This window comes from Microtus oregoni, unplaced genomic scaffold (genome assembly GCF_018167655.1).
Source record: "Microtus oregoni isolate MIOR12 unplaced genomic scaffold, Mior012 000150F_ref0000365, whole genome shotgun sequence".
NCBI classification, from domain to species: Eukaryota; Metazoa; Chordata; class Mammalia; order Rodentia; family Cricetidae; genus Microtus; species Microtus oregoni.
In genome coordinates this window covers 874,945-1,013,602 of record NW_024544800.1, presented here as the reverse complement: position 1 = coordinate 1,013,602, position 138,658 = coordinate 874,945, and the positions used below count along the sequence as shown (strand labels likewise).

The window sequence follows — 138,658 nt, the reverse complement described above, 5'->3', positions numbered from 1 at the left end:
GGTGGCTCACAACCATCTGTAGTGGCATCTGGTGCCCTCTTCTGGCCTGCAGGCATACACACAGATAGAACACTGTATACATAATAAATAAATAAATAAATAGATAAATATTTAAAAAAAAAAAAAAAAAAAAGGGGATAGGGAATGCAGATGTAGTTCAGCTGATAGAGAATTTGCTTAGCATGCACGAAGTCCTGGGTCCAATCCTTAATGACTCATGGAACTGAGCCTGTGAACCCAGCATTCTTTCAAGGTCATCATTAGCCACTAGCAAGTTGAGACCTGCCTGGGCTACGGGAGACTCTGTCCACAACAACAAAAACCAAGCAAAAAAACCAAGATATCCATCTGTTAAAGATCCCTTAGGTTTTAGGATTTAGATTACATCTAAACTGGGTGGTGGTGGCACACACCTTTAATCCAAGCCCTTGGGAGGCTGAGGCAGGCAGATCTCTGAGTTCAAGGCCAGCCTGGTCTACAGAGTGGTCCAGGACAGCCAGGACTGCAATTATTTATTTATTTTCGTTTTATTGAGACAGGGTTTCTCTGTGTAGCTTTGGTGCCTGTCCTGGAACTAGCTCTTGTAGACCAGGCTGGCCTCGAACTCAGAGATCCGCCTGCCTCTGCCTCCCGAGTTGCTGGAATTAAAGGCGTGCGCCACCACTGCCTGGCTAAACAAAGGGTCTTACTATGCATCCCTGGCTAGCCTGAAACTCACAGATAGTCACTTGCCTCTGCCTTCCAAGTGCTGGGATTCCAGGGATGTACCTCTGTGCCTGGTTTCAAAATAAAGTTTAGACATTAAAATTAATTCATAATTTTGCAGGATCCAGTGAACGAGTGGTAGTGAGAGTTGGTTTCTAGTCTTAATGGTTGGGAGAGATACCCTTAACTAAAGCCTGTGTGGGAAGGCTGAGAACCATTCCAATTTCCAGGCGGACCTGGATTACAGAAAAAGATCCTGTCTCATTAAAAGCAAAACAAGGGCTGGAGAGATGGCTCAGTGGTTAAGAGCACTGCCTGCTCTTCCAGAAGTCATAAGTTCAATTCCCAGCAACCGCTCACAACCATCTGTAATGAGGTCTGGTGTCCTCTTCTGGCCTACAAGCATACATACAGACAGAACACTGTATACATAATAAATAAATCTTTCAAAACAAAACCAAGACAGTAGAATGGAAGCGATGGTTCAACATTTAAAAGCAGTCACTGGCTGATCTTCCAGAAGACCTCGGTTTGAGTCCCAGCATTTCCATTGCAGCTCACAACCATCTATAACTCCAATCTCAGGATATGTGACACCCTTCTAGGGTCTGTGGGCACCAAGTGTGCATGTGGTACACAGACATACACGAGGGCAAAACACTCATACACAAAGAGTAAAATAATTTTTTAAATCGGGCAGTGGTGCGCACACCTTTAATCCCAGTACAGGAGGCAGAGGCAAGAGGATCTCTGAGTTCGAGGTCAGCCTGGTCTACAAAGAGAATTCCAGGACAGCCAGGACTACACAGAGAAAGAAACCTTGTCTCAAAAACAAACAAACAAATAAAAATTTAAAGAGTGAATACTGGTCTATCAGAGGACCCAAGTTCAGACCCCAGCACCCACACAGGTGGTTCAAAATGCCTGTAACTCCAGCTCCAAGGGATCATACACAACCACCTCTGACTTCTGTGGGCACACACACACATGCACACAAATAATCTTTTCCAAGATTATTTTTATTTTAGGTGTATGAGTGTTTGCTTGCATGTATATATGTGCACCACATGCATGCCTGGTTGAGAAAATCAGGTAACAATGTGGAAATGGGGCTGGCAAGTTAAGTCAGTCAGTTAGAGCACTTGCTGCAAAAATAGAAGGAGAGAACCCACACGTACCAAAAGCTGTTTTCTGACTTCCACAAGCAGGCTGCCCCCAATCTTCCCCCACTTGCACGCATGCACACACATACATACAAATAAAACAAGTAAATGTAAGAGAGAGAAAAAGAATTGATAGGAAAAGCAAATGATGATGTTACTATCTATGCTAGGCATTTAGAAATTCAGTACTAGGGAGTGGGTGGTGGCTGGCAACATGCTCTGCAGGCAAAGGCACCTGTTGCCAGATCTGATGAACTGAGTGTGATCCCTGGAATCCACATGGTGGAAGGAGAGAATCAGTTCTCACAAGTTGCCCTCTGATACACACATACACATAGTGGGCACGCACATGTTTGCATACATAACATTTTTTAAAAAAAGTCAGGGTCCTAGGCTTGGTGGCACATGCCCATAATCTCAGCTTTTGAGAGATGCAGGCAGATGGATCTCTGTGAGTTCACTGATTTACATAGTGAGGTCCAGACCAGCCAGGGCTACAGAAAGAGACTCATCTCAAGCAAACAAACAACAACAAACTAAAACAAAATACAACCGACAATGTTTCTCATTAACAAAGAAGGAAACAGAGGAGAGCAAAGGAAAGCAGGAGGAGTCCCAAGTCTAAATGCCAAAGGCGCACATGATCCTTGTCTTCATAGCTTGGGCCAAGGTGAGTCTATTCCATCTGCTTTCTCTGTCTCCCATTCGCAGCAGGGCCCAAAGCCGCTGTCTTTCTCTACCTCTTTCCTCTGTTGGAACAGAGAAGGAAGAATCTGATGTCATTTATTTAGCCAAATTTCTACTTGGTGACCAGCTAACTAAGAAGTTGGGTCCCTCACTTGTGAGCACTCTAGTTTGATAGAAAGGACCAGGATGCAACTAGGGGGTGGAAATGAAGGAATCTATGGTGCAGCAATATGGTGTGCTCTTGGGTCACAGAGCAAGGGTTGGCATCTGTGTGGTCCCTGAGAATGAGTCCTGTAAATTTGCATTCTATAAGGTCTCTGCTCACCCTCATTCTAAGTCTGGGAAAGACTCACATACTGACAGAATAACAGGCTCCAATGGAATTATTTCTCATTCTCTCTTCGAAGGTGACATGGGAACTGGGTTTTCTGTCTCAAAAAAGAGTGGGCACAGCCGGATGGTGGTGGCGCACACCTTTAATCCCAGCACTTGAAAGGCAGAGGCAGGTGGATCTCTGTGAGTGAGAGGCCAGCCAGGTCTACATAGTGAGTTCCAGGACAGCCAGGATTGTTTCACAGAGAAACCCTATCTTGAAAAATGAAAAAAAAAAAAAAAAAAGGAGTGGCCACTAGTGGAGATACAATAACCAGTGTGAACAAAGCCAAAGAGGAGGCACAATGCAACACTCGTGTGTGTGTGTGTGTGTGTGTGTGTGTGTGTGTGTGTGTGTGTGTGGTTAAGTTATCAGTAGCTGAAATCTGGGCTGTAAAGGGGTGGACAGGAGGATTTCCTGAAAGGATGAAGGTGGTGGGAGGTCCTGCTAGGGAAATGCAGATCAGATTGGAAAAGGCATTTATTACTGCCTCCCATCATGCCCTGCTAGGACAGAATTCACCCAAGACTTTTTTTTTTTTTTCAGTGAAAAGTCAGCAAGGCAAGGAAACCTTCACTTTTGACTAGTGTGTGTGGTCAAACCTGATCCTGCATAGTATTCCTGCTGTGCTTTACCTATCACAGTGTTGACAAGGTAGCACAGGCTTACTGCCCTGCAGCCAGAAGACAGAGGCCTGAGGCTCACAGATTCAAGGCCAGCCTGTGCTACCTGGAGAGGCCCTATTTTAAGGAAAAGACCTGAGCTGACCAGAGCTGAGCATGTGGCTCAATGGCAGAGCATTTGTCTAACAAATACAAAGCTCTGCTTTGCTTCTTAGGACCACACCAAAAAATGAAATTAGGACTTTCACTAAGAATTGGCAGCCCAACCAGACTCTGTGTCTGGGTGTGTGAGTGCGCAACGTCTGCAGACGTGTGTGAGTGTGCGTGTGGAGGCCAGGGGTCAAGATCAGGCATCTTCCTCAATCACTCTATCTTAACAGGGTTTCTCATTGAACCTGAAACTCCTCAATTCACTATCCAACTTCATTTTGCATGGCATGTCTATCCTTCTTGGTCTCTCACCTGCCACGTGGCTTCCTGCCTGGGACCCGGCTGCCATGGTCTCCGGACCTGCTGCCCTGCAGCATTTTATTTAAACCATTACAACAAGCACATCCCAATATACCCAATTCTTGCTTTTAGTTCTCTCTCTCTCTCTCTCTCTCTCTCTCTCTCTCTCTCTCTCTCTCTCTCTTAATTTCTTTTTTCCTTCCATCTTCCTTCCTTCTTTTTTTTCTTTCTTGAGACAGGTTCTCACTGCAGAACCCTGACTATCTTGGAATTCACTATGTAGGCCATGCCTGCCTCTGACTCCCCAGTGCTAGGATGTCTGGACCCTACTTTTAACCAGATGCTGTGGTTTAAACCCAGGCCCTCAAGCTTGTAGGTGGCAAACATTTTACTCACTGAGACATCTTCCCCAGTTCCACGGTGTCATGCTTTTTAAAAAATATTTTATTTTTAATTCTGTATGTGTGTGTGTGTATGTGTGTGTGTGAATTTATATATGCACACGAGTACATTGCCCATGGAAGCCAGAAGATGCCAGAGCCTCTGCAGCTGGAGTTACAGGCTATTGTGACCTGCCCAGTGTAAGTGCTGGGAGCTGAACTTGGGTCCTCTGCAAGGGTGGCAAGTAAGTGCTCTTACCCATTGAGCCATGTCTTTAGCCCCACCATGGCTTCATGCTTTGTTCATCTAAAATAAGGTCTCACAAGGTAGCCCTGGCTGGTCTAGAGCTCACTCTGTAGACTAGGCTGGCCTCAAACTCACAGAGATCCCTCTGTCTCTGCCTCCCGAGTGCTGGGATTGGAGTGTGTGGATGAGAAGATGTGTGAGGATAGGGCACTAAAGAGGCCTTGCCGGCTGGTCCAAGGGGACAGAATGGACCAGAAATGCCTAGTTCTTTGTCTTCAGCATCCGGCTAGCTGGAGTTCCAGTTCCACAGTTTGGCTCCTTCTTCCTAGCTGACTGATATGGATAAGTTAGTTATTCTGCATGGGCCTGTTTCCTCATCTGTAAAATAGGGACAGCATGGTGCTCACTCGAAGGAAGGGTGAAGATTAAAAGAGATAATATTTAACACAACGCCTGGCACGGAACAACCACTTTACTACGTATTAAGTCCCCTGCAACACCTTATCAGTTAGGACATTATGGCTACCGAGGAGGAAGAAAGGGATTTGAGAAAGCTTTGACGAGCATTACCAAACCTCATGTATTTTTGTGAGAATGAGTTCAGGTTGGAGCTAATTTTCCCGGTGTTTTTGTTGGAGGTATCCAGGTTACGGAGGAGGAAACCTAGGACCTTGCACACGCCAGACACTCTACCACTCAGTGACATCATCCTCCGTCCCCCACCCCCTCCCCTTTAACCTTTCTGTTGACACAGAGTCTCAAGAAGTTTGCCTGGCCAGTCTTTCTAACTAATTAGTCTCAGTACCCGAGGAAATGAAAGGCTCCGTCTCTTGGAGGGAAGCCATTGAGGAGTCTGGAAAAGGCAGAGGGAGGCTGGAGGTAGAGTACTTGATTAGCATGAGTAAGGTCCAGGTTCCTTCCCCAGAGTGGGGCGGGGGAGGGTAGAAAAGCCAAGAGGGACTTTAAAAGGTCACTGCTGGATTGAGGAGAAAGGAGGAATTTCAAAAGATTCTCTTGAGAGAGTTTAGGGGTTAAGAGCACTGGCTGCTCTTTTAGACGACCAGGGCTCCAGATAACAGCCTGTGACTCCAGTTCCAGGGAATCTGGGGCCCTCTTCTGGCCTCCGTGGATGCGAGGCACGAAAGTGGTGCACCTACATGCGTGCAAAACACTCATATACATAAAAATAAAATAAACGCAAAAAACTTACCTTAATTTAGCCATTTGAAGGTTGGGAGCCTCTTTCCACCTTCACTGCATCCCTGGCTACCTGCAACCCACTTTGGGCAAAGCTTCCCACAATGGCCTCTCTCCTGCATCCCCCCCCCCCCCCCCCCCCGCCCCCTGCACTCTAGGGGTGCAGAGGGACCGTTATTTTGTTTCTTTTGTTTTTTTCAGTTGTTTATTTGCTTGTTTTAAGTTTCAGCATTTCTTTTTTGAGCTGGGAGAATCAAATGCTCATTTCCCCCCTGCAGGTTAGTGCTCAGGGACATTTTACTAGAGTGAGTTCTGCATAAACCACCACAGGCCGCAGCGTCCCCTTAAGCGTGCCTTTGGGATAGAGAAAATGGTGCAAAAGGGAACTCACCAGTAAGCACTCGTCCACTGTGGATAAGGCCGTGGGGTCCATCTTCAGCACCACCTCTCCTCCTAAAAAGATTTATAGACAGGAAATAGTACAAATTTGAGATTGGGATAGCCTTAGGATGTTTTTTGGTCATTGTTTTGAAAGAGTGTCTTGCTATAGCTCAGGCTGACCTTAAAGACCTCTGTCTTGCTGGGTTGTGGTGGTGCACGCCTTTAAGCCCAGCACTCAGAAGCAGAGGCAAGCAATCTCTGTGAGTTTGAGGCCAGCCTGGTCTACAGAGAGAGTTCCAGGGCAGCCAAGGCTACTTAGAGAAACCCTGTCTTGAAAAAGCAAAAGAAGAAACAAGCAAACAAACAAAACCTCCAAAACAAAAATCCACTTCTGTCCTCGTGCTTACCCTCCTGAGTGCTAGGATTATAGAAACACCACACCAGGCTGCCTGTTTGTCTTTTCTTTCTTTCTTTCTTTCTTTCTTTCTTTCTTTCTTTCTTTCTTTCTTTCTTTCTTTCTTTCTTTCTTTCTTTCTTTCTTTCTTTCTTTCTTTCTTTCTTTCTCTCTTTCTTAGCAAAGTCTCACAAAGTCCTGACTGGAACATGGTAGGTGGACCAGGCTGTTTTTGAATTCACAAAAGTCTACCTACTGGGATTAAAGGGTGACCACCATGCCCAGTTTAAACTGTGCAACCTTTGGAAATATCTATTTATTTATTCATTTATTTGTTCCTCCCTCCCTTCCTTCCTTCTTTTCTTTCTTTCTTTCTTTCTTTCTTTCTTTCTTTCTTTCTTTCTTTCTTTCTTTCTTTCTTTCTTTCTTTCTCTCTTTCTTCCTTTCTTTCTTTTTTTTGTTTTGTTTTTTTCCAGACAGGGTTTCTCCGTAGCTTTGGAGCCTGTCCTGGAACTAGCTCTTGTAGATCAGGCTGGCCTCTAACTCACAGAGATCCGCCTGCCTCTGCCTCCCAAGTGCTGGGATTAAAGGCATGCACCACTATTGCCTGGCTTGGAAATATTTCTTAACCTTTCTGAGCCACCATTTCTTCATCTACAAGTATTGGAATAGTAATAGCTAATTTGCTAGTACCAATGTACAATATGATGTGATGATATTATATTAGTGCTTAATATGGTGCACGCTCCTATTCCCTTTTTTTTTGGTTTTTTGAGACAATGTTTCTTTGTATAGCCTTGGCTGTCCTGGAACTCACTCTGTAGACTAGGCTGTCCTTGAACTCACAGAGATCCTCCTGCCTCTGCTGGGATTAAATGTATGCATCACTACCTCCCAGCGTTCCTATTTTTTATAAGCATTTTTTGTTTTGTTTTGCTTTTTTGAGACAAGATTTCTCTGTGTAACAGCTCTGGCTGTCCTGGAACATGCTCTATAGACCAGGCTGGCCTCGAACCCAGAAATCTGCCTACCTCTGCCTCCTGAGTGTTGGTTCTAAAGGTGTGTGCCACCACTGACTGGCTATACGCAAATTTGTATTTATTTTGTGTGAGTCTATGTGTGTCATGCATTTAGGGAAGTTAAGTCTCTGCTACCGTATGGATTCCAGGGACAGAACTCGGTTTCAGACTCGACATCAAGCACCTGCTGAGCCATAGTTTCTTCATGAAAACTACATTAAGAATTATAGCCAAAGTCGAAGAATGCAATTCAGATGGTAATGTGTTTGTATAGCATACATGTGTTGTGTAGCAGTCTCCTCTGAGATTGAATCTGGAAGTTTTGTGAGCCAGAAGATAAATAACACAACACAACTTCAGGAAGTTCCTGAAACTGACCAGATTCACTAAGCCCCTCCCTCACACAATTAAACAATGGATGCTGAAAGTCACTTATAGGCAGGCCAAGTTACAATGAAGATTCTGAGAACAGAACAGCTGCCTGGAAGAGACTTAGGCCAACTGAGTCCCATGGAAAGAACACTCTCTGATCTGCTGAGCTGCCTGAAGGCTGTGCTGCAGGTTCCCAGCTTTTGCAAGCTATTACTGGTGCAGGGACGGGCTTTGGTGATGCAGCTTTGAGTTGTTTCTGCATCCATAAGTAACCCGCTTCTCACCCATATTCTGGTAAGTAACTGTAGTAATTAGGGCAGGCGGGGCTGCGTCCCCAGCACCCCGGCTGCCTGCTCGGCTAGCTTATGTCCCGAAATAATTACACGGACACTGTATTCTTTTAAACACTGCTTGGCCCATTCTCTTCTAGGCTAATTCTCACATATTAATTTAGCCCATTTCTAATCATCTGTGTGTAGCACCCCAAGGTGCGCTTACCAGGAAGATTCTAGCCTATGTCCATCCTGGGTCTGAGCTTCATTCCGGGAGCGGAGCATGGCATCTCTCTCAGGCATCTACTCCCGAGAGGAGAGCTGTGTGGAGACTCTGAGCTCACTTCCTCTTCCTCCCAGTATCCTGTTCTGTTTACTCCACCTATCTTCTAACCAATAAAATGGGCCAAGGCAGTTCCTTTATTAGCCAATGACCTTCCTCCATCAAGTAACCCCAATAAAATTCATTGGTTCATTAAGGTGGACTTTGGTGGTGTCTGTGCTTTGGTCTGTCATGGGCTCCCTATCTGGGGTGAGTAGATGTGTATGTTGCACCTCCCCATGTCTATTTCTGCGAAGAGACACCATGACCAAGGCAATTCTTATAGAAGAATACATTTAATTTGGGGCTTGCTTATAGTTTCAGACGTTTAGGTCATTTTCACCATGGCAGAGAACATGGCTGCACACAAGATGCAGTAACTGAGAGCTGCATCCTGCATCCTGATCTGCAGCGGGAGAGAGAGAGGCTGACTAGGCCTGGCATGGGCTTTTGAAAACTCAAAGCTGGTGCATTCTTAGTGACATTTCCTCCAACAAGTTCACACTTCGTAACCCTTCTAAACTCAAACAGTTCCACTCCCTGGAATTAAGCATTCAAATATATGAACCTATGCAACCTCCCCCCCCCCCCCCCGTTTTTGGTTTTTTTTTGAAACAGGATTTCTCTATGTAGCCCCGACTGTCCTGGAACTTGCTTTGTAGACCAGGCTGGTTCTGAATTCAGATTCACCTGCCTCTGTCTCCCAAGTGCTGGGACTAAAGGTGTGAAATATTACTACTGCCAGCACCAGCTTGCCCAATGGGGCCATTCTATTCAAAGCACCACATCCCAGGAAAAGTCTTGTTATGCCACAACATGAAACCCTGGTTTTGATCTCCAGTGCCACAGAAAAGTGGGCAATAGTAGTACAGGCTTGTAATACTGTCATTCAGGAGGCAAAGACTGGCAGAAGAGAAGATGAAGGCCATCTTTGACTACATAGGGAGTTGGAGGACCGCCTGGGGTACATGAGACCCCTGCTTCTCAAAAGTAAATGTTTGACACCTGCCTGGTCTACGTAGAGAGTTCCAGGCCAGCCAGGACAACATAAGACCTTGTCTCAAAAAATTAAACTCACGTTGGATGGCGGTAGTACATGCAAACAAAATATTTATACACATACAATAAAGTAGGCTAAAATTAAAGCAGGGTGGGGAGAGCTGGAGACATAGCAGCTCACAACATCTGATACCCTCTTCTGACCTCTGGCACCATGGACTAATGTGGTATATATATTTATATGCAGGTAAAACAACACTCATACACATAAAACAAAAATAAATATATATATTTTTTCAAGACAGGGTTTCTCTGTGTATCCCTGTCTGTCCTGGAACTCACTCTCTAGATCAGGCTGGCCTCGAACTGTTTTAGTCTGAGGTTCCACTCCCCAACTACCTAGAAATTGTCTTTTTTCTCTTTTATTACATATATTTATCTGTTTTGTGTGCTGTGTGGGTGCACACATGTGATGGCAAGAGTGTGGAAGTCAGAGGAGGACTGTGAGGCATTGCTTCTCTTCCTCCACCACTTAGGTCCCAGGGATCGAACTCAGGTCTTCAGGCTTGGCAGCAGGCACCTTTACCTACTGAGCCCTCTCACCTGCCCTTTTTCTTTTTCTTTTCCTTTCCTTTTTGAGACAGGGTGTCAGAAAGCCCAGGCTGGCTTCAAAGTTGATTGGTAGATAAGGCTGGCCTTGAACTCCTGAGTCTCAAACCTCCACTTTCATGTACCTCTGACATGTACCCAGTTTTGTGCAGCACTGGGGATCAAATTCAGGGCTTTATAAAGGTTAGTCTACATTGAGCTATTTCCATAAGCAGATTTTTTTTTTTGTATTTTGAGATAAGGTCCATGTAACCTAACTGACCTCAAACCTACTGTGTAACTGAGAATGACCTTGAACTTGTGATCTTGTCTTCACCTCTCAAGTGCTAGTACAAACACGTACTGACATACTTAACTCCTATAGATATTCTTATAGTTTTTTTTAGATAGTGCCTTTAGAAAGATTTGTTTTATGTGTTTTGCTCAAGTGTATGTCTGTGTACCACATGTGTGCCTGGTGCCCATGGAAATCAGAAGAGGACCTTGGATCTCCTTGAACTGGATGGAGTTATGAACACTTCGGAGTTGCCATATGGGTACTGGGAATTGAACCCAGGTCCTCTGCAAAAACAAGTGCACTTAACCACTGAGACATCTCTTCTGCTCTCTTATAGATATTGTTTCTGTTTTTGTCGTTGTTGTTGTTTTGTTTTTGTTTTGAGACAAGGTCTGTCCACATAGTCTTGCCTTTCCTGGAACTCACTAGTAGACCAGGCTGGTCTTGAACTCACAGAGACCTCATGCTTCTACCTCTCCAGTGCTGGGATTAAAGGGGTGTACCACCGTGCCAACCTCTCTAAAAGATATTCTTAACCATTTAGAGAGACACACAAGGCCGGCCACACTCTGGCTACAGTTTGTCTTTCCCTCTGCGGTAGCCATTCCATTTCTTAGATCCTCCATGACAGATTATTTATCTGACTCTGAAGACAGCACGCCTTTCAGATGTCTGCCGCCTGCTTTATTCTCCCTCACTTCAATGCCCCGATCCTTTCTTTGCTTGCCCTTTTAGGTTCAGCCTGGCCTAGTCTGGCAATCAAAGCGAGCTCAGGTCAGTAGAATTGTCTAGCCCCAGTATACTACAGGTCAGATCCAGCATTTAAACATTATGGAATCTGGAAATGAAGTGACCATCCCCCTCCAGCCCCCACTCTGTGCACCCAGGCTATCTGATTGAGCATCTGAGCCAGTTTGTGGTTGCCATGCCAATTCTCTATGGATACTGCGGCTTGCTCTGTAATCTCGACTCATTAGCTGCTGCTTTGACTACTGTCCGTAGTTCAGCTTGCTTCCATCCAGGAACCGACTCCGTCTTTCCCTGCAGCTTCTGGCATCTGCACACAAACACCTCTGAAAGGCCATAGATTCCTGCCACCCCACAAACAGCAGATAGCGAGTATGCCAAAAGATCTGCTCCTTGACCTTTCCTGTCCTCAAGAGAGAGACCTTCAATATTGATCCTTCGATGGGTCATGACCAAGTTTGCAACATCTCTGGACTTGGTTGTTTGAACTGCTGCCTGCTCCCTGGAGAACCCTTATTTTTGCCAAGATTTTGTTTTTGGTTTCAGACAGGGTCCTTGATAAGTAGCCCAGTCTTGACGTCTCACTCCTTCCTCAGCCTCCAGAGTGCTGGGTTTATAGATGTGTGTCAAATCTGGATTTATACCACCAAATTTTTTCTTTGTCTTCCTCTTCCTCCTTTGACAGCGTCTCTTTGTAACCTTGGCTGTCCTGGAACTCACTCTGTAGACCAGGCTGGCCTGGAACTCACAGAGAGATCTGTCTGCCTCTGCCTCCCGAGTGCTGGCATTAAAGGTGTGCTTTAATCCCAGCTACAGAGTCAAATTCTTTGCATAAACTTCAGCCTGGCTGAACTGGATTTCCTCCTTTCTGGCTCCTGTGGAGTTCTAATACACACTTTCTAGGTGCCTTTGAAACTATTTTACATTTATAACTTGATTTCTTTTAACGTTCTTATTGATTTTTTGACAGGGTCTCATACAGCCCAGACTGGCCTCAAACTCCCTATTTAGCCAAGGCTGGACCTGAACTTCTGCCCCCACCTTCTAAGTGCTGAGATTGCAGGTATGCCACCACTCCTAACTCATTACCTTGATAATTTTTAAAGATTTCTTTTAAATTATCTATTTTTATTTTTATTTTATGAGCATTGAGGTTTTGCCTGCAAGTAAGTCTGTATGAGGGTGTTAGATCCCCTGGAACTAGAGTTCCAGACAGAGGGGGTGCCATGTGGGTGCGGGGAATTGACCCTGAGTCCTCTGGAAGAGCAGCCAGTACTCTTAACTGCTGAGTCATCTCTCATTATCTTTATTTTTATAATCAGTTTTTGAACACAACTTGTTTGATTCTCAAAAAAATAAATAAATAAAAATCAAAGCCTAGCTGGTTGTGGTTGTTGTGCACACCTTTAATCCTAGTACTTGGGAGGCAGAGACAGGCGGCTCTCTGTGAGTTCGAGTCCAGCCTGGTCTACAGAGCGAGTTTCCAGGACAGCCAGGGCTGCTACAAAGAGAAACCCTGTCTCGAAAAAACAAAACAACCCTGTGAAAGACAGTAGTTATTATGTACTCTATACTGCAGCTATAAATACTGAGACCTACAAGTGGCGAAGGGGTCAAGCCCACCAGTGGAAAGCCCAGTCTCCTAACTCCAGCACCCTCTTCGTTATCCAGCCCACTCAGCACATCATGAACTATACGTACTAAGCCCTCAGTGTGTTTCCCTCAAATGAAACCATCAGTCCCGGGGCAGCCTCTCCCACTACGTTTTTGAGACTTGCCTCTTGGAGCTCCTTTCAAGATTCTTCCTTCAGCCTGTTTCCACCTGGTTAACAGGACACAAGAATCCCGTGTCCTAACCTCTCTCTGGTTCCTAATGCCTGATATTTGTTTTCCCACCTTTGCCCCACAGAGGTAGCCTCCATCTGGAAATGGAATCTTCTTTTCCTTCGTTTTTTTTTTTTTTTTTAACAGGAGCTCTCTAGCCAGCCCTGGCTGTCCTGAAACTCTTTATACAGACTAGATTGGCTTGGAACTCACAGAGATCCACTTGCCTTTGTCCTCTGCCTCCCAAGTGCTGGGATTAAAGGCGTGCGCCACCACACAGGGTTTGGGATTGGAACAGTAGATTTCCGACATGATGAGCAGTTTATCCTTTCTTGCTCGGACACAGGTGTGAGGGTCCCGCAGGGACTAGGATTAATTAATTGTGTTGGGGACAGAACCAAGGCAAGCATATTAGAAACCCACTCTACTAACTGAGCTACATCCCCGCCCCCAGGGTGGAATTTTGTAAAAGAAAATCTTTCTCTTGAGGACCTTTTGCACAAAGAGGAGATGGTCTATGCTTGTTGCATCGTGGGAAAAGGGGATGGATTTCTATGGGAAGAGGAATTTTGCAGGCCTCGTGTCAAGCACATAGGGACCTCTCCACTGACAGAGTGTGATGTTAGTTTCTAAGGAGAAAGGAGACTTCGTATAGGATGGGAGTGGTTTTGCTGTTGTTCCTGGGGTAGGGTCTTACACCATAGCCCAAGCTGACTTGGCACTACATACCTCAGGTTGGCCTCTGATTTGCCTCAATCTTCCTGCTTCCACTTCCTGAGCGATGGGATTACAGACAAGTACCCTGCTTGTTTCCTGGTTTTGTATTTTATGCTTTCTCTTAGAAAGGAAAAATTGACTGACAGAGGGAAAACAATTCTGATGAGGTCACACCTGATTTTCTTCATTTCTGGTGTTGTTTCCTCCATGTTACTCTGAGAGGAAGTGGCCAATGCTCTGTCCAGCTCAGAGATGGGAAAGCTGAGGAGGAAAACTTGCTGTGGGGGAGGGCTTGGACCCTGAGGCACCCTTTGTGTGGGCAGTGGCAGTGGGGGAAAGCCCTGTGAGGCTGGGGAGGGGTCCTTAAGAAACAGACAAATATGGGAGGGAGGATGAGAGGTGTGGGCCAGCCCTTGTGTGCACACAGGGAGACAGGCTTGGGAAAGGACACACCTTGCAAATAGAGACACAGCTAGGATTTGAACTCTGCTTTGTCAAGTTCCAAGCCTGGAGCTTTTCCTCCAGTAGTTGACAGGGGGAGGAGGGTCCTGGCAAGGAAACTTCTGTTGGACATGCCTGACCTCTGATGGAGTCCTGGGGGGCATGGATTCAGAGAGGAAAAAGGGAGGGACACTGGAGAGACAGATGGAATTAGAGGCCATATCCAGAGGAAAGAGAGGTCAGGGGCTTGCAGGGCACCAGAGGGTGAATGTCCAGGGAGGAAGGGGATGGCTGTCTCAGAAGTGTAGCAGAAGGGCCTAGCTATCTGAGGTAGCCAAGAAAAGTATACCACACTCTCATCCTCTCTCTCTCTCTCTCTCTCTCTCTCTCTCTCTCTCTCTCTCTCTCATCCTCTCTCTCTCTCATCCTCTCTCTCTCTCTCTCTCTCTCTCTCTCTCTCTCTCTCTCTGTCTCGATGGTTCTGTAGCATTTATTTCTTGTCTCTCTAGAAGAGGCTGTCATTTATTCTTAAAACAAAAGAAAGGAGGCATGTGAATTAGATACCAGTAGGCTATAAACAATGAAAAAGAAAAGAAATAAGTAAACAAACAAGCCAGAATAAGAATAAGAACAAGCTGGAGAGATGGCTCAGTGGTTAAGAGCATTGACTGCTCTTCCAGAGGTCCTGAGTTCAATTCCCAGCAACCACCGGTAATGTGGCTCACAACCACCGGTAATAAGATCTGGTGCCAACTTCTGTCTGCAGGCATACATGCAGGCAGACCACTGCATACATAATAAATAAATAAATAAATCTTTAAAAACAAAACAAAACAAACAAACAAAAAAAAAAGAATAAGAATAAGAACAAGACGGCTCCATGGGTGGCTTTGCCAGGCTCCTACTTGCAGCTTCAAGGGAAGGCACTCTTCCTTCTGCCCTTTTCTTTTCTTGATCAGCAAAATGCCAACCAAGGCCTGCTTATCCAGGGGGAGGTCAGAAAGGAGGGTGCAGGAGAAAGAACTTCAACAAACACTCAAAGCACCTCTTCATTTACTGTAAAATCCTGTTTAATGTGTAACATTTGCCCAGAGAGAGAGAGAGGCCTTGGGAACTGGGGCCTGGGGGTAGCCCTGAACAATCCCCACTCCAGTTTATCTGCCTGCTTCTCCCTCTCTAACTCCCTCACATGGTCTTCTTCTCCTGGCCCGCCCACCGCAGACAACAAGGCAAGCACCATTCTTCCTTTTCCTGTGCTCGTTCCCCTCCCTTCTCCACCCACGATGCAGAGCCCCTCCTCCACTCCGCTTGCCCACATCCCTCCCCACTGATGTGACTCCCGAAGTGGGGTACCTGACAGCATGGGGGTTAAGATTAGCTTCATAATTGGAAACACCGACAGAGCATCTCATCTCCTCAGGGAGAGGGAGAGGGAAGAGGAAGGGGTCCAGGCAGAAAGAGCTACCCACACCCTCAGTAACCTTGAGCCCTGCTGCAGAGGTGGCTCTCCACTCCCCAGCAGGCTAGTTCTTAGACAGAAGGCTCTCCGAGGAAGGGAGTAGGGAGAGAAGGAAGGTTTTGATAGAGTAATCCCTAGCAGGCAGAGGCCTGCTCACCGGCATAGGAAAAGGAGGGGCAGGCCAGGGCCGGGTGAGGAAGGGGTGGGATGGGAGGTTGCCTGGTACATGGGCATCAGCAGGCTGAGCATCGGTCGCCCTTCTCAGCCAGCCCGGCCCCGCTGCCAGGGCTGCGGCGCAGTATGTCTTTCAGAGAGCCATCCTGCTCGCTCAGCAGCTTGTTGATCTCATTCTGCTTGTATTCAGGTGAGAGGCGGTGGCCGAAGCCTGAGCCCTTGCGGGAGGGCGGATTGGAGCGGCGCTGAGCACGGCGGGCACAGGCCCGGATGATGAGGTACACCACCTCTGCCACGTTGAGGATAATGCAGATGCCGGAGGCGGCGAGCATAAAGACAGTGAAGACGGTTTTCTCGGTGGGGCGGGACACAAAGCAGTCCACTGTGTTGGGGCAGGGGTAGGCCTCACACTTGACCAGTCGCACCATGGCATAGCCGGGGTAGAGTAGATAGAAGACATACATGAAGACTGCCTCGAACAGCAGCCGGAACACCACGCTGATGATATAGGTCCACCACAGTGTCCCTGAGATGTGGACCTTGTGCCTCTTCACCTCTTCCAGGTGGAGGGGGTCCCCGAGCCCCTCGAGTCGTAGCATTTTCTTTTCCATGTGCTGTTGGTGAGCCACGTGCATTGCCACGAGGAGAGCTGGGGTGGAAACCAAGATAAGCTGCAGGGACCACAGGCGCACGTGGGAGATGGGGAAAAACTGGTCATAGCAGACGCTATTGCAGCCAGGTTGGAGGGTGTTGCAGATGAAAGAAGATTTCTCATCGCCCCACACACTTTCCGCAGCCACCACCAGCACCATGATTCGGAAGATGAAGATAACCGACAGCCATACTCGGCCGATGGCGGTAGAATGCCGATTCACGCCACTGAGCAAGGTGTACAAACCCGTCCAGTTCATCCTGCCTCATTCACACCTGTGAGACAAGAGGCAGGAAGCAAACTGTCAGAAGGTTAGGGCAGAAAGCTGGGCAAAGTAATGCTGCCTCCCCTGCCCCCATCTCTTCCAAGAGCCGGTGACGGGAAAGCAAGGAGAGTCATAGCTTTCCTCATCCATCCCTCTTGGCGCCAAGCTTTCCTTCTCATTCGCTTGACTTGACCTCTCTGAGTCCCATCCCCTTTCTTCACATACATCCAGCATTCTTTCCTTTTGAGTCCCTCGCTTCACCAGGCCTGTCTAGTTCTGCTCTTAGCCAGCTCTTCTGGCTCCCCTCCCCCAGCTAGCTACTTTGCTCCTAACTTATGGCAAACCCAGAAAGCCCGGTTACCTCGGGGAGCGCCTATCCTTGAGGCCACCCAGACAGCTCCCCTATGGTCTCATGTCTGTGTAGGGGGAGTGGTCCCTGTGGTCGCGCCTGCGTCCCAATTCATCGCCTCCCGGTGCTGGAGAGTCATATGCTGCTTTATACCCAGTGTCTGTACAATGGGACCTTTGTGGGGCGCTGAACAACACCCTTTAGAATTCAGATCAAACGCCCTGACTTCCGCCCACCCTACACACAGAGCACTTGTGTCCCAGCGCCGGACACCCAGCCTTCACCCACCTGTTCTGTGCCCGCCCGGTCCATCGCCGCACCCGCCCCATGGCCCTACCAGAATAATGGCTCTGGGGGAGGGAGATAGAACACAGACAGGTGCATGGAAGATGGGACCCCAGGGAGCCAGGAGTCTCTGGACTAAAGCCCTCTTCCATATTTCTACCAGAAACAAGAGTCAGCAGGAGTTTTCCTAGTCTTGGGTCCCCTTCCGGGTATGAATGTGCCAGAAGGGAGGAAACGTGGGGCATAGAGTTTATCAAGCCAGGAAGTGCAGTAATCACTTCCCCAAGCGTTCTTCCTTTTGACCCATTCAACAATCCTGTTATCCACTCAAAGTCACCTGGCTAAAAAAGATGAAGTACAAAGGAGTCTGAAGCAGACTAGAGTCTCACAGCAGCAGGCTCCTTGCGCTTTTGCAGATGGTGCCAGTCAAAGAAAAAGCTAACCATTAAAGAAAAAAGAAGGCGAATTTGATGTCACCCTGAAACACACAAAAATAAGGAAGCTGTCCAGCAAACTCTGACTATCCTTAAACTGCAGGAAAGGGACCCTTCTCCAGGGGGTAGGCAGGTGGGCTCATGGTGAGAACAAGCCGAGTGATAAAGCCATCAGGCAAGTAGCAGGTTAGACAAAGAATTATGCACGGGTCATGTAGCTTCTGTTTGCATCCTGACTCTTCACCTTGGGCTATTTACTGACTTTCCATGGGCCTGCTTGCTCATCCGTTAATGGCGCCCATGCCCAGGGTTGCCACGGGTGTCAATGAAGATACCTGCTCCAGTTTCTCAGGTGGTTATAAAGGGGTTAAGAACTGTCTCTGGAAGAGGAAACAATACTGCCTTAGGCAGCCAAATGGTCCGCTAAGCCCACATTTCTCCTTTTTCTCTCCAGTAATGTGTAACCACCTAGAGTATCTGCCATAGAACAGACAGCTCAGTTGCTGCCCTGGCCCCAGTGTCAAGTGCATATTGTAACCTCCTGCTTATGAGTCTGCCAATGATTCTAGGGAGGAAATTCTCCTCTCTCCCTTAGGCAGACAAAGAAGGCCTCTCCCCACCTCCCACCACTTCTGCCATTGAAGTTGAAAGGAGATTGTGTTAGAGGCAGGGAGCTGGATGAGAGCACCTCAGGCCTGGACCTACAGAAATACAGCAAACGCAGTGCATTTTCGGCCTTACCCAGGGCACCTCCACAACAGGGGTGGCTGGTGCAGGAAGAAGCCTTGTAATCACTTCTGGGTGCCTCTCTTGGTTATAGAGGGAAGAGGCAGTGAAATAGTTACTGGAAATGTTGGGGAGTGAGAGAAAAGAAACAGGAGATCAGGGCAGGTGGTATACACCTGTAGTTGGGCTATCTGGGGTGTGAGGGTTAAGGGAGGAGGCTCACAGGTGGCACACGCCAGTATTCTGGCTATCTGGGGTGTGATTGGTTAAGGGAGGAGTCTCACAGGTGGTACACACCTGTATTCTGGCTATCTGGAGTGTGACAGTTAAGGGAGGAGGCCCACGAGCTCAGAAGCTTTAGACTAAGGCAAGGTACGACAATGCACACCTGTAATCTCAGCACTTGGAAAGTAGAGGGTCAAGAGGTCAAGGCCAGCCTCGGTTACACTGTGATCTTAAGGCCAACCTGGATTACATGTGGCCATGTTTTAGCACACAAACACACACAGAGAAGCTCACGCAAATATTAAAAAAAAAAATGAAAACAAGCAAGAGTTCTAGTCCAGTCTATACAACTTAGGGAGGTCCAGTCACAAAAATAAAGCAAGAGGAGAGGAAGAAGGAACAGCCTACGGGACATGAGTTACTTCTCTACACAATGTTTCTTCTTCATTAAGGTTTTTTTTTTTTTTTTTATAAAGGGCTTGTCAGGCATGGTGACACAGATCTTTAATCCCAGCACTCAGGGAGCTAAAGACAGGCAAATTGCTTTGAGTTTAAGGCCAACCTAGTCTACATAGTGAGTTCTAGCAAGGACTACAAAGTGAGACTTCCCTTGTCTCAAAAACCAAAAAGAGTGGGTTGTGGTAGTTTACACCTTTATTCCTAGCACTCAGGAAGCAGTGCAGAAAGGTCTCTAATGAATTTGAGGTCTGTCTTATCTACAGTGAGTCAGTGAGTTCCAGGACAGCTAGGGCTACATAGAAAGAGCCTGTCTCAATCCTCCCACCTCTAAAATAATAATAATAATAATAATAACAATAATAATAATAATAAAGGAGGGATGGAGGGAGGAAAATGTTTTTGCCAATAAAATGTTTTAGGCTTCGCAGACTGAACGTAGGTACTTGGATCAGTGGTAGAGGACTTGCTTTGTGTGCACACAGCCCTGGGAGTGAGGAGTAACCTGGGCTAGCAAGATGGTTCAGTGAGTAAGGGTGCTTGCTGCCAAACTCGATTACCTGAGTCTGATACCAGAATCTACGTGGTGAAAGGACAGAACTGACTCCTCTAAGCTGTTCTCTGACTTACACGCAAGAGTGAGCACACACGTGCACACATAAATGTAATTAAAAAAACCCCAACTCCTGCAGGAATAAGCATTTGCCAAGTATGTATTAATCATGTGCCAAGCCCTTGAACGTGTGCTTTCTCCAGTGAGCCTCAGAACAATCAGCAGGCCAGAGCACTTGTTGGGCAAGCCTGATGACCTGAGGAAAGGATCACTTCCTGAAAGTTGCCCTCTGATTTCCACGTGTGCCCGGACACTGACGCAACCACACTGACATCCGTTCACATTATAAATGCACATGCAAATAGGCTAACAATATAAAAGAAAAAGATTAAGGAACATCTTGGGGAGGTGGGATGTTATTTTCAGCCTCTTGTCATGGAGGAGGAGACTGAGGCAGAAAGGGTCATCCCCGCCGGGCGGTGGTGGGGCACGCCTTTAATCCCAGCACTTGGGAGGCAGAGGGAGGCGGATCTTTGTGAGTTCGAGGCCAGCCTGGTCTACTAGAGCTAGTTCCAGGACAGGCTCCAAAGCTACAGAGAAACCCTGTCTTGAAAAACAAAACCAAAAAAAAAAAAAAAAAAAAAGGGTCATTCCCTAGGACCGTGCAGTCACAGAGATGGCCTTTGAGGGAGGTAGGGCTGACATGAGAGTCCACATTTTGTCCATAGCTTTTTTTTTTTAAATTGTTAAGTTCTACCTTTTTTTTTCTCTCTCTGTAAATGCTACGGCATCTTACAGAGTCACCACTTTTCTTTCCATGTTGGTTCAGGGCCGAGAAGATTCAAAGCTTCCTTCCCAGGGTTCCTCTGGCCTCCTGATTTGGCTCATTTTTCTTTTCTCAGGCTGTTCCCATGAACCCCAAAGCAAACATAGGTGTTTTCTCTCTATTTCCCCTCAGAGGTGCCCCATAAACCTCCTGGTCAACCTCAAATTTCTAGGTCCTTCTAAGAAATTCTTTGCCTCTTACTTTGAGTTTTCTGGGACACAGCCAGTAGCTCCCTTTGGGACCTCTGAGAACCCTTATGTGGGCACTGGGGTTTCAATTTTTGCTTTGTCTATGTCAACACCAGTACCTCAAGGCTGCATTTTAAAAACATCCAGAGGAGTGACCTGATTTTGAAATCCAAACTGTTTTCCTGACTTTAGGTTAAAGTCCAGCTATTGATATGGTTTGAGTTGCAGCAGGCATGATTTGCTCTGTGTTTAATTAGATAGGGTTTCTGAGGCCTTGTCAGGCTTTGAATTCCGGTTTGCCCAGCACTTGAGCACAGAACAAAAGCAGGAGCTCACAAAAAGTTCTGTAATGTCATCCCCATTTTTCAGACCAGAAAGTTGAGGCAGAGAGAGAGAGAGAGAGGGAGAGAGAGAGAGAGAGGGGGGGGGTTCAGTAACTTGCTTCACTGGCAATTGCCCTACTGCCAACTAATGGAATCAGATTGCAAATTGATTTTCCTCTGACCTCAAAGCTTTTGCGCAGAGCGCTGCTTCTGAGGGCCCCTCTTCTGAAGGAATGTTTGCTCTGAGACAGGGCACACAGCCCCAAAGCCGTACTCCTGTGCGTGTTGGCATGTGTGTGCACACGTGATGCATTTATCACCTCAGTCTCCCTTCCTACCCTGTCACTCTTTCCACCTGCATGTGACTCCTTGTGTTTTGTGGGTTTGGACAACGCGACGCTGGTGGGACTGGATGAGGTTACTATACTCAGGCCCAGACACCAGGGTTGAGGATGTGGTTCAGCTGGTAGAGTACTTACCTAGTTGGCAGGAGCCCTGAGTTCAATCCCCAGAAGTGGTAGTACTTGTGTATTTGTTCCCAGTTCTGTGGAGGTGGGAGCAGAAGGATCAGGAGTTCAAGGTTATCCTCAGCTACTTAGTAAGTCTGAGGCCAGCCTAGGCTACATAAGATACTATTTCAAAAGCAAACAAGAAAAAGAAAAAAAAATTAACCCAAACTTTATGTTCTTTCCTGTCTCACAGGCCACCCATAGTTAGGAAGGGACTTCCTTTTGAATTTGGGGGCGCTTTCCTCAGGGTGGTGTGATTAAAGCCAGCCTCACCTGTCTCTGTCTCTTTCCCTGTTATCTTCACGCCTCCACCCTGTGGTTCTCTAGAATCTCGGGTACTGACTTAATCTCCACCCCGTCATCCATCTGTCATGGTCAGGCTTGCTCACCATGACCAGTCTAGTGCGTTCACTCCCCCCCTCTCCCGTAGCCTCTTCAGAAGGCTTCTGCTGACATTCCTTTTCTTTTCAATGCTTGGCTTATTGCTATGTGCTCCTCCATCATCCACTTCACTTGCTAGTGTTGTTTGGGCTCATTGTGACGGCCACCATTTATAGAATGCTCCCCGAATATCAGAAATTGCATACTCATGAACTCTCATCCTCCGAACAACCCCAATTCACACATGTAACCGATTTAGTCTCGAACCCACAATCCTCATGCCTCGAGTCTTCTGAGAACCGGGATTATAGACATAAGCCGCTATGCCTGGCAAACACTCTAACTCATTACACAGCCGGTAAACAAGTGGTAAAACTCAGATTGCAAAGCATATTGGCCCCTCTTCCCAGACTGGGTCCCTTACCGATGGTTTCTGCCTATTAAAACTTCTTTTGTGGCTGGGCTGGTTGGTGCATGCTTTTAATCCTAGTACTCACTCAAGAGATAGAGGCAGGAGGATCTGAGTTGAGCCCAGACTGGTTCATATAGCAATTTTAAGGCCAGCTAAGGCTACATAGGGAGATCCTGTCTCAAAAACAAAACAAAACAAAACAAAACAAAACAAAACAAAACAAAACCTTTTGTGTATGTTCTCTTTCCCCCATCTCATTCTCTAAGTCCGTGGATTCTGCCATGCCATTCCTGACAGCTGGAATGACTTTTTAACAGCTGGGAGCCACCCTTCTAGTAAATCCTCAAACCATCAGTTACCAAGTCCAGCTTGAGCTTGCCTGCCCCCCACTCAAGCAAATGGAAAGGCATGCTCCCACATCCTTGGCCCTGTTAGCAGGCCCATGTCAGATTCGTGCCTGTTTTACCTTGTGGCCCAGAAAAGAAAGCGGCATGTGGCATTGTCTGACAGTCCCACAGAACCCTGACCCTGCATGCCAGAGAATGTCTTGGAAAAGCAAACTTAGCCACCTTATGTTTCAAGTTCTTCAAGTCTGTCTTCCTGGGACTCTGACCCTATGGGCAAGAGAAGAATCTTTGGCTTAGAAAAAGGAGAGAGAAGAACACGGAGCCTGGAAAGAAGGTAGGAGTTGGAGGCTGAAGAGAGAATCTAAGCAGCCTGGGCACCTGGCAGGAGGACGCCATCCCAGCTCAGAGGGAAGCACAGAAAGGCCCCAAGTGGCTGAATGCTGAAGTCAGAAGATAAGACCCAGGCTTCTCTCCAGCCAGCATTTCGACCCCAGCACCATATCAGCCCACCGTAGCCCCCCTCCCTCCCCACACTCCTCACCTCCCAGGCACTGCCACACCTGGTTGCAGCTACCTTTTCCCAGGGAATGTATGCAGGCGTGTCTGTTCAATGCCACTAGGTACTGTCAAAGCCCAGCCCAGGGGAGGGACAATAAGTCCAGGACCGGAGCTTTACGTGGCCCATAGCCCAAGAGGAAGCAGAGAAACATTAACCAGCCCCACCCCTGTCCCACACACAATCATTAAACAAGATTGATCCCTGAGCTCCCAATGGATTTGGACCTAGAGTTCTTGCCCTGTTCCAGAGGAAGAGAAGCATCACTGTCACCAGAATGTCATGTTGGGCCCTATCTGAGGTGCTGAACTGGACTTGACTGTGTTACACCCCTCAGCTCTGCCCGACTCTCGGCCTTCAGGGGGCCCACTGTGTGGGCAAGCAGCAGAGAGGACTCTGGTGCTGGATGCCATCTCTTCTAGATCCCAGCCTCTAAAACTATGGATAATTGAGAGGACAAAATGCCTGAGGTCAAAATGGAGGACGGCCTTGCTCCCTCCCTATATAGCAATACCAGGGTAGCATCTACTTACTGTCCGTGTACTTACTAGCTGGAGACAGACTACACTATTTCCAGTTACATACCAAAACCATAAAAACCTAGAAATTATCTTCTACTCTTGGGACCAAAGCAGTTAATCCACAAAGTGTGCCATCGGCAAGCCAGGACTCTTGGCAATCATTTAGGTAAACAGACAGTGTCAACCATTAACTGAAGGATCCATTTAGTCTCAAGGTCTCTACAGCGAAGGGCTCACCTGAGGACCCTGCTCATTCTGCAAACTGAACCACTGAGGAAACACTTGAAGTCAGCAGAACCAACTTCCTACCTTCTGATTGAACTCGCTGCCAGAAATCAAGCCAGGGCCCCAGCTTCCCTCAGCCAAATCTGAGTTATGCCAGATGTGTCAGCAGCTGAGTCTTTACTGGATACCTACGGGGAAGCCAGCATGAGGCTACGTGCTGGGGTCAAGGGGGCAGGGGAAGAGAGAACATGCTGATTCTTAAAGTGTTTATTGAGCTGGAGGTGGGGCCCAGTGCATGTACTTAGCTTTGTGTTAAATGTCCAACACATCCTCAAACAAGCTAACGGAATTTAATAACCTCTTGAGGCTACGTGACCAAGACCAAAATGATTGCTTTGTGTTTTCTGGTAACATGGTTCCGATTCTGACTGGGAGGGAATTCAAAGGGGAAGAGAAGAAGAAACTGATATAGGGCTGGGTGTGGTGGTGGCACACACCTTTAGTCCCAGCATTTGGGAGACAGAAGCAGGCAGAGGCCGGCAGAGGCAGGCGGCCTGGTCTACAAAGTGAGTTCCATCCAGGACAGCCAGAGCTACACAGAGAAACACACCTCTCAGAGTGACTAAGATCAAAATCGCAGGTGACAGCTCATGCTGGAAAGGATGTGGAGCAAGGGGCACACTCCTCCATTGCTGGTGGAAGTATAAACTTGTACAACCACTATGGAAATCAATATAGGGGTTCCTCAGAAAATTGGGAATCAGTCTACCTCAAGACCCAGCTATACCAACCACTCTTAGGCATATACCCAAAGGACACTCCATTCCACCACAAGGACATTTTCTCAACTTTGTTCAGAGTAGCTTCATTTGTAATAGCCAGAACCTGGAAACAACCTCGACATCCCCCAACCAATGAATGGATAAAGAAAACGTGGTATGTTTATGCAATGGAATAATAGTCAGCTATAGAAAACAATGACCTCATGAAAGTCTTAGGTAAATGAATAAACTAGAAAATTAATCATCCTGAGTAAGGTAACCCAGATCCAGAAAGACAACATGGTATGTACTCACTCCTAAGTGGGTATAACCTGTAAAGATAAGCAGGCTACAATCCACAGACCCGGAGAAGCCAAGTAACAAGGAGGGTGCAAGGATGGATGCGTGTTTCTCCCTGGGAAAGGGAACTAGAAGAGATTTCGTGGGTAGATGGGGGTGGGGGGATGGGAACAGGAGGGATCAGGTGTCAGTGGGGGAAGGTGGAGGGAGCAAATATGAGGAGAGATGAGTTTGAACTGGGGGGATTTGGGGGACTTTGTGGAAACCTAGTGCAGTGGGAACTCCCTGGAATCTACAAGGTAGTGCAGACTTGTGGGAGTGGCCAACCAATGGCCACTGGTCTAACTCATGGGCCTATGCCACAAGAGGCAGCCCCCTTTGATGGCCAGAAACCAAGGCTGGATAGCCCAGAGACATAGGCTAGAACCAAACACACTGGCAAAAAAAAGTCAATGAGTTGATTCCTAATGATAACCTTCTATACTCAATAGATCAGTGCCTAGCCCAGTCAGAGAGGCTTCCTCTGGGAGCTGATGGGAACAGACCAGAGATCCAAAGCCAAACATTATGCAGAGCTCAAGGAACCCTCCCCCCAGGAAGAAGTGGGGGGAAGGATTCTAGGAACCAGAGGGGTTGAGGACAACAGGAAAACACAACCCACAGAATCAACTAAGCCGGACTCGCAGGGGATCAAAAAGACTGAAACAATCACAAAGCCTGCATGGGTCTGAGCTAGGGCCTCTGCATATGTGTTATGGTTGTATAGCTTGGTGTTCTTGTAGGACTGACTCCTACCAGTGGGAGTGGAGCTGTCTCTGACTCTTTTGCCTGCTTTTGAGACTCTTTTCCCCCTAGGGGGTTGCCTTGTCCTGCCTTAGAATAAGGGTTTGTGCCTAGGCTTACCATAACTTGTTATGCCAACTTTAGTTGATGCCCCTGGGAGGCCTGCTCCCTGAAGGGAAATGGAGGAGGAGTAGATCTGGGGGAGAGGAGAGATATAAGTGGTCCAACTGGGAGGAGTGGAGGGGGTGGGAAGCTGCAGTCAGTTGGGATATAAAATAGGAGAGAAGGATAAAAAAGAAAACTAGTAAGAAGAAACTGATATAGTCAGGGAAGGTTTCTTAGATGAGGCAAGGTTTGAACAGATAAGGAAAAGATGGGAAGGGAGAAGGTAGAGCTAGAATTCCAAGGAGGAGGAACTGCATGAGAAAAGGCACAGAGCAGAAATGAGCAAGGCTTACCTGTGGGACAGCAAGGAGCTGTCTTCCAGTCAGCCAGGGGTTCGGAGCACTGGCAGAATTTAAAGACATCTAGGGAATTCCTTTAGTGAGTGTCTATGGAAGTTGGTATATGACACCAAGCCAAAATCCCTGGGGTGCCATGAGGGTGATAAATGTCATTTTGATTCTTAGTGATTTTTGCTCAGTATGGGCTAGAGTGGATGGAAGGGTAGCATTTTTTGAGTACTTAATGGCTGAATGGCAGTGTCCAAACTGTTTTTGCAAGTTCTATTTTGAGCCCCAAACTCATTCTGTGAAGCAATATTACTGTGTTATTGAGGAATTAAGGCACAGAGAGGAGCAGTAACATAGTAACATAGCTAAGATCTCTCGGCTAGTAAGTAACAAGGCTGGATTTGAACCCAGGCACTCTGGCATTAGCACTACACCAGAGTTGATGCGCTCTGCAGTTTCCATCAAGAACTGGCCTAAGAGGCTGGGAAGATGGCTCAGAGGTTAAGAGCACTGGATGCTCTTCTGAAGAACCTGGGTTTGATTCCAGCACCCATATTTCAGCTACCATCTGTAACTCCCAGTTCCAGAGGATTCAATGCCCTATTCTGACCTCCATGGGCATCAGGAACCCACATGTTATACAGAGACACGCAGGCAAAATGTCCATCAACATAAACTAGTTAAGAACAACAACAACAACAATAATTGGTGTAAGGGTCTGGAGAGATGGCTCAATTACTACTCTTCAGAGGACCTACGTTGGGTGCCCATCACCCACATTGGGCAACTCATAACTGTCTGACACCTAGACACACATGGCACAGACTTCATAGACTAACAAACTAGCAAAAAAAGTAATATTAAATTTGCTAACACTAGCAAAAAAGTAATATTAAATTGGGGCCAGAGAGATGACTCTAAGGTCTAATTCCCAGGACCTACATAGTGATCTTTAACTCCAGTCCCAAGAGAGAACTGATGCCCTCTTCAGGTCTCCACAGGTACCAGGCATGCATGCAATCCAAGGACATATATGTGGACATAACACCCACACACAAGATAGATACATAAATAAATAATAAATATAAATTAAAATAAAATCAGTGTTTTGTTTTTCAAGATAGGGTTTCTCTGTGTAACAGTCCTGGCTGTCCTGGAACTCACACTGTAGACTAGGCTGGCCTGAAACTCAGAGATTTGCCTGTCTCTGTCTCTCCAGTGCAGGGATTAAAGGTGTGTGCCACTATGTACAACAAGAAAATAAATCTTGGAGCTGGAGAGATGGCTCAGAGGTTAAGAGCACGGGCTGCTGTTCTAGAGGTCCTGAGTTCAATTCCCAGTAACCACATGGTGGCTCACAACCATCACAACCATCTGATGTCCTCTTCTGGTGGGCAGGTATACATGCAGACAGAACATTATATATATAATAATAAATAAATCTTAAAAAAAGAGGAAGAAAAGAAAAGAAAGAAGAACCAAAATAAGAGCCAAGCATGGAGATGCGTGTTTGCAGACCTCTGTAGTAGGGATCTATACTTGGGAGGTGGAGGCAGAAGACTCTGGGTCTCATCTCTATAGCGATGTTCAGGTATCTTAGAGTTACATAGTGAGACTCTGTCTCAAAGCACCCACACACCCCAAACAAAACACACAAAAGACTGTGAGTAAGAAGCAGTCCCCGATAAGCTAGAAGGAGGGGTGAAATAGGCAGAGAGATCAACAGTCAGGGAATAGCTCCCAGGGGTACAATTCACAAAAGAGGCAGGACCACACTTGTTACAGGACACAGAGGGGCTGGACATTTCAGGAGACAGGAAGCTGTGGATGTTTTAAGAACTCCTGAGAGGGAAACTCCAGGTCAATTATCAGCATACTCAAGGTTCCTAGGAACTCGGGCAGGGCTTCTCTGAGAGGCTTGCAGTTCCTGGGCCACAGGAAGTCTATTTGAGTAGTTTGTAGCTATGAAAAGATATTACTAAAAACAAAAGAAAAAAATCAAAAGTAATTTTTTTTCCAACACAGGGTTTCTCTATGTAGCCCTGGCAGTCCTGGAACTCACTCTGCAGACCAGGCTGGCCTTGAACTCACAGCGATGCCCCTGCCTCTGCCTTCCAAGCACATGCACCACTACCTGATGTAAATGAATATTTTAAAAGATTGCTGTTGGAACCAGCTTGTCCAAGCCCTGTTACCACTCAGCTCATTTCCTTGCTGAGAAGCTGCTCAAGAGAGGAAGGAAAGGGGGAGCATGGGGGGAGTAGGGCTCCAGCGCAGGGCCTGTCTATCAACTCCCTACAAGCAGCTGAAGGCAGCTTCTTCCTTGGCTCCTCAGCAGACGTTCTTCTCCTAATGAATGTTTGGGGGCCAGTGCTGAAGCATTTTAGGTCAGCCTGGTGAGTTCCCGGAGTCCGCTCAAGGTGCTCCTCATTGGATCCTGGACACACACAAGGTAAGAGGCCCTGAAGACAATGAGCCTGCTGTCTCCAGCACTGCGCCATTGTCAGCTCAAACAAGGGCTCTCATCCCTGTTCCACCCAAGACTGGTACAAAGGATGGAGAAAACGGATTGTATTCTGTAGGGTACATCTGGCCAGCAACACCGTCATAGTTCAGAAGCCTGGGCTTCATAAACAGCAGTGAGAGAGATCTGCTCATGACGTCACAGGAGCGTGGCCGGCTGCCTCAGCAACAGCAGTCTCAGCTGGCAGACAGCCGCACTGCCTCATACATGGAGTCCATCATCTGGATGTCCCTGGGCTTCATTACCAAACAGAATGAGCCATTTTGGGTGACTTTGATCAATGAGACAGTGTCGCTGTATGGTTCAGGCGTCAAAGGTACACTTTTTCAGTACAAATGACAGTTTTCAATACACATAGGCAAAAGCTTCCTAAGTGGGTCTCATGGGATGGGGGAGATGGTTGACCCAGAAAATCTGCATACTGTTTCAATAGTTCCCACCTCAGCCCGGGCTCCTGGGGAAAACGGAGGTGGCTGTGCAGTTCCAATTGTCATGGTTATTTATTGTTTACGTGCTTACTTATTTATTTACATGTCCTTGCAAAAGGCTATGTCATCACTTGGATGAATCTGTGCACTAGAAATGCATGTTCTTAGGAGGCCAGCTGGAGGTAATTGTCAATATTTTTCTAAAGGTTTCCCCAGAGACTGTGCTAGTCCGATTGCCATCGCTGTGACTAAAGACACGAGGAACATCAAGTGACAAGGAAGATAGGTCTCCTTTGGCTCCGAGCTCAGGTCTAGGGCTGGTGGACAGACAAACACATATGCGGCGGCACATATGCACGCACACGAAATAATCAAATAAAATGTACAGTGGAGGAAAGAAAAGATGGGAAACTTGGAACTCTGGGGCTCCTATCATAATATTGCTTAACATGGGCCCTACTAATCAGTATCCACACCCTCTTCTCTATGCCCTTGATGTAGAACATGGTAGAACCCGTAGAGAGACATGGGGGTAGGAACAGCACCCACATTAAATTCCATGCTAGATTTTTCACCCAAGAGACTTAGAAGGTAGGGCAAAGTAATCACAGAGAAGTCCAAGTCTCAGACCTGAGAAAATGAGGCCAAGTGTCAAACCTGAAGGGTGAGGCACAAATGACACAGGAGAATTGAGCTTGTTCTGTGTTGGTCAAGCAACTGATAAGTTGTTGTCCTGCCCATGAAGCTGTGAATAGTTAAAGTACATTCCCTTCCATTTCCAGTCTGTGTGTGCACAGTCATCATTCAATCTACACGAGGGCGTACCCCTGTAGGTTTTCTTCCCCCGGGTGTTCTATGGAGAAATCTACCCATCCATCACCCACACCTCAGACCGATGATTTATTGGAACATAGGGGACTGGAGAGATGACTCAGCAGTTAAGAGCCCTTGTTCTAGCAGAGGACATGGGTTTGATTCCCGGACCCACATGGTGGCTCACAACCATCTGTAAATCCAGTTCCATGGCTTCCAAGGGATCCAAAGCTCCCTTCTGGCCTCTGTGGGCACCAGGCATGCATGTTATAAACAGACTTACAGTTAGACAAAATACTCATACACATAAAAATAATAAATTAATAATAAAGCATATAAACTATATACCATAAGTAGATCCCTTGTAGTCACCGTTTCTGTTAAAAGAAGCTTTGGACTACCCTACTCCCCTCTCGATTAGTCAAGCTTGCCAACAGAACCCACCAATGCCTCCCCCAGACTCCCCTAGCCTCAGGAGCGACAATCACGACGCCTGCTACTTCCACGAATCAGTCAGTACTTCCAGATCACTAGATAGGGCAGCGCCGACAGCACCCTTGGGCCCAGACCTCGGGTGGCAAACATTATTCATGGGAGGGATGGTGGAATGTCCAGGTAAAAAACGAGGGCTGCCTTCTTCCTGCCCCAGCCAAGACGGTGCAAATGTAAGGACTGATTCATAGGGTCTTTTGACCTGCAGAACCTAGGAACACCATCGCCCTCTGCTTGAAATTCCCCACCTCTTTCCATACATGTCCACCAGTTTTATCAGGGTCAAGGAGCTAGAGCATGCCGTTGATGAGGCTCCTGTACAATTCCACCATGGAGAATTTCAGCACCTTGTCCAGAGAAGCATCTGCAGTAGATTTCATCCAACCTTGACGTCCCTCTATAATGCCTTGGTGCCTCCGTAAAGCCAGTTTATCTGGGCCTGGCCTATACAACGCATGAGCAACTCAAAGGGAAATAGCATATAGCTTTGTATGCTTTCTTTTTTAAATTTATCTTGGCTTTTGGAGACAGGGCCTCACACAGCCCAAGATGACATGAAACTCAGTGTTTAGCGGAGAGGGATCCAGAGCTCCTGGCCCACACACCTTCACCTCCCAAATGCTGGGGTACAGGAGAGTGCCACCACACCCAGCTTCCGTGTGCCTTCATTGTGAGGGCCTTGAATTCAGCATTCTTCTGCCTCAGCTTCCCAGGCACTGGGCTACAGGCATGCTCCATCCTACTTCCCTTTGTACACCTTTTTAGCCTATTGTCCTTAGTCTGCTCCGAGCCAAAGCCTAAATGGGATAGTACTTCTCTCGGGCCTTCAGGCCAAAAACTATCTCCATCCTTCTACCCTGACCCTGGCCTCACTCTTGAGTGAAGACTGCTTCTCCTCGGTGACTCTGCTGCCCCAACTTTCCTCAGGTGAAAACCTCTTCTTTTTTTTTTTTTTTCGAGACAGGGTTTCTCTGTGGCTTTGGAGCCTGTCCTGGAACTAGCTCTGTAGACCAGGCTGGGCTCGAACTCATAGAGATCCGCCTGCCTCTGCCTCCCGAGTGCTGGGATTAAAGGCGTGCGCCACCATCACCCATTGGCTCCTTAGGATTCTGCTCCTTCTGCTCACCCCAGAAGCAGGCTTATCCAGCAGTCTGTGGGGGTCCCATTTCAGGTATAAATGGTTTCAGATTCTCTGAAGGTACCTCGATTTGTGCAGCTTTTCTTCCACAAAAGACGAAGATGACTGAGTTGTTTTATTGTCTCCTAAGAAAATGAGTGTTCTGTGACACTTGGCTTGCCAGTGTGGGGGCACTCTGCAGAAAGTCAGGCCGTTATTGATTTCTGAAGCTGAGTGAGTGCTTTACAATAAACATTAACTGCTCTTTGCTGACATTTCACCCCACTGTGTCAGGGCTGGGCTGAGCCACGGAATACACCAAGCTTTGGTTCATTCCTAGAGAAACAATATCACCTATGGGACTGGTCTTCTCGTATTGACAAGGAAGCCGTCACTGTTACCGTATGAGTGAGTCACAAACATTTCCGTAGCTACTTCACACCCATCACAAGCTTTTGGGCCTCTTTCTCTGAAGATTAGTTGGAACTCTGAATGACGTGGTTGTGTGTGCAGCACTGTAGTGGGTTTTATGCTTTGGTTTTGTTCTGTTTTTTTTTCCAAGGAAATTTCATTCAGAAGCAAAGGGATGGCACCAAGCAGATGCATTGCAAGTGAACAGGCAGCGGCTTGACTTGCCGTCCTTGAGGGCAAGCGTTGGAGGACTTTCCACAGTTTTTGTCAGTGGCAACTTTGTTTCTGAGTGTAGCGGAGCCTTTGCTGATGCTGGTGCCCTGAGGTGGGCCGCTCTTCCTGTCCTGCGCCTGAACCCCTTCCACGGTGTCAGAAATCCTTCACCACTTGTCTCTCTGTAGCGTCTCAAGGACACCATATGTGACTCCCAGTCTGGCTGATAACTGAGCTGAACTCCTACCCTTTTGCTTTCATTTTTTGTGGTTCCCCGGCCCCAGTTTGGTATTGGGGATGGAACCCAAGTCCTTGAGTGCGTTAGGCAAACATTCCACCATCGAGTTCTTTCCAAGCCTTCTCAACTGTATTTTTGAAAGACACTTCTTCTATGCTTGATGCCTCTATTTCTTTTTGTTTATTATTAACATTTTCATTCCTTTTTACTTAGCACACATGTATGTGTACACATTCCACAGTACACACATGGAGGTCAGAGGACAATTTGTGGGAGTCAGCTCCCTCCTTCCATTGTGTGGGTCCTGGGAATCAAACATGGGCCACCAGCCTCTTTAGACAGTGCCTTTGTCCACTGCACCATCTCACGGGCCTGAGATGTTCCTAGTTTTCCATCTCCCAGTCCTTCTTCGGTTCCACTCCACGTGCCTTCTGCTCCCACTCCTCTCTCTACTGAAATCATTTTCAGCAGCCACCTGGTTACAAGGTCCTCCGCTAGCCATACTTCAGAATGAGGTTCCCCAGCCCTCTACGGTGTTTGGCCACTCCTATTTCCTTGGAACATTCTTCTTGTTGTTGTTTTTTAACTTTTCATTTTAATTTAATTCTTTTATTTTATGCTTAGGTGGATTTTGCCCACATGTATGTCTGCACAACATGTGCTTGCCTGGTGTCTGCGTCCAGGAAAGGGCGCTAGATCCCCTGGAACTGGCGTTCACAGCTGGTTGTGAGCCGCCATATGGATGCTGAAAATCAAACCAAGGTCTGCTGGAAGATTAGCCGGTGCTCGGAAATGCGGAGATATCTCTCCAGTCTCAATTTAATTTTACTTTTTGAGATAGAGTCTAACTTTGTAACTCAGGCCGCAAACTCTTTATGTAGTACAGGCTAGCCTCAAACTTATCTTCCTGTCTCAGTCTCCTAAGTATTGAGATTTTACAAGTGCCATCACCATACTGAGTAAATTCTTTTCCTTAAAAAAATTTTTTTGAGGGGTTGGAGAAATGGCCCAGCAGTTAAGTGCTCTGACTTCTCTTCTATAGGACCCGGGTTCAATTCCCAGCATCCACATGGCAGCTCACAACTGTCTGTAACTCCAGGTCCAGGGGATCTCATGTCAATGCATATAAAATAAAGTTAAATTAAAAAAATAAAAAAAATTGAGGCAGAATCTCATGTAGCCCAGGCTGGCATGGAACCATCATGGAGTTAAGGATTATTTTGAGCTTTTGGACTTTTGGACTTCTGATCCTCCCGCCTTTAGATTCCAGTTGTTGGGATCACAGGCATGCACACAACGCCTAGTTTGTGGGTTGCTGTGGACAGAACCTAGGGCTTTAGGTATGTACCAAGCAAAAGTTTTAGCACCTGTTCATATCCCAATCTATTTCCTTCCTATTTTTATTTATTTTAGAGATTTTACTTCAGCCTGGTAGTGGCGGCTCATACCTTTAATCCCAGCACTTGTGAGACAGAGGTAGATGGATCTCTTAGTTCGAGGCCAGCCTGGTCTACAGAATGAGTTCTAGGACAGCCAGGGCCATACAGAGAAACCCTGTCTCAGAAAACCAAAAGCAAAACCAAAAAAAAAAAAAAAGATTTTTAATTTGTGTTAGTCGGGGTTTCTGTTGCTATGAAGAGACACCATGACCATGGAAATTCTTATATAGGAAAACATTTAATTGGGTGGCTTACAGTTTCAGAGGTTTAGTCTGTTATCATCATGGTGGGACATGGTAGTGTGCAGGCAGACATGGTGCTGGAGAAGGAGCTGAGAATAGAAACCCTAACTGAGACAGCGCCACTCCATCCGGGGGCCATTTTCTTTCAAATCACCACATAGAGTTAGAGACTGATAGCCACGTGGGTGCTTGGAATTGAACTCAGGTCTTCTGGAAGATCAGTTAGTGCTTTTAAATGCTGAGCCATCTCTCCAGCCTTCTTTCTTTACTCACCCTTTTTAAATATTAATTTTAGATTTACTGGTTATTCAACTAATGCATAGGCTTTCCAGAAAAAAAAAACTAGAGAATATTTTAAAAGTTCCATAAGGATTATCTTAGTTGGGGTTTTTACTGCTGTGAAGAGACACCATGACCACAACAACTCTTATAAAGAAAGCATTTAATTTGGGCAGCTCACTAAGAGTTTCAGAGGTTCAATCCATCATCATCATGATGGGGAGGATGGCAGTATGCAGGCAGATGTGGCACTGGGGCTGAGAGTGCTACATCTTGCAGGCAACAGGAAGTTGACTGAGACACTGTGGTACCCTGAGCATATGAAACCTCAAAGCCCACCCCCACAGTGACACACTTCATCCAACAAAGTCACACCTCTAACAGTGCCACCCTATGAGGTTATAGGGGTCAATCACATTCAAACCACCACAAGGATGAAAATAAAAATAGTCTGTAACAATTCTCCTCCCCTGAGATACTAGGTGTGAAACCTTGAAAACATTTTTTTCAGTGACGAATATCCACATACACCTTTAGGGCTAAGGGTACAGCCCAGTTGCGAGGTACTTGCCTAGGCTCCATATCCAGCACCACTGTCGGAAAAGGAAGTTGTCGTCACGCACAGTATGTTACTCTGAATCCTGCTTTCTCACTTGCTATTATATCTCAGCCATATCAGAATGTTGTGCCGGCTCGTTTTATGTCAATATTGACACATGCTGTAGTCATCTGAGAGGAGGGAACCTCAATTGAGAAAACGTCTCCAGAAGACTGGGCTGGAGGCAAGCCTATAGAACATTTTCTTAATTAGTTCTTGATGAGGGAGGGCCCAGCCCATTGCGGCTGGTATCATCCTCGGGTTGGTGGTTCTGGGTTCTATAAGAAAGCAGACTGAGCAAACCATGGGAAACAAGCCAGTAAGCAGCATCCCTCCATGGCCTCTGCATCAGCTCCTGACTCCAGGTTCCTGCCCTCCTTGAGTTCCTGTCCTGACTTCTTTCGATGATGAACTACTGTCTAAGCCAAATAAACCCTTTCCTCTCCAATTTCCTTGTGGTCATGGTGTTTCATCACAATGTCATTAAATATTTCTCTTAAACATAAATTTTAGTGGGTTTGTAGGTTTCTTTTGTCTTTATTTTATTTTATTTTTGAGGCAGGGTTTCTCTGTGGAGCAGTCCTGACTGTCATGGGACTAGCTCCTGTAGACCAGGCTGGCCTTGAACTTACAGAGATCCGTCTGCCTCTGTCTGCTGAGTGCTGCAATTAAAGGTATGCATCTCTGTGACCTATGATTTTGTAGTTTCTTATGACTTTGTTTGAGAGAGAGAGAGAGAGAGAGAGAGAGAGAGAGAGAGAGAATCTTATTATGTAGCCAAGGCTGGTTTGGAATTTGTGGCTAGTCCCTGTCTCTGAGTGATAGGACTGTAGGCTTGCAAGTACAGCTGGCTAGTTCTCTATGCCTTTTGTCCGGCTCTATCTTGCTAATGTTTTTGACTGCTCCATGCCTTCCTTTCACCATGACCCCTAAATGCTGATGCTCTTCCGAGTCCCAGTCTCTGTCCTCTACTCTTGTTCTTATTGCTTTTTATACTTTTTGGATGGTAGGGAGGATGAGACAAGGGCTCGTTATTATATCACAGGCTGGCCTGGAACTCTAATCCTCCTGCCTCAGTGCCCTGAGTGGAAGGATGGCAAGTATATGCCACCATATCTAGGTCCTAAGTGGTCCCATTCACTCTCGTGAGTTCAGCTTTTTAAAATGTACTTCTTTTTTTTATTTTTGGAATGAGGTTTTTTCTCTGTAACCTAGACTGGCCTCAAGCTCTTGACCTTCCTGCCCCAGCCTCTTGGTTAGTTGGTGTGACGGCAGACACCCCTATTATAGGTTCAACGCTTTTTTTTTTTTCGAGACAGGGTTTCTCTGTAGCTTTTGGTTTCTGTCCTGGAACTAGCTCTTGTAGACCAGGCTGGCCTCGAACTCACAGAGATCTGCCTGCCTCTGCCTCCTGAGTGCTGGGATTAAAGGCGTGCGCCACCACCGGTTTAGGTTCACCGCTTTTATGGGAGGGTGGGGAATGGGACTGAGCCCAGGGCTGCCCGTGTGCTAGACAAACACTCCGCTATATCGACAACTCTATTTAGTACTTGGAGACAAGGGTTCAACAATCAGCCCAGACTGCCCTTGAACTCACTGTATAACCCAGGGAGGCCCTGCAAGGCAGTCTTTCTGCTTCTGCCTCCCAAGCTGGTAAGATTACAATCTGTGCCTTCAGGCCCAGTTCTCAAATAGCCCAGGGTCTCAGATATCCCAGACTGATTTCCAATTTTCTGTTTAGGGGATTATGGCCTTGAATCACTGACCCTCCCAAGTACTGGAAATCTAGGCGTGTGCACCACTGTACTTGGTTTATGCAGTGCTGGGGGTCAAACTCATGCTTGCCTGTATGTTAGGCAAACCCTTTACCAACTGAGATACATATGTCTTCATCCCTTTAACTTACTTTGAAAGAGAAAATGTCAGGGGGCTGGAGAGATGGCTCAGAGGTTAAGAGCACTGACTGCTCTTCCAGAGGTCCTGAGTTCAATTCCCAGCAACCACATGGTGGCTCACAACCATCTGTAATGAGATCTGGTGCCCTCTTCTGGTCTGCAGCATATATGTAGGGAAAATGCTGTATACATAATAAATAAATCTTTAAATAAATAAATAAATAAATGTAAAATTAGTTTAAAAAAAAGAAAGAGAAAATGTCTTGTTATTTTATTTATTGATTTTGTTTCTCTGCTCTTTTTTCTTTACCCTTTAATTATTTTCTTTTAAGATTTATTTGTATTGCTGGTCGGTGGTGGTGCATGATGGAGGAGGGTCATCTATCTGTTGCTTTCATTGGTTAATTAATAAAGAAACTGCTTGGCCTTTAATAGGACAGAAAATTAGGTAGGCGGAGTAGACAGAACAGAATGCTGGGAGAAAGAAGCCGAGTGAGTGAGTCGCCATGATTCTCCCACTCCAGACAGATGCAGGTTAAGATCTTCCCTGGTAAGCCACCTTGTGGGCTACACAGATTATTAGAAATGGGTTAGATCAATATGTAAGAGCTAGCCAATAAGAGGCTAGAGCTAATGGGCCAAGCAGTGTTTAAAAGAATACAGTTCCTCTTTTTGGGTCTGGCTTACCTCACTCAGGGCGGTCCTTGGGCTTCCCACAGGTCAGGGAACCCTGATTGCTCTTCGAGCTGATGAGGGAGGGGGACTTGATCGGGAGAGGGGGAGGGAAATGGGAGGTGGTGGCGGGGAGGAGGCAGAAATCCTTAATAAATAAATAAATTAAAAAAAAAGAATACAGTTTCCATGTAATTATTGCGGGTATAAAGCTAGCCGTGCGGAGCTGGGCGGGAATGCAGCCCACCGCAGCTATTACAACAGGTGCAAGCCAGGTGGTGGTGGCACACACCTTTAATCCCAGCACTTGAGAGGCAGAGACGGGCAAATCTCCATGAGTTTGAGGCCAGCCTGACTTGATAAAACCAAAAAAAAAAAAACAAAAGATTTATTTGTATTATCTTTATTTATATGTGTGAGTGAATAACTCACATGTAGGGGTGCCCTTGGAGGTCAGAGAGTGTTGGACCCCTTGGAGGTGGAGTTAACACTCGAAGCAGGTGTTGGGGGCCGTACTCAAGTCCTCTGGAACAGCAGTACCCAGTCTTAACTGTTGAACCCTTTTTTCCTAAACATGATTGTTTGTTTTTGAGACAGGATCTCATGTACCCGAAGCTGGCCTAAATTCAGTTTGTAGCTAAGAATGGTCTTAGATTCCATCACTATGTTCTACTTCTACGACTCAGTGTTGGGATTATAGATGTGTACCATTGATCCCGGTTTAAATTTCACTTTGTTTTTAATTGATTATGTGCTGCTCAGTTTTTCAACTATTACTCTAACAAATACCTAAGGCAAATCAACTCTTTTTTGTTCTTTTCTTTGGGGAGGGGGGACGTTGTTTTTATTTGTTTTAGAAAGTATCACATAGTTGAGGCTATCCTCAAACCTGTCATGTAGTCAAGGCTAGGCTTGAATTCCTGATCCTCAGGAAAATTATCTCTTAAAGAGGAAAGGTTGGTTTTGGTTTGCAGATTTAGAAGGTTCAGTCTGTTGTGGGAACTCCTTAAGCCAATAGCCTTTAAGATAACGGCCCACTTTGGGCGTGGTCTCATGTACTATAAATGCAGACAGAAAATGTGTGGGTCTCTTGGCTACTGGATTTGGTTCCAGTTCCCAGTACTGCAGAGGACTTCAGATGACTACTCTTTCTGTGAGTTTATCCCCAAATAAATAAACCTTTCTTTTCTTTTTTCTTTTTCTTCTTTCTTTCTTTCTTTCTTTCTTTCTTGCTTTCTTGCTTTTCTTTCTTTTTTTTTTTTTTTTTTTTTTTTTTTTTGAGACAGGGTTTCTCTGCAGCTTTGGAGCCTGTCCTGGAACTAGCTCTTGTAGACCAGGCTGGCCTCAAACTCAGAGATTCACCTGCCTCTGCCTCCAAAGTGCTGGGATTAAAGGTGTGCCCACCACCACCTGGCCATAAATAAACCTTTCTTATACTCCATTCCGGGCTATTGTGGAACTCTTTTGTGTGCTGGCATCGGTCTGAGACCAGTATCACTCTCAGTCTGCAGTAGCACATCGTGGTGGGAGTATGTGGCAGAGCAAAGCCCTTCAATGTTGTAGCTGGAAATCAGACAGAGCGAGAAGGAGAGGGAGAAAGAGGGGCTAGCATCCTATTTCTTTTTCCAGGGCACACACTCAACAACTGCAAGCCAGGCCTTCCCATGGATAAAGATCAAACTACCTTTCAAAAGCACCAAGCTGGGGATCAAGCCTTTAATATATGGGCCTTTGGGAATAGTGAACCCCCAAATTAAAGCAAATATCCAAACTATAGGAGACAAAGAAAAATTGTTCGTGTTGATGGGGTGTAGTGTGACATTTTAGCACATTACACATTGTGTGATAATTAAACAGGATATTGAGCACATTTGTCACTTTATGCATTTATCATTTCTTTGTGGTAAAATTATTAACATTCCTTTCTTCTGAAAGTTTTGTTCTGGTTTGGAAATGGGTCTCACTATGTTGCCCAGGCTGGTCTGGAACGCGTGAACTCAAATGCTGTTGCTGCTTCAGCCTCCTTAATAGCTAGGATTACTGGCACCAAACTATTGTGAAATTTAAAAGTTTTTTAATCCCGGCAAGCAAAAGGCAGAGGCAGAGGCATGTGGGCAGGCGGATCCTTGTTGAATTCAAGGCCAGCCTGGTCTACACAGAGAGTGTGAGTTCAAGTCTATAGAGTAAGACCCTGTCTCAAAAAAAGTCTTTTGAAACAAAAAATAAGCAATTGTAGGGAAGCTAGTGGGATGACTCAGGAGGAAGAGGCACTTGCTGAGGGCCTGAGTTTGGGTCTCAGAGCCTGTTTCCGGAAGTTTCCCTCTGACTTCCACACATGCAGCATGGCAGACAAATATTCACATACATGCAAACACATAATAAGTGAAATACAACAAATAAGGGAAAGGAGAAAGAAATTAAAATCACCATAGTCACAATACTTAAAAGTCATATAAAACAAGAAAAATCTAATTATGCTGTATGCATTTTATCTTAAGGCAGGATAGGAGAATAGAAGAAATTATAGACATGAAGGGAAAAGGAGCCCTTATCCAGGAGTCCTCTGTGTGTGTGTGTGCTTGCACATTCATTCCTTTCTCCAACTGAGAAGCAAGGATCCCTACATAATTAGTGATACTTGTTTAAGACCTTTCTCCTTTCCCAGTTCTAAACCCAACCTCACCAGAAACCCCATTACAGTAACAGAAGTGTCCTAAGCCCCTGTGCAATCCTGGTGGCTTCTGTAATCCCATCCAAGTCACCTCTGGAGCCACCCTGCAATATTACAAAAGAGAAAGAATAGAGGGGAAAGTTTCCCAGCAATCTTTTGAGATATAACTTGAGAACAACGCAATGGTACATATGGCTCCTGGTGAGACACTTCAACGAGACTCTCCCAAAGATTATATCCATACTTGAGTGTGTCTCAGTTCTCCCCTGAGCATTTTATTTCTTTTTTAAATTTATATTCTGTATAAATGCATTTCATTTATTGTTATTTTATGTGTTTTGCCTGCATATACACCATGTGTGTGCAGTACCCATGGGGACCAGAAGAGAGCATAAGATCCCCAGAACCGGAGTTACTGATGGTTATGAACTGCTGCGTGAGTACCAGGAACCGAATCTTGAATCCTTCTCAAAAGCAGCCATCTCTCCAGCCCCCCACATCTCTTCCTTAATCCCTGTGTTCCAGCCAGTTTGGTGGAAATGGGAGCTCCAGGTTCAAGGAGAGACCTTGTCTGTCTGTCTGTCTGTCTGTCTGTCTGTCTCTCTCTCTCTCTCCACACACACACACATATGTACATGTACGTTTGTGTGTGTGTGTGTGTGTGTGTGTGTGTGTGTGTGTGTGTGTGTGTGTGTGTGATGGAAAATGATTGAAGATAGCCAGTGTTATCCTCCAGCCTCCAGTACATATATACATATGTGAAAGAATACACACAGCCACATACACGTATTTGAGAACACACAAATCTTTTAATAAACTGTGACTCTCCTTTGAGAATTCCACACCTATGACTTATTCTTTCCCTGAGTACCTTTCTTTCCATTTTTAATACACTCCAACTTTGCTTCATACTGGCTCATTCTGAAATTCTTTTTGTGTTGAAGATAAGGATCCCTAACTCAAGGCCCCTAAAGGGTTAAGGAAGTCCTCAGGATGCTTCAGGCAAGAGAGTGCAGCTGCGGATCCCTGCTGCTGTCTGCAATTCCACTCCCCAAACAATAGATGTATTTCTGGTTTTAGCTTTTTTTTGAGATAAGGTATCACTATGTAGCTCTGGCTGGCCTGGAACTCACAGACATCCTCCTGCCTCTGCTTCCTAAGTGAGGGCTGGGATTAAAGGTGTACGCCACTGCACTCAGCTCTTGTTTTCGTTGTTTGTTTTTCATTTAAATTTTTTTTTTTTTGGTTTTTCGAGACAGGGTTTCTCTGTGGTTTTGGAGCCTGTCCTGGAACTAGCTCTTGTAGACCAGGCTGGTCTCGAACTCACAGAGATCTGCCTGCCTCTGCCTCCCGAGTGCTGGGATTAAAGGCGTGCGCCACCACCGCCCGGCTTCATTTAAAATTTTAAATGTAGAGAGGTGGAGCTAAGGATGTACTTCACTTGATAGAATAGCTGATAGACTTATGAGGCCCTGGTTTTGATCCCCAGCACTGCATAAACCTGAGGTGATGGTGCAGTTCGAAACACTGGAGAGAAGTGGAGACAGGAGGATCAGAATTTCAAGGTCATCTTCAGTTAGACAGGGAATTGTTAGATAGCAAGATCAAGGTCTGTCTGGTCTATATGAGACACTGTCTCAAAAATCCATTTGGATTTGAAGAGGCTGTAAGATGGCTTAGCAGGTGAAGGCACACCTGCTACCAAGCCAGACCTGAGCTCCGTCTCCCAGACCCACGTGGTGGAAGGCGAAGGCCAGATCCTGTTGTCTTCTGACCTTAACATGTGCACTGTGACATACATAGAAATAAAAGTTTAAATGTAATTTTTTTAATTAGCCAGGCAATGGTGGCAAACACTTTTAATCCCAGCACTCGGGAGGCAGAGGCAGGTAGATCTCTGTGAGTTCGAGGCCAGCCTGGTCTACAAGAGCTAGTTCCAGGACAGGCTCCAAAGCTACAGAGAAACCCTGTCTCGAAAACAATTTTTTTAATTGTGTGTGTATATGTGTGATGAGGTGAATCCATGCTAAGCATTAACTGTAGTAATAGGAGCAGCAGGGCTGCGTCCCCAGCACCCCAGCTGCCTGGCTAGCTTATGCCCCGAAATAACAACACACAAATTGTATTCTTTTAAACACTGCTTGGCCCATTATATCTAGCCTCTTTTCGGCTAACTCTCGCACCTGGACTAGCCCATTTCTAATAATGTGTAGCACCCCAAGGTGCACTTACTGGGAAGATTCTAGCCTACGTCCATCCTGGGTCGGAGCTTCATGGCGTGTGTCTGGGAGAGGGGAGCATGGCATCTGCTCCAGAGAGCAGTGCTGTCGAGTCTGAGCTCACTTCCTCTTCCTCCCAGCATTCTGTTCTGTTTACTCCTCCCACCTATGTTTTAACCTATGAGAGCCAAGCAGTTTCTTTATTATAATTAACCAATGACCTTCCTCCATCAATTAACTATACAATGATTTTGAGACTTATTCGCATGTAGTCCAGGTTGGTCTCAAACTAGGCACCTAGTGGATCCTCATCCAGCTTGTGCAAATCTATCCAGGGCTGACAAACACTTAAAACAGCAAACCAAAGGGTAGAGTGTGCTATCTTGTGCCTTTAGTCCTAACACTGAGGAGACTGAGGCAGGAGGATAACAATAAGTTTGGTCTAGTTAGGTCAGGCCAGCCAGGTCTACAGAATAAAATACTGTCTTGAAAAGAAATAAGCGGTCAAAACAACAGCAAAAAAGTGGTGGTGGCACACACCTTTAATTCCAGCACTCAGGAGGCAGAGGCAGGCGGATCTCTGTGAGTTCGAGGCCAGACTGGTCTACAGAATGAGTTTCAGGACAGCCAGGACGATACCGAGAAACCCTGTCTTGGAAAACCAAACCAAAGAAAACAAAGAAACAAACAAATAATAGTGTATTTTCAGATTTCAGCAATACATAAAAATGTGACTTTTTTTTAACCCACTCTCTTTTCCCCCCTCCATCTATGGAGTGTGGTTTGTGATAGCAGGATATTCACTGTATTATTAAATTGTTTTTGAGATAGGGTCTCATGTAGCCCAGGCTGTTCTTGAACTTGCTATGTACATGAGGATTATCTTGAATTTGAGTGTGAGTATTATAGGTATGAGATACCTGGTTTAGTCGAATTGATGTGAATTTATAAAAAAATATTGATGTATGAGTGCAGGCTTGTAAGCTATGGCCCACGTGTAGACATGAGAGGGCCACTTGGTGTAGTGAGCTTCCTTCTCCCTTTCATGGGCTCTTGAACGCTACTTGTCATGCTTACAGGGCAGGGGGCAAGTCCTTTCTTCTCCAAGTCATCGCTCTAATACACCTTGTGAATTTTAACAGCATAGTACCTGGAAGGTTAATCTCAACTGTCAAATTAAAGAGACCCAGATCCACTTGGGGGATGAGCCTTGGGGGATGTCTGCATGAAATTTTCTTAATTATGTTAATCGAAGGAGGAAGATGTGGGTGGCTCCATCTCCTGGGACAGGACCCTAGCTGCAGAAAAAAGGAGAAAGGGAGCTGAGCACACACATTTGCTTGCTTGCTCTCTTCTTTCCTTCCCCAAAACATGATCAGTTTTTTTACTTAGTTATACCTTTTAGTTCATTTGTTTTCGTTTTTGTTTTTCTTTTGTTTTTTTTGAGACAGGGTTTCTTTGTGTAGCTTTGGAGCCTGTCCTGGAACTCACTCTGTAGACCAGGCTGGCCTCAGACTCACAGAGATCCACCTGCCTCTGCCTCCTGAGTGCTGGGATTAAAGGCGTGTGCCACCACTTCCCAGCAGTTCATGTCCTTTTTACATTTAAAGACTATTAAAAGCCGGGCGGTGGTGGCAAGTCTCTCTACAAGCTTCTTTCCCACATTCATGTTTGTTTGTGACCAGGGCCATCTCTGTGACAGTGGCATTGAAACTAACCATCCTTGGATCTTGGTGGGATAACTAGTGGGTACACAACAGCAGACGAAGACTTCCCCTCTTCCACTATCACTCAGTATCCTATAGTTCAGCAGGGAAGGGGGGGCTTGTGAGCCCCTCTCCCACCCATGACTACCCATGACTGTTGTTGACAGGCCCAATGTAGTAACTAACCTATTGCTGCTATGCTTCTTGACTGTGGATGCAACTGACCAGGTACTTCAAGCTCTTGCTGCTGTAATTTTTCCACCATTATGGACTGGAACCTTAAAATGTGGGCCAAAATAAACCATAAATTGCTTTTGTAAGGGCATTTTAGCACAGTAAATTGAAAAGTAACTGAGATGATGTCTGTGGTATGTTATGAAAGTATTCCACAACACTATAAGAAATATGTGCATTTATACAACTTGGATTTTGTTGTTGAGGCTTGACCCAGGGCCTTGTGCATGCTACATATGCCTTCCACCACTGGGCCGCATCTCTGGCCAGTCTCACAAGTGTAGAGTCCTTTACCCTGAAGCATTTTGGTAAGCAACTTTGCCTTAGTACTTAATGGTAGTTTATGTAAGCCAGGTCCATTCTTTTCTTTTTATTGATTTATTAATATATTTGGGCTGATCTTTAATATTTGTACTTTTATAGGATACATAGTATGATGGCTCCAATTTCTTTTTTCTTTTGTTACTCTTTTAGGTTTGTTTACAAAACAATAGGTTTCTTAGTGGCAATTTTATATGTATGTCTTAGGGTTTCTATTGCTGTGATGAAATGCCATGACCAAAGCCACTTAGGGAGGGAAGGGTTTATCTGGTATATATATTTATCTCCAAGTTACAATCCACTGAAGGCGGTCAGGCTGGGAACTCAAGCAAGGCAGGGACCTGGAGACAGGAGCTGATGCAGAGGACATGGAGGATTGCTGCTTACTGGCTTGCTTCCCCTGGCTTGCTCAGTCAGCTTTCTTATAGAACCCAGGACCACAAGCACAGGGTTGGCCCCATCCACCACGGGCTGGGCCCTTCCACATCAATCACTAATTGTGAAAATGCTGTATAGGCTTCCTGCTTATAGCTCTATCATCTGGAGGCATTTTCTCAATTGACATTCCATCCTATCAGATGACTATAGTTTGTGTCAAGGTGACATAAAACTAATCAGCACACATATGTATCTTCATATAAATGCCTCATTCACTCCCCTTCGTAACTGCCTTTCTCTACTTGACCCCTCCCCTTCAACTAGTTGCCTCTCTTTTCCCTTCTGCTTGTTCACTGGTTTTCTCTCCTGCACCCCGCACCCCCCCCCCCTTCTCTCCTTCACTAGAGTCTCATTATGTAGTCTCTGCTGGCCTAGAATTAGCTATGTAAAATAGGCTGGCCTCAAACTCAGAACTCTGCCTGCCTTTGTCTCTGAGATTAAAGGTGTGAGACACCAGACTTGCCCTGCTTCTGCTTTCATGGTACAACTGCCTAGAACTACAGCTCGAAGGGATCTGAAGCCTTTTTCTAGCCTCTTCCAGAACTGTACTTACATGATTGTACCCCACACAGCCATAAAAAAGAGTTCAAGGCCAGCCTGGACTATATGGAAAGATCTTTATAGCAGCCTTCTTCCTTGCCTGCCCTGCCCCCAAATCACCACATTTAGGAGTTTAGGTTTTGGTTTGTATGGGCTTTTTTTTTTGACAGAGTCTCAGTATGTAGCCTGGGCTATTACAGGATTTGTGATCATCCTGTCTCTGCCTCCTGAGGGTTGTGATTTCAGGCACGAGCCACCATGCATAGCTAAGAGTTTGTTTCCCCCTAGTTCTCTACGTCTCTTCTCCTCTCTGTGTATGTACGTGATAGCACTTATCATAGTTCACCCTATTGGGTTCCTCCATTAGGAAAAGTAGTTTTAGACAAAAGGCCCATTCATCTCTGAATCGGGACGTCTATATTTGGCACATATTGGTGTTTAGAATAAGGTTGATGAGTGACAGTGAATGAAAGTGGCCAACAAAGAAAATATTTATGGCCTTCAAGATGTCCTTAAGCTGTTAGCATGAGACTTGAAACATTTTAAAAATTTTTGCTTAAGCTTTACTTAACTTATTTTTGTGTATATGAGTATTTTGTCTATCTGTGTGTGCATCATGTGTGTGCCTGATGCCTGAGAAAGTCAGAAGAAGGTGTCAGATCCCCTGCAACTAGAGTTATGGATGGTTGTGAGCCACCCTGTGGGTGTTGGGCAGGACCCAGGAGGAGCTGATGCAGAAGCCATGGGGGAGTGTTGCTTACTGGCTTGCTCCCCATGGCTTGCTCAGCAACAAGTGCTCTTAACCACTGAGTCATCTCTCCAGCTCCTCGCAGCCATCCTTTTATCTCGCCCTCATACAAAACATTGTTTCTAGAACTAGAATGGTCCACACAACAGCTTGAGTGCAAAGCGGTGTCCTGATTGGCCTGAAACAGATCCTGCAACCCAGAGGCCAGGAAGGTGCACCACACACGCCAAGCGCTTGCCCAACATCACCCATGGCCATTCATCTTCTGAGAGAAGCGATCCAGGCTCTCAGTCAGCAATCCCTTCCCAGGGGAAGATTCTTTTTTGGGCACTCATAGTCTTCTTTAAAGCTCCAGGGAGCTCTGCTTCTGCCTCTTTTCCTGCTTGGTGCTCATCCCCTCTCTCTCCAGCTACCCATGGTCCCCCCGGATGAGGATGATGGGCATGACCACAGTGTATGGGAACAGATATGTGGACAGGAATCTTATCTGCAAGAAATTTCATAATGAAACGAAGCCCATAGTTTTGTTCAATCGTTATACCCTAATGAAAGTTCTGACAACAAATATTAGAAATTTGTTCATAATTAGAGCAGAAGATCAAATTGGATCTAACATCATTCCAGTTTTGAGCTTTTCCATGCATGGAAAAAAAAGCCTTATCTGAGTTGTCACCCCTCCTACCTTATCACCCTCAAGCAAACTGTCAGGTTGAAAGTGATTGTGGCTGCTCGGAGGCACATTGTTGGAGACTTGCCAACATGACTTCTCTTCTCTCAACATGTCGCTCCGTGATCAGGAACAGGAGTCGGCCTTGCTGCATTCCTAATGAGCTGATATTTCAAGACGTGGTTGCAGAGTGCTCATTTCAATAAATACTTGTTAAGTACCCTTTGTGTGCCAGGATCTCAGGGCTGTGAGGCGGGGGGTGGGGTGGGAAGTGTGCAAACACAAATGAGACAAATCTCACTGGCAAGCAGTTATGCATGTATGCTTGGGACCAACTGTGCAAAGGGGAGGGGAGGGAAACTCAGACTCACGTCGACTGGACCCCTAATTATGATGGCAGTCTTGTCAAATATATCTATCGCCACCAAAGCTAATTCCTTTTTCGTTTCTCTTTTGGTGTGTGTGTGGGTATGCATGCTTGTTTGTGTAGAGGACAGTGGTCACTCTTAAATGCCATTCTTCAGGAGCCACCCCCACGTATTTATTTATGTACTTATGTATATATTTTTGTCTTTAGCTTTTTTTTTGAGATAGGGTATCAGTATGTAGCTCTGGCTGGCCGGGAACTCACAGGCATCCTCGTGCCTCCGCTTCCTAAGTGAGTACTGGGATTAAAGGCGTATGCCACTGCACTCAGCTCTTGTTTTCATTGTTTGTTTTTGGTTTTTCAAGACACAGTTTCCCTATGTAGCCCTAGCTGTCCTAGAACTCACTTTGTAGGCCAGGCTGGCCTAGAATGCAAAGAGATTTGTCTGCCTCTGCCTCCTGAGTGCTGGAAATAAAGTCGTGTGCTACCCCTGCCCAGCTAACTTTTTAAAATTATCTTTAAAATTATTTAATTTTTGTGTTTGTGTGTGCATGAGTACAGGTGCGTATGGAAGCCAAAGGTGCCAGATCTGCTGGAGTTATAGGCAGTCATAAGCCACCCTACAGATGTGCTGGGAACTGAACTCGAGTCCTCTGGAAGGGTAGAAATGTTCTTAATCACTGAACTATCCCTGTAGCCCCTTACCTTATTATTTTTGAAGTTGGATATCTATTTAGTGGGCTATGGAGGGGGAAGGGAGAGGGAGAGAAGAGCAGAGAGGGAGAGAGGGAGAGAGGGAGAGAGGGAGAAAGAGAGAGAGCTACAGAAGGGGGAAGGGGAGAAGTGGGGAAGTGGGGAGAGGCAGAAGCTGTCTCTTTGAGAGGGAGATGGAAAAGGGAAAAGGAAGGAACTCAGACTGGAAGCCTGTCTGGAGGGGGGGGGGGGAGGAGAAGAAGTGGGTGTGGCTTCTCTCGCTGGAACTTGAGTCTCAAAAGCTACACTAGGCTAACTGGCCAGTGAATCCCAGAGCTCTTCCTATCTTCATTAACCCAGACCCGGGATTACAAGTGAGCCATTATAACAAGCTTTTTGTTTTGTTTTTCAGACAGGGCTTCTCTGTGTAACAGTCCTGGCTGTCCTGGAACTCCCTTTGTAGACCAGGATGGCCTTGAACTCACAGAGATCCACTTGCCTCTGCCTCCGTAGTGCTGGGATTAAAGTCATGTGCCGCCACCTGGCTCTTGCTTTTTTTTAAAGAACATTTTTCATTTTTTCTTTGACAATTTCATTCATGTTTGCAATATACTTTAATTATATCCAACCCAAATTTCCCATTCTCCTTACCCCCATGCCTCTCAACACACCTACTGCCATATTTATATCCTCTTTTAAAAAATCTTTTTAAGATCTATCTATCTATCTATCTATCTATCTATCTATCTATCTATCTAATATATGTGTGTGCTCTGTCTTCATGCACACCAGAAGAGGGAATCAGATAACAGATGGTTGTGAGCCACCATGTGGTTGCTGGGAATTGAACCCAGTTCCTCTGACAGAGCAGCCAGTGCTCTTAACTACTGAGCCATCTCTCCGGCCCATATATGCTCTTTTTAAAATGACCTACCAAGTCTAATTAGTGCTGCCTGCATATGCATGGGCATAGGGCCATCCACCAGAGCATGGGCAGCCTATGAGTAGTCACACACCCAATGAAAAACGGCTCTGTCTCCAGAAGAAACCAGTGGCCAATAGTCCCCCACTAGGAGTGAGTCTTATGAGCCCCTTTTCCTTCTTGCTGGAAGGCTGATTCATGCCTGACTTTTTTATTTAAGTTCTGAGGATCGAACACGGGTCCTCACTCTTGCACGACAGTTTCTTGTCCCTAATTCGTTGTTTTGTTTTCATTTTTAAAGGCCCATTTTATTATTTTTATTCAGGGATGTGTTGTGTGTGTACTGTGTACTTGTGCAGGCCAGAGAAGGTTGTTATACCCCTTGGAGCTGGAGTGACAGGCACTTGTGAGCTGCCTGATGTAGGTGCAGGGAACTGAACTGGAAGAGTCGCAAGTGCTCTTAACTGTTCTGAGCTATCTCTCCAATCCCTTGTATTTTGTTTGTTTTAAAATATTTAGTACATGTGTGCCCGAGTGTATGCCTATGCACCGTGTGTGTGTAGGAGCGAAAGGTCATGAGAGTTTTGGGTCCCCTGGAACTGGAGTTAAAGACGGTTATTAGCCACCATGTGAGTATGGGAACTGAATCTGGGCCCTCTAGAAAAGCAGTAAGTGCTTTTCAGTGCTGAGTCATCTCTCCAGCTCCTCACCCAGTGTGGTTTTTTAAAAAGTATTTCTATATCTATTTTATTTGTACGTGTGTTTGCCTGAGTGCACTCCAGAGCTCATGTAAACCAGAAGAAGGCTGTAATGGGCATACAGGTGAACTTGATGTGTAGACCAGGCTGGCCTTGAATTTACAGAGCTCTACCTCCTAAGAGCTAGGATTCAAAGCACACATCACCATAACCACCTTGGGTTTTGTTTGTTTGTTTTGTTTTTAACATTTTTTTTTCATTTTGGGGGCAGGGTCCCATGTATTCCAGGGTTACCTCAAATTGGCTGTGAGGCCAAGGATAATCTTGAATTCTTAATCCCGCTGCCTCTGTCTCCCAAGTGCTGGGAACACAGCCACGCCCATGGCTCATTTCTGCTGTGCTGAGGACTGAATCAGGGGTTTCATTAACACCAGGCAAGCGTTTTACCAACTGAGCTACATCCCAGACTCATGCAGAAATTAATCCTGAGGAGCAGAATTAGCTGAAGTCTGTACCCTAGGAGTTTTCAGTTGGGCCTTGGGAGATAAGAACTTTGTAGAAGGAAAAAAATAAACCTCAAAGGGACATCACTCTGAGTGGAGAGAACGGTATGTAAAAAAGCAATAGAGCGTGGAAGTGCATGAGCTGGTTAAAGAACGCAGAGTATTGGGCATGGCTGCCCATAGGCCTTAGGAACATAAAAGACCAGTGCTGCTAATGAGGCATGAAAGGGTGGGTAGGCACCAGATTTTGGAGTTCTAAAGCTTGGCTTGAAATTTTGGAAAGTTTATTTAATATGCAAGAAGGAAGGACTAGAAACTTTTCGATGAGGTACATGATGCTTTAGGGCGATTACCTTGGCAGGACAAGCTGGGGTTGGAAGAGATGAGAGGAAGCGAAGGTAGGTAGGCGGCGGTGTCAGCGACCCAAGCAAGAGGTTAGAAGATCTAATCTAGGCAAGTGGCAACCAGGTGGAAAAGAAGTGACAGAGCCAGGAGGATCGCAAGGGGCAATATGAAGCAGACTGGGGCACAAAGTACACTAGACTTGCCCGCACTTGGGAAGCGGATGCAGGAGGATCACGAGTTCGGGGTCATCCTTGGCCATGTAGTAAATGTGAGACCAGCCTGGGTTATAAGAGACCCAGTCTCAAAACAAAATAACCACCACTGCCTGCCACTACCTGCCACCGCCACCATCACCACCACCATCAGAAACCCCATATACACCAGTTTCAGTGGCCCTGGATTCTGGGGTAGACTTCCATTTGCCAGGCTGTGTGCCTTTATCATCTGAAGAACGAGTGAAGTGTGGGAGAGTCCTTATCACTGAGGTCTCTCACAGCTTTGGCATGCATGGATCTTGCTCTGTGTCTCTCTCTGTAGCTCAGACAGATCTTGAACTCACAATCCTTTTGCCTCAGCTTTACTAGTACTGAAATTACAGGCAAATTCCATGGCATGCAGCTTGCCGTGGGCATTTCCTTTTTGTGGTGCTGGTATTGTGCGTGCTAGGCAGGCACTCCATTACTGAGCCACATGCTAGTCCTCGCGTGTGAACACTTTTGTAGGATTAGCCGACAAGATTTGACAAAGAATTAGCCAACTAGAAGAATGGAGAGGCGCTAATAAGACAGTGGAGCCAGTGAGGAAGGCTTCACCCTCTGCCGTATGGGAAAAAATGCTTTCCAGTCATCCTGGTGTGAGATGTTCGAGGACCACTTAGCTGGCTGCAGGAAGGGCGAGATAGCAGCTCTGAAGAGAGGTGGGTGGGAAATTTCCATTCGGCAATTAGAAGCTTAAAAGCGTGCACACAGATGAGCTCCTAAGAGGCCAGGAGTGTGTAGGAAAACAAAGAGCCAAGGGCCACAGGCAGCGAGAGGGGGTGGGAAGGACAAAGGAGGACTGGCTGCCTGTAAACCTCGGTAGAGCTACTTCCATTTTCTGGCTCTTTAGTCTCCACGTTTGTAAAATGAGGGGGTTGGAGGAAGGAAGTGTTAGGAAGCTTTCAGCTGTGACATCTATGCATAATCAGTTAAGATCGAAGAGTGCAGAATACCATGGAAACCGGAGAAGGCTTTCTAAAAGCAGGCATGAAGAGGTCGTTTGCATCCACCGCTGCAGAGGTGGCAGGGACTGAGCAATTAGAGGAAAGCCACTGCAGCGAGCAATCCAAAGACACCTCTAATTTCTTGCCCCCCTCCTCTTACCCCTGCAATGGTGAATATTCTACGAGGTCCAGTTCTCAGTCCCACAGAGGCTCAGCCACAATCTTCCACATCAACTGTTATTTCTATAAGGTGATTCACAAATTCCTGGCCCGTGCTTTCCTTTCATAATTTAATACACATTTCCAACCATTCTCTAGATGGGTCTAACAGCCACTGAAATTTAGTGTACCGCAAAAGAATTACTCTTTTTGAGACATAGTCTCACTGTACAGCCTTGACCAGTCTGGAACTTACTACCATGTACAGCAGGCTGGCAGAGATACACCTGCCTCTGTCTCCCGAGTGCTGAGAATAAAGGCAGCTACCACAATGCTTGGCAGATTTTCCCCCCAGCTGCGTGCGTGTGTGTGTGTGTGTGTGTGTGTGGTGGGTGCAAGTAAGTACAGGTAACTATGGAGATATCAGATCTCTTGGAGCTGGAGTTAGAGGTGTTTGTGAGCTTCCTGATGTGGGTGATGGGAACAAAACTCAGCTCCTTTGCAAGAGAAGCACCGATTCTTATTAACTCCTGCGCCATCTCTCCAGCCTAGAGCTGTCGTTTTAGTTTACATTTTTGTGGTCTTTTTTATGATTTAACATATGTCTGCCTTGCATGCTGACCACTCTCATCAACCACCCTGTCCACCCTCCCCTACCCTTTCTTCATTTTGCTATTTTTTTAAGACAGGATTTTCTATGTGGCTTTGGCTTGTCTTGAACTTGCAGAAATCCTCCTTCCTCTGCCTCTCAAGTGCTGGGGTTACAAATGCATCTCATCCTTGTGCCAATCTTGTTTTATTTATTTATTATCTGAAACAGACTCGCTTTGTAGCTCATGTGCTCTGGACCTTGCCAGCCTCCCTCGCCACCATGCCCAGCTGCATTTAGTTCACTAAGGCACAGCTGAGCATGTGTTAAGATTGGTAGCAGAGTAAATTTGCTAGCTGGGGTGAGCCAGCGGGCTTTCAAAAAAGGGAGATTTACTTTTAAAAAAAGATTTTATTCAAAAAAAAATTTTTTTTTTTTTTTGAGACAAGGTTTCTCCATGTCATCCGGCTGTCCTGGAACTTACTCTGCAGACCAGGCTGGCCTTGAACTCAGAGAGATGCACATGTCTCTGCCTCCTGAGTGCTGGGATTAAAGACGTGTGCCACCACTGCCTGGCTTTATTTTTATTTTCTGTGTATGTGTGTTTTGCCTGCCTGCATGTCTGCATACCAGGTTCATGCCTAGTGCCCAGGGAGGCTAAAAGAAGGTATTGTATCCCCTAGAACTAGAATTACAGACATTTGTGGGTCATCATATGGGTGCTGGAAACCAAACCTCTACCCTCTTCAAGACTTCAAGAGCAGCAAATGCTCTTAACCAATGAGACCATCTCTTTCCTACTACTTCCTCTTCCTCCTCTCCTTCCTCCCCTTCCTCCCATTCTTCCTCTTCCTCTTCTGCTTCTTCTTGACAGGGCCTTACTATGTAGCCCTGGCTGTTCTGGAACTCTATGTAGATCAGGCTGGTCTTGAACTCACAGAGATTCTCCTGTCTCTTCCTCCTGAGTTCAGGAACTAAAGAAATGTACCACTACACCTGGCTTTAAAAGTAAGATTTCCCCAGGCGGTGGTGGTGCAAGCCTTTAATCCCAACATTCAAGAGGCAGAGGCAGGAGGATCTCTGTGAGTTCAAGGCCAGCCTGGTCTACAGAGCAAGTTCCAGGACAGGCTCCAAAGCTACAGAGAAACCAGAGAGAGAGAGAGAGAGAGAGAGGGAGAGAGATTTCTAGGAAAATAAAAGAAAAAACGATTGGGCCAAGATGAGCCTAGTGGTACAGACCTTTAATCCTAGTTACTGAGGAGGCCAGAACAGGAAGATGGAAAGTTTAAAGTCAGAATGGACTATGGAGTTCAAGGTCAGTCATTGCAACATAGTGTGGTGAGATCCTGTCTCAAAATAAAAGAGTTGTTGATATAGTTCAGAGGTAGAGAATTTGCCCTGTATTCATACCTGGATAATATTGAAAAATAAATGGTTGGAAGCCGGGCGTGCACACCTTTATTTCCAGCACGGGAGAGGCAGAGGTAGGTAAATGTCTGGGTGTGAGGCCTGCTCTACAGAGTGAGTTTCAGGACAGCCAGGGCTACACAGAGAAACCCTAGCTTAAAAACAATAAAGAAGAAAAAGATTGGTGTAGACAGACTATAATTTGAGTCCAGCAAATAATCTATTGACATTTCTTTTTCTTTGTGGCACTGGTGATGAAATCCAGATCGCCTCCCACAAGCTAGGCAAGTGTTTACTTACCGTTAAGCTACAACTCTTGCTTTCTCTCCCTCTCTCCCTCTCTCCCTCTCTCCCTCTCTCCCTCCCTCCCTCCCTCCCTCCCTCCCTCCCTCCCTCCCTCCTCCCCCCTCCTCTTTCTTCCTTCCTTCCTTCCTTCCTTCCTTCCTTCCTTTCTTTCTTTCTTTCTTTCTTTCTTTCTTTCTTTCTTTCTTTCTTTCTTTCTTTCTTTCTTTCTTTCTTTCTTTCTTTCTTTTGTTCGTTTTTCAAGACAGGGTTTCTCTATGTAGCCCTGGCTGTCCTGGAACTCGCTCTGTAGGCCAGGCTGGCATCAAATTCACAAAGGCCTGACTCTGCCTCCTGAATGCTGGGATTAAAGTCACGCGCCACCTCTGGGAACGAGATTTCCATATATTGATCTTGAAGCATCGCGAGTGCACACCTGTGTATGTGGAGAGACCAGAGGTTAGTTTCAAATATTGTTCCTAGCCGGGCGGTGGTGGCGCACGCCTTAAATCCCAGCACTCAGGAGGCAGAGGCAGGTGGATCTCTGTGAGTTCGAGGCCAGCCTGGTCTACAAGAGCTAGTTCCAGGACAGGAACCAAAAACTACGGAGAAACCCTGTCTCAAAAAATCCAAAAAAAAAAAAAAATCAAATATTGTTCCTCAGGAGCCAATCACCTATTTGTTCCTTATTTCATTTTAATTTTTTTCAATGGGAGGTGGGACACACACCATGGGACAAATACAGAGGTCAGAGGACAACTTGCTGGAGTTTGGTTATTTCCTTTTGCCGTGTGGGACTACTGATCAAATTCGGGTGATTAGGATTGGTTGGCGGCAGGACTCTTTACCTGCTCAACCGTTTCTCTCATTCTCACGTTGTTTATGAGACAAGGTCGCGCCCAGGGACCCGAGGCTAACCAATTAGGCTAGGCCTGGCTAGCCTGAACATTCTAGGGATCCTCCTGTCTCCATCTCTCCAGTGCTGGGAATACAAGCTTGCGCCACTCAACCTGGCTGTTTGTGAGCCTGCTGGGTATTAAATTTAGGTCCTCACGCAAAGCAAGGATATTACCAACTGAGCTCAGGCAGCTTAAAGCATCTTTTGACAGAGATGTGAGGACAGGTGTGGCAATCCTAATTGCTTTCTGGTCTGCAGTTTGCATGGCTTGGGAGATCTGGATGTCCTGGGAAAGGCCTGTGGCTGAGGCGTCCCTCTGCTGCTCATATAGCAGCAGGCATCAGAGGTGCCCGAACTTGGTCTGCTGTGGTAACTAGCCCTTTGAAACGTAGAGCAAGTCACCCTGCTTCTGTGAGTAGGACCTTCTTTAGACTTGGCTTTGGAAAAGCCATCTGCAAGACAACCCAGAGACTCAGTTAGGATCTGGGCAGTCAGGTTTTAGTTCTCAGTGGTAAAAGTCAGGAGGGCGGTAACAATACTGGGAAAATCAATTTGGAGAGTTGTAGCCAGATACTGAAGGAAGCAGAAAAATTAAGAATTTGGTTAAGACTCACAAATTTCCTGATAATCCCATGCTGGGAGAAGAGGAAAAGTGAAGCCTGATCTACAGAGCTAGTTCTAGGACAGCTAAGGCTGTTACACATAGAAACCCTGTCTCAAAAAACCCAAAAAAAATGCTCAATCTATATAATGTTACTTGTATGTTTTCAGAGCCAAGCCTTTGGTATTGGATAACCAATTGATATACTCTTCCCTGGGGAAGACTATTTCTCCTGCTCTCAGCATTCCTTGGTTGCCTGTAGTTCTTTGGGTAGAATTGAGACCATTAGGAGGTGTGACTTGGTTGGTGTAGGTGTGGCCTTGTTGGAGAAAGGCCACTGTAGTAGTGGGCTTTGAGGTCTCTTTTGCTCACATTACACCCAGTGTGGAACACAGTTAGTTTGCCTCCTGTTGCCTGCAGATCCAGATGTAGAACTCTCGTCTCCTTCTCCAGCACCATGTCTGCCTGCATGCTGCCAGGTCCCACAATGATAATGGACTAAACCTCTGAAACCATAAGCCAGCCCCAATGAAATGTCCCTTCTAAAAGTTGCCATAGTCATGGTGTCTCTTTACAGCAATAGAAATCCTAACTAACACAACCACCTTCCAGCACACTCTGGGCATTTCCAGCTTCATACAACACAAACTGCCTCCTCACCGCCCCATAGAAAACCTGCTCTATAGCCTAGAGGCCTAATCTCTTCATCACGGATGTCACTATATTAGCAGTTTCTCCAGGGGAAAAAGGTCTCTCAAATTGTTAATAACTCCTTTCTTGATCACTGATCACAGCAATCATCAAGCTATACCCATTCTCACTCAGAAACATCTCCCTAAACGAATCTTCTCTTGTCAGGATCTTATATCTATGTATTTAGGAATGTGTATGTATGTATGTGCATGCGCATGAGTACATGTCACAGGGTCGAGGTCATAGGACAACTCGCAAGAGTCAGTTTTCTCCTTCCCCCACGTGCGTTCCAGAGATGGAACTTAGGTTTTCAGCTTGAGAAGAGCTTGGTGGCACAGGCTTGTTGGTAAGTGCCTTTTCTGCTGCACCAGCTCACTAGATCTTTAAACATTTTGTATTTATCTTTTTTTGTATGGGTGTCATGCCTGCGTTAGGCCTGTGCACCATGTATATCGAGTGTCAATGGATGTTAGAGAAGGGAGTCAGATTCCCTGGAACTAGAGTTACAGACAATGGCGAATCCCCACATGTGAGCTGCCATGTTGATGTCGGAAGTCAAGCCTGGGTCCCCTGGAAGAGCAGCCAGCACTCTTAACCACTGAGCCATCTCTCCTGTCCACACCCTGCTTGCCCCTTACTATACTCATCCTTCCATAACTGCAGTAACATCCTGAGGGGCTTACTTGCTTCCAATGATTCTGGATACTGTTTTCTATGTGGTCTTCCTGAAATACTCAGATGCAATCCAATCATTTGCCAATATAAAGACCATACCTGGCTCTACTTTATGTTTGGAAGAAACCCAAGATCTTCAGCAGCCCTCAGACTGCTTCAGACTCATGCGCCCCCGCTGCTCCCTGTCAGACACCAGTTTCCCAGTGTGAACTCTTCACTGATCGCCAAATGGTTGATGGGTACTACTTTTCACATTTTTGTGCCTTGGCCCTTATTTTTGCACACTTTGGGCCAAGAAAAATTTCTCTTCTTTAAAATCCTAAAACAGAACACACACACACACACACACACACACACACACACACACACACACACACACACACACACACACTGTGAAGGCCCCTTCAGGCAAGGGACAGAGCCAGTTCTCCTAGGCTCATGCCATCTGGGTTAGTTCTCCCACAACCACCACGAGGGGTGGGGTCGTCCCTCCCATGTGCAGGGGAGGGGTCGTGAGGGGCAGCTCTCCCATGGGAGGTGGGGCCAGCTCTCCTGCTGCAGTGACCAGCAAGGGGCAGGGCCAGCTCTCCTAGGGCCAATGAAGGGCAGGGATGGTTCAGCACAGCTCCAAGGTTTCAACATGCTTTGTTCGCATGACCCCCTGTGGTAACATGGGCCATGGACATTATCACAGACCCTAGCTGCAGCAGGAACACAGACCCAGAAATGACTGACATGACCCTTGGCAGTGGCTCCGGTATGGATGTCACCATGGGGCCATACTGATCTGGGCCACCCAGATCAGTATGGCCCCGGCAGCAGTAAGGCCCTCAAACACCAACATGGTCTCAGGTGACTGCCAGACCCTAGGCATCTGCACAGCCCCAGAGAGCAACAGGAGCCAGGGCTATCAACCCAGACCCTGGCTGCTGCTGGGCCGGGCCATGTTTACTTATCTATTATGTGTGTATGAGTGTGTGTGTGTGTATGTCTCTGTGTGTGTGTGTGTGTGTGTGTGTGTGTGTGTGTGTGTGTGTGTGTGTGTGTGTTACAGCGCATGGGTGGAAGTCAGAGCACAACTTGCAGAGTTAGTTTTCTCCTAGCATGTGGGGCCTGGGGAAAGGACTCAAGTCCTCAGGATTGGTGGCAAGTGCCTTCACCTGCCAAGCCATCTTACCACATCTACTATGTGTGGTTACAGGCTCTCACCATCTAACCTAGGCTGGCCTCCAATTTGTGATCAATATAGTCTCTTTAAATTCTCTCAACAAATGAATCTCCCTGCCCTACCTCTGCACCCTGTGCCTCTAATAGAGAACTTATCACGCAGCCTTGTACATGCCTGTTTTACAGGTTTTACTCCTTTACAGGAGTGTGCCTTGGCCTGGTACCTGGCATAGCATTTGGAACATAAGTGCCTAAAAAAAATCGTTTAAAAAACATCTGGAAAGGAGACATAATGGAGCTGGTCCTTAACTCTAATAACTGGGCTATTTCTTGTCTATTGAATAAAATCCCTGCTTTAGGCACCTATTCTGATGTTCCAGCTCCAGAGTCCTACCTTGGTGTCTTGCGGAGTACCTCTGTCTTTAAAGGAATAATGTTTCATCTAGTTCTTGCCAGACCTTTTGACATCTGGCATCCTGTTCTGGAAGCCCAAACCCCAAGACTGGGCCTCTGCCAGATACTGTGACTGCTAACCAGCTGCCTGTCTAGGCTCCCTCTGGGCATTCTGCACCCTCAGGTGCCTACCTCTTCTACCTGAGTGCCAAGCAGCCAACTAGAGTCCCTGCTGCTACTTCTGGAATCTTCTGCTTTACCCTAGCCCGGCCCATCTATGTGTTCTTAAATTTCTAACTCTCTGGGTGATAGTGACGCACGCCTTTATTCCCAGTACTTGGGAGACAGAGGCAGGCAGATCTCTGTGAGTTCAAGGCCAACCTGGTCTACAGAGCGAGTGGCAGAACAGCCAAAGCTGCACAGAGAGGCTATGTTTTTTTTTTTTTTTTTTTTTTTTTGGTTTTTCGAGACAGGGTTTCTCTGTGGTTTTGGAGCTTGTCCTGGAACTAGCTCTTGTAGACCAGGCTGGTCTCGAACTCACAGAGATCCGCCTGCCTCTGCCTCCCGAGTGCTGGGATTAAAGGCGTGCGCCACCACTGCCCGGCTGGTTTTTCGAGAGAGGGTTTCTCTGTGGTTTTGGAGCCTGTCCTGGAACTAGCTCTTGTAGACCAGGCTGGTCTCGAACTCACAGAGATCCGCCTGCCTTTGCCTCCCGAGTGCTGGGATTAAAGGCGTGCGCCACCACCACCCGGCGAGAGGCTATGTTTTGAAAAAACTTCCAACACTGCTTGCTTTCTCTTGGCACAAAATTAATCCGGTTTCTGTAACTGTCCAACTAGAAGACTGGGGTGAACGTACTGATTATAGTCATTGTGACTACCAGTGTTTGAATCCCAACTCTTCTGACTACAACGGATTGTATGATCGCGGACAGGTCATTTCATCGCCTTGAGTCACAGCCTACTTATCTTCTAGATGGACAGACTAGGGCTGGAGAGATGGCTTAGCATTTACTGCAGGTGGCTCACAACCACTGTAGTGGCACGAAATCTAATGCCCTCTTCTGGCCTCTGCAAGCACACATGCAAAGGCAGCATACTGACACATAAAAATAATGAAATAAACATTTTAAAAATAAGAAGGATAAGATGGCCTTGGTGGCACACACCTTTAATTCCAGCACTTGAGAGGCAGAGGCAGGCGAATCTCTGAGTTTGAGGCCAGCCTGGTCATCTACAAAGTGAGTTACAGGACAGCCAGGCCTACACAGAGAAATTCAAGTCAAAAAGGCAAGATAATAATATCTATACCATAAGATGACTGAGGTATTTATTTATTTTGTTGTGGTGCTGAGGAATGAACTCAGGGCCCCACACATGCTAGGGCTAGGCAGCTGCTCTCCACGGAACTACATCCCTAGCTCCACCATGAGAATTAAGTGATGCATAGGTAGGCATGGTGACACAGCGCTGTAAACCCAACATTCAGAGCAGAAGCAGAAGGATCAGAAGTTCAAGACCAGCCTCATAAAGTTGGAAATATCCTACGTTAAAAATACTAAACCTAGCCAGGCGGTGGTGGCGCACGCCTTTAATCCCAACACTCGGTCAGGAGGCAGAAGCAGGCAAATCTCTGTGAGTTTGAGGTCAGCCTGGTCTATAAGAGCTAGTTCCAGGACATGCTCTAAAGATACAGAGAAACCCTGTCTTGAAAAACAAAACAAAACAAACCCCAAAAAAAGGAAGAAAGGAAGAAAGAAAGAAAGAAAGAAAGAAAGAAAGAAAGAAAGAAAGAAAAAAGAAAAGAAAATACTGAACCTACCGGACATGGTAATTCAATATACTGTGGAATACTATTCCCCCTCGAAATCACGATCATTCAGCTGATTGGGAGCTGGGCTCAGTTCCACTGCTAACAGTAGTTCTTATATAGACTTAGCCGCTTGTCTCCAATACAGCAAGTAGAGATAAGTAGTAGGGAAAGACTGAGAAAGGAGATTTAGTCAATTGTGGCCATATTGAGAAGTGAAACAAATAAAGGGCCCAATGACCCCCAAGTCCATTTTCTGGGGTGCTAGCATGAAATTCAAATTTTAATAGAGGGCAAGTAGCCCTGTCAAGGTGTGGTCAGGGCTCAGTCTAGTCAATAAGATGGTCTGATAAATTGGCAGAACTATATGAACTCTCTTTCAGATAAACAAGTTCCTCTGCTGGCTGCCATCAGGGCTTCAGTTTTCCCCTTCTCCCAGCACGGGATCACCAGGAAATTGGGATTCTTTGGTGTCCCTTGTTTAGTCTGATAGCAGAAGAAAGGGGCACAAGTCTCTTAGTAGAATATTCCAGCTGCTGGGTGATTACATCCCAGCCCAGCGCCCTGACAGAGGATCACACGGTCTTTCAGTAGACTGGGAAAAGACAAATTTTCTACCATTTGTGTAGTGGTTTCTCCACATTGGATGGTCCCAAGAGTTGTAAATTGAGTCACCATAAGACAAGGCTTTGTCCTTAAGGCATATAATACAATAGCTGACACACAGGATATATATCCAGTAACCGTCTGCTAGCATTGCTGTTTATACATTGCGAGTAGGGAGGATAGCTAGGATTAGCGCTCAACAAATACACGTTGAGAAAGGTTAAGGGATTAACAACTCCTGCTAATCCCACCCCTCCCTCAGATTGCAAACATTTTAAGGCCTTTTGGGTCTGTCATTGTCCTATTTTCTTTTTTTCTCTTTAATTTTTTTTAGATTTACTTATTTTACGTCATGACTATTTTGCTTGCATGTATGTCTGATCACCACGTGAATGTCAGGTGCCCTCGTAATTCAGAAGGCGCTGAATCCCCTGGAACTGGAGTTATGGACACCTGTGAGTGCCATGTGGGTGCTGGGAACTGAACCCTGTTCCTCTGCAAAAACAACTGTTCTTAATTGATACTCTCTTCACGACCACCCCCCCCCCTTAGAATTTTTGTGTGAATTGCCTTTTTTTTTTTTTTTTGCTTGTATGTGCATACAAATCCTACAGAGACCAGAAGAGGGCATCAGATCCCTTAGAACCAGAGTTAATGGGTGTCTGTGAGCTGCTATGTAGGTGCTGGGACTTGAACCAGGCTGCTCTGGAAGGCTGTGCTTTTAATCAATGAGTCATCTCTCCAGCCTCCGTTGGGGCTATTTCTTAAATCTCACATCTTGAGAAGATGACTCATTGGCACCTTCCACCAAGCCACACACAACATGAGTTTTACCCTTGAGCTTTGTGTGGTAAAAGCAAAGTACTCCCAAGTTGTCCTGTGACCTCCACACCTGTGCAATGGCATGCACGTACCCACCCACACACATACACGAACACACAATTACAATTAGTAAATCTGTAAAATGAATCCAGCTTCCTCTAGGAATTCTCTTGCAGCTGAAAGCCAATGGCTCTGCAGTTTGCAATCTGCCTAGAAACCTTAGACTGACAACTGCCACAATCATTGTATTTAGCGTGATTGCCTGCCTCCCACTGGCACTACTCCCGGATGCGCGGCTATGATTACCTACCTATTTCGCACTCACCTGATCCCCATCCTCCCCACCAATGTGCACACTGCCAGAGCTTTCAGTGTCACTGATGATAGGAGCAAGTACCACAGGTAAACTAACTAACGCAGGCACGGCAGTGAGTGGAGAAATCCTTTACAGTCAAGATGAGAAACTGGAAGCAGAGGAGGAGGGATAGAATTTGTGTCTCCTGTCTCCATTTCCTCCTCACCCCAGCAGGGGTAAAAAGCATGCTGCCTCTTTCCTGTTCCTTGGCTACATTCCATGCAGAGGTCAGAGGGGCAAGCCTGGACAAGGCAAATGAACTCTGGGTGGGAGTTAGTCAAGGGGCCTCGACAGGGAGAGCAGGGGCTGCAGCCTAGAAAGGAAGGTGCTAGTGCCAGTACCTCTTACCACCGGCTTCATGCCCTCAAGCTGGAAAAGTCTCCTCTACGGGAGATACCTAAACACAATCTCTTGCATCCCCCAGCACCAATGTATGCTCAAGTTCAGAGCACGTTGCCCACCTTGTGGTTCCCGAGTCTCCAGTCTTCGATGCGACGCTCAGGCTTAGGGGTGTCTATTGCACCCCTACTGTGTACCTACTGTGCACGGAGCTTATTACAATCTAGGTGAGGCTGGTACTTTCAGTGAGATCTACCTGTGGGATGGGAAACTTGGCAAAGGGGTGACTGCAGAAAAGAGCAAACGATTCTATAGGAAGCAGCCCGAAGGAGACAGCTGTAGCCAGCTCCTTTTACAGAGCTTCGGGCTTCTTTTAACCCAGGCCAGGAAAACCTGTTGTGGGGACACGCAGGAACATGAGATGGCTAGGACCCCCGGCTCAAGTGACCATCCATTCTTTCATCTGGGTGCAGGTCAGTTTCTTAGCTCGGCCTGGGTTCCCTATTTTCCCATTATCAGCAGGAGGCTGGATTCTTCTTTAGGATTGCAATCTCTGTTAGGTGCCTGACACGCATGTCCCCAGAGATCTACAGGGTGATCAGTAAGCCTCCACCTAACTGCAGCTTCCCAGGCTCCTCCCTCCGAGTGGCTAGCTGTTGGAGCAGGAAGCCGACCTGTCTGGTAACTCAGCCCACCCTATGATCTGGGGCTGAACTGGAAGCTGGGGTAGAACCCCCACAATCTTTTCTCCCTCTGGCCTCCAACAAATGCAAGAGAAACCTCAAGGGAAAATAAGGGGTTAAGTTCCTTATAAGGAAATGAGCCTCTTTCTGGTGCAGAAAGAGCGTTTTCAGCTTCTGTGTGCCTCAACTACACACACCACACACACACACACACATACACACACACATACACACGAGTGTGCGCGGATTTCCGCAGCTCCTTCCCTTCAGCGGGGGGGGGGGGGGGGGCGGCGGGCGGTGGCGGGCGGCAGGGGCGGGGCCAGGAAAGGCCTTCGTGCGAAGACTGAGGGATGAGTCATCAAAAAGATTCGAGAGCGGAACTAGTCATCCAAGCTGGGAAAGAACCGGTCAGTCATTACACGCAGATCATGTCAATCATACTTTCTCCACCAATGATCTGGGAGTCTCTTGGGCCTCGCAGACCGGAAAGGGGGTCTTGGGAGGAGGTCTAAAAGCCGCTGAGATCCGAAAAGCTTGGGCGCGGGCGGGCGCTAGCGGAGGCTTAAACGCGCAGGCCCCCTGGCAGGAAAATGGCGTTCGCCGTCAAGGTCACATGGCCACTTTAGGGCACTAAAACGAAAGACTAGCCGAGAACAACAGTAGGGACGGCCATTATGGGGCCAGATTTTCAGAAGCTGTGTGAATTCCAAGTGGTTTTTTCCCCCCAATTCGCAAGCACATTTGTTCTAGTTATCGCTCGTATTCTAAACACGTCGTACAGCTATGTGAAGGGGCGGGGTTTTCTCTGGTTTCCTTTTTTCCTCAGCCAGTTTGAAAAGGGGTGGGGCGAAGCCCAGGCTAGGATGGTGGTAGAAACTGCAGTAGGACAGCACAAGCCAGACAGAAGGCACCCACCCAGGTCTTTACAGTTGGGAGAGCAGAAAGGGAAAGCCGATTCTGCCTAATACTCAGAATCCCAAAGGCCCTTGTAAGGCTTAGTTCCAGGTAGTGAGGTCTAATGTCTGAGCCCTCTCCAGTTTAAGTGGCTGTCATTTGGTATCCATTTCATTGCTGGGTACAATGTAGTTAATTCAGGGTCAGAAATCTTTACAATTTACAAGATAAAATATGTCAATCTATGTAATTTATGAAATTGCTCACAGATGTTACTTTGAAAAAGTCTCCCCCCGCCCCCCACAGGCTGTGGTATTGCACACTTTTTTTTTTTTAATCCCAGCACCCAGAGCTGAGGCAGATGGATCCCTGGGTTTTGAGGCCAGCCTGATCGACATAGAGAGTTCCAGGACAGCCAGGCCTACACAGAGAAACCCTGTCTCAAAAAACAAAAGAAAGACAGAGAGTCTCTATTATGCAGCTCTGGCTGTCCTGGAACTCTCTTTATAAAACACCTTGCTGTCCTCTCACTCATGGAGATTCCCCTGTCTCTGTCTCCCGAGTGCTGGGATTAAAGGTGTGTACCACCACACTGGGCTCGAAAAGCATCTTAATGGAAGGATTAAAAAGGAATGTGTTCACCTCTTGGCTAGTATAGTTAAGGGACCTTTACTCGCGGAGCCCTGCTTGCATTGTGGGGGCCAGGAAAGAAAAATTAAAAGGCAGTTATCTAAGAGTCCAAACAGTCTAAAGTAGAGATGACGCTTTTTCTTTTTTTCTTTCTGCTGTTTTTCAATACCCTCTGCAGTTATGCGCCCTCTTCACTGGTGCCCTAAGCTGAGAGCTGTCCCATGATTCATAAGCAAACAGAAGAGGCAGAAAAGCCTAAGCCTGGGATGGGTGATGACGGAAACAAACTTCAAGGGTAGCTGGGATGGAGACTGACAGAGTAATGTCTTCACTACTTAGTCTTTGGTGCACCACTCTGCTCATCCCCTCCATGCTATTGCTCCTGTGGGCTATCCAATACCATGTTATGAGGCATCGCCAGGACAATGCTAGTGGATATTTGCAATTTGAGACAGGAGTTTTCTTTGTTGTCCAAACTGGTCTTGAACTTGTGATCTTCCTGCGGCAGCCTCTTCTGTATCTGAGGTTACAGTTGGCCCCTAACTTTTTTTTTCCTGTTTCACAGCTCATTAGAAACCCGATCCAAAATGGGTTTTGAGAGAAAGCAGGGCTGCCATCTCTCAGTTCAGTTTTCTGAGGCACAGCTTCTCTTTCAGCCTTTCAGTGGGGCTCTAGGAGTCCTAAGTATAAGGCTAACCTAATTAGAAGGAAGCATCACGTAAGCCTGAGTTCATGGAGAACGGGACCCTTTTGCTCACTGTAAAGGCTCAGGGCACGCTCTCTGGTCTGGCCCAGAGATTTACAGATACTCGTCCTCATATGAGAGAGTCTGGCAAACCCGATCCTGTAGTGCTCCTGAAAAATACACATCCCCAGAAGCACTCTGGGGAAATGGAAACCCTGACAACATAGAAAAGAGCTTCTCGAGGCTCCAAGCGGCACTTGCCCTCTCCTCTTCCATTCCACAGACCCCAAACATGCTGGAAAAGTCTTCGGAAAGGTGGCGGCTGTAGCACATATGGACACCAGGTGGCGCTAAATCCCAACAGTAGTTCTGAAAGCCCCATCTGGAAAATGGACCTTGAGAGCCCTTGAACTAGTTTCCTACTCAATGTTCCCCATACAGAACTGGAGAATAAGAAGCCTTTCAGGTGTGATGGATAGCCGTTCTTCAGGGAGCCACTTCCAGCTGAAGCTTCTTCAACTCCTTCACCAGGAGTGCTGCCTTCTCTCAGCCACCTCTGCCTGTTAGATCTATTCAATTGTTGGAGCACCGATTGCCTGAAATACAGCCATAGCTCCTGCTTTTCCCAGACACCCGTTTCTCGGCTGCAGATAAGGAGGGGCTGGAGAGATGACTCAGAGGTTAAGAGCACTGACTGCTGTTCCAGCAGACCCGGGTTCAATTCCCAGCACCCACAGTGCGGCTCAGCTGTAGTCTGAAAAGCCAGCCCCACCCCACATAAAAGTGATGCACACACCCATACCAATAAAATAATAACAAAAAAATGTTTCTAAAAAGGAGAAAAGTGATCTTCTAGGGGGCGTTTCTAGATGCCTTTGCTCCCTAGAATCCTGCAAGGAAGTCAGCTGGTCAAACATGAGAACTAAGTGTTTCTGCTCACGTTAGGCCACCTACTTTTTTTTTTTTTTTTTTTTGGTTTTTTGAGACAGGGTTTCTCTGTGGCTTTGGAGCCTGTCCTGGAACTAGCTCTGTAGACCAGGCTGGTCTCAAACTCACAGAGATCCGCCTGCCTCTGCCTCCTGAGTGCTGGGATTAAAGGCGTGCGCCACCATCGCCCGGCAGGCCACCCACTTCTTGTGAAGGGCAGAATACTGTGATGTGACCATCCCACCCCACTGCCTCTTTCTGTCAGCCATGACTGTTCCCAGCACCTCAAGTCACACTTGAGAACTTCTCGCTGCTGGACTCTTGTCCTGGAAATACTGTCTTCCCTCAGTCATTTCTTTCTTTCTTTTTCTTTTTTGTTTTTTTTTTTTTTTTTCGAGACAGGGTTTCTCTGTAGCTTTGGAACTAGCTCTGGTAGACCAGGCTGGCCTCGAACTCACTGAGACCTGCCTGCCTCTGCCTCCCGAGTGCTGGGATTAAAGGCGTGCGCCACCACTGCCTGGCCCCTCAGTCATTTCTTTTGTTTGATCTGGTCCATTTGTTGAAGCTCCTATCAGGATGCCTGGAAGTCTGTCTTTTCTGTCTCTGAGTCTGATGGACTGCCCGCACATTTCGTTTTGCTTTTGTGATTTGTAATCCAGGCTGGGCTCAGACTCATGATCCTCCTGCCTTTGCCTCCTGAGCTTTGGGATTACAGGTATGTGTCACTGCAGCCAGGGGGACCGTCCCTCTTGTCAGAACGACGTGTGCCCTGTGCCCTGTTCTTGTACTTTATCTTTTGACTTGTGACAAATCTGCTCTACAAGGACCAGGTCTTATTTACCTTCTTGTACCCTATTCTGATGAAAACAGCCGGGGCCCACCACGTCATCAGAACAATATGTTATGTTTGCAAAGCGCTTACACTTTACAGAGCATAGCCACTACATTTTCACGTTTCAGTCTCATGACAGCCCTGTGAGGTAGGTGTTATCTTGTCTAGCTTGCAGATGAACAAACGGACAAGTTAAGCAACTTGCCCAGGGTTATCCTGCTGGGAGGAGGCAGAGGTAGATCTGCATGCAGGATTGCTAAGCCCCTGTCTAATTCTTCCATCTGTCTGCGCCTGAGTTCTTGTCTGGAAATTCCTTCTTGGAGTCTGAAACCATGAGGGCTCATCCTGAGGCCTGGAGAGGAGGGGGGACATCCAAAGGCCAGGTTGCTTTCCTTTTGTTCCTACTCCCCATCCTCCCTCTGCCTGTTTCCAACGGTGTTTCAGTGCAATCGGGTTTCGATTAAGAATGATTGGCATGAGATGTTCTGGTGGAGAAGAAGGAGGAACTCTGGGGTAGAGCAGGCAAGAATGTGCATTCACAGTTGGTGACTAACGAATTTGTGTCAGTTTGGACAGTAGTCCTTGGCTCCTCTCACTCTGTAACCTTGACCTTGAAATCAAGATTTTCCTGCCTCAGCACCCCACCCCCCCATACTGGGTTGAGAAACAAGATCCACCAATGCTGGTTCTGCCTGATGATTTTGTTTATTTTTTAAAAAGTAAGATTTAGGGGGCTGGAGAGATGGCTCAGAGGTTAAGAGCATTGCCTGCTCTTCCAAAGGTCCTGAGTTCAATTCCCAGCAACCACATGGTGGCTCACAACCATCTGTAATGGGGTCTGGTGCCCTCTGCTGGCCTGCAGGCATACACATAGACAGAATATTGTATACATAATAAATAAAAAAAATATTAAAAAAAAAGTAAGATTTATTTTTATGTGTATGAGTGTTTGCTTGCATGTATGTCTGTACACTTCTGTTAAGCATCAGATCCCCTGGAACTGGAGTTACAGATGGTCTTGAACCATCATGTGGGTGCTAGGAACTGAACTTGGGTTCTCTGGAGAAGAAGCCAGAGCTCTTAATCACTGAGCCATCTCTCCAGACCTCACCTCCTTTTAAAGACTCATTTTTCTTTATGTGTGAGACTCTTGAAGTAGTTGTGAGCCCCCTGATGTGGGTGCTGGGCCCTGAACGTGGGTTCTCCGTAAGAGCAGTACTCACTCTTTTTTTTTTTTTTCTCTTTTGGTTTTTCAAGGCAGGGTTTCTCTGTGTAACAGTCCTGGATGGCCTGGAACTTGCTGTGTAGACCAGGCTGGCCTCGAACTCACTGAGATCCAGCAGCCACTGCCTCCTGAGTGCTGGAGCAGTACTCACTCTTACTGCTAAGCCAACTCTCCACACTCTCCACGTCTGCCCAGTAATTTAATTAATGACTTGGATGAGGTATTGATGGCATGCTGCTCAAATTTGAAAAGCTAAGGAATGTACCTCAGAGGCAGGGCCCTTGCCTAGCAGCCACAAACCCCATGGTTCAATCCCCAGCAACACACACATACACACTCACTCACTCACGCACACTAAATGCCATGAACCTGCTTTCAGAAAGCTCCCAAAAGGCCATCATGAAATGAAATGTAAATCTTCAGAACCCAATTTGTCAAATGCTTCAGCACTTGGTAGGAGAGACGTGACTTCCCATCCGTGCATGCTTTCAGGTGTTGGAGGTGACTGTGTGCTCATCAGTTTTGGGCATTAGCTCGTCAGACACTAATCAGTTCAGCTCTCCAAGGGGGGAGGGTGCAGCTCTGCCTTCTGTTGTGCACAGTAGGCCACTGAGGATCCAAGATCCTTCTGAGCTTGGACCTGAACATTACAGAGAGAAATTAGCAATCTGGAGCAAAGTACGGAAAAGAGAATGCGGGGGTGGGAGAGGACTGCATCCCAGCTGCTGGAGCTGCTTATCCTGGGGAAGAGATGGACAGACTGACAGTGTGCTGGGTCAGGGACCAGCTTGCAACCCTGTACAACAGAAGATTCACCTTGTTTTGCTTGAGGCAAAGGCATCGCTAAGAGCCAGAGTGTGGGGAATATGGAAAATGGACTCGAGCTCCTTCCAATCTGGGACTCCAGAACAGATTGAGAAGATCCAGTCTGCAATGGTCCGACTGTGCTAAGGAGACTTTCTCTTCCCTGGAATTACTCAAGCAGGGGCAAGATCAGTCCTTGGCGAAGAGTTTGCCTAACCTAGTGAGGCCATACAGCGTGAATTTGGAATTCAAACAGAGACGGGAGGTGAAAACTAGCTATAGTCGGCTGAGAAGGTACCTCTTAACCCTCTGCTTTCAATCTCCCTGCCTCTGGCCCACTCTGACCCTCTGCTCCAGAAATATTTTCCTGAATACTTTCTCATGGGACCTTCCAGATGAAGTATCACAAGATCTCAGTAAGCCTAGAGGTTACCTGGTCAGCCCTTTAATCAACCACATCAGCCCTGATCGGTGGCTGTCCAGTCACAGCTTGACTGTCTCTGGTGATGGGGACTATTGCCCTTCGGGCAGTCCGCTCTAATTGTAGAGTGCTATTAACACATCAAAGCGCGCATGTTAAGATCTTAGGGCATTCGTCCCCCCCCCCCCTTAAAACCATTGATAAGAAATTCCAAAAGACTCCAAGGGACTGCAATCATGAACTGAAACTTTTATCACAATTTTTCTTTATTAAAAAAAGGAAAAAGCAGGGTTGCCAATGGAGCTCGGTGGGTACAGAGCTTAGTGAGCATGCATAAGGCCTTGGCTTCCATTCCTACCAGTCCCGAATCTGGACATGATGGCACACACCTGTGGTCCCAGGACTAAGGCGATGGAAGCAGGAGGATCAGAAACTGGAGTCATATTCGCTGCACAGAGAATTTGAGGCCAGCCTGGGCTACATGCAGAGAGCAAAGAAAAAGAAAAAAGAAAAAACCCCACAAACAAAACAAAAACCCCCACAAAACAATAAGCAAGTAAATAAATATTTTTAAAAGGCAAAAATAGCAGGTTTTTGTTTATTTAAAAGATCATCTTTTTAATGCTAAATCCAAATCTGTTTTCCTAGAATGTCCGCCCATCAGCTCTTGGGGCATTTGGACTTACATCCACAGAACAAGCCTACAGCTTCAAGCCAGCACTCAGGAAGGAGGTGCAGGTGGATCTCTGTGAGTTTGAAGCCAAACTGGTCTATAGAGAGAATTCCAGGCTACCTATGAAGATCCTGTCTCAAACCAAACCAAACCAATATACCAGGCCTACATTTCTCCCCCACGATCCCATAATACTTTGCCCACATTAGACACCCATTTCCAGGCACACTCTTGTCCTCTTGCTGTCACCACCACTCTGCTCTAAGCATCTGTGGTCATCTTTGTTGAAGTCTGGTGCCTGGAACTGAAGAGCGGGTACTAGGTATGATCTGAGGGGGACAGAAGAGGACACAAGCTGCTCCTCTCTCATTTTGAGGGCTATACTCTCAGTGACACTTCACACATCCTTCACTTACGCTGCTACATTTCGGACTTCAGGAAAGGGAATTTACCTCTAGTAAAGTTAGTTAGTTGGTAAAACTGACCTAGTGACCAAAACAGAATCTTTTTGCATATGATCGCTTGAGCAGTTAAGAGTCGTGTTCCCACCCCCACACAGCTACCTTTACCCACTCAGAGATTTTCTGTCTTGCCCCAAGAATGCTTTGTCTAATCTCAGGAAATGTGGCCATGACCTTTTCTTCATGGATTTTTCTGGTCTCCCCAGCGAAAGGGGTGAGCCGAGTGGGGAAATGATTTCTGTTTCTGGACTCTGTAGGGCTGAGCAATCTTTATTTTGTTTTGTGAGTGATACCCAAGGGGCCTTGCATTCATTTGCCTTCCATGGGTTCCACATTTGTTGATCTGTAACTGTGGGATTCACCTTTCCTCATAACAGGTCACCCTGAGGCTGAAGAACATATCCATTGCATTTTCTGTGGGGTTTTCAAAACCACCGTCAGGTGCTCTGCAGATATGCTGTGTGGGCTGTTGCCGAGCAAACTATGACGTAACGTGGAGCACTTCTGAGCAGCCAGAGGCTTCCGGGGGCTACGCTGTTTTCCTTTCACCCTGGTTCTGGATAATATGTGCCCAGATGAGTGTCTTCAGCCCTGATAGTTATATAAGATAGCACAGCGACAGCCCCTCCAGTCATGGCTACCATTCTTGCATGGACATTTTAAACCTCTGAGTATTCATACACACTGCAAATATAGATCCTAAGATAGTTGTGTCCAGTGCCCTATACTTAAATACCAATGATCTGTGAGATGTGAGCTCAGGGCTGCTGTTCAGCAATGAGGCCCAGACCATGAAAACACCATGGGTCTAGGATGGCTGTCAGTCATCTTAAATTCCCATCTGGCTTGGAAATTGCCTTATCTCTTCAAGCCTTTGAATGGTGTGGGGAGCAACTGAAGCTTCTCACTGGGGGTGGGGGGTCCTTGACTTTGTTATGGTATCTTGAGGGTGTGAGAAGAAATGCTGTCTAAATCACCCTAATTTTGAGCCTCTGTATTATGAGAGGACTCAAGGGAATACCGGAAATGGGGCATCTAAAGGTTAAACCTGAAAATACAGACAAAATGGCCCCAAAAGGTGGCATTAGCCAGGCTCTCAGAGGGTGAAAGATACCGCATGGTCCTTCTATTCGGCAGCTACCGCTGAGGGTTTTTAGGGTACCCAGAGCCCCTCCTCAACACACCTTCGCCACTCGTTGGTCTTCTCTTAGTCTTGTTTCTACTCTCATCCTCAGAAGGAGTGCAGCACACAGGCCATAAAAGAACACAGCTCGCTCTTTATTCAGGAGTCACATTTTAAAGATGCTCAGAACACACTTGTTACATAGTAGGTATTTGGCAAACCATTGGATGTTCTTCATCAGTTTTCTTCTTTCTATAGTAAAAAAAAGCAACCTAGGGTCGGGCATGGTGGTGCACACTGCCTTTAATCCCGGCACTCGGCGGCAGAGGCAGGCAGATCTCTGTAAATTCAAGACCAGCCTGGTCTACAGAGTAAGTTCCAGGACAGCCAGGGCTACATAGAGAGACCTTGTCTCAAACAAAACAAGACAAGACAAAACAAACATAAAAAACAACCTGGGGGGCTGGAGAGATGACTCAGTGGCGAAGGGCATGTGTTATGATTGCAGAGGGCTTGAGTTCAGTTCCTAGCACACTTGACCTATGATTGATAGCTGCCTGTAACTACTGCTCCAGGGGATCTGATGTGCACACACATATACATAGAACTAAAATCCGGGGTTGGAGACATGACTCAATAGTTAAGAGCACTTGTTACTCTTGCAGAGGACCTGGGTTCAGTTCTCAGCACCCACGTGGTAGCTCACAATCATTCGTAACTCTAGTTCCAGGCAGGGGATCCAATCCCTTCTTCTGACCTCCATGGGCATCAGGCACACAGATGTTGCACATCCATATATACAGGCAAAACATTCATACATATAAAATAAAATAAATAGATCTAAAAAAATAAAAATAAAATCTTTAAAAAGAGAACATTTTGCTGGATGTGGTGGTACACACCTTTAATTCCAGCTCTCCAGAAACAGAGACAGGTGGATGTCTGTGAGTTCCAGGCCAGCCTGGTCTACACAGCAAGTTTCAGGCCAGCCAGGGCTACATAGTAAGACCCTGTCTCAAAAAAGAAAAGAAAAAAAAGAAAAGAAAAGAAAAAGAAAAGAAATCAAAATCAAACCAAACAAAGCAACCCATCAGCAGAGCATTTGGCCTAGAGATGTCACTTTTCTACAGAGCTTTCCTGCTTCCCCACCAACTTGAAGTGTGCTCACCAAAGCTAGAGCTGCTGCTGCTTTGGGTGCCTAACCACTGCACCACGGCACTGACGACAGGCTCATAAACTATTGGGTCAAATTCTAGGTCTCTTTTTCATTTACTTTTGTTTTTCTTTCTTGACAGGGTCTTGGGGATGGAAGAATGGTTAAGTGATTAGCACCTCCTGCTCCTCTAGAGAACCTGAGTTAGGTTTCTAGCACCCATGTCTGGCAGCTTGCAAACACCTGTAACTCCAGCTCCCAGAGATTGGATACCCTCTTCTGGCCTCCAGGGCACCTGCATATGTATGGCACACACACACACACACACACACACACACACACAAAAAAAAAAAAAAAAAAAAAAAAAAAAAAAAAGACAGAGCCTCAGGTATTCCAGGCATGCCTCAAGTTCACTATGTAGCTGAGGATAACCTCGAACTCCTGACCTTCCCTTTCCTATTCCTCCTCCCAGGTGTAAGTGGGCTGGACTATGCACCTCTGGGGTGACTTATTTTTTAAGAGTCACTCTATGATCACTTCCCAGGTCCTCCCTGATGTTTTTGTTACTATATGCTAGTATCTTTGTTTCAAACAGAATAAAGAAAAGAAGCTATTTCCCAATCATGAAATCACTCAAAACGCACTCCTCTCCCAGCCCTTCTGTTAACCATTGCCCCGCTCCAGTGCCAGGCACCACATTAGCCTATTAGTCCTGGCTTTGGGTCTTTGTGTGCACTACCCGCCCTTGCTCCCTCTGCACATCAGCCTGCCATGGGATGGCTCATCTCCCGATTTTCTCAGGGTCACTTTGAACAAATTCTATTCCTGGCTTCTGAGGTATCAGCAGCCTTGCCCAACTGTCACACTTGATGAACAGATTTCAAGTTCAGCCCTTCGAGTCACAGAGGACAATAGAAAACCCCATGATGCTAACTAACCCTATGGGACCTCTTCCTGACTCCATCCCCCAGAGTTGTCAGGGAGCCACTAGTGACAGTCCCCGAGAGAAACTGATCTCCGATGACTTCTGCTATTCCAGTTCACAGAAAAGGAAACCTGCATCCCTTGAGGGAAGGAGATTGGCCCTTCTGTAAGTCAATGGAGGCAGAGGCCACGTGTACTGCATTTCCAAAGGAGAAAGAATTTCAGCAGGTCAGAGGTCAAGCCTCCCCCTAGCCCCCAGTCCGAGTTGGGGGCAGGGTGATGACCATGGTAGTGGTGGCATCGGAGGAGGTGGTGGCAGCAGTGGTGGTGGCCTGGTGGCAGAGGAGGAAGGAAGTATTATTTTTGCTGTTTCATTAGGAGGCCCGAGGCGATGACAGGTTTCAGCTGCAGGAACTCTGAGCGCTGCGGGCAGGAGGGTGGTAGAGCAGCATGGATTAGCATCAGAGAGGCTTTAGGCAGGGGGGCCCAGGGCAAGTAGAGCACAGCCCGGACTTGCAGGAGCTACCAGGCAGGAGGTCTCAGGCTGCTGGAGGATTGCGCTTCCAGCCTGAGCAGGCGCCTGGCTTCCAGGGGTTGCTCGGGCAGGCCTGTGCACGGGAGGCAGGTTGGGAGTGCTAACTGGATTTATTATTTTTATATCAAGACACTGTGTTTAAAATTTTTACAAAGGACAAACTCCGTGGGTTTCCGTTAGTGTTTTAAGAACTTTTCTTTAAAAAAAAGAAGAAGAAGAAGAAAAGAAAAAGCCAACAACAACCAAAAAAACCAAAAACCAAAAACCAAAAAAAAAAAAAAAAAAAAAACCACCGCTGTTTTGAAAGAGAAATGAAAGACACAAAGAGACTGTAAAGAAAAGGGGGCAAATTTCTGATATCATTTCCCCAAGGGCAGAGGCAGAACCCAGATTATATACCCAGAGGTCCAATAAGATCCGGGCCTCCACAGTACTTAGTTTACCGAACCTAGGCTCTCCTGGTCTAGCCAGGCTGATGCTGCAGTCCTCTACAGGGCCACAGCCAAGTTGGTGCTCTGTCCTTGATGGCCCTCCAGCCCCATCCATTGCTAGCCTCTTCCTCCTTTCACCCCATAGTCTTGCTCCCATCTGTTACTGTCTTGGAGGGTCCTTTTCCTTGGTCTGGTCGTATAAAGCAACACTGGGAGTCTCAGAACCAGAGAGTCCTGATCTTCAAGCCCTCCCTTCCAGAGTTGCTTAGCATTCAACGGGCTGGAAAAACATTGGTTCCAATTTTTTTAAAAATCAACAAAAACAAGACCCAGAGAAAAGACCAAGTCTGGGGGAGGAAGAGCTATCCTGCTCTTGAAAGCTCCCAAGTCTGCAGTTGGTTAGACGGTGCAGTTCCAAGAAGGCGAGCACCAAGGGGGTGTCCGGCTGTGGCTTTCCAGGGCCCCAGGAGTGTCTGGTCGGGTTCAGGGATCTGGCTCCAGCTGCTATTCCATGGGCCCTTGGTACCAAGGACTCATATGTGTCCCCATTTGAAGGGCCTGTTCAGGTTCACTTCTGGATTTGTGTTTTTGTACATGCGGGTGCATGTCCACATCTGTCTGTGTTTGTGCAGATGGGTCTGCTGTAGGGTGTGGGTGCGTGCGTGTACATATATGTGTATGTGTGTGCATGTGTGTTTGTGGGGCTGGGAGGGAGGGGGCTGGGAGGTGGGTTGTGCTCCGCGCTAGAGCTATACACGGGTAGTGGAGTGTGAGTGGGGCAGCCCAGTACTGTTGAACCCCGCGGCAAAGGTGTTATAGGGGTGCAAGGTCTGCAGCCCAACCAGGGAGTTGGGAATCATAGTGATGGTGTTGGGGGTCATGAGTGGGATGTCATCAGGGGACCGCCGCAGGGTCAGGGTATAGTCGGGCAATGCTGTGAGGCGCAGTGTGTCATGGGGTGGGCCAGCCTCACATTCGTGGTGAGTGGGCCCCAACTGTAATGCTGCCAGCTCCTCCTCTGGAGCAGTTCCCAATTCAGGGGCACCAGTTCCCCTCTGGGGACTAGGCTGCCTCAGGGGCTCCTGGCGCCGTTTGTCCTTACGGTAATAAAGGGCAGCAAAGGCCAACACATTGAGAAACAGGAGGGAGGCCCCCACGGCAATGGTGACACTTAGTTCAGTGGAGTAGTCTCGAGGGTTCTCGACCAGGAGTGGCCCTGCATCCTGGTCCCCATTCCAGGACCCAGGGGCATTCTCATTGCTGTAGGCGGGTGAGATGGCTGGCCGCTTGGTGCTCCAGGTCTTGCCATTGGGCCTGCGAGTGATGTGGGAGCTGTGGGTGGTGTCCGGGGGCGGCACTTTGGTGGTCGTGGATGTATAGTGGAACATGTCATGCAGGTTGTACAGGTGGGGCACCAGGTGTTTCCAAAAGGCTACCTTGGTGGCTCGGTAATGATCACGAACCCTTGGTTTCAGCCCGATGTGAAGGTAGAGCTGGTCCCGGGGATTGTATTTGGACCAGGCCACTTCCTCAAAGCGGTTGGCCTTGGTGTGAATGAACTTGGTATCCTGGGGTACCGGCTTGTTGGGATCCCTGAAATACCACATTGAAACCTAGGGTCACCATGCTACCTGGAGAAAGGAAAAGGCCCAGCCTCCTTTCTTTCACACCCACCGCTCTAAAATTTCCCACCGCTCCCATGTTTTTCAGGGTCCTGTCGCCGCCCCCACTCCTTTCTTCCCCAGGGCTTGAACTAGTTCCCATGGCAGGCAGCATGAAAACCTCTCATTCTTCCCTGAGCTCATCCGCTGCCATCAGGCTGTGCTAATGCTTTGTCTTCTCACACGCCATTGAGTATCTATCAGTCCTTTCAGCTGCCCAGTTTTATCAAGAGCCCTTGGAAGACTCTTTCCAAGTGCGCGTTCTTCCCCTTTCATATTGCCTTTGGCCAGCTAACCTTGACTCCCACGATTCTACCAGTAATGCCTTCCTGTTCAGTTCAGATGCCTCAACAGACACAATTATTGTTTGGTGGTGCTGGGTACCAGGGCCTGGGGCATGCTAAACAAGAACTCTACTACCTTCTTCAACAAAAAGTTGAAGGAGGGAAAATAGTGCAGAACCGTGACAAGATGGGGAATAAAGGTGTTACCAAGCAAGATCTAGGGACTTGCACAGGAAGGGAGGTAATAGAAGAGGTTAGGCAGAGGAGCATGCTGGGGTCCCAAAGAAGACACCCCATTTTCTACTCACCCAGTCTTGGCAAAGTTGGTCCAATAGGTCATAACAACAGCGCTGAGCATAACGTCATTCTTGGAGAAGTTGCAGGGGAAAAGGTCAGTGGGACCTACCATAGGGACACCAAAGACGTAGGGCACTTCATCCCCATGAGCTGCATCTGACCACGCGGGCTTCATGAGGCTCTGGCAGTGATGGTAGAAGGCGTAAAAGTAGGTAGGTGAGCCATATCGGGCATGCAGATCAGCCGTCACCACTGAAGGTTCCACCCACTGGTGGTCAGTGAAGAGCGCCACCAGGGTTTTACGGCGGGTCTCAGGGTTGTCACGATCTGCCCAGTCTGTATACATAAACTTGATGGTCTCCCGCAAGGTGTCCTTACCCTCAGGGTAGCCATACAGATTGTCCACAAAATTGGAGACAGAGTAGTCAAAGTCAGTGCCCGAGACACCATCCTCAGGGTCTACCACCCCTTCTACAAACTTGAGACCCTCACCCTGGTTGACACCTAGCATGATATCATAGTTGAGGAACTCTCCCTGTTCCATCAGGATCTCAGGGTCATCAGGAATGACATCACCATCAATCACAGGGCCAAAAGCCACATGGTAGCGGGCTGGCTGAATGTCCTGTTCTACCAGCTCCTTGGCGCTCTTTTGTCGAAGACAATCCACCATATCCACCGTGTCCAGCACATTACAGCCCACTTTGTCTGCCAGCAAACTGGTGTACTTCACTGGTTGGTAGTTCACAGCCCAGCTAGATAGAGCAGAGCCACTTTGGATGATGGCCCTCTGGAAAAGCCCTATAGAATACAGGTGGCACTGGGTCAGAGCTGTCATGTCACATATGACCATAAAACACCTTTTATCCTTTCTCACTGAGGTCACCCTCTGCTGTGGATTGGCTAGGAAGGAGGAGATGGCAGGGCAGAACCAGAGTGGGGCTGCCGAGCTCCTTTGATTCCCTTCCTGTGGATCCCTCCCCCCACCACCCTGCCACATACACACAGTTTCCCAGTCCTGGTATAGGGGCTGGTAACTTGGGGGTTAAAGGAAATGCCAGGAAGAATTAACCCCTTGGGGCCCAGAAATGGGCCTCCTTATGCTCTTTCCTCTCTTTATCACTCGTTGTCTCTCTCTCTCTTGCTTCCTGCCCAGCTGGGCCCAGTTCTGTGCCAACGCACCACCAGAGAGCTGGCGCTTACACCACAAAGGGGTCTTTTTCATGAGAGATGAGAAATGCAGGCAGGAGAGAGCCCCACATTCTGGGAGTTGAGGGATGAATCCCAAGAGCAAAGGCCCTGGGGTCTGAGAATCTCCTGGCACGTGCCCTAGCAGTGTGGATTCTCCACAGATCCTCTTTTGCTGAAGCTATGGACATATCACATCCAGATTCCCCATAGCTAGAGGGACCCCATCCCCCAAATTCAAAAAGAAGATTCCTCCAGCTCTCAAAAGAAAGAACTATCTTTCTCTAGCTGCAATACTCCCAAGGGAGAATTTGGCTCTCATGTACTCAGGGCCAAAGGAAAGATGCTTTTGCATGAGCAGAGAGGAGGAGAGAAGTATGGGTTAGAGAGGGAGGGGGGAGAGAGAGAGAGAGAGGGAGGGAGGGAGGGAGGGAGGGAGGGGGAGAGAGGGGGAGAGAGGGGGGAGAGAGCCATTTTCTCAGATCTCCTCCATGATACATTTATTAGTGCGGGGATGAAACCCAGAGCATCCCACGGGGTAGGCAAGTGCTTTGTCACTGAGCCACACCTCTACCCGGAGAGAACAAATCTTTAAAGAAGCCAGGTCTCTAGAGCCACAATCCCCCTTAAGATACACAGCACAGTGTTGTTCCAGTCAGAAGAGGTGCCAGGCCTCTCTCCAGACACGGGCACCCTTACAGCCAGTCATCTCACCCTTCTCTAGGGGAAAAAAAGAGGACTCTGTTCTCTCTACTCTCACCTAGAAACCGATACTCTTTCTGGTGGTGCTGGGGATGTAACTCAGGTCTCCTTCCATTCATTCATTCATTCATTCATTCATTCATTCATTCATTCATATTCTCTCCCTGTCTGTATGTGCATGCGCGTGCATGTGTGTGTGTGTGTGTGTGTGTGTGTGCCTTCTTTTTCTGAGACAAAGTCCTGCAGGTAACCCTGGCTGGCCTCAAACTTGTGGCAGTCCTCCTGCCTCAGTCTCCTAGGCACTGAGATTGCAGGTATGCCCCACCACGCCCGACTTCCCATTCCCTCTCTTTGCAAATGCAAGCGACACTTTAGTTTTCCATCAGTGTCATTTCTAGAGGGACACAGGGACATAGCTTCTGGTGTAGTAACAATGCTTCCTCGCATTCAGAGACAAACCTTCTTCAAAAGATGGTCAGGCTTCTTGAAAGAGTGCTCCCTCACGGGGTCAATCTCAACTATAAAAATGTGTTCTCGCTCACGTTTTTCCTCACTTTAGAGAAGGGCACTTGTTTCAAGGACAATTTTTCTCCATAAGAAGCTCAGCTTTGCCTCTCAGAGATATATTGTTCTCTATAGTCTAGATGGAAAGAGAACATTCCCCTGCCTAGCAAAATAGGGCTTATGCAAGTCCTTCAGAAAGTCACTGGCAGAGGGACCCACATCAGAAACAGGGTAAAAATGAGTGTTCTTTAAGTGAGGGGTAGAGCCCTGGAGGGAGTCTCTGGTCTAACAACGGTCTGCCTCCCTCAGAGCAGCCGATGTCCTAGGCCAGAGTCTCACTTCAGACCCATCTCTCATGCTAGACCATTTCTCCTCTTGTTCAGACTTTTTCCCCAAGAAAGGTAGACAATGAGTGTTTCTTACACCTAGAAACCAATTTTCACCTTAGATTTTGACTCTGAAGTAACATGCCCTTCATACGGAAAGATTTCCTCGCCTGTAAGGAACTATTGTCCCTTCAGAGAAGCGTTCTGTTCCCGCTCTCCCAAATAAGCCTCCCATGTGAGCCGCACATCGTTCTCAGGGTGCAAATGGAGATTATTCTTCCGCATGAGGAGAAGTAGCTCTCCCTGCACGAACAATTGCCTTCCCACCCCCTCCCCCTCAAGGGACACGGAACTGATGGCAAAGGCCTGGTTGATTCTCCTGGGCACATCTGGGATCTGAAGCCAGGCATTCTGGGGCCTGGGATACCTGAAACTCAAGGTGTACCAGCATCAAACTCTTCTACATTGGTCCTCAAGAGCTACTCACCCTCAGAATGATGAGACAGTGTGAGGAGGCTGACACAGGATGCACCAATGCCCGAGCCAAAGACCGTGATTCGACGGGGATCTCCTCCAAAGAAGGCAATATTCTCACTCACCCAGCGGAGGGCCTGGATTTGGTCAAGGAGTCCATAGTTGCCCTTGGCAGCCTGATCCCCGGTGCTTAGGAAACCTAGATTCAACAGAAGGCAGAGGAGAATGAGGGTGAAGGGACGCAGGACTTGGGTTATGATGGCACGGAATGGATTTGGGAAAGTGTCACATGGAGGAGATGCATGCAGCCATGTAACACTTCCCACCTCACTAATGCTAACACAAACCGCTGCTTCTTTTTGCAAGGTCCAGCATCACCAATACAGGCAGGGTAAAGCCCCTGCTTCCCTCCCATGATCCGGTTTGGACAGAGGGGCCAGAGCATTTGAAGTGGTTGTTTCCTCTAGGAAACAACTGAAGGGCCTGCAAGTGGCCTGAACTCAGCATTCTCTGCCCTGATGTAGTATCTGGGGGTGTGATCCTGACATCAGGCAAGATACGGTGCAGAAAGCAAGGACCCTGGAGCCAAACAGCCCTTGGTTAAATTCAGCATCTTAAGACATGTGGCCTTCAGCAAGTTATTTAAAATCTCTGGGCTGTAGTTTCCTCTTCTGTAAAATGGGGATAAAAATACCTCAAAGGGTTGTAACGAGGATAAAATGAGCAGAAGGCAAGCACATGGTAGAGCTACAGTTACATTTTCCCCTTCTTTCTCTCTCTGAAGTGAGGAGCACACAGGCAGCACTCCCTAAGCTCGCCTTGCCCACCCCGTGCAAATCTGTCCAGCTCCAATTCTTCCCAGGGATTTGGTAAGGCCCCCTTCCCATCACTCTCAGGGCAGGTCCTCATTTCCCTTCCTCCAACACCTAAGCAATCAAAAACTCTAGGGGATGCAGCCCAGCGGTCTGTGTTAACAAGCTCTCCAGGTGCTGCTGACGCCTGCTAAAGTTGAGAAGCCACTGGGTCAGATCATCTTTTTCATCTGGTGGAGAGACGAGGAAGTCAGTGCACTGCGTTACCACAGAAACAGGTCTTCCCGCCCACCCACTGGGATTTGCTGCTGAGGAGACTACATGTCACCATGGAGACTACCTTCCCACCCACCTGCTGGGATTTGCTGCTGTGGAGACTTGTTACCATGGAGACTACCTTCCCGCCCACCTGCTGGCTATCCCACAGAGATGCCCTATATCACCCCCTCCCATTTTAGGCTGATCCTGTTGCCTCATTCCTCTATCTCCTCCTTGATCCCTGGGTTCCTTGGAAGGCTCCGTCTATTTTCTCCTGCCCTAGGCTTCTGGAAGGGTCCTTTCCAGGTGGGTGTAATTGCTGTGCTCCTACACACTGGAAATCCAAACTTGGATCAGTATTCTTTGACTCTGCAGTTAAAAGCCTGTTCGCAGCACCTGGAATCAGCTTGGTTCAGGGCCATGTTAGAAGAGCCCACAGCTCGCAGAGAGCTGGCTGGCATTTCTGGCAGTCTGCAGGCAAAAGCTTAATTCAAATAGAGCAGAGCCAAGCAGGCAGAAACCACATCTCTGTCTTTCCCAGGTCTTTCTATGCCTAGCTTCTGCAAAAAAATTCATTTTACCATCTTTGAGGGTGTTATTAATTTCCTTTGGTAAAATTAAGTATGTAAGTAGTTATTAATTCCCCCCCAGAACCTTGGCACATGTCTTTCATAACCCCAGGTTCCAGATAAGAAAAGGAGAGGAGATTAGAGTAAGCTTGAGCAACAGTAAGTGGAAGGACTCTAGTTCCTTCAGAGGGGGCGGGGTGGGCAGCATCTCTGTTGTGGGAAGTCCCATTCAAAAACGCAAGTGACTCCCGTGAATCTTAAAACCTATACTGGGCTGGGGGTGGTGGCAAAAAAAAAAATACCCCAACAACCAACTAAGCAAACAAACAACAAAAACCCTATGCCAGCCAACACCCATCTCAGCTACCTAAGTCTTGAGGTGTGCTAGCAAAATTTATCATGTGTCTGCCTTCTCTCCTCTCACTCCCCTGTATCATTTTCCCCTTTCTTTCACTTAGACAATAGCCGATTTGGCTCCAGTCTTTGTCAAGGCATGTTCAGTGAGATATGTTAAAGTTGTCTGTCCTCGCTGTGCATGGTTGGGGCACACTTCCATGGCACTCAGAAGGCAGAGGCAGGAGAAGTTTGAGTTCAAGGCCTCATGGAGTGAGTTTAAGGCCTCCTGGACTACAGGGCAAGATTCTAGGGAGAAAGCAGGGAGTTGGGAGGGAAGGATAGGGAGGGAGGGAGAGGGAGGGAGGGAGGGAGGGAGGGAGAGGGAGGGAGGGAGACAGATTCACACAGTCAGAGATCTGCCTGAAAAGCCCAAGTAGAGGGTTTGGCCATACCTCTGTTCCCTCACACCTCATGAGCTTCCAGAGAAGGAATAGTGACGTATGTGGCTGGGGCCAGCCATTGATCCTCACTGCACAGAGTTCTTCTGGTACCCTAGCCAGCAGGCTCAGAAGGTGATGGGTTAAGAATGACTGACCAGGAGTGCACAAAGCCTTGCAGTCTAAGAAAGAAGCCACTCATCGATTGCTTCCTAGAATTGTGGCCATTCACAGAAACTGTGTGAGAATAAAGACTCCAATACCCGACTCCACAAGTTGTCAAAATAAATCTGAGTCAGCCTCCTTGAACCCAAGTTTATACTGCAGTATACATAAGCTGCTTGTCAACAGAAGATGGAGGAATCTGGCAGATTGTATCAAAACTAGGTATTTGTGTCACTCCAGGACTGTCACTCACCATGCAGTCAGTTTGCCTGGAAGATACCTGAGCAATGATGTGGAATTAAGTTAATTTTGGAACCCCGAATAAAACTTGGCAAGTCCGTATGTTCTCAGTATATCCACTATTTCTAGATATACCCACATCCTATATCCTGGAGGATTCCTTTTGTTTTGTTGGCCCCAAGTCCAGTGGGAGTGTCTCAAATAACAGCTACCCCTCTGGCTTGGCAGGTCAGGGGTTGGGGGAGATCTCCCGGAATTAACTTGCTGACATTCTCAAGATTCTTAGGGAAGCTTCTTCCTTGGACTGGCTGTACTCAGTGCTCAGGAGATGCTGGTAGGAGGGCAGGCAAGTGAATGCATGTAACTGGAGTCCAAAACTGGCCACCTGCTTTTTTTAAAATATACTTTGGAAAACAAAACAACAGGGCCTCAGCTACACAGCAAGCTCCCCAAGCATCAGGAACAAACTCATGTTCTACAGCGAGTGCCAAGAGACAAAAACATCTTGTATGTACCCAGAAGGCAATCAGTGACTTATTGATTATATTTGTGTTCCAGAACAGGCACTGAAGAGGATGTAGGGAGTGGTTGGGAACTCCTGACCGGATCTCAGCCCAGAACTCTGTCGAAGTGTGGAGTAGTGTTCTTTGTAACACTAATTGCTTAGCTCAAGGATGTACTTCTCTGATTACTCAGATGAGAGGAGGTGCTAAAGTCAGTGTTCTTAGCCTGAGTGCCATGGCTGAGCTTCAGGGGGCACTGCCAAGTCCTCTTTTTAACTACTAGTGTGCTGAGTGTGGTGATGTGTGCCTCTATTCCCAGTAATTAGATGCATGGCAGGAGGGTCTCAAGGTTAAGGTTGCCTGCGCTACACGGTGAGACTTAGTCTTTTGTTTGTTTGTTTGGTTAGGTTGGTTGGTTAGTTGGGTGTTTTGCTTTTGCTTTTTTGAGACAGGGTTTCTCTGTGTACCAGCCCTGGCTGTCCTGGAACTTGCTCTGTAGACCAGGCTGACCTCCAACTCACAGAGATCTGCCTGCCTCTTAAAGGTGTGTGCCACCACTGCCTGGCAAGACTCAGTCTTTAAAAACAAAAATTACATGTGTGTGTCTGTGTTGTTTTGATGAAGATCCATAATCTCAGGAGAGTGTAAGGAGTTCTCATAGAGAAGCTGAAAAGTAGAGTGGCTGAGGAGACGAGAGGGACATTCCAACCAGGACAGCACACAGAGGGCTCCCGACCAGCCACCGTTCATACAGCTCACAGCTCCTGGCTGATTCCATGGAGACCTTGAATCCTACCGAAATCTGGTGTTTCCTCTCTGCCTCACATCCCAGTGGCACTCCCAACTTCTTTTCTCTCATCTGTCATTTTATTCTTTTCCTTACTTTCACCTCACTTTCTTTCTCCTCCAGTCCTTTCTTTTCTTCCATTCCTTGCCGCTCTGCTAACATAGCATCAGCTCATATGCTTAGTATTCTCTGCACATCCCAGGACACCTTGTAAAATGCACTCTCGTATTTAGAATTCCTGAAAGCCACTGAATCGAGTATTTTCTTTTAGTTAGAGGAAAGAAATCAGCGAATTGCTTTGGGCCACTAGTTACTATGTGTGGATGTATGTTGTCTGTCTGGGGTTACTGTGTGTGGATGTATGTTGTCTGTCTGGGGTTACTGTGTGTGGATGTATGTTGTCTGTCTGTGGTTACTGTGTGTGGATGTATGTTGTCTGTCTGTGGTTACTGTGTGTGGATGTATGTTGTCTGTCTGTGGTTACTGTGTGTGGATGTATGTTGTCTGTCTGGGGTTACTGTGTGTGGATGTATGTTGTCTGTCTGGGGTTACTGTGTGTGGATGTATGTTGTCTGTCTGGGGTTACTGTGTGTGGATGTATGTTGTCTGTCTGGGGTTACTGTGTGTGGATGTATGTTGTCTGTCTGGGGTTACTGTGTGTGGATGTATGTTGTCTGTCTGGGGTTACTGTGTGTGGATGTATGTTGTCTGTCTGGGGTTACTGTGTGTGGATGTATGTTGTCTGTCTGCGGTTACATTTGTGCCTTTGTTGCTCTTTCAGAACTGTGTGGCCCTGGTGTGTGAATTTACAGTCACCTCTGTGGTACAATGACACTTAGATCCCCTTTCTCAACGGGACACAGGAGCCTTGCCATGGTGTCTGAGGCAGTACAGGAAGACAGGGGGACATGGAAGAAGCTTGAAATCTAAAGCCCATCAGATCATGAAGAGACCAAAGAGGTGCCCTACGTGTTCCATACCCAAGATCCCAGGGAGCCACTGAAGAAGACACAGTCTAAAGCATTTTTCAGGCGTATCATTTCCCCAGAGGTTTGGTATTTTTTTCCTTTGTTTCTTGTTTTGTTTTGTTTTTGAGATAGAGTTTCACTATGTAGGCCTGGGTATTCTAGAACTCGATATGTAGACCAGGTTGACTTTGAACTCACACAGACCCACCTACCTGTGCCTTCTAAGTGCTGGAATTAAAGGCATGCACCACCACACCTGGCCTCATTTCTCCAGATTGACACCAAATATGTGTATATCCCACACAGACTTGTGGGTAAGTCAAGAGGAGACTGCCATTCTGTGCATATAACCCCGCCCAGAAGCAAAATGCAGGGCCATGGGGGCCGCTGGGCCTGGAACTGGCAAAGCAATATAGGCAAATTCAAACAAGCTCCTGCCCAGCAAGCACACGAACTGCTGATTCAACATCTGGGCCCACAGACCCCCACAGAAACCCTGAGGACACAATCCCCCAGGGAAGAAGATGGCTTCCTCATGCCACCACCATAATATGGAAGCTTGGATGATCATCTAAAAGGGAGCAAGGGCCTATATGCTCTGTAACCTCCTCTGGGTGTTTGTTTACCTCAAGACCTTGGCTACCGATGGATCCTGGCAGTCATCAAAGGAGGCATAAGCAAGATAGATAAACAGCCTAAAGCACCCAAACAGCCAGAGTATGTGGTAGGTAGGATCCACGGTGGTACATGGGGAGAGGCTTTGGCAAATACATGTGTGTGGGTATGGATAGGCACACATAATGGGTAAGAGTGAAGAGATGAATGTGTGCACACGTATGTACACGAGGGAGTCTGAATGTGGCTAGGGTAGATAGAAGTGTGTGTGCGCAGATGCAGCTCTAGGTACAAGGATGTATGAGTATTTGAGCGGTAAGGGGTGAGCACATGTGTATGTATTGGGTATATCTTGGCAGAGAATATGTGGGAAGACTGTGGACATGTGCATCCAACTAGGTATGTGGAGGGAGGGGTCTATTTGGTGTGCATGTGTGAGGGGTTATATGTCCAGTGAATGGGAATGGTAACTGGTGTGGAAGCAGAGGGTGTGTGTGTGTGTGCGCGCGCGTGCACGTGTAGCTGTAAATTTGTGGGGTGGGTGCTGTGGACACGTAGGAAGCTAAATGCATGCAAAGAGAAAGAATGTTGGTTTGTGCTGTGTAGAGTAGGAGAAAGAGAGGTGTATGCATATGTGAAGTACCATCATGTGTGAAGTGAATGCACAAGTGAGCCATGTGGGAGGATACAGATGTGTGCTGTGCATGTGTTGTATGTGGTGTGTATGTAGGGCTAGTGGAAGGCATAGCTATGTATACATAACTATGTGGAATCTGGGTGTGGATGTACAGAGTCTAGGTGTTTATGTAAGGTGCAATAGAAGGGCAGCAAAACTTGCGACTCTGGGAGTGTATGGTATTTATGGCGTGGCTGTGGCTAAAAGATGCAGCGCGCAGCATGTTTAAGAGCGTGTGTATATATAGGGAAGGTGGGAGAAGTCTGTGTGGGGTGTGCATGTGGAGCATATAGTGTGTGGGTCTATGGATATGTGTGAGCGAGACTGGATGTGTCTCGCTCTGTGCGGGTTGTGTAGGAGGAAGCTGGAGCTGTGTGCGCATGTGCTTCAGGGAGCGAAAAGTATTTGTATGCGTGGGAGTGGGTGGATGGACGTGATGTGTGAGTGTATAAGGGTGTGTGGTTACAGGGTGGATTAGAAGGCATATCTGTATGTGCATATGTACTTAGGACTGTGGGGCTGGGTGGGTAGCCATGAAGATAAGACTCCAGAAAACTAACAGGGCCTACAAAACCCAGCCAAGCAGAGGTCTGGTAATAGAGGCCTGACTTGAGAGTTGGTGCAAAGTTTAAACCATACCTGGTGGCCCATGCCCAAAATCTCAGCACTAGGGAGGTGGAACCAGGAAGACCAGGAGTTCAAGACCAGCCTAAGCTATACCCTGTCTAACCCCACCTTTTAAAAAAAAGTATAAAATTTGAATTGAATTTCCATTGGCATCTAAATATTCTGAGATGGGGCCTGGGGATGCAAGAAAGCCCCTGGTCACTGGTCATTAACAGCAGTTAGAGAACCAACTTCCCCCAAATTCTTTTCCCCTCCCTTCAAAGCCAGCCTTCCTTCTAGGCACCTGGCAGAGAACCATACCTAGCACCCCGACCCGATAGTTGAGGGTGATGACGATGACGTTGCCATAACTTGCGAGAACGCTGCCATCAATCATGTTGCCTGTCCCTTCCATGTAAGAACCTCCGTGGATGTAGACCATGACAGGCTTAGCACCACTGTCGCGGATGTCTGTAAGGAGAAGGGGTGAGACACAGGCTAGGTAGGATGCCCTTGCTCCCCTACCCCCGCCAGCCCTGGGGGGTGGGTGCGGGCAGCAAAGCTATTCCAGGTGCCAGGACACCACTGCCATCTCTGAGGGCAGGACTTACGGGGCTGCTAGGCCCAGAGTTCAAGTACTGGCCAGAGAGCTGAACCTGTATAATATTTTGAAAGATTTGAGTTTCAAGCACCCCCCCCCCCAACTGAAAATGGCCCTGTGGGCATAATTCCTCTGGCCTGGGTGACCACAGCTGGCTTCTGGGATAGTAAGGAATAACAAGGGCTTGGTAATCCCTTAGCAGCACCAGGTGAGATCCTGCCCTGAGCACCCAGGAGTCCTGGGACCTGACATGGCTTTAGAAAGCAGGAGCTGGGGAGCCCTGAAACCCCCAGGACTAGACCAGTTACATGGAAAAACGGCCATTGGCAGCAGCTGGATCCCCCCCAGTGCAGACAAAGACGAAAAGGGTGGGGAGAAGGGGTGGCACAGGGAGAGAACAGGAAGGTGGGGAAAGGGGGGGAGTGGATGGTAGAGATGGGGTGGGGGAACCTTATAGACATGGTTTCTTAACCACATGCCCGTATCCCCCATTCTTCCTGGGCAAACTTAGCTGGAAACACTGGGGTGGAGCAGAACGTGGCATGAGTTAAGATGTAGAAGTCTCTACTCAGGCCAGTGCCTGAGGGTTCAGCAAGGGGTCTTCCTGAGCCCAGTCAGCACCGTGTTGGGCTGGAGCAGTCAAGAGAAGGCTCCAGACCCGACCTCGGCTTGTCTGTCACCTGTCAGTCTGTGAGCTGGTCCACTCTCTGCCACACCGGCACAGCCCTGCCAGTCACCAGTGAATCCCCTGAACTGCCTGGCCCCTCCAGGGCCTCCAAAGGGGCAGGCCCAGAGCATGGGTGGAGAAGGGACTGCTCTTGGCTGCAGCACAAACAATCTTGTTACCTCATGGAGGAAGGCTGGTCCCATCACTACTCGAGAACCTTAGTTCATCTGCTGATGGCTGTGGTATCTGGGCCACAGCCTGGCTCATTAGGCCACAGTTTTTCTGGTCCTGTCCCCAACCTACTGCAACCTCTGGCCCTGTGGCCATCTTTCTTCTGGGGAAGAAAGCTGGGAAAGTGCTAGCCTTGAATGTCCCTCCCTTGCCCCTTGGTGTATCCTAGCAGGGCCGCTCTCCCGGGAGCTAGGCTCCTCATGAGACCCAGAGGCCTCCTTAGTGAATCCCAGACACCCTGTCACCGCCCAGTTTTACTTGTCCCTCCTCCCACCCTCCCTGGCCCTGCTTGCCCTTCACCATTTCTGCTACCACATATGGGCAGGTGCCCATGAATCATAGAAGATGGGAGAGGGGCAGAAGCCAGGGCCAGGAAGACACCCTCCCTATGGCTCTACTTATGGTCAGTCTCCTGCTCCTGCCAGCCGTATTCATTACCCCAAAAGTCCCAGTGGCCAATAAGGCCAAAGACGAAGGAACAGCCCAGCGGCTTTGTACAGGAACAGAAACACACCAACGGACGGACAGACAGACAGACGGGGCTTCTCCCCATTGAGAAGGGGAGGGGCTCTGTGCCATGCACCAGCCGCCGCGCCCTGCAGCCCCCAAATACCTTCATCTTCATCCCCGTCATTATCCGCTAAGTCCTCGCCCTGTTTCTTAGCGCCGGATCCTGGGGACCAGACACGGGGAGACACAACAGCACAGAACAGAGAACAAAACAGAGAGAGAATTCAAAAACAGCATGACTGCAGTGTGGCCCAGCAAGCCAGCTCTGAGCCTGGGCCCAGGACAGGCAGGAGGGATGGCAAGAACTGAGGGAATGGGTGGGCTGAGGCCCAGACCTTCATCAGGATGATGGTGTTGCAGGCCTCTGCTGTGCTGACCTCCCTACACCTCCCTGCCCCGCCTCCCTGTCCCCAACCAAGTTCATTTAGTTAGGAAGGAGGTAGCAGCAGGTGGGCTGGGGCACAGAGCCGGAGGCCCACTTGTGGAAACTTCATTTCGGATGGATGGAAGGGCTGCATGTGTAGGCACAGGCAGGCTGAGCTGGAGGGCAGGGAAAGGTCCTGAAGGTGAGGAGTGACATTGCCAGCATCTGCGGATATCTATGTGATATACTTAGGGCGGAAGTGATTACCCGGGACCCCGGGTCTGAGCTCCCAGGTCCCAGTGGGCAGATTCGAGCCCGGCCTCAGCTGACCCTGATTCCCGCAGGAGAAGATGGGAGATGAAATTTTTCCTCTGGCCTTGTTCACTGGGCCCCCCTGCTCTTGATAATGGTAAATAGGAACCACTTTTAAGAGCAGCAAGTATTGCTCTAGGAGAGAGCCAGAGGGGGAGGAGAGGAGGGGAGGAGAAGGGAATGGAGGAGGGAGGGAGAGAGGAGAGAGAGAGAAAGAGAGAGAGAGAGAAATGGATCCTACCATATGCTGAGTACTGAACATCTACCACACGCCAGACATATTCTACTTCTACTGCTTGATCCTCACATCCCAGTGAGGTTGGCATCATTTTTATTCCTCTTTCACTGATGGGGAAACTGAGGTTCAGAGAGGTAAAGTGACTTGCTCAAGATAACACAGCTAGGAAGTGCTAGAGTGTGGATCAAACCCAGGTCTGCTTGACTCCGAAGCCCTTATGGTCTTTCCACTGCATCATGCCACCTCTCAGGGGTGAGGGAAAGGGAACGAGGAAATAGATGAGAGAAGAGGTGGAGCATGACAGGAGAGGAGAGGAAAGAGACTAGAGGAGGAAGGAAGGGATTTAGGACCTGGGAGGGTTGGCTGGCACCATTTCTAGTTCTGAGGAGACTAGAAGAACATCTTAGAATGGCTGTAAAAAGACATGATCTACTACTGCCTGGTTGCTGGTCAGTGTCAAAATGGAAGTAATTCTGCTGGTACCACACCTTACCCTCTTGCTTCCATGATCACAGATACCTTGAACCTGGAGCAAGCAGAGGGCCCTCTTTCTCTGTTGGTCTGCACTCTGGTGACTGAATATCCTTAGAGTTATCGATCAAAACAGTAACAACCCTTATGATACAAGATGCTTTTCCAACTCGGGCAAAAACCCAGCTCTAGTAGAAATAACCTCTGGCTTCCTGAACTTCCGGTGGCACCTACTGTCTTAACACGTTAGCTCAGCACCTGCTGGTCTTGCCCTCAGAATCTCAATGAGACATGGCCGCACAGTGAATCAGCCACCCAGCAGAATCACTCCTTCCTAAACATAAATTCCTTTCAACTCCATGGAGGCAGGGCTAGGGCAGGTCCTTCTCAGGATACCCTTCATTTCGGGAACTCCTTCTGCGAAGCTCTGGGGGTTCTTGGCTTGTTACATCACCCCAGCCTTGCCCCAGTCTCCCCTGTACAGATGTCTTTGCTCCTTCAGCATGTCCTTGATGAACAATTCCTTGCTGCCATGGCTTTACCAGGTACCACCCCCAGACATGGCACCATGTAGGATCCTACAGAGGCCACCCCAGCTGTCCTGTCCATTTCACACACACACACACACACACACACACACACACACACACACACCCTGTGTGCTCAAAGAGGCAAGATTTGTAGCTTTTTCAGATGGATAACAGGCCCAGGATAGGGAACTAATTTGAACAGCTAAACAAATGACCTGCCCTATCCTATCTAAAGCCCCCTTCCCAGTGCCTATGGACTTAAGAAATCCAGCAGAGCTGTAATACCAGCCTAGGAGCTTCTTCCAAACAATGATTAGACTCCGTTCACATCCCAACAGCACCTTGCCCATCGTCCACAGTTAAAATTGGCAAAATATTCACACTGCGTGGTGGCTTCCAGTCAGCAATCTGGCCAAAATCTCAGTATGAGCTTGGCCTGCCATAGGCTCTTCCTGGAGCCCTGAAAGACCTTCCTAAGCAGTGGCTAACAGTAATAACATCTCTTCCTCACCCCACTGCACCCCACTAAGTAGTACCTCAGGAGAGCAGCTTCAAAACCCTTTCCCTAAATACACGTGCAGGTTAATGGAAGGTTACAGCCACGATGGTCTTTCTGCCTTTCCATGTGGAAATGGAGGCTCTTAAAAAAAAAAAAAGGAAGACTGACCTCTGAGCCTGGGCTATATAAAGAGCTCATGGCCAGCCCAAGCTACATGGCAAGACCCTGCCTCCAAAAGCAAAACAAAACACAGCAAAGCAAAGAAAAACGAGAGAGAATCAAAAGAGTGACATATGAGTTGGCAGCGGAGGCTAGGTCACAGGGGTTGTGCTTCCTAGGCCAGCGTTCTTGCTGCTGGGGGCAGACGGTACTAGAGAAATCCTTCATTTGCATGAGAGCCTTTGCTCACTTCCTACTGCGCAGGAGGGGCCAGGGCTGGATGTCAAGAGAGGTAAAACACTGTTCTTAAGGGCAGCTAGTCGGACTCCCTTCTCCAGTGGGCATCAAAAGCCCTCCACATCAGGAGCTATAGAATGTGCTGATTCTACGGTTGTCCTTAGAGATTCTCATTCAGTAGGGATTGTTCCATCCCAAGAATCATGATGACACGGGAGAAACCCTGCCCTAGAGCATCAGGGGAAAACAAAGGCCAGGCTCGTAAGGGTTGAGTTGTGGTTGTCGTTGTTCCTTAGGCTGTTACCAGAGTCGACTGACCCAACCCAGTCACTTCTGATCTATGCTTTAGGGAGGTGGCATTGGCCAGGTGGAAGTTACCTCCATGGGCTACAGTGGAAAGAACATTCCCTGAGGGCTAAGAGCCCTAGGTTTTGGCCTCAGATCTGCTCTAGACTGGCAACAGGGCCTTGTGCAGCAAGTCACTCCCCTGGGCTCGGTTCCTCATCTGTAAAATCGGAATACTGCTTTCTGCCTTGCTTGCTTCCCTAATGTGGAGAGGGATCTAAGAGGTAAATATAAGAACCCTGGCAGAAAACATAAAGTGGTGTGCAAACGAAACACTGCAATATGGGGAAACAAATCCCTTCATCAGGAGGGTGAATCTCAAACTGGCTTTCTTTAGAGTCTCCAGTGTGCCAAGGTTTCCAGTTTCTGCCACGGGAGTAGCCTGACTCCTTCAGCTCTGGTCAGAGGTGGTGAGGCAGGGGCAGGGTGGGCGCTACACAAGAGCAGCTAAATCTATGTACCCGAGTTTCTCCTAGGTTTCAGTGGGGGAGGTTCAAGTATAGACCTTCAACCCAGGACTGAGTACTGGAGAGATGGTCCTCATATCTGCACTGGCTGCAGGGGAAGGTGGAGCTTCTGGCTCCATCTTGACTGCCGGCTTTCTTCTGAGGTGTTACCAAAAGAAGCACTGGGTCTATCTTCGGCACACTCCTTAGGGAAGCTGGAAGCTGGGAAGATTAGAAGCGATGGACTTTCTGCTTCTGTTCTGAACCTGCCTTAGGCAAAACAGCCAGGGCCCTTGGAGGAGGTGGAACCTTAAGCCTGGGACCTTAAGTCTGCTTACAACCCTCTCAACCTGGGCTACTTGAAGGAAGGCTGGGTCCTCAGGGGCAGGGGCAGGTGGGCAAGCAGCCCTCCCTCTCTCTCTCTCTCCCTCCCCGCCGGCTCGCTACCTACCTCCTTTCCTACAAATTTTCTTGTTGGGCTTTCGGGCGCATTCCTTGGAAATCCGCTTTACTGTAAAATGAATAAAAAACTAAAAAATAACAGGAGGCCTCTGCCCAGGGGCATGCATCCCCCCCACCCAGGCCCCAGGAGCTGAGCTGCTCTGCAGCGGCGGCGCATGGCAGAGAGCCTGTCCCACCATCTCCTTGTTTCTGTCACTTACCTTAATGTGACCCCCGCGGGAGGAGGCATCAGCTAGTGGAAGAGGAGGCACCTAAGCATCTCCAACCAGGCTTGCCCCCCTGTCCCCCACACACACCCAGCTCCCTCAGCCACACACACCTACCACCTTTTGAAGCAGGTGGAAATGGCAACAGGGGGGCCTGGTGGAGCCAGCATCCTCCCGCGGGCAGCTGCCAGCAGTCACCCATACTCCCCCAGGGTACCCCCATCCAGCACCGGACCTAGACCTGTCAAAGCTCTCAGGCCTGGCCAGCCCCCTTCTGGCACCAGTGTCACTCATACATGGGAGCTCGGACAATGCTGGGAGAGGAAGAATAGGGAGGGGAAAGGCCAAGCGGAGTGATGGTTAGAAGCATCTTCACAGACAGACAGACGCATGCTGCAGGGCACACAACCACATGCAAGCCACAAACACAACAGGGCAGGCGGGAGGCAAGGAGGGCACAATGCCTGGCCGCAGCACTCACCATCTTCCGTGGGCACATAGACATTCAAGTAGAGGCAGTCTTCATTGGGCTCCTGGATGTAAGTAGCGACGATATCCAAGTTGGCAGTGAACCAGACTGGCAGCATAACTTCGGGCACAGCTGTGTGGATGTTCTGGGGGCACACTGGGGGAAAGTGTGTGGCGTTCCGGATGCCTGACCAGGATGGGGGTGGTTCAGGGGGCAGGAAGCGTTTCTCGCCGATCGGGGGAGCTGCGTAGGGTACCCCCAAGTACTGGTCCACAGGACCCAGGATCTCACTGGGCAATGGTACTCTGGCACCCCTTAGCTTCCCAAAGTGAGTATTGACTGTGGGTGCTGGGGCCTGTGTACTGGCCCTCAGCACCAAACTGAGGAACCACAGCGTGAGACACAGACTCCGGCCAACTGTGGGCGTGGGGCTCAGGGACAGCGAGGGCAGGCCAAGCTGCAGCCACATGTTCCGGGCAGGGGTACTGGCAGGAGAGGCAGACTCCGGGTTCACAGCATCAGCCCAATAGGCAGCCCCTTCATGGCCACACAGACTTGAACCTCAAAACTGAGCTCTCGAGGGACACCTACAGGTGCCCAGCAACGCAGAGAGCAGAGAGCGGGTCGTCCAAGCACCACCACTTCGAAAGAGGGCTCCCTTAGGGCCAGACAGGCCTGTGGAAAGAGGGAAGCATGTGTCATCCAAGATGGTCTGTGAGGGCTGGACAATCAGTCTTTGGGACCCTGGTGGGCATAGCCTATTTTTCCACAATTAGAGGTCTCACATGCCCAGGGTTCCGGGCACTCACAGGCGACCCATTGCTTTTCAAAGCTATTTTATGTGCCTGGCCATGGTTGGGAAAAAAAAATCTAAGGAGATGAACAGAGTGACAGTTGTGGCCATTGCAAATTCAGTTCCCGACTCTGGCTCCATCATTAGTGGAGTTCACCATGGTCTTCTGGAGTCAGAGCATGCAGTGATAGGAAGAGCTGGAAGTACGGCTTCCAGTATGGCTGCCAACTTCATTCCAGGACAAGAAAATAAAAGCTGCAGCCAGGCAGAGGGTCCCACCGAGATATGCCCTTTCCCCTCAGGCAGGGCAGGGAGCACCACAGCTATTCCCCTAAGTCCAAAGACCCTTCCCCGCCCCTCCTTGACTGTTCTCCCCAGCCTCCGCAGCTGCCAAGTCCTTAAACCTTTGTCATTGCTGCTGTCTAGCTCTTCATTCACAGCCAATGCTAGAACCAAAGGTAAAAATCTGTCTGCTGAGCACGCTAGGCATTGTGGATGCTAGTCTAGTGTAAAATAAACAACAGGGTGTAGGGACATACACTTGGAACTCATGAAATAAACTCACAAAGACTCAAAGAGGGAGTGAGGGACCAAGCCAGGATCACAGACACTGCAATATTCACTGGTAGAGACATACATTCCAAACCCACAGAGATCCCCTCATTCAGTCCCACATTCCAAAACAGACTGCCTCACACAGCCAGAGCCTCACAGTGATACATTCACACACACACACAGAGACCTACTGAAACAAAATCACACATACCCGCATAGGTAAATATCCAGACACAAGCGGCATAATGGTGACACATAGGTGGAGACAGAAACAGAAATAGCAACACACTCAGACACACAGGTCTTCTGACACAGTTACAGTCAACACATATACACAGGCACACGGACATGTGTGTCCCGCATGGACACACATGCACACAATGAGCATGCAAGCACGCACTTGTACACACGCACACACAGAAGCACATTTAGTTTTTCCCCCCTTTTCTCCGGCCTTCCGAGATTGCAGGCATGTTCCTTTAAGAAGTGGCTGAAGGGGTGGGGGAGGGAAATTGGGAACGACCGACCGGCAAACGGCCACCAAGGGAGGGGAATGTGTGTGTGGTGTGTGTGTGTGTGTGTGTGTGTGTGTGTGTGTGTGTGTGTGTGTGTGAGGTGAGAGAGAGAGAGAGAGAGAGAGAGAGAGAGAGAGAGAGAGAGAGAGAGGCAGGAAAGCAGGCAGGCAGATAAAGTGACTAAAGGGATGGGGGCTCAGAGGAAATGGGGAGCAAAGTATGGGGTGGGGAGATCCCAGACACTGCCCAGAATGCACCCGGGTGAAGAGGAGAAGAGGAGGAGGGGAAGGGGAAGGAAGGGGTAGAGGGAGGTGGGGCAGGAGGGAGTGGGTGGGTGTGTATATGGGGGGGGGTAGTCCGCAGCTGAGTTCACACAATCCCCCCATTCACCGTCTCCATGGCAACTCTGGGGCACAGACCGCTCATTCACACGGCTTCCCTGCCAGCACCCCCCCCTCCGTTAACCCCCTAGATGCTGCCCCCACCTCATAAATTCCATTAACCCTTTCTAGAGGCCTTCTTTTCCAGTAACCCTTCGGCGCCAAATGCCCCTATTGAGTCAGTTCGCTGCAGCCCCTCCCTCTGGTGAACACCTAGACAAACCAACCGACCCCCAAATGCCCTCTGTACCCTAGGACCCGCTGTGAGTTCCCAAGGCCAAGCAAGATCTCCATTCTGGTCCAACTTGCAATTTGGGAGAAGACAAGGGGAGGCAGCAATGCTGGGATGAGAATGGCATCTAAGGGGACTTTGGGGGCTGGAGCGGTGTTGGGTAAGGGGCATTGTGTTGGAATGGACCAGTGTTGAGAACTGCAGAATTGGGGGCTATGTGGGTTTGGAATGGTATTGGAGGATGAAATTGCCCTAGAATGGGGAGGATAGAATAAAGGCCTCCGTTGGGTGGGGGGGCTGCAGAGAGTGGGGGAGGGAACCTGGCTATAAGATGCTATGATGGAAGGGGAATGGGGGTGCACTGCAGGGGAGGGGGTATTGGCAATGTGCAATACTAGAATGGGGCTGGGGGCTCTCGTTAGGGGTATTTTGGTGAGCATGCAGGCTGGACCATAGAAATAGAGGGACCATGGGCGGGAGGATGATAGGGATGCAGGATTTAGGGAGGAGGTAGAAGAGAAAAGCAAAGCGAGGGAGGGTTGGGAGGTCAGGGGTACCTATGGAGAACATGGGGTTGAGAAGGATGGGAGCCACTGGCTGGGGAGGTGGAGGGACCCGGGATTGGGAGGGGACAGGATTGGGGAAAGGTATGGGCAGCTAGAGGATGAGAGACCGGAGCAGGCGGCCTCACCTGTTCCCCAGGCGGCTGCAAACGACTGAACCCGGCCAAGGACCACCCATATCGCCTCCAGGCCAAGGGCTCCGCACCCGAATCCCCGAGATCAGCTCTCCGGCAGCCTGGCTGCTGTGCCCGCGCACTGAGGGGGCGCGCTGCGCGTGCCCGGACACGGGGGGCGCGGTCCCTGGCATTAACTCCTTTTGTGCCAGTGATGGCTCAAGTCCTGGGGCATGGCCCAATACCCCCATTCCATGTTCAAGCAAGCTCTGCTCGCACTCTCCCTACCCCCTCCACACCTCATATCCCAAGCTATCAGACAGGTAGATGATCTTCCAGGACTGCAAGTCCAAACTTTTATCTGCAAAGCTTGAGACCTTGACACACAGGGAGAAACTGAGGTACTGTATGCAGAAAATCCGTTTCTTGCCACAGAGACCTCACTTGGCAGCCATCACCTCTCCTCAGCCTCAGCACCACCCAGGCAGCAAGCACCGGTGGGACTACTTCACCCTCATCCTGTTACCCTCCCAGAGGTCAATGTCATCCACTTCTGCTTCTACTAAGGCAGATTAGACTCCGACTGCCAGCATACTAGTTGCCTGACCATTGTGGCTTCTACCCCAACCCCAATGGCCAATGTCTTTACCTAGCTTCTGTATTTAATGTACCTAGCACCCAAATCCCTGCTGAATGTCCTTTATCCCAGCCAAACTTCTACCCACTAGGGCTCCGGGACTATCTATGCCAGGATAGAAAGAGTCAGGAAAAATATGCTTCACATGTGTTGGCTTTACCATACCTGGGAGCCCCATTCCTTACTCACAACTTGGACAAATCCCATGTGTAGGAGAGCTTTGTGGGCTCAGAGGGACTTTTAAAATGAACTTGGATGTTGACTGACTGGCACTCCCGCTTTTATCAGCATTCTGAACACTTCCCAGTGATAGGGTGCAACCACAGCTCACTCAACCACCTGGCTGGTGTAGTCCTTTTCCAGCCCCAGCTGGGTAGACCAGAAATCAGCACTGTCATAAAGCAATTGGGGTCTCTAGCACAGCCTCGGGTCTAAGGCCCAAGGCAGAGAGACCACAAAGACAGTGAGAACGGCCCAGCCCTTGTCCCAAAAGTGACTTGGAAGGAAGTTTTGAATTGGGAGCGAGCAACAGTTACCCTGGGAAACTGCCGAGGTGGGTTGTGTAAAACATGAAGTTCTAGCAGCAGGCCAGAGAAGCAGGTGTGGCTTTTTGCTGGCCTCTCTTCCCGCTAGAGATACTCCGGACTTCTGTCACCTATCTGACATCACACGCCCCTGGAGAGCAACTTCTCAGCCCAGAAATGTCACCTTTAGGGAAGTTCTCTAGCTAGCTTGGTGTATGATGGGGACCACATTATCATGGACAAAAGGAAAGGTCTGGCATCTCTGCTCCTACTCTCAGCTTGTCTGGGACCAAGTATCTGGGGTGTTGTGAAAGGATGACAGGGTTCCACCGGTTTCTCTCCAGTCTAACGAACCCCTCTTCTAGTGTTTTATCCACAGTGGAAGACAGCTCTGAAGAAGCTGCACTGTTTAGCTGAGGAGGTAAGCCGCCCTAAAGGACTGAGGGTTTGGAGCTCACTGCAGGTTGCTTGAGCAGGAAGAAAGGATAGCAGTTAGAATTCCGAAAAGGAGAGTAGAGTGAGCTGGGGGGTGGTAATATGGAAGGCACGAAGGCTGAGTTGTTCATCCTTTCCCTGACACTCTCAGGAGACTCTTGTATGTGCAGATCCACACACCTCCTTTGCAAAGAAGCTCTATGTATTGGGTGCAACAGCTCTGGGGTCTCTATATAAATAATATACAAAACCCGACAGTTCAATGCTTCACATTAACAAAAATACTAAAAATTCATTAAAAATGGAGCCTGAGGGAAGGGCTCCAACCACTACTGGAGCTCGCCCAGGAACGGGACTGGGAATTAAGGAGAAAGGCTGGGCCACTTCCAGTGTACAAGCAGTTCCTCCAGGTGACTCAGTAGCGTCCAAATATGTTGGTACTGGGTTGTGGCTGGGTATCTGTGAAAAATGAGAGATTGTCAGGGGGTGGAAGACCAATCATGGCTCAGATTCATGAAGAAGGGAAAGGGAAATGGGGAAGGAACTCCATAATATGGGCCTGAAGCCAGCATCTCAGCCACCTCTGCCGACCCCATCCCCACTTCTTCCCCAGCTTCTTCTTGGGAAGGAGGCAGGCTTACTGGAGAGCTGTTGTTGAAGCTGCCGGACCAAAGCTGCTGTCTGTTGCTGCTGCTGGGTCTGCTGAAGCCCCTGGCGCTGGAACTGGGTGGAAATGGAAAGTGGAAGATGGAACTCCAACCTTCCACCTCCTTCTTCACCCATACCTCCAAACCTATTAGTGTTGTGCCTGACCTCCCGATGCTACCCTGTCACACACTGTTCCTAGCATAGGATGGCTGTGTGCCCATCCTGTGTAGCCATCCCTGAGCCTGTGGCTGTAGTTCAGCAGCTACCTGGGGCTGGGACTGGGGCTGGGGTTGGGGAGGAGCTGTCTGCTGCTGCTGGTGTGGCTGCTGTGGCTGCTGCGGCTGCTGCGGCTGCTGAGGCTGCTGTGGCTGTTGCTGCTGTTGCTGCTGCTGTTGTTGTTGTTGCTGCTGCTGTTGCTGCTGTTGCTATAAGCATACAAGAGATAATTTTAAGGAGAGCAAAGAAGCTATGACTTTGTATTGAAAAAAATGGGAGCAGGAAGGGAAAAGGAAGTTAGAGCCAAGGAACAGTGAGGGAATTCTGGGTTCACATCTGAAAGAACCCAAACAGTGTATTTGGCAGACAGTGTCCAATTTCCCCTTCATTATGATACTCAGGAAATGAAAAAGAGGGGAAAGGAAGCACCTAAGTACCATGTTCAAACCCAATATAGTGGTGTAGGCCTGAAATTCTAGTATTCAGGAAGCTGAGGCAGGAGTATGAGACCCTGCCTAAAGAAACCAAAGAAAACAAAAAGTACAACTATACCCATTCTGCTGGGTGCCTAGCACATTACATCATGTTTCATCTTGGGGCCAGTGTGGGAAGAATATACCCTTTCCTTCTTGGGCGCCTAAGACTCAGCCACAATCCCAGGGCCTTACCCGTAGGATCTGCTGCTGCTGCTGCTGCTGCCGGATGTGATACTGCTGCTGCTGCTGTTGCTGCTGCTGCTGCTGCTGCTGCTGCTGCTGTTGCTGCTGTTGCTGTTGTTGTTGTTGCTGCTGCTGCTGCTGTTGCTGCTCAGGCAGGATGGAAGTTGAACGGACGCCTGCCTGGACACCCTGGGCACTCAATGGAGTCATAGTACCCATCATGGGTGTCTGCTGCAGTGTCTGGTGTGAAAACCTCCAAAGACAAGAGGTCCAGAGGTCAACACAGGCCAGAGAAAGGGGGTGGTACAAACCCTGGGTCCCTGACCTGAAAGAAACTAACAAGTCATTGTATTCATTCCTCTTGGCACTAACTAGAGGAGCCCTTCTGGAGTCTGACAGATTTCTAGGTCAGGGAATAAAACACAAAGACAATACTCCATTTTACTGTCTCATAACTGATGTGGGAGTGATTTCTTATTAATAAAGAAACTGCCTAGACCCATTTGATAGGCCAACCCTTAGGTAGGCGGAGTAAACAGAACGGAATGTTGGGAGAAAGAAGCTGAGTCAGGGAGTCGCCATGATTCTCCCACTCCAGACAGACGCAGGTTAAGATCATTTCTGGTAAGCCAGCTCGTGGGCTACACAGATTAATAGAAATGGGTTAGATAAATATGTAAAAGCTAGCCAATAAGAAACTAAAACTAATGGGTCAGGCAGTGTTTAAAAGAATACAGTTTCCGTGTAATTATTTCGGGTAAAGCTAGCCGGGTGGCGGGACACAGCCCGCCGATCCGTACTTCAACAGAGTGGCACCCAACGTGCTAATGAACTCCACATAAAACCTGAGAGGGCTTAAAAAGGAGAGAGAGAGAATTTAAGACAGCTTTTTGCTGTTTCTGGGTTGCGTGCCGCAAAGAAATTGTCCTGACTCAGCAACAGGAAAAAACTGGCTGTTTTAAAATGCCGGCTTTCTGGGCTGTGCCGCCATTGCGATCTCTGTCTGGCTCCTGTGGGAGACAGAGCTTTTAAATGGAACATTTGGAATAAAGCTCTAAGGCTTGCTTGATGGCAATGTGGACTGCTGTGTGCCTGGAACTGTATGTGGCTCAGGGGCACCAAATGGCTCTGAGGCAGGAGCGGCTTGGCTCAGCTCTGCCATGCTGAACTGTGCTGGTCTCAGGCAGGAACTACCGTAATTACCATAAAAACAGCGCATTTAAGGTTTCAACTGGGCAGGACACAGGCGGTACCGTATTACCTGTACATGGTGCAACTTATGTTTTTAAGAACTGCTTAACATTTTAAGAAATGCTCCTGGATAGTAAAAAAATGTTACAGATTCACAATAAAACAGATTCAGACATAAAAGACCACACTGTTGGATGAATGTACGTAGGCTTGAGAGAGAAAAGAAAAAGAATATAGAGAATAAAGTTAATGGTTTAAAAAAAAAAGGTAAAGTCTTTAAAGAGACAGAGTACAGATAGTTAAGAGATTAAAAGAAATAAAGAAAAATAAGCCACGTAAAAATGAAAAATTCACAGAGAGTCTGGATTATGTACATTGTGTTTTCTTTAAAATTTTTGACTGTAAAGGAGCTAATTACAGAGAGACATTTCATTACATGGGCTGCCAAGCTAAACCAAAATGGATATCATGAGGGTATGACTTCAGAATTTGGGTCTAAGGATATGATGCTTTGGAAAGGGTCTTCTTTTGTTTTCACAGAGGACCAGACCCTGTGGATTTCTTCTATTACAATTTGGTATGATAGACCACGCCCTCCTGAAAGATTGTTGTGAACATCTTCAGAAAATTGCTTCGCTCAACTGCCAACTGAGATGAAACTAGCACACAGGTTATACCATGAAAGACCTAATTAACGACGCCCCCATTCAGCAGGAAGCAGTTTGGAGAGAAAAAACTGCGCCCATGTTCCCAAAATATTGTTTATAAATGTTCTTTTACATTTAAAGGGGGATATGATATAGGTATGAATAATTTGCATTGGTATGGGTTTTAAGGTCAATTTTGTTATATGTATATGTATTTTTGATCTTGAATAAGGTGTGATTGTGTAGTTCATTTTTAAAATGTAATGTATAATTAGGAAATATAGGTTGTTGATGGATAATCATAATAGTCAAGTTTGTAGTCATGTTACTTAGATTTTCTAGATATATAGAGATATATTTCAGATAGGCATTCTTCATATCTCTCAAAGGCTACAGAATATGGCATTTAAAATATTTTAATAACTTAGGACTTTTCATGACAATGAGACATATCTGCTCCTGGCAGCACCAATCTACTTCAAGAAGAAGATGGGCATCAAAGAGGATCCTTATGGAGTTTGATAGCCATTTGGGCAAGAAACTGTTCTTGCCTGGACTGTTGCATAAAATGGACACAGAGAACCCGCAGAGAGAGGACTGCTGAACTTGCCTAAAGGTGAGACGGTCTTTTGGGGTTCATGACTCATGAAAGAGTCTGCGAGACATTCTGCAGGACACAGCAGATAGTAACTGAACTGTCTTTGAAATTTCCTGCTTCATGGAAATGTCTGCTGGATACTATGGGCCTGAAGGCTGAAGATGGATGCCCCAACGGTACAGAGGAACTTTGGGTGACTGTCCAGGCAGCAAGATGTCTCTGTCATTTCTAGAGTTTTCTTATTTCTTGTTTACTTAGGTAGTATTATATCCTTCTGGAGTCTTTGATGGAGTTGAAGAATGAATAGATAGTTATAGTTTTCCTTAGTTATGATAAAAGATAAAATAGATATAAATATTGTAACTGTAATTCTTGCTTGATAATGGTTTTGCTATATGTAATTTTACTATGTTAAAGTTAAAGCCTTTCTTTTTTGTTTAAACAGAAAAAGGGGAAATGATGTGGGAGTGATTTCTTATTAATAAAGAAACTGCCTAGACCCATTTGATAGGCCAACCCTTAGGTAGGCGGAGTAAACAGAACGGAATGCTGGGAGAAAGAAGCTGAGTCAGGGAGTCGCCATGATTCTCCCACTCCAGACAGACGCAGGTTAAGATCATTCCTGGTAAGCCAGCTCGTGGGCTACACAGATTAATAGAAATGGGTTAGATAAATATGTAAAAGCTAGCCAATAAGAAACTAAAACTAATGGGTCAGGCAGTGTTTAAAAGAATACAGTTTCCGTGTAATTATTTCGGGTAAAGCTAGCCGGGTGGCGGGACACAGCCCGCCGATCCGTACTTCAACACATAACCTTAATGCTCAGGAATTTTTCGATTCTCTTTTAGCTATTTTTCTCTTATGAAAAACAGTCTGCACATGATAAGCATTCTATAAACACCTATCAAGGGGTTTATGGTTGCTGTTGTGCCCCAGAAACACCCCCAGTTGTTCTGCTACTCCATATGCCCGTTTTACCCAAATCTGCCCATCCCTGACAATCTGCAGCTGGGCTCCCTCGCTCGTCCTCTCCCACCTTCCCCTACACTCTGTCCACAGTGATCTGTGGCTACGCCAAGCTCCTATCACTCCCCTGAGCAAAGCAGTCCTTTCTGGGGTTGTGTCTCAATGCTGTAGCTCACTGTAATGTCATATGTCAACTTGCCCCCTCTAACCTAGCTCCTGCTCCTTCCCTTGAACAAGTTTCATATTACATGTAAGCTCCGCTCCTTTCTGTCTTCAGACACTCAACCCACTCCCATGGTTTTGCTCATGCTGCTTCCTTTACCTGGAATGCCCTTCGTTTCCCCCTCCTTTACACATCCCAATCACAGCTATCCTTCCATGACCAGCTCGAATCCACGGATCTTTCTAGTGCTTCTGATCTAAACTGGCAGTAGCCCATCTCTTCTCAAGTCCCATTTTACTTCTTGGCACAACTGAACACCTTATTATGACTTTGTTCATACCATTCTCTAAACATTCTTCTGCACGGTATCTTCTTCTACATAAGACCTCTACTTCTCAACTAGGGTAAAAAAAAATCTTTGGGGTGAGGAACCTTGTACTTTTTTTTTTTACTATCTTTCTTCACTCTAGTCCTAACACAATTTTGGCTACACAGCAGGCAATTCATCAGTCCACTCTAGAGTATTCTGAATCCTAAGGTGCAGAGCCTCGTGACAGTTACCCAAGTCTTAACTAAGAGTCAACTAAAATTATCCATGAAATTCATTTGTTAGACCATTCTAGAGTTCAACTACTTTTTCTTCCCTTGAGACAGGGGTCTCATGTAGCTCAGGCTAGCCTCAAACTCATTATGTAGCCAAGGATGACCTTGAATTTTTGATCCTCCTCTTGAGGTGCTGGTATTGCAGGCGTGCATCAATACACCAGGTTTTATGTTGTGCTTGGGATCAAACTTAGGACTTCATGACACTAGATAAGCATGCTATCAACTAAACCATATCCTTAGCCCTAGAGTTAACTGTTTAATACCGGACTTAGGACTCCTTATTGTTTCTTATGTCTAAAACCTCTAGATCCCTTCTTTTTTTTTTAAAGATTTATTTATTTATTAAGTATACAGTGTTCTGCCTGTATGCATGCCTGCAGGCCAGAAGAGGGCACCAGATCTCATAACAGATGGCTATAAGCCACGATGTGGTTGCTGGGAATTGAACTCAGGACCTTTGGAAGAGCAGGCAGTACTCTTAACCACCGAGCTACCTCTCCAGCCCCTCTAGATCCCTTCTTTTTTTTTTGTTTTTGTTTTTTGTTTTTGTTTTTTTTATTGAGAAAAGGAAAAAAAAGTATCCTCCTCCTCCCAGCCACCTATTTCCCTCCCCCTCCTCCCACCCTTCTCCCCCTCCCCCAAACTCCTCTCCCCCTCCCTCTCCAGTCCATAGAGCAGTCAGGGTTCCCTGCCCTGTGGAAAGTCCATTAGATCCCTTCTTATCAAAACTAGCTACATTTGTTTCTTCTCTCTGATCCTCAAGGAAGTGACAAGGTTGTAAATGGGAGACTACTGGTCTCTAGGGTCCATTCCAACTCTAGTTGTTTGTGGTAATGGTTATATGACAAGATTTACTATTCCTCGTGGCTCCCAAAGTTCAGGCCCATCTATTACCTCAAGTATGGGATTTCCCAAATCAGATGTTTGCTTATACCTCAGTGTCCCTTCCCAGTTCACCACTACTTTGGGTACCTTTGAGTGGAAGTCAGTCCATGCCCATAGGTTGGGGCCTGCTGATGCACATAGCCACTGGGCCGCTGTTGCAGGTGGCGGGTAGGATCTACAAGAGTAGGATTGGTAGAAGGGTGGGTGCTCTGATAAGGCTGGCTGGAGTAGCTGGGGGGCACCATGGTACCTGCAGGGCCTGTGTGTTGCTGCAGTCCCACATGAGAAACATAAGAAGTATAGCCCTAGAGGGAAGGATGAGACAGAGTTGGGCATGAGGGTGTTCAGCAGTTTGCTGCCCTCTCCCTGATGCTCATAGTCCCAGGCATTTACCTGGGAAGTCTGCAAACCATAGGAAGAACTAGGAGTCATCTGATGGACAGATGACTGTCCCAACATCCCCTGACTCTGCTAAAGAGGAAATGGAGAAGTCAAATTCAGGAAATGCTTTCTGCCGTGTCTCTTCTATACCTCCTACCCTGCATGTTCTTGTGAAGGTCCCAAGTATCTCCTCAGGCCTGTGACCCACTAAAACCCCTCCCCCTGACAGTCCTCCCTACTGCCCCTCTCACTATCTTTGCCTGGAGCTGTTGGCGAAGGCGCTGTCCCTGGGGCACTGTGGGTTGCTGCTGCCGGTACACAGAGGTCTTATAAGATGTGGGTTCTAGGCCCATGACAGCAGTTATACCCGGTGTGGATAGCACACCGGGATAAGGTGGTCGAGTTGGCAGTTTTTGCATTGGCAATCGCACAGGACGGTATGGGTCCACACGAGGGCCACCTGGAAAGGAGAGCAAATTGACCTCTCTGAGATCTTCATCCCTTCAACTTTTTTCAAAAACAGTTCAAGCCATCCACATCTCCCCTGGGGAGAAAAGAATGTTCAACTCCACCATTCCTAGTGAGTAGCACTTACCAGCAGGTAGCGGTTGATTCTGGGTATACAGGCCTAGGGAGTTCTGCCTGTAGTTAAGGTGGGATATGGAACCAGGATTTGCATGGTGCAGAAGGTCTGGAGGCACTGTTACACCATAGGGGCCGCTCCTACCTGGGCCCATGCCATAATCCTGCATGGGTGCAGAGGACAAAGGTAAGTGGGTTATAGCAGTTCTGGAGGGGGTGAGGGAGAAGGGTGTAAGGAGAGCGGTACTGATACAGACACTGTATCACAATTCTAATGGCACCCCTTCTCCATACACCCCATACCTCCCTTAAACCAGCAACTTTAACCCCGACTACACAAAGTCAGAAAGAGGGGTTGGAGAGGGATGGGGAACTGGCCTCAGTCTTGGTGGCTGGCTGGCTGCGTTTTTTGCCCTTGGTGGATTTCTTCTTGCGCTCCTCGGTGCTGGGAGGAGCAGCTCCTGGTTTGTCAGTCTTGGGGGGCTCAGGAGCCTTTTTCTCAGGCTCTAGTAGGGCAGGGGCTGGTGGCTCCTCATCTTCTGGGGGCAGTGGCAGTGGTTCCAAGTAGTAGGCTCTGGGCCGAGGTCTCAGGTGTGTGTGGTAGAGGAGCAACCGTTGCTGCTCCTCCCCTCGCGCCACTCTGCGGTCCACTCGGACTGTGCCAAACCAGGCCCAGGAGAGCGAAGCTGTGGACGGCTTCAAGCCCTCGAAAAGATCCCAGGGAGAGATCTTATGTTTGGTAGAAACTTGTAGACCCTGCTCCAGAAAATGAGAAACAATGAGCCGTTGAGACTTGGAAAACAGGAAGCAGGACTTGAGAACTTAAAGAAAGGGTAAAATATCTGTGGACAAGTTTTCAAACAAGGAAAGAGTTGTAAGTAGATCAAGGGACAAGATGAGAAGAGGAAAGACAAACACTGATACAGATGTCTGCAAGAGAGAACATTTTTGCTGGGACACTGTTGAATTGCAGGGGGAAGGTGTGAAGGGGAAGGGCGAAGCCAGGAGAAAAAGAGGTACTGAAGGGGCAGACAGGGAAACATGATGGGGAGGTCAGAGGCTGACAGAAGATGAGAGGGATAGGAAGAAGCCAGAGAGGGAGGAGGGAGGGGCAAGAGGAGAAGGGAGAGGAGAGGAGAAAAGAGACAAGGAAAAACTAAAGACGGCAAAGAAAGGCAATCAGAGAGACAGAAGAAAAAGAGGAGAGGTAGAGAGACAGGGAGGGCAGGAGGAGAGAGACTGATAAAGAAAAATCAAGAGAATGTGAATATTAAGGGGTTTCACTTTGCATTTAAAGTCTGCATTCCCTTTTCTTCCTCTTCTATGCAGAGTAATACGGTTAATCAAGAAAATACTGAAACTAAGGGTTGGATAGATGTTCCAGTAGTTAAGAGCCCTTGCTGCTCTTGCATAGGACCCAGGTGTGTTTCCCAGAATCCACTCAGGTGGCTCACAACCACTTATAACTCCAGCTCCAGAGACTCCAACTTCTGACCTCTGTGGGGACCTACACAGATAAGTGGCATACATACACCCATATACATAAATTTTTTAACCCATATACTGAAACTGACGTGAAAAAAAGGAAGTTGAGCTGGGCAAACAGACACGAGAAAAGGGATAGGGTGTCAGTGGGATGGTGAGAGGACAAGAGAACAGGTGGGCAGAGAGGAAGGAAAATGGGAGAGGGTCAGGATGAGACAGTTGGAAGTAAAGCAGAGTCCAAAAAAAAGGGAGACTCCAAAAGAAGGGGACATAAAGGGGAAGGAAAGCTAAGTGATTTGCTTAAAGTCCCAGATGGTTGTAGGTTTTATTGGGGACAGCCTAATGGGCTCCTGAACTTGGTGTGTTAGCTGGAATTGTAAGATCAGAATTAACATGGGGTGTAGGGGGTAAGGTAGAGGTCACGGGAGATAAGAGAACATGCCTCCTTCTTGAAGATGGAATCGAAGCCAGCAATCTTGTTGCCCTTGGTGTCAATAAGGGAGCCCTGTGGCTCACAGGCAATGACATCTCGGTTCTGCTTGGGTAGTGGCAACAGTTGGTGAACCTTTTCCAGACTGTCGGACTGGCGTTCTCCCAAGTCCTTCTGCAGGAACAGGAAGATGGGTCATGAGTTCAAAGGTACAGAACAAGAGGGACAGGAAGTCTCAAGGAGTAGCACAGAACATAAAGAAGACACTCAGGGGGCTGGAGAGATGGTGGTTCGGTGGTTAAGAGCACTGGCTGCTCTTCCAGAGGATCTGGGTTCAATTCCCAGCACCCACATGGCAGCTTAAAACAGTCTGTAACTCCAGTTCCAGGGGATCTGATACCTTCACACCAATGCATATAAAATAAAACTTAAATAAATTATCACAAAAGAAGATACTCAGAGCTGGGCATGGTGGTGCACAACTATTATCCCAGCATTTGGGAGGCTTGAGGCAATAGTATTTTGAGTTTGTGGGCCAGCCTTGGCTATATAAAAAGCCACCCATCTCAAAAACCAAAACTAATCTCAGCACTCATGAGGCTGAGGCAGGAAAAATTACTATGGGTTCAAATGCAGTGTGAGCTATGTAGTCAGTTACAGGACAACCTGGGCTACCAAATGAGACCCTGTCTCAAACCAAACAAACAAACAAAGTAAATTCAAAAAAAGTAATGGCATTGAGTAAATCCCCATTGCACAGATAAAAAAAAAAAAAAGACAGGAAATGGAGAGAAAGAGGGCTCAGACTAAAACAAGTCATCTCATTCCCCACTCCCAGGCTACACTGTAAACCGAGGCAGGAGAGTAGAAGGCACTGAGCTTCCAGCACCCCCAAACCTTGTTCTTGTCTCCCTTGCTCACCTGAAGCTTCTTCACCAAGTTCATATATGCACGTTTGTTTTCCTCCATGCTGCCCTGCGAGATGCTAGACATGTCTGCAGCCAATGTTCCATTGATAAGCACACTTAGCATGTCCAACACAGTAGTAAAAAGCTCACTGTGGCCGTAGGGAGAAAAACCAGAGAAGAGGTTAAGAAAAAAAATGGCCCAAGAGGTCACAGGCAGGAAGGGATACTCATGTTATCCTAAGGGGCCTGAGAATGTGTGGGGAACCCAAGGTCATGGAGTCAGTGGTTCCTGCAGCTGGTATGCGCTAGAGACTCCAGGGCATGGCCTGCAGGGTAGGAGATGCTCACTTGTTAGACTGCATGTCCACAGTGCCGCTGATGATGATCTCCAGGAGGAGCTGAGCCCACTCTGTAGTCTGCTGGGTGCTACGCTGCACTGTGTCAAACATGCCTCCCACCTGCCAGGACCACAAATCAGTCAGATGGTTCAAGGTGATAAGTGTTTGAGAAAAGCTTAGGTTAGAACCTGGGTGGGTGGGACCCGAGACCCCTGACGCCCTGTCCCGCCATTTGTACTTATGATTTACTATCCAACCTTGGGTCAGTGGCTGAATTTGAGATACTGGGATCTGTACTAAATAAATTCTATAATCACATTCACCATTCCAAAATAAATTTCTAGTATTTCTAGGGCTCAGGCAGAGTGTCGAATACTGAGGCAGGGTCCCTGCAAGCACACAGGGTATTCAGTCTATTGGATCCTGGCCACAGGGATTCAGTTCCTCTAACCATTTTAAGGTCCTGCATCCTTTAGAAATACAACAGGGTTAATATTGGAAGACCTCAAAAAACCTAGTGCCTCCATTCTCAAACCTGTCCTCCCCAACCTGGGGCTTCTTAACTGTATTTCCAGCTCCACCCCTTCTTCCTTCACCCCAGATTCCCCCTTACCAGGTTGAGCCGCAGTTTGAGGGCCTCATGCATTAGCTGCTTTGGTTTGCAATCATCTAAGTACTGGTTTTCTCGCCAATTAATCACAATCTAGGATAGAAACGAGTTTAACATGTGCCCAGGAATCTTCTCCTTTCTAATCCAAGTCACCAAATGTTTTTTTTTTTTTTTTTACCAAATGTTTTTTTTAATCAGAAAATAATGAAAGGTCCAAGCATGTAGTGGACTCTCAGGTGCATCCTTCCCCACCCCGATGCCACCACCTCCACGGCCCAGATAGCCATACCTGGTGCACCTGGCTGTGGAGGGAGGCAAGGAGTCCCTCACGCTGCTCATCCTGTCCTTTCAGACATGTCAGCACCAGTGATAGGAAAGGCTGCTGGCTCAACAGGGACATGCTAGAGCCGCATGGAGGGGAAGGGCAGACAGGAGACTGCGGGTCAAGCACCTCCCAACTTTCTTGTCCCAGATTCTACTCTTAAAACGTTTTTTTTTACATTTCTGTTTTCTATGTATCTTTTATTTTTTGGTTTTCCCGGTAGCTATCCTTGTACACATGACATGCTGCATATTTGGAGGTCAGAGGAAAACTCGCAGGAGTTGGTTCTCATCTTCTACCATGTGGACCCTAGGAACCGAGCTCAGGGCTGGCAGCAAACATGGTTTTACCCATGGCACCCTAGATTCTACTCTAAGGTGTGACCTCCTGCTTAAGCCATGCCACTCAGCTCTTGACTTGCCACTTTTCTTGCCTTTCTTTTTCTTCTTCTCTTTCTCTTTCTTTCTCCCTTCTTTCCTTCCTTCCTCCCTCCCTCCCTTCCTGTTGTGGAATATTATTTGAAGATGTGTTACAATTGTTTATGCTGTGGGACATTTGTTTAAGGATGCAGAGATGTGCTGTATGTATGTGGCATTTGTTTAACTCTGTGAAGCTGTGTTACTTTGCCTGTCAAAAACACCTGACTGATCTAATGAAGAGCTCAACAGCCAATAGCTAGGCAAGAGAAAGGATAGGCGGTGCTGGCAGGCAGAGAGAATAGATAGGAGAAGAAATCTGGGAAGAGAGATCAAGGAGCAGGAAAAGGAGAGAAGAGACTAGGGGCCAGCCACCCAGCTATGCAACAAGCCACGGAGTAAGAAGTAAAGAAAGGTATATAGAAACAGAGAAAGATAAATGCCCAGAGGCAAAAGATAGATGGGATAATTTAAGATAAGAAAAGGTGGCAAGAAACAAGTCAAGCTAAGGCCAGCATTCATAAGAAAGACTAAGCCCCCATGTGATTTATTTGGGAGCTGGGTAGCCATGTGATTTATTTGGGAGCTGAGTGGTGGGCCCCCAAAAAGCAAAAAAGCCGAAAAGACTAAGAGTAAAAAAACAACTACACCTTTCTTCCTTTCCTGTTTTGTTTTGTCGCAACAGGTCTATGTAGCCCTGGCTGTTCTGAAACTCACTCTGTAGATCAGGCTGGCCCTGAACTCACAGAGATCTACCTGCCTCTGCCTCCCAAATGCTGGGATTAGAGACATGTACTACCATGCTCCACCCAAGTGCCACTTTCTCATGAGGCCTATTCTCTACCCTGAGCCCCAAAGTTTCTCCTTCCCTGGCCTGCTGTCTCCTCTTCTTCCTACTCTTCAGTCCTTACCCACAGAGTCTCTTTACCTCTTCTGTTTTTGTCGGTCTCGTTCTTTTCGGGAAGAGGAACCCAAGTGCTGACCCTTCTCCAATTCCTCCCCAGCAGCTTTCAGTACGTGGCCCTGAACTGAAGTGGGCAGTTTGGCAATGAGAGGAGCTACCAGCCACACACCAGAACGCTCTAGAGAGCTAGAAGACAGAGGACATGGGTTTCAGGGGAGCCAGGTAGGCAAGGTTGAACAATCATTTTTCCCTGTGCACGCCCAGCATCACCATTTTGAGATAAATTCTAATATTTTTCTACACACCTGAGCACAGGTTTGGTCTTGCTACTGCTGGGCATGTTGCTTGCTGTACTTCCAGAAGATGACCCTGTCTCTGCTGACTGTTGGAAAACCTCAATTGTGGCCTTGGCAATGTTCTCCAAGAGGGAGTTCATCTCCTGGAGAGGATAAAAGGTGTAAAAGTGCTAAAGAGGCAGCTAGCAGTGAGGGGAACACAGCAGGAGAGATGGGAGAGGAGGCTGAAGGAGAGAGAGCATTGTGGTGGTCCACAGTAGGGACATAACTGTCCGCTGTGCCCTCTTGTACCTCTGCATTCTTACAGTTCGCCACTGTCTGCTCCTTTGCAAACCTCCTTATATCTGTGGCCACAGAAACAGGCTCTATTCCTACCCTAGGCATACTTTTCACAGCTGAAAGCACCAACACTCTCAACCCATTTCCCTTATCAACAGCTCCATGTGTCTGCCATTCCCACGGCCTCTTATCTCTTTCAGTCAGGAGCTTGAGGGTAGGACCTCAGTTCTTCTATGATGACCAATATCCCTGACACGGGGAACTGCAGGTGAGCCTGGGAAACATTACTTACATTGTTGGGGGTCTGCTTGATCATCAGCTGTAACTCCAAGGAGGACTGGCGCATGGTCCACTGGTCCAAGTTCTGGTGGTTAAAAATCCATTCCCACACTAGTCATCATTGATGACAACCTACTGTTTTAGGGCTAATTCCTAATCCCCCATAACAGATTCCTAGAAGTTGGAAAGGGTCCTCTGTGTCCCTCTCTTTAGGAAAGACTACATTTAAATAAGAATCCAAAATTACTGAAAACAAGCATATTTTACATATGGTTAAAAATGACTCCATATCCCCCTAGATTCCTGTCCTAGCACCTCACCAAGTTCTGCTTCATGCCTAACCTTTAAATCCTTAATGTTAAGGTTGAAACCTGACTCTGGTGTTTCACAGCAGCTCCTCAGAGTCCCCACAGGGCCTTTACAGGGCACACAAAGTCCTTTAGAGACTGGAAAGCTACTGGTAGGTAATCTCCCTCCAGCAGTATCTCCCTCCAGCTAAAGAGACCTCATTCCTTTAGTTCTTCCTCCATGGCCTTATTCTCCCCCCCCCCCCCCCCATCAGCCATATGTCTGAAGCAAGCGGTACGATGAAGTGAAAGGACACAGGCACACCTATGTCCTCATCCTGGCCCTAAACTTCCTAGCTCGTGTGAAGCAACCTCACCAGCCTCAGTTTCCTCACTGGTTAAATAAGGATATTCCTATTCACTTCACAGGGCCATAAAGATCAAATGAAAGAAATGAATGCACAGTGCCATGCACAGAGTACCGGAGCATGAAGTACATTTTCAACCACAGTAGCTATTCCTGTTCACTTACTGGATCACAACCAAAGTGCCATCCATGCAAAGCAGAATCGGGCCTCCCTGAGGCAATTCTTGCCACAGGCAAGCTGTACTCACTGCAGACTGTGCAGTCATCACCTAACAGCCTAACTCCTGAGTCTAGACCAGACCGCAGATCTGCTCTGTAAGACCATGTTGGAGCTGTTTTCCTTGCTACCATTCTCCTGCATGCTCATTCATCTTCCTACCTACTGAACAGTTCCACCGTTCCCCAGTAGGATCCTGCTGCTGCTCCCAGCAACCCAGCATCTTGACCTACCTTGAGAATACGCTTAATGCGCTGCCGCTGGGGGTTTTCTCCATCTTCATTGTCCAGCAGTCGATGTGGGTAACAGATGAGCTGCATGAGGCGCTGGGCCTGGGCACTACTCAACACTGGGTCTTGTAGATCATTGCTGTCCTCACACAGTGACTTAAGGCAGCGTTCTCCTACCCATTCCTAAGGAGAATGGTAATTAGAAGACTGCAGGCAACCCCAGGAAGTTGTATCAGGGCAGGTAAAGGACCCGATGTATAGCAGGGAGGTAGTGTGCTCATGGGCTAGAAACAAGGCTATATTACATGGAAGCATTTAGGTGGAGTGGGGGAAGGTGAGACTAACCTGTTGGCAGATGCTTCGCAGCACGTACTTGGCATAGACATCCAGACTTGCTGTCTCCACAGAGATGTTGCGGCCACCCTGCCTCCTACCACCACTACCACCTCCTCCCTCCTCTTCTGGAAGTTCTTCTGTTCCTCCTGTCACCGTGAAGCCTGAACCTTTCAGCTCCGCATCCCCTGTGGTTCATGGGTGGGAGATAGGGAGGGCAGAGTGTGATCAGAATGGTGTGTGGGGACCTGCCCTGTCCCACAGAGGCAGAAATTCCCCAAATGCTGCTCTATGAAACAGAAATATATTTATCTCCCTCCCCTTTTCTCCAAAGGCCAGAGAGACCACCTTTGGGAGGGAGAAAGACTGTCCCTGTAGTTTTGCTGGCACTCTACCCTATACACACTTCTGGCATGTCTCTCTTCCTACCCCCTTGCATACCGAGTACAAACACAGCCTTGAGAACAGCAAACACAGCTCCATCCACAATGCGGTTCTGGGAGGCAGCCAGCAGGTGGCGGTCACAGGAGGACCGGATTCCAACAGTAGGTTTGTCTGTAAGGGAGCCACAGTCAGGGGAAGCAGAAGAAAAAGCAGCGGGTTGGGAGAGCCACAGTTTCTCTAGCTGCCTGGCTCCAATCAGAGTCACTTACTTCCATCAGACTGGCAAGGATTGAGCTGTGGTGTCTTGAACAGGTGGAGGAGGATGCGGCAAGTAAGCCGGGCCCCTGGCTCAGAATCCTGTTCGCTACAAGCTAAAAGACAGACAGCAGATCTGAAAAGAACGAAGCCAAACTCTATGCATGTGTATATGTGCTGGGAGGAAGAATAAGATGAAATGCAAGTGAGGAGAAAGGAGCAGCAGAGCACAGAAATGTTATACAACTGAAGGGGCAAAAGCCAAAAAGGTTCAGAGGCTGGGCTGAAGCTCAGGCTCACATGAGGGAGTTATTGGGTTCCATTCCCAGATACACACACAGTGTGGAGGTGTTATCGGGGCTGCAATTTCAAAATAGGCCCTTGGAGCCTTCCAGCCTGAAGTACAACAAGCGCTGGCCAGGGAACTACAGCAGGGCGTTCCCCAAGAAGAGGCTGGTTATGGAGTACGTATTAGCACAGGGCGGGGAACTGACATTCTAGGAGTTCTGGACTGGAACCTTACCAGCATTCAGGAGTGAAGGGATAGCAGCACAGCGAATCAGGTCTTCCAGGAGCAAACACTGTCGGGCGATGAGGATGGCAACAAAAGTAGCCAGGGAATCGTGAAAAGACAAGTCACTGACCTGAAAAAAGTGGCCAGACACCGTGACTCAGTGTGGAGGAAAGAGACTTTGCCAGTGTGCCATGCCTCCACTCGACTCAACTCTGACCCTCTATGGTCTTGAGTGTGGCCAGATCGCTACCAAATAGGTACCTGTCTCATTCTCCAGCAAGACCCCACCCAAAGGCTTACATCTACATTGCACAGGAGATCGTTGAAACCACAAGTGCCATTGTTAGAAGAGCAGCACAGAGCCTTAAGTACTCCTAGCCACTCTGCACTCAGTGACTTGCAATAGCCGGTCAGCTCCGCGCACAGGATTGCGATGTCATTTACCCTAGGGAGAAGTACAAAAGCCCTCAGGAAAAGTCTTGCTCTACAAAACGTCAGATTCACAACTTTCTGTCTCTGCCCCAGTAACAATGGAAGGTACAGCATCTCTCAGATCAGGTGGCGGCATGATGTCCATTCCTCAACGCAGTATGCCCCATACCTATCAGGATCATGATGCCCCACACAGACGTGCATGAGAGCATTGCAGACAAAGCTGTAGCGGTTAGCAGGGTTCTCGCTCAGACTCTTGCCTAGCCCCGTGTAGGTGAAAGTGTGAGCAGCAGGGTTCTCCAGAGTGTCAATCATGAACTCCGGTGCCCAGCGCATATTGGATTCTGATGGCTCCACATTGCAGTAGATGGTGTTCTTCACTTTTGAGCAAAAGTCACTGCAGGGGTAGGGAAAGGAAATAGCAGTACTGAAGTAGGTCTGGTAGGGTACAGGGATGGGCAGGACAGGGGAGAAAAGAAAAAGGAGTGAAGGATGGAGGACCTTGGGAGAAGAAAAAGGGAGCTGGGCCACAGCAGACATGGCAGGAAGGAAACCACATGTGATTAAGAAAGAGTGGCCTGTGAAGGCAAGGAGGAAGAAGGTTCACTTTCAGCAAGGAAGTCACAGGTAAAGGATACAGTGCATAAGTGATCCCGCACAGACAGCTGGGTGCTGAGGTGTGCGGTAATGGGAAGGAGGCAGGACTAGCCCCATTCTCCTATCTCTTCACCTCTCTTACCTGAAGAGCTCCCCAAATTTGCTCTTTAAATGGCTACAGGAAGTATACAGATCATAGAGATAAGCAAGGATACAGCGCTCTGCAGAGGAGCCATCTGAGCGGTTCATTCCATGCTTCACCACGCCACAGAGCCTGTTACAGAGCAGGGGAGGGAGGATCAACAGGGGTAGACAGGGGACGGGGGCCCTGAAAACCAATTTAAGAGTCTTGGGAAAACTATTCCACCCTACCTTGGTAGCAGACTCTGCCCCACTGTGTGGCCCCACATGTCCTTCCTAGGCCATTTCTAACTGGCATTCACCAGAATCCCACACATTTCAGTTACTTTGAAACCCTGCTTACCCCTCAAAGACTTGTGCCATCTGGTCCTGGTTGAGGATGAGGCAGGCGTGATAGTGTCGAAGGACAGCCACGATACATAAGCATAGGCTGGTTGTGTAGCTACCCACCAGATCAGAGGATTTGAGGAGGAGCTCAGCCTCAACCACGCTCAGCTCATTCAGCAGCTATCAGAGAAATGTAGATGAATCATGAGAAGAGGCCCCTTTCATTGGACGTAACCCATTTTCTGTAAGGAAGCTGCCATGGCCAAGCCTGTGCCCCTTCCTGCCGGAGTCACTTCAGCAGAGAAGGGTCAGGTTCCCATGTGCCAGTGTCCTGTGTCCACTAGCAGTATCTCTAAGCAGTCTCCAGGCCAGCATGCTGTAAACTCCACAGGGAGAGGATGCTCTGTACCCAAAGCTCTAATCTGTCTCTTGGGCCTCCCCAGGGAGCACTTAAGTCTCTATTCTGGCCCTCTTGGTTCATGTTCCACTCCCACTGTGCTGTCTTTGGGCCATCTGAAGAGCCCGGGAAACTGCCTGGAGCCTCTACTCTTGTCTTTGGGACCCTATCGAGCATGGATTCCTTCTTCTTCCCTTCTCTGCCCCAACGTCCCCACCTGAATGGCAAAGTCGATGAGGCCACTGATGCTCAGAGAATATTCCATGAGGTCGAAGATGAACTGCACATGCTGCACCAGAGGCAAGTGGTACGACATGCCAAGGGCAAAGCTTGTGATCTGCTCCAGAACATTCCGGGAGACCTGATAAGGGCAGTGTGAGTGAGACAGGAATTGAAGGAAAGAAGACCTAGGGACAGAGCAAAGGATGATGGCGGAAGGGGATGAGACCAGCAAGGCTTAGCCTGCTTAGTTGGGGGAAGATAAGACAAAAAGGAAAATAGGACAGGAGGCCAGAAGGTGGGAAGGGGGCTGGCTTAGGCCCACACCTGAGCCGTGACCTGATGTTGGTCATAATGAGAAAGGTGCTGGAACTTAGCAAAAATATCTTCAGCAGTGGGGAAGGCTTCTGGCCGGTTGCGGCGGCGCTTCTGCCCATCTTCCCCACCTGCGGGGACAGGTGAAAGCAATGAGTCAGGACAATAAAGAAAACTAGTTGACTAGGGGTCGGGTAGGGGGTGTGGAGAAGGGACTGTGCTGGGAGGGAGGAGGGGAAGGGGGAATGAGGGTAGGAAGAGAAAAAGGAAGGGTGGTCAAGGAAGGGCTGGGGCAGGGACAAATGGGACAATGAAGCACAGGTTTAAAGGACCACAGACCATGTGGACCTCAGAGGAACGTGTACAGGGAGGTGCTAGGTTAAGGAGGGGCGGAGGGAGGGCAGCAAGGGGCTTACTGTGAGGTACCTAAGAATGTCAGGTCTCCAGGATTCAGAGGCACAATAGGAGCAAGCTGGTCTGTAGAGGGGGGAATGAGGGGGAAGTTTCAAAAGGACTAGAGCTCTCAGGAGACTCCAAGAGACGGAATATTGGGACATGACTGGGGAGTGCCCTACTCTGGGCATAGGAAGACTGACTAGGGCATTCTTTGGGGGAGACTTTTGTTTAAGGAGGCTCAAACCCACCAGTTTCTGCTGTCCCCTTGCGGTTCAGAACCTTCAGGATATCCTTGGTAATCTTCTTGATGGCATGGCGGGCATCATCTCGCTGCTTCCCCACCCCAAACAGTACGACCAACCGCTGGTTGCACTCATGGCTGCATGACTCCTCCTGCACCCAGCAGCACCGTCAGACTCCATCACAGGTCTCCTGCCCTCCTCTTTTTTTCTTTGTTTGGTTTTTGTTTTTGTGTTTTTTGTTTTTTTGTTTTTCAAGACAGGGTTTCTCTGTAGCTTTGGAGCCTGTTTGGAGCCTGTCCTGGAACTCACTCTGTAGACCAGGCTGGCCTCGAACTCACAGAGATCCGCCTGCCTCTGCCTCCTGAGTGCTGGGATTAAAGGTGTGCGCCACCACCGCCCGGCTTCCTGCCCTCCTCTTAAGAGCATGCTTTGTATCTCTCAACACTCCCATGTTCAAGCCCCTTCTCAAACACACCCAACACCCTTGGGAACAGGTCTAGCCCCTCAGCAAATTCCTTGGATGAAAATCTGGGCTCAAAACAAGCCATCACAAATGTTGGAGAACAGTACCTGTGGGATTGGAAAATGTGTGGCATACTGCACATGTCGTGGCTGGTCATAAAGAACCCCAAGTGTCCCCTCGATCTTCTCTTTGGGTGGGGGCTTCACTTCCTTTTCGACATCTGGTTTCTCAGGGGATGGACTTCCCTTCCCCTCACAAGGCATAGTAGGGGAGAACAACTAAGAGGGCGAAAGGCAGCACGTTCAGGAGGAGCAAAGGAGGCAAAGAAATTCCCAAAGGAGGCGTAAGGGGAGAACCAAGGTGCTAGATTCTTCCATGCTCAGGATCTTACTGAGAAATCGGGTTTCTCCATGTCTTCAAAGAGCACACTGGAACTAGGGTCGATGTCCATAGATTCAGAGAGCCCTGGATCCTGCAGGCACACAACAAACTGCATTTCTTAAATGCAGCTTTAAATGCAAAGACAACTCCCTGCTTTAGTCCCACGGAGTGCTTCTTCACTGTCCAGGAAGTTCACTGAGAACTGAATCAAGGAGGCAGGAGGAAAGCCCAAGTTCTGCATTCAAACCTTGTCCAGTTACTTAACCAGTAAGTAAAGCCTCAGTTTCCATCGGCTTTAAAAGGAAGGCAGGAGTACGTCACCGACCTTTCGTGAAGAGCAAGTGAGAAACTGACATGAGACTATTCTATAAACCACGAAGTTCTAATACCATTCTTGGGTAAAAGAGATGCTCGGAAGCTTCTAGAAGCTGTGAAAATGGGAGTGTCAAAATGTAATAATTACTAGCAAGGAAAAGGACACACACCTCTAGCTTGCTACTGCTGCTGCCTTCAGCTTCCTTGCGCTCTGGGTCATCTGCAGGATCATCAAAGGGAGAGGGAGGCCGAGGACCAGGGGCTCCAAATGCAAGGTCCCCCCGAGAGATGAGAGTGCAAGTGTACATGTTGTGGGAGAAAACATCGTGTCGGATCAGTTCACAGAAAAGTAGTACTAAGTTAAAGAATTCCACTCGTTCACTCTCACTGCGGGGATCAGCTAGAAAGGAATGAGGAAAGCTAAGTTAGCAGAACACAAGACGGGACAAAAAGAGATAGGGACATGCTTCAGTAATGGTGCTCTTAGAATACTACAGAGATATCCCTGAGGCAAGAACAGGAAGAAAAAAATCCAGAAACTGCCTAGACATACAAAGTATGGTTGGTGGGGCTGGAAAAATGCCTCAGTGGTTAAGAGCATTCACTGGCTGCTCTTCCAGAGGATTTGATTCCAAGCACCCTCATAGCAACTTACAACTGTCTATAAACTCCAGTTCCAGGGCATCCAAAGCCCTCCACTGGCCTCTGCAGGTACCAGACACGCACATGGTGCACAAACATACATGCAGGAAAAGTAACCATACTCAAATATTTAAAAAACAGGTGGCTACATCACTTCATGCTGTCCACCACCACCACCTCAGAATGAACAGACTATCATTGCTCCTGTGCATATAGGAAAAATGCTTTGCTCAAATGTTCTTGTGTTTATTCTTTGCATTTCTCTATTCTATGAAAATTGTGAGACCATCAAGGAATAGAATTATGCCTAAAAGTAATTTTTCAGAGTCAAAGACAGAAGTATAAACCAGAAGGTCCTTTTTTGTGTTCTTGAGGCAGAATTTGTGTAGCTTTGACTATCCTGGAACTCTGTACAAAAGGCTGATCTCAAACTCAGAGATCATCTGCCTGCCTCTGCCTCCTGAGTGCCGGGATTAAAGGTGTGTGCTACCACTGCCTGGCTTTTGCTTTTTTGACAGTTTTTCTGTGTAGCCCTGGCTGTCCTGAAACTTGCTCTGTAGACCAGACTGACCTTGAACTCAGAAATTCACCTGCCTCTACCTCCCTAGTGCTATGATTAAAGGTGTGCACCACCACTGTCCAGTGCCAGAAGGTCCTTCCTCAAGTTTTCTGAGTACATAGCTTATAACTGAATTTAGGCAAGGTAACTAGAAGATTGTAGGTATCCATACTCAGCATGGGAGCCTGTGTATCCAGAAACTGCAGGAGGACATCCTGGAATATGGGTGCACTAGGAGCAGAAAGTGAACCAGAGGCGATGGAACCCTTCTCATCAGCTGCTTCAGATTCTCCGCAACGCTGCACGATGAGAGAACAAAGTAAGGAGTGACTTTTCCCTGCTTCTTCACTCTTCACTGTGTAACCTCGGGAGAGTCACCTGTCTTGCCTCCATCCCATACTTCTCATTTCCTTTGCCACCTCCCAACTACAGCCTTGATCTCTTCTCTAACTAATTAATCCATCAGCTCTTTTCTATTTGTGCCTTATGTCCTTAACATTCCCTGTAAAGTCTCTACCACTTTTATTTATTTGCTTATTTAGTTTTGTAGGCAAGGTCTCACTATGCAGCTCTGGCTGGTCGCAAACTCATAAGAGATTGGCCTGCCTTTGCCTCCCAAATGAGTGCTGAGATTAAAGCCATGCAAGACCATGTCCAGCTTTTTTTTTTCCCCAAGAGAGGGTTTCTCTGTAGCTTTTAGAGCCTGTCCTGGAACTAGCTCTTGTAGACCAGGCTGGCCTTGAACTCACAGAGATCTGCCTGCCTCTGTCTCCCAAGTACTGGGATTAAAAGTGTGTACCACCATGGCTCAGCCCAGCATTTTTTTAAAACTTTGTTTTGAAACAGAGTCTATGTGGCACTAGCTGTTCCAAATTACACCAGGCTGGCCTCAAATTCAGAGATCTGCATGCCTCAGGCTCCTAGGTGCTGGGATTAAAGGTGTCCACCACCACACTCAGCTTTTTTAACTTTTGAGACAGTCTCTCTAGCTAGGCCAGGTTGGCTTTGTAACCATGATCCTCTATATAAACCTTTCACATGGTGGAATTACAGGTACGTGCCAAGACGAGAGCTCTCTATGGGTTCTTTCCAATCCTTCAGGTCCAGTCCCAGTCCCACTTCTATCTCAATCAATCACTCCAATGTGTCCAAACCTAGTTATTCTTTCCATTGGGCAACTCACTCCCTTTTCTTAGCCTCTAACCTCAGCCTCAATTTCAGCTTGTCTCTTCTCCAGGAGCTTGGCTACTACCATAGCACGATGCCGACCAGAGCGCTTGCAGCTCACAGCCCATTCACATAATAATGATACCACAGCATCATCATCTGAGGAAATCTGCAAGCAAAGGATTTGATGAGGATAAGTAACGGAAGGCTGGGGACAAAAGAACTGAGTTCCTCTTTCAAAAACATAGGCCCCACCTAAAAACATCCTGGGACCAGGACCAGGCACCAAGAAGATCATCAGTTCAGGGGTCTCCTACCATCAATGTGTTACTAACCTTACCCTTATCCAGACTGCTTCTCCTGCAAGGGTTTTGTTCTTTCTGTTTCTCTTACTCACCTCATGACCATCCTTACTAGGCCCCAGTCCAAAAATTCGATTACAAAGGGAGTCAAGAGAATTACTAAAGTCAGAGCGCTCAAAACTATGGCTGTCTAGTACTTCTAAAGTGTGGAGCACCCGTCCAATGGTGAAACCTGAGGACAAAACAAACAGCAGAGGGGAGTTAGCCAGAGGTTCCGTGCATTTGGAGTCTCAGATGTCTAGGTGCCCATCGCCATCCTTTCCTAGCTTCTGCCCTCTGACACCCACCTGCAGTAGCTTCCTGGCACTTATCAAAAGACCAGCGAACCTCAACTGCTTGTCCTCGCTCCTTGATCTGCTGTTCAATCTCTCGCAATTTTGCACGCACCTGCAATATTTTTTTAAAAAAGCTTTAAGGAAACAGATACATAAAAAGCTAAAAGAAGAATAGCCGAAAGCTGGGCATGGTAGTATACGCCTGCCTGTAATCTAGCACTTGGGAGGCAGAGGTAGAAGGATCACCATTAAGTTCGAGGCCTGCCTGGTCTACAGAGCAACTTTCAGGTCAGCAAAGGCTACTTAGCAAGAGTCTGTCTCAAAAAACAAAGCAGAAACATAAAACAGTAGCAGCCCCCAAACCACTATTTCTGGAAAAACAATTTAGCATCGCATCGCAACTTTGAAATACCAAGGTAGTGTTTAAACTTACCTGCTGAGTGAAGGCACTATTACCCTCTGGCATGGGCAAGTTGGAGGGAGCAATGGGCAGGTGGTCAAGTGGAGAGCCAGTCTTAATTCGACTATCAGTCAATGAGTAGTGCCAAACTAGGGCACTGGGACAACACAGGAGGATGGTCTGCCAGACGAACAGATAAGTCAAACCCAGTTAGCATGGATGCCTCTCTAGAATCCCCACTTCTGAGCCACCTCCCTTAGGTTTCCCATCTGAATTAGGTTTACTATGACTGAGTCCTTGGGGCAAGTATCATCCCCTCCTCCTCACCTTCCTCTTTTTAATTATTTGTATAGTATTTCAGACAAGGGTTCATTTGGCTATGGCGCTTATGCTGACTTTGAACTCAAAATCCTCCTGCCTCTTCTTTCTAAGTTTGGGACTGTGAACACTATCATTCTCAGCGCTTTCCTAAGAAGCCTTGGGCCTACTACTTAGTTCTGGGAGAAAATTCCAAAACCTCTAAAAGGGATCGTCCTATTACAGAGAAACAGCCACGTGGTGGTGGTGAATGCCTTTAATCCTAGCACCTGGAAGGCTGAGGCAAGCAGTTTTCTGTGAGTTCAAGGCCAGCTTGGTCTACAGGACAAATTCCAGGACCAGCTCGGAAAAACAAACAACAAAAAAGCAGAGAAACACTAATTCTTGAATCCTCAGTGCCAGCTCCCACCTCTGAGTTGGACTCACCCCATTCTCCAGGATGAGCGCTGTTAGTTCTTTACACTTTCTTCGGCCCTCTAGTACCTACCTGAAGGATACAGCTGAGGCCAAAAACCAGGGGCCGGTGCTGAGGACACATAAGCAGGTCACTAAAGGGAGTCGTGGGTGTACTGCTAGTTGGGGGCTGAGGTGCAGGAGTGGTGGGCAGAGAGCTTGTTGACTGAGCAGATATAACATGAGATGAGTGGCTGCTCATGCCATCCAGCTGTAGAGCCAGTCTCCGGGTACAGAAGTAGGCAAGGCGGCGGGACAGATAGGCAGACTGGACAAATTCCCCTGAGTACTGTGAAGACATGACCAACAGAGCCCCTAGTTTTCTCCAAGAGACACTGCTCTGATCCTAACCCTTCCTCGGATCCCTTCAAACACTCCCTCTCTAGGTCTAGGTCTTACTCGAAGCAGTAGAGGAAGCAGCAATTTAAGCAATTCGTCCTCTCCAGGGCGTATTTTCTCAAAACACTCAAGCACCCAAGTCAGGAACTCATGTCTGTCCAGCATTCCATCCTATGGATAGCAGGGAACTATTAGAGGTAAGGCAGATAAAGGAAATGGAAGGATGAAGAGAACCACAGTGAGGGCAAGGCAATGGGCAAATTCCATTCTATACCGACAACACAGGGTAAGGTGTAAGTCAATGCCATGTACGACATGCCCTTGTGCCTACCTGAAACATGAACATGGCGAGCTTCTCATTGTAGTCCCACTGCCTGATTGCCACCTCTACATCATGGGGCAAGGGTCCTATAGTAGAACCACAGCCTCCACTTCCTGCAGGCCCTGGCCGATAGTATTCAGCCATCTTCTGTAGCTGTTCCCATAAGTACTTTGTAATGATTTGAGTCCATTCTAAAGAAAATACGGAAAAGGGAGCTATTTGATAGTATTCTTAGGCTTCGAATACTCCTGTCTCCCCTGCTTCCACTCACAATCACCACAATCCCGAGCTCTATTCATCTTCTTACCCTGGAGACAAATGCCACCTCCTTAAATAAAGTAATCACTATGTCCACTGAAGTCGCAGAGAATCGTCTGCCTACTCTGTTGGCATTCACCACTTTCTATAATGAATTATGCTACATATGCCTTCGCATCTCCACTAAGATCCAAAGAGCAGAGAATATATGCTGGTCATCTTTACAGCCCAGTACCTGACCATGGTAGATAAGCAAATCACTCCATGCTTACCAACTGAGTGAGTGTGAGATTCACGCAGAAGCAAGGAATATAGACTAAGGCGTCTGTCACTCCTTGAAGCCATCGGTGGCACACCAGGTGTGCAGTCACTTACCCGTGAAAGGGTCAGCAGTATTTTTCTTCTTAACCTTAGTTTCAGACATTGCTGCATAATAGGCACAGGTCATCTTAATGAGCCAAGCAGCCCGCATCACAGGCACTGTGTATTTGGCTAAGTATCCAAACACTTCTTCCTTTTTACTGAAAATGGGGACCTGGATGGACATCACAAACAGTGAGGTCTCTATTACCCCAGGAGTTGATACCACGTAGCTTAGTATCAGAACATAGGTAGGTACCTGACACATTCCCCACGTTGACCCTAAGAACGAGAAACAGCACCTCACCTTTTTAGCTAGGTTTGTGAGTGGTTTGGTGCCAGCCAGGTCGGTGAACCAGGTGTTAATAGCACTCTGAGATCGTGCAGTCACCAGCCAGAAGTTGTCCTTCTGGTTCATGAGGGACTTTTTGCGACTGGTGTCAGAGAAAGTATTGCAGCGTAACTTCTCGGCAATAATGCTGCTGAAGTTGGAACTGATCTAGAGGAAGAAAAGTGTACCTCAGTGCGGTAAGAAGGGGTAGCCAGGTGCCACTGTGGTAGGGAGCACCAGGTTGGCAGCTGCCCTGGGTTATGAACTCTGCCATTTAGGTTATCCCTTTAAGTTTTCCCAACCCAGAACCTTTGCTCTTTCTCAGATGCTTTCCAGCCTTTTCCTTCAGCCTGGCAGGGTTCTCTCACCTTGGCAGGATTGAAGTTGACGTTCTTGGCACTGCCATGTTCATCCCCAGAGACAGCAGGCTGGTTATTGAAACCTTGTTTTACATTCAAAGCCGTCAGTTCATCCTAAGGCAGAAAAACAGCATTTTAGTTCACCCCCATTCGCCTTGGAGAAGAGGGTGTAAAAAAGGGCAGAAGGGAAGAAAGGGAGGAGGATTCCGAGTAGAAGAGGTTGTTATTTAAAGCCCAGCCCTAATGTTCATTCGGACCCCACCCTCACCTCCACAGTCAATGAGATTCCCACATCCCCCAGAGATACCTCAACAGCACTCTTCCCTTGCAGGCACCTCACCAAGCTGGCCCTAACAACTTTCTGAGGTTTGTGTGTGAGCGCCCGCACGAGTGTGGAGGGGGGCACCTCTGGCGTGGCTCGCGAGCCATTGCCTGCACACCAACCGGAACTGCCGGCAGCCCCTACACTCCGGCACCAGTCCACTCTACTCTTCCCCCTTTTGGGACTTTTGCTCTCACCTAATCGCCCCGCCCCCCCTTCCCTGAACTGTCAGTGTCTCTTCCTATACTAATCACCTGCCCGGACCCCGCGGGAACCTGGATTTGTGAACGCACCTCTTTCTGTTTGGGATCTTGAGGGTACACATCGGGAGGCCCCAACCGCAGCCGCTTCAGGGGTCGGTGCTCGTAGCTCAAGATCCCGAAAGCCGCCATCTTGCCCAGCCCGTACCGCCGGAGGCGCCTGCAGGGCCAGGCGAAGTGGGGAGGGAAGGGGCGGAGGGCCGAGGACGGGAGGGAGCAAGCCGGGCGGCGGTGGAGAGGACTGAGGCCGAAAGAAGGGGGGTGGCGGAGGCGGGGCACGTTAGAAACTCTCGATTACTGCCGGAAACTGCCGAGGGACGCTGGGTACCGTCGGACAATACTGACTGCAGAGGGGGTGGGGCCTCGCCAGCGCGGGGCGGAGCACAGCCCGGGAGCTTTGGGCACTAAGAGGGAAAGTCAATTTCACCCACTAAAAATCCACCGGCATGGCCTGTGCTGGAGGTGCAGAACTGAAATGGGGAAGGCTGCCGCTGGGCTGAGCTCTAACTGGAACTGGATTCCCGTCGCCTCACTAAGTTCTTGACTTAAAATAAGTGCTCAGGAATGTTTGGTTTGGTTAATAACTGCTTCTTTTACTAATCACTGAGTTTCTTAGTTTCCACATCTGGATAATGGGTATGCTAATACTTCCTTTAAACCACAGTCGTAAAGATTAGAGACTACCATTGTTTAAGAAAGCACCTATGGACCGAGATACAAAAGATCCTGTCTCAAAAAAGAAAACATTTGTATAAAGCTGAAATGCTTGCTTTCATCTCCCCCCAGGCAGTTACAGCCCCTCTACTCCAAAACTTTCTAATCTTGTTTTCTGTTGTTTATTAACCCTTAGTCAGGCTTACTCTGTGAGTTTGAGACCAGGCTGGTCTATAGTGACTTCCAGGGCAACCAAGTCTATGCAATGTGACCCTGTCTCAAAATACCAAAAAACAAAACAAAAGTCAGGTTGCTGGCACACGCCTTTAATCCAAGCACTGGAGAATCTCTGGGTTCAAGGTCAGCCTGTTCTACACAGGGAGCTAGCTCCAGGACAGCCAGGACTACACAAAGAGAGACCCTGTCTCAACAACCAAAAAACCAACCAAACAAACAAGCAAACAAAAAATGCCAACACAGAGACAGATGTGGTGATGTCAGCAGGCCGTCCACAGCAGCATACTGACACCCTATCTCAAAAAGACCAAAGGGTGTAGCTTAGTGTGTTGCACACCTGTAATTCCCACAACTCAGTAGACCGACAAGTTCACTTTCAGCCCTAACTACATAGTGACACACACACACACACACACCTCCTTTTTGAGACAGGGTCACCCCACTGTAACCACAGGTGGCCTGGAACTCTCTATATAGTGCAAGCTGGCCTAGAACTCACAGAAAGCCCAGAGAGCCACCTGCCCCCTAAAGCTTCCAGGCCCTCTCAAAAGGAAAAGGGAAAAGGAAGAGGAGAAAATGGTCATGTTCTTCACAGAACAGTGTTTATACAAAGTATCAGATATTTTCTATCATGAAAAATTGCATCTATGAACCCACAAAGTGTTCATGCACTTCCAATTTAAAGGCCAGCCAGAAGGCAGAAGATCTTTGCCGCTGCATAGTACCAGAATAGACTCCTTCCTTTTTATATGATGGAAGCAGAGAAATGACTCTTGCAACCTGTCCTCTGACCTCCACGTACGTACATACAATAAGCAAACAAATAAATAAATGGAAAAAAGAATATTTGCCAGGCTTGGTGGCAAAGGGCATTAAACCCTAGCATTCCTGAGGCAGAAGCAGGCAGTCTCTGTGAGTTCCAGGACAGCCAGGGCGACACAGTGAGACCCTGTCTCAATAAATAATCAATTTAAAAAAGAGGACCTGCAGAGGTGGCAGAAGGATTAAGAGCACTGCCTGCTGTTCCAGAGGGCAAGGAGTCAATTCATGGCACCTATGTGATGACCTAACAATAGCCTATAACTCCAGTTCCTAAGGTTCTGACTCCTTCTTCTGGATCCTTTTGGCATATGGTGCATAGACTGACATGCAGGAAAAACACTCAAACACAGTGAGTAAAAATTAATAAATCTTGGAGCTGGGCAGTGGTGGCGCACGCCTTTAGTCCCAGCACTCAGGAGGCAGAGGCAGGCTGATCTCTGTGAGTTCAAGGCCAGCCTGGGCTACAGAGTGAGTTCCAGGACAGGCTCCATAGCTACACAGAGAAACCCTGTCTAGAAAAACCAAATAATAATAATACATCTAGGGCTGGAGAGATGGCTCAGTGCTTAAGAGCATTTGTTGCTCTTGCAGAAGACCTAAATGGGACTCCCAGCACCCACATGGTAGCACCCAACCCTTCATGACTTCAGTTTCAGAGTAGCTGACGTCGTCTTCTCACCTCCACAGGCACCACACATGCATGTCCTACATATATACACATGCAATCCAACACTAGTATGCATAAAAACAAAATAAATAAATCTAAAAAATTATTTTTTAAAAAAAATTATTAATATTTTTTGTTGTTGTTGTTTCTCTGTGGTTTTGGAGCCTGTCCTGGAACTATCTCTTGTAGACCAGGCTGGTCTCGAACTCACAGAGATCCCCCTGCCTCTGCCTCCCAAGTGCTGGGATTAAAGGCGTGCGCCACCACCGCCCGGCCAGGCTAATATTTTTATTTGTTTGTTTGAGACAAGATTTCTTTGTATTGCCCTGGCTGTCCTGAAACAGGATCTTTAGACCAGGCTGGCCTTGAACTCACAGAGATCCACCTGCCTCTGCCTCCTGAGTGCTGGGATTAAAGGCGTGCGCCACCGCCGCCCAGCCATTAATCTTTTTTAAATTAAAAATAAATTTAAAAAAATTAAAAATAAATTTTAAAAAATTAAAAATAAATTTAAAAAAGAACTTGCCAGGTGGTAGTGGTGCACGCCTTTAATCCCAGCACTCAGGAGGCAGAGGAAGACAGATCTCTGTGAGTTTGAGGCCAGCCTGATCTACAGAGTGAATTCCAAGACAGCCAAGGCTATCACACAGAGAAACCCCGACTCAAAAAAACAAATAACAAAAAAGAAAAGAAAAGAACTTTTGCTGTAGTGAGAGACACCTACTATGTCACATGCTTTAGACATTATCTCCTTTAATCCACACTCTCTGTGATTTAAGAACTGTTTGTGTCTCCATTTTCTGGATGAGGAAGCTGGTTTTCTTTTTCTTTCTTTCTTTTTTTTTTTTTTTGTTGTTTGTTTTGTTTTTCGAGGCAGGGTTTCTCTGTGACTTTGGTTCCTGTCCTGGAACTAGCTCTAGTAGACCAGGCTGGCCTCGAACTCACAGAGATCTGCCTCTGCCTCTTGAGTGTTGGGATTAAAGGCGTGCGTCACCACCACCCGGCTGAAGCTCGTTTTCTTTATTTGAGACAGGGGTGGGAGGGTGGGGGGTGGTGTCTCACTATGTTGTACTGGCTGTCCTAAAGCTTGCTGTCTCTAGACCATATAGAGTCCCAGAGATCCTCCTGCCTTTGCCTCTCCTGCGCTGGGATTAAAGGTGTACCAACATACCTGGCTCAAGGAAGCTGGTTTTCAAAGAGTGAAATTTTGCGTGCCCAGGGGGCTGGAGAGATGGCTCAACGGTTGAGAGCACTCCCTGCTCTTCCAGAGGACCTGAGTTCAATTTCCAGCAACCATATGGTGGCTCACAACCATCTGTAATGAGATCTGACGCCCTCTTCTGGCGTGTGGGCATATATGCAGGCACAATGTTGTATACATAATAAATAAATAAATCTTTAAAAAAAATTGCGTGCCCAGTATTACATAGGTGATAGTCTGTCTATTATGGTAATTTTTTTAGAGAAAAAAAATGTTAAAGTGCCATAATTGAAGTACCAAAATCAGGGCCAGCAAAACGGCTCATCAACTAAAGGTGCTTGCCACCAAGCCCGATAGCCTGAGTTCAATCCCCAGGACCCATATGCTGGAAGGAACTTACTTGTTCTCACAAATATGCACACATGCACACAAAATAAGTATTTGGTCATGGTGATATAATGACAGTAATTCTAGCACTCTGGAGAGAGAGAGACAGACTGATCTCTGAGTTTGAGGCCAATAGAGAGTTTGGGGACTGCCAAGGCTACATAGAGAGACTCTGTCTCAAACAAACAAACAGCAAGATAGATAGATAGATAGATAGATAGATAGATAGATAGATAGATAGATAGATAGATAGATAGATAGATAGATAGATAGATAGATAGATGAATTAACGAATGAACGAATGAATGAATAAGTAGCAAGTGAAATACTGATAAGGGTCCACAAATCTAAACCCTTAGCAGTGGGGCCATTGGAGGAGAATTACAAAGGCCGCCTTAAAAAACTATAATCTTATTGCGTAGAGGAAAATCTACTGGTGTGACTTTTGAGTCACCTCTGAAGGCCTTCAAAGACAGAAATGGCAGCTAAGGATAGTGGTACATGCCTGTAATCCCAACACTTTCGACTGGAGGTGAAAGACCAGGATTCTAGATCACCTTTAGCTACACAGTGAATTTGAGACTTTGTTTGAAAAAATTGGAGCAATTTCAGGTTCCTGGCAAGGTAGAGTTAGTTCCGTTTGCTTAATATTGCTGTGAAGCTGAAACTGCTCCAGTTCACTCCCTCGGCCTCCTCATCTCACCCTAGAGTGGTACATTTTGTTAAACTGTTGAATTCATATTCTACATTGGTACATCATTATCACCCAAAGTACAGCGAGCTTTTTTTTTTTTATATAAATACAGAGAGCTTTAAGGGGAGGGTAGAAAAATGCCGCCAGGCATGGTAATGCATGCCTTTAGTTGAGAGGCAGAGACAGGTGGATCTCTGAGATAGAGGCAACCCTAGTCTACAAAGCGAGTTCCAGGACAGCCAGGGCTACACAGAGAAACCTGTCTCAAAAAGACAAAACAAAATCAAGAAGGGGGAATTAACCTGGAGTCTTCCATTCCCACCAGCACTGAATAAGAGTTCTTATTGCTTCCTGTTGATTCCCCTGGTAACTCAGGTTTGATGGTAGATGTTGGCCATTCTAAGAGGGGATCCTTCTCTATGTTAGGCAGTAGCGAAATCAAAGAGTATGCAAACATGTATGCAGTGTGGCTAGTATAGATTAATGGAATCTTAATCCTAAAGGCTATGGATAGTGTCTGAAGACTGAGGTGAATAACCCCCTCTGTCATAGGCCAAATGGTAGCCTCCCAAAAGACATGTGCACTCCAAATTGGTGATTTTCTTTGACCAAAGGGGTTTTTAGAAGGTATGGTTAAGGTGAGGATCACAAGCCAAGCATGCTGGCACTTCCTTGTAATTCCGGGCACTTTAGGAGAGGGAGACAGAGGGATCAGGAGTTCAAAGCTGGCCTCACTGCATACCAAGTTTGGGGCCAGCTGCGTCCATGAGACCCTGTCTCACCATCACCACCCCACCTTTCCCAGAAAAAGAGAAGTAACTAAATTGACCAAGATGGAAAGAGGGTAGTTCAAGGGCACTTTACTGAAGAGATGCTTTTAAAGCAGAATCTGAAAAAAAATGAATGTAATTTTACCAGAGAGAAAATGGAGTAGCAAATCAGGCTTAGGAAAAGAGCATCTGGCTGGTTCCGACCTTTGTACAACTGTGTTTCAGAGAATCTCCACATCTATTCTGGAGAACTCATTACAGTAGATTGTATTATTTATATGTTCTCCCACTTATCTATGAGCTTCTAAAATGATGACATCTTATTTGTCCTATGTTCTCAGAACATAAACACTGTACCTAGCACATAATAAAGACTCAATAAATGTTGGCTGGATAAACAATTTCAGTAAATGGCTTCTCTAATCAACCCTGTGCTTTGAGGGAAGGTAAATCTAGCCACGGAATGAAGAAAGGACTAGATAGAGAGCAGGCCCTTTAGAAAGGGGACAGGGATAATCATGACTTAGAGGTAATGAGAGGTTGATTTAGTGCAGTGGCTGTGGTACCAGAAAAGAGGAAACTGCTGGGAGAAATACCACAAAACCAGGGCTGATTGGATTCTCAGCATGGGAGAGAAGGGGGATATGAAGAGGATCCTGAGGTTTCAAATTTGGCAGGTGATGATACCTTTAACCAGGACAAGAAAGACAGGAAGAGAAGCAGATGTGCAGGGAATGGAGGAGCCTGAAGCTAGTACTGTTGTTCCTTCATTTGAGAAGCCAGCTCTAGCAGTGTTAAGAGGGACCAAGCTCAGGCAACAGCCAGGGGTGGCTATTCTAGTTCAGGTTAGGTCAGAGGAAAAACAGCTATATATGTGCCCACATGAATCAAGCCAGCATTTTCCACCCTCCCAAGACTGTAGAACTTTGATAGAGGTTTAAGGGTGACTTAGTCAAGGAAGGATCATAACACAGAATGAGGGGTGTTCAGGCCCTCTACTCTAAAAGATAACTTAGTGGAGAAGGTGATTGGGAATGATGGAGTGTAGTGGGGGGTGGGGATTCAGCAGCCCCTTCTTTGACCTAGGTGGCCTGAAGATTCTTAACTCTGCAACACTGTTGTTGATCAAGTATTAATCTTGACCTAACATCACCTTGCAGCAGAACCCAATTTCCCAGAGGACTTAGCCTATGTCACTGAACTCATTTACCACCCCACCCCCCACAGACGTGGTTTCTAAGGTTCTTTCCACCGGATGCTACGACAAAAGGAAATGTATGGGTGGGGCGGGGTTTTCAGAAACCAGTTCAAACCACACAGACTACACCACTACACCGAGAGAAAGAGGAGCAAGCGCCATGTTGAAACCATTATTGCCACCTAGATCCTTCTTACTGCTTCAGCTGCTCCTGCTAGGGGAAGGGTGGAGCTCCAAGGTTCTCATGCCCAGTGGAAATGAAGACACCAAAACTGGTAGGAAATCTAGGACCAGAGGGGGTTGTTGAGAGGAGAAAGGCTATGGGGAAAGGACTGTATGGAAGAAATCTGGAGCCTGATAGTGGCCATTATAATGACTCTAAAGAGTAGAGCGGGGAGGGCCTAGGAAAGGGCTCTCTGCCTCACTCTGCTTCTCCTGATCAGGATTTCTTTTCTTCTACTCCACTACTTCATTTTGTTCCCAAATTAGGTTTCTTCCATGGACACATCAGTGTTCCTCCTCGGCCCCTCCCAGAGGTTCAATGCTTCGTGTTCAATGTCGAGTATATGAATTGTACTTGGAATAGCAGTTCTGAGCCCCAGCCAACCAACCTGACTCTGCACTATAGGTATGAGAAGGGAGGGTGGGTAGCACAGGAAAGAAAAGAAGGTGGACTAGCTGAGAGAGACTGCATGGGAATCCAAAAAGAGGGTAGCCAGCTTCTCAGGCACCATACTGGTTTCTCATGGGCTAAGTTGTCAGTTCCTATGAGATGAGGCTAGGCTATGGATGTATGCAGCGCCCACGTTTGACCCGTCATCCTTCTTTCTTATAACCGTTCTCTAGGTACCAGAGATTTGATAATAAATTCCGGGAGTGTCGCCACTATCTGTTCTCAGAAGAGATTACTTCCGGCTGTCAGATACAAAAAGAGGAGATCCAGCTCTACCAGACATTTGTGGTCCAGCTCCAGGACCCCCGGAGACCCCAGAGGCAGGCTGAACAGAAGCTAAACCTGCAGAATCTTGGTAATCAGGAAAGAAGTAACCAAGAGGCCAGGGAGTTTGAGGGCACTGAACTTTAAGGATTTTTTTTCCTTCCTCGTTGTTGGCCATGGGCAGAAGGGAGAAGATAGGGGTTTGGGATGGGGGAGGGGGAGGGATAAGGAGAATTACCTCCAAGATCCTGACTTGTCTAGGCCAGGGCAATGACCACACGCACACATATCTCCAGTGATCCCATGGGCTCCAGAGAATCTAACACTTTACAACCTGAGTGAATCCCAGCTAGAGCTGAGCTGGAAAAGCACATACACGGAACACTGTTTGCAACACTTGGTGCAGTACCGGAGTGACAGAGATCGAAGCTGGACGGTGAGAGACTTGCGGGTGTGGATGCGGTAGCTAAGGCCAAGCAAGAGAGGAGAAAGGACTCAACTAGCCAGATAGAAGGACCTAATGCTAAGCTCCAGTTCTCTGCCTCCCAGCTCCTCTAGCCATACTTTCTTTCTCTTTTTGCCTTTGGTTTTCCGAGACCAGGCTGGCCTCGAACTCACTGAGATTCACCTGCCTCTACCTCCTGGGTGCTGGGGTCAAAGGCGTACACCACCACCGCCTGGCTTCATTTCTTCTATCACCGTCAGTGAGCTTTCGCTCTGACTCTCCCACCCGTCCTCTTCCTGATGCAGACATGAGGGAGACAGTGAGTGGATCTGGAGGGGAGATCCACTTCTGAGCCAAGTTAGAAAAGGGACCAGCGCGTTGTGAGTAGTCAGGAAAGAAGCGAAGTAAACCTGGGAGGAACCAGAACCAGTTTCTTGTTTTGTTTTCCTGGAACTGGAAAGAACCAGAAGTCAGAAGAACCCGAAGATAAATTGGAAGAATCAGAAGATGACATTAAGGTATAGGCAAGAATGTTTCCATTCTCTCTTCCTTTATAGACAACCATCTTTCCCCCATCCTTCTTCTCCCCAGGAACAAATAGTGGATCAGAACCCTAGATTCTCCCTGCCTAGTGTGGATGGGCAGAAACTGTACACATTCCGGGTTCGGAGCCGCTTTAACCCACTCTGTGGAAGTGCTCAACACTGGAGTAAATGGAGCCAACCTATTCACTGGGGAAGCCAAACGGCAAAGGGTAAAGTGACCCAAATACATGACCCTTAAATCATAAACCCAGTATCCCAACCTTTGTAACACACTACCACTATTGTTTGCTTTATCTCGCTATTCCTAAGCCTCTACCTCCACCCACTGTTCAAACTCAATCATTATGAAGCAGCGTTTTCTATGTAGGGATGAGAAGGGGTGCAGCCAGAGTAGGCGAGTGGCTCCCCAAGGAGGCCAAAGGGTGCTCAAAGGGAATATGGAATGTGTAGGAGGTCTGGACAGCATTCCATAGAATCTGCATAGTGGAGATGCCCTTGGATCAGGGCTGACCTCTTTGATTTGGTTTATCCGTCTGTAAAATGTAGATAAACACTGTTCCTCCCTTTCAGGAGCTGTGGAGAAAGTAAGCATAAGGAGTGTGTTTGGCAGGGTGCCTGGCATCCATGTCTTATGAGTGCCACAAACGCAAGGCTCATTTTCCTTTCCTTTTCTTCTACAGAGAATCCTTCCGTGTTTGCCCTGGAAGCTGTGCTCATCCCTGTTGGCTCCATGGGATTGATTATTACCCTGATCTTTGTGTATTGTTGGCTGGAACGGTGAGAGTTCAGGAAGCCCTGAAAATGAGGTGGGGGGTGGAGGGGTTATTTCAGGATTGGCAGAGGTAGAGCATCAAGAGCTATGATGAGGGCTTGGAGAGGAAGCTATAGGTTCCACGCTGACCAGTTGAATGCAGGGTCATAAAGGAGCTTTAATTTAATGCTTCTGCTCCCCCCTCTTTCTGCTCAGGGCAATGCCTCGAATTCCCACCATCAAGAATCTAGAGGATCTGGTTACTGAATACAACGGGAACTTTTCGGTGAGAACACTGCCATATGCATACTGCAGGCTATCAGCTGCCAATTGCCAGCTAGCAGCTAGCGAGACAGACTGTGAGGGGGGCAGAGTGGAGGCAGGAGGGGGCCTGCATCATCAGGATGTGGCTGACCAAGTGGAGGGTGGGCTAGGCAAAGAGACAGAGCAAAAGAGATTTGTGATGCAGGTGGCAACTGTGGTATTAGGGGCCCTGGAACTTGGGTATCCTTTCTGTAATCACAATGGTTGCAGAGTTGTGAGGGCTCCTTTGGCCCTAAGCATGGGTCTTTTGCTTCCTGTCTTTAATTGACCTCTGACCTGGGGATATCTGTCTTTAGGCCTGGAGTGGTGTGTCTAAAGGGCTGACTGAGAGTCTGCAGCCAGATTACAGTGAACGGTTCTGCCTCGTCAGTGAGATTCCTCCCAAAGGAGGGGCCCTAGGAGAGGGGCCTGGAGGGTCTCCTTGCAGTCTGCATAGCCCCTACTGGCCTCCTCCATGTTATTCTCTGAAGCCTGAAGCCTAAGACTCAATCCCTTGATGGAACCCTAAGTGATGCTAACTTCCCCCTGCTCATCTTGCCAGTCTGAATCCAATGCCCATTGCTTCCTCCCTGTGGCTAAATTTCAATTTCATGCCCCCATATAGCTGCTTGTCCACTCAATATGCCCTACTTGAGAAATGCCCCTAGCCCCCTTTCCCTGCGCAAGCCCCACCCCCACCCCCTTCTGGCACCTTCCCCTGTTTTTGGGGACAGTCTTACCCTATAACCCTGGGTGGCTGGGGACTCACTATGTAGGCTAGGTTGGCCTATAACTCAGGCAACCCTCCCACCTCAGCCTCCAGAGTGTGCCGGTTATCTGCATGTACGACCATGCCCAGCATGGCCCTTCTCTGTTACAGGATCCTTTCTCCCCTTTCCCACCTACCATTCAATTGTTCAGGAACCAACAAGAAATAAAGTTTCTACCAATGATCATCGGAAATGTCTGTTGTGGGGTCCGGAAGCAGGGGAAGCATGGAGTTGGGAGGGATGGTGTAAGGGTAGGGAAAAAAAGACAATGGTAGTACAGAGCAAGAGCGCTACAAAGTAACGAAAGGGAGGACTGTTCTTCTAACTTACTTCTCTCTGCTAAATTTCTGGGCTTATTCTGGGGGCCAGTTTAGAGTTGCATTTGCCGTGTTGTTCCAGCTCCTCAGAGTTCTTTTACAGATTCCAGCCAGTGTCTTCGCCTCTTGGTCACATTTCACCTAGTCTGTGTGCCCCTTCTGACCTCACAATCCTCCAGCTGCAGCCTCAGACCCCACCCCTCCAGATGCTGATCATCCCTAGCTGCCAAAAGCACTCTCTTGTCTGCCCGGTCTGGGCCTTCTTCACCTTGTAAGAAACACCTGCCCCTTTGGTCATCCAACCCTATGGGCACTCTCAGGTGCCTGGGGCCACTAGAACACCTGCCCTCTGCATGACTCACCAGGAGATCTTTGAAGAGTGAGATGATCTTGATAGCATGTTTATCTTCATCAAACATGGAGGTGAGGGACAAGCACAGAGCAAGTCTGGACATGGACCTGGGGAGGGCTGAGGACGGCAGAGATCACAGAGGGGATGGACCCAGAGAAGGGCCCGCATACCTCTGTCCCATCTCTTCTAGATAACCAAGAGTTTCTGGTCAACAGCAACTGCTCTGTTCTCCTGTTGCTACATTACATTAGAAAGAAAATGGGGTTGCGTAAAACAGGTAAGTACTTTGGGGAGGAGCAGCGGCTGAAGGTCAGAAGCCATAAGCTGACTCTGGCATCTAAACTTTCCTCCCAGCAACAAGAACTATCCTCATATCCCTGAGCCCTCCTCAACTCCAGCCCATTCTGTACTGGGTCACTAGCCCTTTTTACTCGCGTTCTCTCTTCTTACTTGTCTCAATTACCCCGTGGCCTTCCTTTAGACACCATCGATTTGTGTGATGAAACTGGGACCATGAAGTTACTTTTCTTAACAAAGACACCTGGGGACTACGCCAGCAAATTCCTTTCAGCACGAAATACCTACTACGTTTGTAAAGTAGAGCGTGGAGCTGCAGGTAGAGGCTTGGGGTATTCGCCATAGAGACCCACAAAAGGGATTAAAATAAGGCCCCTTTCTCTAGTAATCCCAGCACTCGGGGAAGGCAGAAGGATTATAAATTCAATTCAGGGCAGCCTGGGCTTCATAGCACAATCTCATTCCAAACACCACCACACACACACACACACACACACACACACACACACACACACACACACACGCCAACAGCAACAAACATAAAGCAGGGCTGGCTGGAATGTAGCTCAGTTGAGTTGGCAGAGTGCTCACCTAGCATGCATGAAGTTCTGGGTCCCATCCCCAGCACACACTCTATGTGGTGGAGCATGCCTATAATCCTAGCACTTGGGAGGTGGGGACAGGAGAATCAGAAGTTTGAGGTCATCTTTAACCATACAGTAACTGTGAGGACAGCCTGGGTTTCATAAGACCCTGCCTCAAAATAAATACATTCTTTTTTTTCTTTTTCTGAGACACAGTTTCTCTCTGTAACAGCTCTGGCTGTCCTGGAACTCGCATAGTTCTCTAGTTCCCTGCCTGCCCCTGCTA

General features: G+C 47.6%; 5 protein-coding genes across 11 annotated transcripts in view; 2 read left to right on the top strand and 3 right to left on the bottom strand.

Moving 5' to 3' along the window:
* Positions 1-15,251: 15,251 nt before the first annotated feature.
* LOC121444942 (gap junction beta-1 protein) lies at positions 15,252-23,423 on the bottom strand. 3 transcript variants are annotated; one of them, XM_041646886.1, is made up of 3 exons: positions 23,305-23,394; positions 21,594-21,658; positions 15,252-16,759 (listed from the first exon to the last, which is right to left on the bottom strand). In XM_041646886.1, exon 3 carries the CDS (start codon positions 16,741-16,743, stop codon positions 15,892-15,894), a length of 852 nt encoding a protein of 283 aa, XP_041502820.1. In that variant the 5' UTR covers positions 16,744-16,759; positions 21,594-21,658; positions 23,305-23,394; the 3' UTR covers positions 15,252-15,891. The 3 variants fall into 3 exon arrangements, with proteins under 3 accessions (XP_041502820.1, XP_041502821.1, XP_041502822.1); XM_041646887.1 differs by lacking the exon at positions 21,594-21,658 and having other exon boundaries at positions 23,305-23,423; XM_041646888.1 differs by lacking the exons at positions 21,594-21,658; positions 23,305-23,394 and adding an exon at positions 17,111-17,214.
* Positions 23,424-73,114: 49,691 nt separating this feature from the next.
* On the bottom strand, positions 73,115-97,637 carry LOC121444957 (neuroligin-3). Of its 3 annotated transcripts, XM_041646914.1 has the most exons (8): positions 97,513-97,637; positions 94,359-95,021; positions 93,661-93,720; positions 89,712-89,771; positions 87,921-88,070; positions 80,641-80,826; positions 77,445-78,234; positions 73,115-76,784 (listed from the first exon to the last, which is right to left on the bottom strand). In XM_041646914.1, exons 2-8 carry the CDS (start codon positions 94,813-94,815, stop codon positions 75,941-75,943), a joined length of 2,547 nt encoding a protein of 848 aa, XP_041502848.1. In that variant the 5' UTR covers positions 94,816-95,021; positions 97,513-97,637; the 3' UTR covers positions 73,115-75,940. The 3 variants fall into 3 exon arrangements, with proteins under 3 accessions (XP_041502848.1, XP_041502849.1, XP_041502850.1); XM_041646915.1 differs by lacking the exon at positions 93,661-93,720; XM_041646916.1 differs by lacking the exons at positions 89,712-89,771; positions 93,661-93,720.
* A 1,646-nt stretch (positions 97,638-99,283) lies between these two features.
* Positions 99,284-126,677, bottom strand: LOC121444960 (mediator of RNA polymerase II transcription subunit 12). Of its 2 annotated transcripts, none has more exons than XM_041646921.1 (45): positions 126,475-126,677; positions 125,869-125,973; positions 125,477-125,668; positions 125,185-125,344; positions 124,561-124,742; positions 124,290-124,400; positions 123,925-124,179; positions 123,153-123,299; positions 122,732-122,831; positions 122,480-122,616; positions 122,120-122,251; positions 121,088-121,214; positions 119,885-120,114; positions 119,410-119,490; positions 119,126-119,296; positions 118,562-118,706; positions 118,344-118,394; positions 117,930-118,048; positions 117,601-117,744; positions 117,003-117,166; positions 116,661-116,792; positions 116,091-116,318; positions 115,790-115,934; positions 115,499-115,619; positions 114,990-115,091; positions 114,778-114,891; positions 114,349-114,524; positions 114,007-114,186; positions 112,916-112,987; positions 112,354-112,487; positions 112,073-112,234; positions 110,696-110,807; positions 110,410-110,499; positions 109,807-109,916; positions 109,472-109,607; positions 108,563-108,724; positions 107,014-107,391; positions 106,649-106,799; positions 106,305-106,513; positions 106,066-106,143; positions 105,760-105,977; positions 100,626-100,869; positions 100,008-100,166; positions 99,735-99,816; positions 99,284-99,552 (listed from the first exon to the last, which is right to left on the bottom strand). In XM_041646921.1, the coding sequence occupies exons 1-45, from the start codon at positions 126,571-126,573 to the stop codon at positions 99,509-99,511; spliced, it is 6,591 nt and encodes a 2,196-aa protein (XP_041502855.1). In that variant the 5' UTR covers positions 126,574-126,677; the 3' UTR covers positions 99,284-99,508. The 2 variants fall into 2 exon arrangements, with proteins under 2 accessions (XP_041502855.1, XP_041502856.1); XM_041646922.1 differs by having other exon boundaries at positions 100,008-100,160; positions 106,314-106,513.
* Positions 126,678-133,215: 6,538 nt separating this feature from the next.
* Positions 133,216-136,990, top strand: LOC121444965 (cytokine receptor common subunit gamma-like). Of its 2 annotated transcripts, XM_041646930.1 has the most exons (8): positions 133,216-133,346; positions 133,561-133,699; positions 133,918-134,099; positions 134,305-134,444; positions 135,045-135,207; positions 135,679-135,775; positions 135,966-136,035; positions 136,370-136,990. In XM_041646930.1, exons 1-8 carry the CDS (start codon positions 133,232-133,234, stop codon positions 136,553-136,555), a joined length of 1,092 nt encoding a protein of 363 aa, XP_041502864.1. In that variant the 5' UTR covers positions 133,216-133,231; the 3' UTR covers positions 136,556-136,990. The 2 variants fall into 2 exon arrangements, with proteins under 2 accessions (XP_041502864.1, XP_041502865.1); XM_041646931.1 differs by lacking the exon at positions 136,370-136,990 and having other exon boundaries at positions 135,045-135,103; positions 135,966-136,016.
* Positions 136,991-137,537: 547 nt separating this feature from the next.
* Positions 137,538-138,658, top strand: part of LOC121444943 (uncharacterized protein CXorf65 homolog) — a 2,939-nt gene continuing 1,818 nt past the window's right edge. Inside the window, exons 1-3 of the mRNA XM_041646889.1 lie at positions 137,538-137,562; positions 137,682-137,768; positions 137,973-138,107. Of these exons, the coding sequence (XP_041502823.1) occupies positions 137,538-137,562; positions 137,682-137,768; positions 137,973-138,107 (247 nt within the window). The remainder of the gene's footprint in view (positions 137,563-137,681; positions 137,769-137,972; positions 138,108-138,658) is intronic.

Coding starts and splice junctions, on each gene's coding strand:
- LOC121444960 (XM_041646921.1), bottom strand. CDS start 126,573: ATGGCGGCTTTCGGGATCTTGAGCTACGAGCACCGACCCCTGAAGCGG. Junction 114,892..114,989: donor TCCTTGCCAGTCTGATGGAA/GTAAGTGACTCT, acceptor GCTCCCTTACAG/ACAAACCTACTGTTGGAATC. Junction 99,553..99,734: donor GCTTCAACAACAGCTCTCCA/GTAAGCCTGCCT, acceptor CATTTTTCACAG/ATACCCAGCCACAACCCAGT.
- LOC121444957 (XM_041646914.1), bottom strand. CDS start 94,815: ATGTGGCTGCAGCTTGGCCTGCCCTCGCTGTCCCTGAGCCCCACGCCC. Junction 89,772..93,660: donor GAAAATTTGTAGGAAAGGAG/GTAGGTAGCGAG, acceptor TCTGGTCCCCAG/GATCCGGCGCTAAGAAACAG. Junction 80,827..87,920: donor CTATCGGGTCGGGGTGCTAG/GTATGGTTCTCT, acceptor TGTTGAATCTAG/GTTTCCTAAGCACCGGGGAT.
- LOC121444942 (XM_041646887.1), bottom strand. CDS start 16,743: ATGAACTGGACGGGTTTGTACACCTTGCTCAGTGGCGTGAATCGGCAT.
- LOC121444965 (XM_041646930.1), top strand. CDS start 133,232: ATGTTGAAACCATTATTGCCACCTAGATCCTTCTTACTGCTTCAGCTG. Junction 133,347..133,560: donor AAATGAAGACACCAAAACTG/GTAGGAAATCTA, acceptor TTCCCAAATTAG/GTTTCTTCCATGGACACATC. Junction 135,208..135,678: donor GGGAAGCCAAACGGCAAAGG/GTAAAGTGACCC, acceptor TTTCTTCTACAG/AGAATCCTTCCGTGTTTGCC.